This window comes from Ambystoma mexicanum, chromosome 3p (genome assembly GCF_040938575.1).
Source record: "Ambystoma mexicanum isolate Mex_15411 chromosome 3p, UKY_AmexF1_1, whole genome shotgun sequence".
Classification (NCBI taxonomy): Eukaryota; Metazoa; Chordata; class Amphibia; order Caudata; family Ambystomatidae; genus Ambystoma; species Ambystoma mexicanum.
The window spans coordinates 1,079,943,592-1,080,087,770 of NC_090925.1; positions in this window are offsets into that span (position 1 = coordinate 1,079,943,592).

A 144,179-nucleotide genomic window follows, 5' to 3' on the forward strand; every position below is an offset into this window, starting at 1 on the left:
TTTATGCTGGCGGTATCCTGGCACAATTAGAGCTGGGATACCGCCAACCACATGATGAGGCCCCATGTCAGGCATCCGTTCCTCCGCCTTCCTTCACTGCCCGCTCATCGAACCGCTCTTGCACCATTCCATCTTCTCATTCTATTCTCACTTAGAATTCCACCCACGCTAATATACCAAAGCTTGTTTGTTATGCTTCTGAGTTTAATCCTGTTGCCTTTGAGGAAGGCTTGGCATATCAGCACTGAGTAGTCCTCTGTGAGCCAGCTCTCTCTGGTGAATTGAAGATCTGTATTGCACTCGCAGAGAAGGTGAGACATCTGACGCGCATTTACCTATAGACCGGGTGTTGATAAAGAGCATCTGGTTATGAGACTTTCTTTGTAACTCCACTGTGATGTATGGTTTGTGTGGGATGGGGAGGTGGGCTGCTGAAATCTGTTGCATTAGTCTTGGAAGAGAAAGTTCTTCTTAGGGTCAGATTGGTCATCTTGATTCCAGTCACAGTCGTGGTAGGTAAGGATTAGTTCTATAAGGTGTAATCTGTGTTGATTTCAGAAGTGAAATGTCGTGTTTTCGTGAGTTTCATCTCTGGAACTAAAGTAGTAGAAGAATGTTGTGTTGATGACGTGGAAGGGGAGCAGTTGGAGTGAGGCGACAGATGATGGGGCCTTACTTACAATAAAACAGTACCTGCAGACTTAACAAGTTTCCTGTTGACATTACAATTTGGCAACGAAGCGGGGGGACCCATCCGCCTCAGCTTCCAGGGTCCTATGCACGGGCATCTTGAACAGCACCGTTTCAGCGGTGTGAAGCGCCACAACTTGATGTACATGCGTGCCTTCAGGCATTTTGCGTGGGTGACAGCTCCACAAATCCTGTTCACCAAGGGTTGAGGGGGTAGTCCAACAAATAACACGAGAGCTGAGGGGAACAGAGCGCAATCGCTGAGGGAAGACGAGTGTGAGCACTAAGAGAAAGTGTGCATCGTTAGAGGACGGCACTGTGCACCTCCACCCTCACTACATACGTTGCCAAGACAACGGAGAGATGCTGCACCCAAATCTTTCCTCTTCTTACTCAATCTCTCTTCTGCCTTTGACACAGTCAACCATGCCATCCTGCTCAATCGTCTCTGTGATAACCTGGGTATCACTGATCAGGCCCTGGCATGGATGACCTTGTTCCTCTCTGATCGACCCTGATCGACCCTGCCAGGTCCAACATGGGTCCTTCCTTTCCTCTATCTCTAGCTCTACCTGTGGTATTGCCCAGGGGTCTAACCTCTCTCCCTGGTTGTTCAACCAATACCTGGCACCTCTCGCCCACTGTATTGCCGCTCTCTGCTCCAACTTTCAGTGCTGTGCGGATGACACTCAGCTCGTTTTCAGGCTCCCCTCTGCCAGCTCTTCTTCTCTCATCTCTGACTGTCTGGCACCAATGAGCTCTGCCTTAATGCCAGTAAGAGATTCTCCTCATCAGCACACCTGCCACCTCCTTTCCTGTCACTCTCTGGCCGGCCTCCCTTGGCCCTCTTCCTGCTCCCACCTCTGAGGCTAAGAACATCGGGGTCATCTTCGACTCCACACTCTTCTTGTCTCCTCACATCTCTGACGTCTCTAAGAAGTCACACTACCAGCGGCACCTCCTCAGAAGTATTCTTCCTTTCCTCTCCTTCCCCGGGAGCTCACTGTCTTTAGAGCTCTGGTTCTCTCTAGGCTGGACTACTGCAACAGCCTCTTTCTAAATCTGCCTGCTTCTACTCTCCGCCCTCTGCAACTCATCCAAAACAGGGCTGCAAGACGTGTCCTTGGCCTCATGCCAGAGGATCGTATCCATCCAGCACTGACATTTCTGCATTGTCTCCCAGTGACTGCAAGGATTAAGTTCAAGTCCCTCTGCATTGTCCACAAGGCCTTCTGGGGCCTGGGCCCTCAATAACTCCAACTCTCTCTTCATGAATACCTTCCTGAGCGTTTACTTTCAAAGGAAAACGTTTGTTTGTGTGCCCGACTTCGAGCCAGCTACACGCTTCCTGGAGGAGGCGTGTCACTCAGCACGTGACTGTATCACGTGACCTGGCGCCACCTTAAAACCCGGAGGCTGCCACCCGCTCAGTGTGAGCGTTTACTTTCAAAGGAAAACGTTTGTTTGTGTGCCCGACTTCGAGCCAGCTACACGCTTCCTGGAGGAGGCGTGTCACTCAGCACGTGACTGTATCACGTGACCTGGCGCCACCTTAAAACCCGGAGGCTACCACCCTTGTGGCTGTAAGCCCGGTGGAAAGAAGCCCATTGGCTGTTATACGGCTGTTGTACGCAGTGGACGCAAATAAGCCGTATGATGGGCCCCCAAACACGCCAAAAACAGAAAACTCGAATACAGTCCGAACGAGCGGATCATCCCTTACAGGCATTGGTAAATACCGCTGAGGAAAATACCTCGAGGGTCAATGATGTAAATGAGGTAAGAACTTTTACATTAAATGTGCCTACGTTGTCTCAAATCACACAATTTGAAAATGGCGGACCTACAACGCCATCATATACAGTAAGCTCCTTGCTTACTTTGACAGAAAACATCATCATTAATGTCAATCTACTAACTCACTGTCGACTGAAATTGACTCCGAATGCAGCACGTGAACAAATACTTTTACTGCCCTGCGCTCTATGTTTAACGAGGCAAGCAAGAAAGAGCTCTCTAAGTGCTGCATACACAAAACTTGCCCAAGTACACGAAAGTGTAGATGTTCTGGATAAAACATCATTAGCGGAGAATTGCAATAAATGTGAAATCTCTACAATCCGGTCCGTGACTTTTTCTACTGGTTTTACGACCCGAGTTGCGGAACTGAGAACGCAAGATAATGTGTTCGAGATAAATACCTCCTCGATCCAGTCTCCTTTCGATGTAACGGATTCAGAATTATTGTCAATCCAAGTGTCTGCAAACACCTTATCCATGTCCCCCCTAAACCAACCAAATGGCCAGGTAGACAAAAATGCTGTACAAAATATATCTCAAACTAAAGAAGGAGCTATGACGCCCGTGATGGTAGTAACTGCAAAACTGCATGAAGCTGAACCTAATGTGTTAATGTCATCATATGCCTCTCGAGGTTCCACAAAAACTGGATTTGTAAACCGCAAACAGAGCTTAACTAAGTCTAATCTGTTACACTCTCGTCTACCTATAACAGCAAATAGCAGCGGAGAAGTACATGAAGTGGAAACTTGGAACCCACATGAAATCTCTACAACACCTCAATCAAATCTGCTTAATATAGAAATAAATCCAATACCAACATTAGAGACCTCATTAAAAGCTCTAGATCCAGTAGGACGAGAGGCACGTCTGACAGAGAGGCTAACTGCTGATTACAATGCCATCAAAGAAAAACTGATACAGAGTTTTGGAGAAAAGTCCAACTCTAAGCATGTAAATCGTATAATAAGCAGACATAGCCCCAATAACATCTGCCATCACTCTAAATTTGGATTTTTTGATCAGAATCTTCCAAACCACAGTTCAATAATTGATTACACAACCTTTGGTGATAAAAATGTTGTAAAGACTGTTGAGATGGAGAATCTAATCCAAATGAATGAAGATGAGGTAGAAAATGAGTCTCTACAGCAACGTAGGAAGAGACGAGAATCTATGGCCAAACAAACACATGAAACGGCGCCAAAACTTACATCTGCTACTTCTGCACAGGATCAAATGAATAAATCCAACCTGTCAGTAGCAGCTGGCATTCAAATCCACAATAATGTATTGGCCGCCACTTCTTTGGCGCTAATTCCGTTCGTAAAACTGTACGAGAGTCTAAATGAGGCCATAAAAGAGCAGAGTACGCAAATTACTCAGCTTATCTCAAAAGTTGACAAGATGGAACATATGAATAATGCCTTGCTGCAAAGAATGGACAGAGAGGCGGAGACGTCCTCACAATGGCAATATCGCCTTGGAGATCTTTTAGCAAGTACCCACGTGGATAATTCCACCTTAATGGCCGCAACACTTGAATGTATGAAATGGGCAAGGCACAATATTCCAATAAATACGGAACAATTACCAGAGCACTTAAGTGGAGCTGTCACTCTGAATAAAACTACTCCTGCTCCTAAAATTACAAACTCCGTATCAGCTGCGGCCCATCTCTCAAAGAATAATCCTCAAGCGGAGTCACCTAGTTCTAACAGGAATAATAGACAACTCCAGGAAATTCCTGCTCAAGCAGTCAAAACTAAACCAAATACTGAAGCCCCGCTGACCTGCCCACCTACAAATACTAGTAGGGCACTTGCAGACAGAAGAACAACCTCAACGGCACAAATACAAGAAACCCAGACCTCCTCTGATGCTGCAGAAATAACAGATCTGACCCATTTGGCTATAGAGATCGGAGAACCATTACAATCACTGGAAATTCACAGTGCGACTGAAAATCAAACACTACCGTCTACATCGAGGCTCATAAATTCGTTTGACATCTTTAAGGGTGGAGCAAAAAATTTTCAAGTGGACAGCTTAAAGATACCAACACTGTCTGAAAAAAAGGTACGATTGGCTCCAAAAAAGCAAGCAAATAATCCAGCAAAAAAACGTAATATCAATGTAAAACAGTTTGTAAGAAATATAGTAACTCCACAAAAGCTTGCGCTGTTCGAACGACCTACAAAAGAGGCTGCTGTAGATAACGTCATCACTGTGCAATCAAAGGAGATACGGAAAAAATTGAATGATGCAAAACCATCGTCAATACAGAAACAAAATCCAAATAAGCGTGCTCGTCTAGATTCGAATTCTGCACAAGATGAGGACTCAGTAGACCTATGTGACCTCTCAACTTACTCACTTAACTCTGACAGTTCCTCCTTAACCTTATCTACAGAGACATTGAGTAAAAGACGGCCAATTGGACCAAGCGAAGTACTCTCTAGGAAACTTATACGTGATGAGGATAAAGGGTATAGAAAGGTCACCATGTTTCCTTCTACCTTTGATACGAACTCCTCGGAACCTAATCAACCTAGAACACACCAGGTTACAAACAGAAAAATAGTATCTGAATCATCACAAAATTTCAATCCGAAAATGACTGCTGCTCAGCGAAATAAACAAATCTCATTAAGAATAAGTGAAAGCGATGGACGTCAATCTAGCTCCAAATATCATTCTTGGAGAATTAGAGTGGAAAATGTGTTGTCTGATGATAAAGATGTTAACTTAAACAGAAGAAACATTATGAAACTATTGCATATCATCCCTTCACTCCGTACAATCACATCAGAAGACATTCAAATTGTTGAATACATTTCAGAGGAATCCGCTGACAAAGTTTTCTTACATATTAATTCATCAGCAGTGGAAAAAACTCTTTTTGCTGCACAAGATGAATTGCTGGCCTATGGATTTGAAATACACTCAGAGAGAAATATGTTAAATTATGGGAAAAGTGATGAAATAAAATCAAGAAACGATTGTCGTCGCGAAAAATTAAGGAACCAATTCTCATTGCGAGAATGTGGAGTAGAAACTAAATCTACATGGAAAAATTATGATGAAACCATAAAACGAGCTACATCACAGAAAGATCAACAAACATAACCATCACCAAAAACGGATACAGAAAAATGTGGGATCCTCTCTTGGAACACCAGAGGATTCCTTCATTTATTCAATGATTTTCCTAAGGCCTTAATAAATAATTTTGCCATTTGTCTCCAAGAAACATGGCTTCGAGAAGTTCCATCTAAAGATGGTTATTCCATCATTCTAAATAAAGCAGGAAAACATCAACGTGGGAGACCTTTCTCTGGCTTAATCACAATGGTTAATAATGCCTATGGATGGGAGGTCATTCAAACATTCATGCCAAACCTCTTTCTACTTGGAACTCTACTACAGCTGAGCCGGAAGGAAAATATACCCTCCCCACAACTACTAATTATTAATCTTTATTGGAACCCAGCCATGATCTCTACTGCAAGTTTTATTAAATCAGTAATGGCAATTATTGATCCCCATTTAACATCAGATTTGGAGACCATCATAATATTATGTGGAGACTTTAACTTCTCATGGCTCGAAAAATCTTCCAAAAATAAGACTGAACAAACTGTAATACCAACTAGAGGAGATAAATGGTTAGAAGCGATGCAATCGAGAAACTGCGAGATGGTCAATGGTTCAATTAAAGGTGACATTCCCCCAAACTTTACCTGGAACAAAGACAAAAGCCAAAAAATATTAGATTACTTTTGGATCTCTGCTCCTTTTTGGTCAAAAGTTACAAAAATGTCAATAAGTAAAACAGCAGTAAGTGATCATAGTATATTGGAACTAATCTGTATTCTAGAACAGCGCATAACATCAGCGCAGTATGATTTACCTCTGGAAGTGAATGAGGGGCTGAGTAGGCTACGAATTAAAAACCATCACATCTGTCAGCTGAGAGATGGCCTTAAGGATGATATAACAACAACTCCCGACAAAATAAACTATGCACCTTTGTTAATCCAATTTGGCACTACAAAAAAACAAACTCATAAAACCTCGCAAACTCAGAAAAAATATATATATAGTGCACAGGTAAATTTGCAAAAGAAACAAATGACCAAAAACATCAGACAAATTAACAAGAAAGATATTAATTCTTTTGAGAAAAAAAGGGAAATCCAAAACTGTAAAACGAAATACCGAAACTGGTTAAAATCTTTCAAGATAATCAGAGATCAAGAACGAGCTGAAACAATGGTAGGCCTAATTATTCAGCGGAACTCACGAGACATCTGGAAAATTTTAAATAACAACAACACTCAAGATTCTGGTTTCATCAATGGAATATCAAAGCTTACCTGGGAACAACATTTTAGGAAAGTATTTGTAAGCACCTCAACTTTGAGCATCCCAATACAACCGATAAATCCGGTCACATGGGATGTATGTGAATCTAGAGAAAAAATTATTACTCAAATAACACAACTGAAGAATTCCCGTGCAGCGGGCCCTGCTGGGCTAACAAATGTTCTCTTAAAAGAAAAAAAGGAGCTTTGGGCCGACTTTATTGTAGACCTGTTTGAGCTAATTTCAGAAGCTAGGATGATACCGTGCTCATGGAGGACTGCAATTATAGTGCCAATATTCAAGAAAGGCAATAGGGAGAACCCGGCCAACTACCGCCCAATTGCCCTCTTGGATATAATAGGGAAAATCTTTGCTACTTGCTTACAACAAAAACTCTCCAAATGGGCATCTCTTAACAACTTATTGGATAAGCGACAAACAGGTTTCACAAAGGAGGTCGGAACTGAAATTAATCTCTTCATTCTAAACATACTTAAACTTGAATCATTGAAGAACAAAGGGAGCATCTTCATAGCATTCATAGATATGCGGCAGGCATTTGACCAAATCAATCGCACAAATCTATGGGAAAAATTAACATCATGGTCGTGCCCTCCAAATATTCTCCATCCACTTATGGCCCTACACACAGGTACCTCAATAAAAGTCCGCATCGATAACAAAGGCACCGTGACAAATGAAATTCTAACCACCAAAGGAGTGAAACAGGGCTGCCCCTTGGCAGCCCTACTGTTTAAGTTATACATTGCTGATTTACCAAAGGCATTCGCGAACATTCGCTGTTTTCCACCGAAAGTAAATAACTAACCTATTAGTTATGCGACATATGCCGATGACATTGTATTATTTGATCAAACTAAAATAGGACTCCAACGTCTAATACAAGCATTGGTTATATATCTGCAGACAAACGGTTTAGAAATAAATGCTGGGAAATCAAAGATCATGTCCTTTGGACCAGCAGAGAAAAGATTGGCTGGGAATTTCAGTTGGTATGCAGCTGGAAAAAAGATCGAGACTGTACACACTATACGATATCTAGGGATACAAATAAACAAATCCATCAGAGAACAAGAGTGGATTTTAGATTTGAAGCATCGTATGACTTCTTTCACCCTACAAGGAAAACGCCTACATAATGAATTTGGCAAATTTACCCTGATTCCAGTCTTAACCTTCTATCGACAAAAAGTCATCCCTACTCTGACCTATGGGGCGGAGGCCGGACTAAACATCGATAATCGTATTTGGGCAGCTTTGGAAGGGCAATTTTGGAGAGGAGTTTTAGCTTTGCCAAGCTGTGTGTCTATTGTCGCAATAAGACATGAACTAGGCCTTGATCCCTTAGACGGCCTGATTCTTTGGAAGTCCATTGTTTTGCTACGAAAAATGAACTTAAAAATAGTCGCTCCAGCCTATGAGATCTTAAAACAAAGGGAAGATACACAATATTCAGGGATGATACATATTTGGGCTACGAAAATTAGGAAATCTCTAGCGGTCATGGACATCTCTTGGGAGACTGTATGTAACACACCACAGATTGCAAAAAGAAAACTGAGATCCTGGTACTGGATAAAAAACGAAGAACGTCGAATGGCAATGTCATCTTCGCTTAATTTAGGCTTGACATGTAATACTCTTGACAAGCTGCCCAAATACTTAACAAGATTTCCATCAAGATACCATCGTAACAAATTTTTAAGATTTCGGCTAAATTTATATAAAACTAAAGAGATAATGTACCTGAGACACTACAAAGAGATAGATAATAATAAATGTAGGTTCTGTAAAAACGAAGTAGAATCACTTAAACATCTAGTCTCTGATTGTGACCAGGTGGCGACTCAGCGTGCATTTTTCTTTAAACATCTAACAACTCTCCAACTAACTGACCATCTGTGGTGTATGCTGGTAGCTGGAAATAATGTTAAATCAATTTGTGCCGTGGTAGACTTTCTCGACAACATCTTGGAGAAAGCCTTATGCTGAAAACAAACTTCTCATCTGAAAGAGCCGTAGGGAAACAATGAACCTATAAGAGAGCTAATTGATGATAAGGAAAGATGATGAATTTTTGTATGAATTTTTGTAATTGAAGTTGTGTAAATAACTAATTGTTACAAGTAAAATAAAAAAAAATAAAAAAAAAAAAAGAATACCTTCCTACTCAAGCTCTTCACTTCTCCACCTCCAACTCCCTCAGGGTCAGTCACTTCTCCAAGCAATGAGTTGGTGGTAGATCTCTCTCTTCAGCAGGGGCTTCCCGCTGGAACAGCCTCCCTGCCTCTCTGAAACTTGAGGAAAACCATCTCCGGTTCCGGAAGCACCTTAAGACCTTCCTCTTTGCTTCTGCCTTCTCTCTTCCTCTCCCCTGCTAATTTTCTGTCTCATACTGCACTAGTCACCTGGCTAACCTCTAATTTGGGCCCAGGTCACTGCCCGCCCAGTTGCACACCCACACTGTCACCCGGCAACCCTTGCACTTGGGTCTGTATCTGTAACCCCACAGTCCCCCTATCTGCACTTTTGCACACCTGCTGTCTGAACTTACCCTTGTACCTGCCACCTGCTGGCTGCACTTCTTGTTATTGTTTTGATCCCATGTACAGCACTGCCCCAATGTACAGCACTGACTCAATGTCACTTGGCCTAGTAAGTTTGTTGTCTCTTTCTTCCCTCTGTTCCCCCTTCCTTGCCTCGCCGCACCTTGAAACACTTGTGTATAGGTGCGTTACAAATGCCATATCATATCTTATATCAAAGATACAGCGGACGATGTAGTAAGGAAAAGCTGCAGGAACCCTTACTCATTGTCGTTCATGCTATCAACAATGATTGGATAAAGTGTACAAAAAAGGGCAGTCTAAGAAACTTAAACAGAGTAGAAGAAAGGGGCACCCTAAACCAACTCAAGAAGGAAACAAATACAAATAATACATATTGATCTCCTATCAGACAGAGGAGACAACAGTGTAGAAAATAATATGCTACAAAACATTTCACCCCCCATATCATTCCTAGCTTCGCAAGGTGAACCCCAGTACCATGGAAAAGGTGGAAAAATGATTTGAGCATTATGGAAATACAGGTTATGTAATCAATTACAGAATAGAAAGGAAAACGTCCCTTCTAATGCACTGTCTAGGGACAGCTGGTCAAGACACATTTAGTGATTTACCCAAACATAATGCAGTTCTAAATGAATATGAGAAATGATATCATGTTGCGCCAATGGAGCCTATGGAGGCATTGGCGACTACCTTCCTGGTTTGTTCCCCCACATTCACGCTGAACGTGAATTGGCGGTCTAGTGTTTCTCAAGATGGCTGCCCCACTATTCCTACACTGTCACAACGCTGTTCGGAGCATTGCAACCCTCACATTAGCTTGCTGGGCTAGACGCCAGGGACGTCATTTGGGGGTTGTCAGAGGTCACAAGAGCGACCTCTGCCGATTGGCTGGCGACCTCTGCCAATCTCTTGCGACCTCTGAGGGGGCGTGACCATGAGGGGGCATGGCCGCAACAGCAAGCACAGTGCCGCATGTGTATCACCTCGCACAGCAGCAACAGCACGTGTCCTGGGCTTCACTGCTGGTTCTCCCTCCCTCCTGCTGATGAGCGGATTGAGCGCTGGTGCGAGCTAGCTAACTCCAAAGAAGGTAAGCCATAATCTGTGTGTTACCCCGCTCGCGCGCAGGGCCTACACACAGCTTTTTTATTTTATTTAAGGGGAATCTCCATTCTGTGGAAATATCAAGCCGTCTGTTCCAATATTTTGCTATTCGGTGCAAGGGATCGGCAGCCAAATCAGATAAGACTTGAGCAATGCCAGAGACATGCTGCTCTGCTCTCTGGCGGCCTGCCGCCAAAGCATTTATTTATCTTCCGAGCCATTGTACGATGTTCTGGCGCACTAGAGGCTGCGGTGAACTCGGCCTCAGGCGTGGGAAAGTTTCACAGAAGACAGGGCTTGCCCTCGCTCCTGCTTTATTTTCCAAGGCCTGGTGTGAGCACCAAGATAAGGGGGTCGCTTCAGAGCACACAGAGCCCTCCTGAGACTGGGCCTTTTAAAAACACTGCACCGGGAGACCACCAGGGGGCGCAGACGCGATGGTCGCTTGAGCCACCGTCTCCCTCTTCAAGCCCGCTAAAGTCATCTTTTCGAGCAGTGCAGGGGCAACCAAAGTTAGGAAAAACCAGCCGACGGAGTAGATAAAGCGACTCAGCACCCACCCAGCCATAACCCAGGAGACGAAACTGCGTGGAGAGGCAGAAATCAGCTCTCGATCGGGAACCCCCGGGCAGCACAGAAGGCCCGTACCCAGAAAAGCGAGGAGAGGGGAAAAAATGGCCGCCGCCATCTGAAATACGCGCCGCGCGCGTAAGAGGAAACTTAACAAGGAATGGTACGAACCCGCCAATAACGTCCTGCGCCCAGCGGACAGGGGGAATTCCTGCCCTTCAACGAGGTACGGCGGCGACGAGGACAGTCACGGCGGACCGCGGCGCCCGGCTTGCCGGAGGACGTTGGGCGACCGGCCAGGCAGGCGGCGACCGAAGTGGGTGGCTCGGTGAGGGTAAGCAGTGCCCCGCGCGGGCTTTTCCGCTTTGGTGCCCACCCCCCCCTCCATCGGAGCCCGCTCCTCGGATCCTGCAGTCGTGCTGCGCGGTGCGAATCGCATGCGAGGGCCTTCTCCCTCCACCCACGCCTCACCTTAACGCTTACGAGCTCATTCTGGCCACGCCGTACCTCCGCCCAGCAAACCCTCGCGGGCCCCGGCACACGGCCGCCAGACGTCATCTCCACCCTTCTCCTGGCGAGCCGTTCGCGGCAGTCAGCCACGAACACTCGGCCACCCATGAAATGAGGCCCGTGCTTCTTTCGCCCAACCGCGGCTCCCCCCTCCTCACCAAGCAACGAGGGCGCAGCGCGGCCATTCCCGTGAACCTAAACGCACAGTGACCACGGTGTCCACCCCAACAGCTTCGACCCGCCGCTCCCACACCACGGATCCCTACGAGCACCTAACCCTGTGGAGGCTCGCCACCACTAGCGGAGCCTCGCAGCCAACCTAAGGACCATCAAGGGTCCTCCACGCACCTCACAGGGCGCAGAGACAGCCGTGCAGCGGGGCACCTGATTTACCCGAGTGGTGCTTCAGGGGGTGGGGGCGAAACAGAGACCGCACCAAAGTTACTTAGGGCAAATACGCTGGCAACGTGCCACGAAGTCCGGGGCAGCCCACCACGGAGCTGAGAGAGACTCCAGCCGAAAAACCAACCACAGAAACACGATCGAGGGAACGAGCACACCTTTGCACAGCAGTCCTTGCTCACTGCAACAATAGCCTGGGGCCTCCGTAGGTAACAAAGCTGGATCCACAAACCTTAGCAACCCTGAGAAAGTTTAGACGTATTAACGCAACCATGGAAGCGGAAGAAGCCCAAAGCACTTCAGATATCCTGGCAACGACGGCGACAGCGCAACAAAGTCAGATATCCGCCTGCTGCTTGGGGAGATCAGATCAATGAGAAACAATCTAACTGAAATAGTATCAGACCTACAAACGAAAGTGGCCAAAGTTGAGGACCGCCTGGAAGCGGTTGAAAACAACCAACAATCAGGAGACATCGCTACCATGCAATACGAGGCTAGGCTCCTAGACCTCGAGCAGAAGGAAAGGGACATGGAATCAAAAGTAGACGATCTTGAAAATCGGGAGCGACGCTCCAACATCCGCATAATCGGTCTGGAAGAAGAGCGAGGAGAGACACAGTCAGGCCTGGAGAGCATGGTGAAATCCCTAATCTTGTCTCTCTACGAAGAAACCGACCCCCCGAACCTCGAGTTCGACAGAGTGCACAGGGCAGGGGGCTCAGCGAGAGGCCCTCGATCGGTCCTAATCAAATGCCATTACTACACGCAAAGGCAGGACATTCTACAAAAAGCAAGAATAAAGGACACGATCGAATTCCGCAGCTCTACAGTCAAGATATACCAGGATCTCTCAGCGATGACCCTCGCAAAAAGGAGAGGGTGTCGTCCCCTCACGATCTGGCTCCAAGAGAAAGGCGTGAAGTACCGATGGGGCCACCCATTCTCCCTCACATTCGAGTACAACAGCGAAGAATATAGGCTCACCTCGGTGGAAGAGGCGGAACGAGCTCGCCGCCACCTACAAGGCCCAGCAAGGGACTCAGACGTAGAGGGCCGAAGAGAACCAAAGGGCCCGCGCCGAGATCCACCTGAAAAGCCCTCGAGAAGAGGCCGTGCGCAACAGAAATGGAAATTTAAACGTTTGAACACTCCTTGAACTGCCTACACTGCACCTCGTGTCTGTACACTGTTTTGGTGCTCTAACTCTGGCCGAAACGGTCGCCATGGAGCTCCATTGAAGTTTTTTCTCTTTAATGTTTGTTTGCCTAGGTTGGGTTAGGGGCTTGGAGACACACTAGGTCCTTGTCCACTATTACGGACTCCTGTGTACTCTGTCCCTGCACAAAGATCAAAGTCATAACCAGGGCTTGAAGAGGGGCTCTCCTAAAGTGGCCCTCATTGGACGAGGGCGTCTCTTTTTTTTTTCTTCTTTACTCTTTTCCCTTTCTTTGTGGTGAGGATGCCCCTTATAGCGTTCCACACGAGGGAAGGGGCGGAGGGGACGGGGGGGATTCATTTAACCACTCAACACAGCAAGCTCGTAGCGCACAAAAAACCAACCCAAACATACTACAATACAAGGCAGTTTTTTACTAGCTCTAATATGGAACAAAGGGGTCAAGCAAGCCACAATACAAAAAACGCTATCCAAACCCTAGAATATGGCTAACTCACAGGGCATAGTCTTCGGCTCCCTCAATGTCAAGGGCTTAAATTCCCCGCAAAAGAGATCAATGCTAGCGAGACAGTTTGCACAATCCAAACTAGATGTCCTCTTCATACAGGAAACGAAATACATTAAGGGTGGAGAAAGAAAGATCCTTGGGAGAGACATAGGGGAAGCAATCTGGGCATCTGGCCCGGAGAAGAAGGGGGGTGTGGGTATTCTGCTGCGTAGGTCCCTGGGAATGCAGGTTCTACATATACACAGGGACACGCACGGGAGATACGTCGCGCTTAAGGGGACACTGAGAACACGTACCGTCACACTGTGCGCAGTCTATGCCCCCAACCAGGGGCAATCGAGCTGAGCTTCACTGACCACCTGTTCGACTTTATTGAAGAATGGAGGGAGGGTTCACTAATCTGTGGGGGAGACTTCAACGTAGTTATAGATCGAGAATGCGATTGGCACCCAGCTCGACCAAATTCCTTACCCCCAAGCACACTTCAGGGCGACAGATTCTCAAGTCAGCTCAGGGAACATCATTTAATAGATACCTGGCGTGCAACTCATCCAGGGGAAAAAGCCTTTACTTTTTATTCTCCACCACACCACTCTTTCTCCAGGATCGATTACCTACTACTGGGGGCGGAAAACGAGGGTGACATCCTAAGTACATCCATCCAAATAGTAGCCTGGTCAGACCATGACCTGTGCGCCCTAGAATTAGACCTGGGCCCACTCCCCGCCCTGGACCGCCGGTGGCGATGTAACGACCTGTTATGCAGAGACCCAATTTTCAAGGAGTTCCTTTCTGAAGCCATCACAGAATACTTTGACATCAACGAAACTGACGGTATGTCACTGAACACAGTGTGGGAAGCAGGTAAAGCTACATTAAGGGGCATCCTTATATCTGAGGGAGCTGCCAAAAAAAGACTCCGGCTACTCAAGGAGAAAGAACTTAAGGAAGAAATCACTCGACTGGAACGCTCCCTTAAGGAGCTCCCCACTAGCGATAATGATACTGAAATGAGAATTAGGAAAATGAGAGAAGAACTAAAAGATATATGGAAAGGCAAAGCCCTCACCCAGATTAAGTACCTCAAACAGAAGTTCTTTGAAAAGGGAGATAAAGCGCACACCATGCTAGCGAACAGACTCCGTAAACAGAGGGCAGATAGAGCAGTCCACAAAGTAAAAAATGAACAAGGTATCCCACTCACAAATCCCCAAGACATAGTGTCTCGCTTCTCCAATTTTTATGCAGACCTATACGCTGCTGAGACTGATGGTACCTCCCCTGACATCAAAGAATACCTAACCAGTATGTCACGCCCGCCCATCACTGAAGAACACCTAGAAATGCTAAACGCCCCAATCTCGGCAACAGAGGTGCAGGGAGCAATTTCAGCCCTTAAGGCAGGCTCAGCCCCGGGACAGGATGGTTTCACGCCAGCCTTTTACAAAAGGAACTCTGGCACACTCACGCCATTCCTCGCCAAACTATTTACTTCCATCTTAGAATCGGGACGAGCTCCCGTCTCCTTCACTGAATCTATCATCATCGTAATCCCCAAAGAAGGTAAAGACCCCACAGAGTGTGCATCATACCGGCCAATCTCCCTCATAAATGTAGATGCAAAAATTTACTCCAGCATATTGGCCGCCCGCCTCGCCCAGATTCTCCCGCAACAAATCCACACTGACCTGGTAGGGTACGTAAGAGGCCGGCAGGGGGCAGATAATGTTAGAAAAACCCTAGACCTCATGGCAACACTCCGAGAGGCCGGTGAGGATCCCCTCTTATTATCAGTAGACGCCGAAAAGGCTTTTGATCGAGTAGAATGGTCCTTCTTGAGAGCTGTTCTAGAGTGGGTGGGGTTGGGAGCAGCGTGGACACAAGGAGCGAAAGCACTATACCGCTCTGCCCGGGCCAAAGTATCAATCAATGGAATTTCATCGCGAACCTTCAACCTTACTCGAGGTACGAGACAAGGCTGTCCACTCTCCCCTCTTATTTATGCACTGGCCATTGAACCCTTCGCCCAAGCCATCAGGTCCAACCCGAGCATCAGAGGAATCCCGCGAGGTGGCAGGGAGTACAAGCTGGCAATGTTTGCCGACGACATCCTTTTATACCTGACCGAACCCTCTACTTCTATCCCCGCTCTCTTCCAAGAGTTGTCGCGATACGGACCCCTTTCAGGCTTCCGGGTCAACCTACAAAAAACTAAAGCTGTCCCCTTAAAAGACAACACCGACCTAGCGCTGCGTTTAGAGGCAGATTGGAATTTCAAGGTGCAAACCGACTTAGTCCGCTACCTAGGGGTTAATATAACAGTCTCCCTGTCCGACCTTTTCAAAGCCAACTACACACCACTGTGGGTAGCCATTCAAAATGACATCTCCAGATGGCGCAAACTCTCCATGTCATGGGCGGCGCGCTTTACTGCTATCAAAATGAATGTTCCCCCACGATTTCTATTTTTATTCCAGTCCCTCCCGGTCATTGTTCCCGAATCCTTCTTAGAAGAAGTAAAGGGCACATTATTAAGATTTCTATGGGCTGATAAACGAGCAAGGATCCCATACTCCACACTGATCCAACCTAAGGAGGTGGGTGGCATGAGCTTTCCAGACCTGGGAGAATATTATAGAGCGTCACAACTCTGCATACTCCCGGACCATCTGTGGGAAAACCCAGAGAAACAGTGGGTGGCAATAGAGAACGACATCTTCACTCCGGTCACCCTGGGAGAGTGGTTATGGGTCCCGAGATCAGCCATGACACAAAGGATTAAGCAACACCCCATTCTGAAGGTATTATGGTCTCTCTGGCGTCCATCCCGAGCCATGCAGGGTATCACAACGTGGCCCTCACCTTTGAGTTGCATCTGGTCCGCACCTATTCAAAACTCACTGAGAGCAATCCAGCAATCCCAGTCATGGTACGAGGCGGGTCTAAGTCGGGCGGGACAGCTGTGGAAAAATGAAGTGTTTACAACCAGGGAAGAATTGCAGGCTGACTTGCAGGGCACGAATGTCTCCCCTTTGTCCTTCCTCCAGTTGCGAAGTGCCATGCACGACCCTAGGTGGGGTGACTCGTTAAAGCGCCCTTTGACACCATTCGAGCAAATCTTAAGCTCCCCCCAAGCATCAAGAGGTCTCATATCAAAGTTGTATAGATCACTAATCACGAGGGGTCATTGTCCACGTCCACCTTCAGAGGTGAAATGGGAAACCGACCTATCCATAGGAACCCAAGGGGAGGTATGGAAAGGAATATATAGAGCGGTATGGTCATCATCGGTCTCCATGCAATACAAAATGCACAACGTGCGGTTACTGATGAGATGGCACTACACACCCCTTCGCCTATCTAAAATGTTCCCCGGGACATCTCCCTACTGCTGGAGGGGTTGCGGTGAGCAATGTGACTACTGGCACCAATGGTGGGGATGTGACAGAGTCCAGGTGTACTGGCGGGAAGTGCTGGGCTGGATTCGAGGAATAGATGGGGTCCTCAGAAACCCAACGCCCACACTAGTTTTGTTTGGAGTAGAGTCGGAGGATGACGAAACATATGAATCACTAATGTACCTACCACGCAATCTTCTATTAGCAGCCCGAGTGTGCCTAACCATAAAATGGAAATCGATGGTCTTACCCTCAAAGAGAGAATGGTTAATAAAGGCCCACGCAATATACGAGATGGAAAGCCTAACGGCAGCGGTAAACGAATCACGCAGAAATATCGAAATGATTTGGTTGCCCTTTCTAGAATATTATACGGCATACTGGGAGCCCACAGACTAAGGACACTTGTTCACCATCTTAGCCAACCAAAGGAATTAGGGCAGTGCCCCATGCCACCGGACGATTGCTTACCCCAAGCTCTGAATGGGCTTTTTCCTTTCTTGCAGTGGCAACTTGCAGAGCACACGCAATACTGAAATGCCTATAGTTGTTTTGAATTTTTGTTCTGAGTTGTGTACCAAGCGAACGTGTTGAGTGGAGGGGGGGTGGGGGGAGGCTGGGGAGGGGGAGGGAGGGGAATTAGATACACAAGACTAGAGTTCATCATTGCTTTGCACTTCTCCCTTCTCTATGTTTCTTATATAAATGTTACACGAAAATAATACAAGGGAACATTGTTGATGCAACCATTATTGCAATTGTCTTGTAGTTGAAAAGGCAAATAAAAACATATTTTAAAAAAAAAACACTGCACCACACTTATTTTGATATAGGCATACTTTGAATGAGTGCCTTTTCATAGTCGTGTTTGAAATAATATTTTATCTGCAGTGGAATCTGGGAAAGGGATATTAAATGAAAATGCGAGGAAATATACAGTTCAACAGGCACACTCGTGCACAGAGGAGGAGATGACACCTTAATGGACCCGGTAAAGACAACCTCTCTGAATATGTGCACCACGTGATAAATTGTGCATGAACTCTCGGAGAAAAAAAACCTCGAGAAGGGGCACGGACGCACCGTGCATTGCCGAGGTTTTTGGTACCAAGAGAGCAGCTACCTGTTTAACTAAACGTTCCTGGCCAAGAAAAAAATTAAACTCGAGCACGAGAAAGACCAGGGAAGGTGCACATTTAACGTGTCTAATTATCATTGGCGCGGTGTCACATTAAATACCATAGTAGCATTATGCTCGTCAGAAGAAACGGCACATTTTTATAAATGTCCTTTTGTCAGAGGCTTACAGCAGCGCGCTGCCGCTCCCAGAGGTTTGCAAAGGTTTCAGTCAGGTTTCAATTCTTAACTGGTGCATTCAAAGCAGATGGCACATAACGAAGAGTTGCATGTTTTCGGTGTGAGGGGGGTGGGGCTAGCGGATGGAGCCAGGGTGGAGGAGCATTGTTTTTGGTATGTGTGCGTTAATATACTACTGTTTGATTTCATAACATTGCATGTTCTTTGTGTGTGCTCGTGATGTTATGCCTGATTAACGTGCCTGTCTTTTTATGCATGTACGTGATTTTGTTTGCATTTTGCTGTTTAGGTGTTTACATGTATGAATATATATCTACCCAAACCTCTCTCCCACCTTTCCTCCCTTTCTCACTCCTTCTTGCCTGCAATCTCCCAGTTTCCAGCTCTTCCTCCCTCACCTCTTCCCTCAATCGAACAACTTTCCTTGCGGGCTTGCGCCTTCACCGCGCCACCAGCCGGAGAGCTGGAGCCTATGCCCTCTGCCAAAGAAAACAATCTGTTGCCCGCAGCACAGAGGCGCCTTTCTCCTCCCAGGAGCAGGGTTGGGGGCAGGGTTTCGAGACGGAGGAACGGTTTGAGGATCTCTTTCTAGGGCGGGGATGGGTGAGCCGGGGTGCATGGGGCGTTCTACTGAATCCCACCTCAGAGGCTGCAGCTCTGTCCAGCAGCCATACTTGGCCTGTCCTTTTACGCGGGGGATAGTTTTTTGGGAAGGGGGATTGGGGGAGGGTTGCCGCATGTTGTGCACCTTAAAGATTGGCAAGTATTAAGAGAGGGAGGTGTGCAAAAGATGACTAACCGCGTGGAATCTAGCCACAATGTCTTTCTAATGGGGTGGAAATACCTACAAAACAAGGATGTAAATATTGCAGAAGGCACGTGCAGTTTAAATTGTACGACGACTCATTTAATAAAAAAGTAAACACCCTGGACGGGTGATCAGGTAGCAGTATTTGCCAGTGCACTAATCAAACCCATTTTAAACTTAACTCTAAGTTCTGAAGGAGATGAAAATCGGAGACGTCTGGCTGTTTTGGGAAGGAGTAATGAGGTTCATGAAACAACTGCAAACAGTACAACACAACACTGAAGGTAACTTGTTGAATCAGAAGAAAATGGGGTAAGTGACAAAATCATTGAAGAGGGTGGATGCCAACTAGAAGAATACACGTTCTCTGGTAAAATATTCTCCCTCTCCCCTTTTATCCTGGCTTTCTCCTAAGCCTACACCCGCCTATCCGCCCCTGCCCCCCCAGAATGTGATTTTGCTCTATTGTCCTGTTGAAATAATAGGGCAGATCCACATAAAGAGGTGATTTGGGTTCATACACTTCCCATGGCAACATGGGCCTTGACAACCTGCTACGTATGATGATCCATTCTTGTATGGAATGTCACAATACAGTGGTATCGTAAACATATTTTTCTTAGTGTACTGAGTGATAATGCTGTATGAGGCCACTTCCTGTGATGCCATGTGGGGGCAAAGTCAAATTACATCACTTCCGGTGATGTCACACTGGGCGCAGTCAAATGACATCACTTCCTGTGATGACGCTCATAGGGGCGTGGCATTGTGATGTCATGTCCGCTACCCCTGGCATTTTGGTGAAGTGACGTCCCTGCTAGACGCTGCATGTGAAGCTACATCAGGTACACTTCCTCTCTCTCCGCTCCCTCCCTGTGCTCCCTCGTCATCCTTGCCTTGCATGCTCTGTGTGTCTTGCCCCACAGTCTGCTACTGGCCCTGTTTTTGTGTCTACCTTTTTGATTTTGTTTTCGTTCTCAATATTACTTCCTTTTCTATTTCTGACCCTCAGGATCAGTTTCTCTTTTCACTGGAATTCTCTGCAACCTGCACGAAACTACAAACAAGAAAATCAGGTTTTATTGGGTGCCTTTTAAGGTTTTTTCCCATCTGGATTGCCTCCCAGGGATCCACACCGCTGTAGTTGTTCACCAACCTTGCTCCGTTGCCTCCAAGGGAGACAGACCCTTTCTCTTCACAAAAAAGAAATCAAACAAGGAAGTGAAGAAGAAGAAAGGACAAGAACGATCTCGGAAGGACACTTCATGTTGCTCAGGTGAGGAGTTGGTTCCCAATCTTAAGGGTGAAGGGAGTAAGGCCAGATCAGCCTTGGTTGAATCGTGTGATCTACCCGGATTTGAGAGGTGAAGACTAGTGTGATATGAGAATGGTGCAAATTTGGAAAGCGGAAGCAACGTGAAGGGGAAACAATTGAGCAATTCATAACAGCGCTGAGAAGATTGACAAGAACATGCAACTTTGGACCTTAAAATGACGAAAGATTGAGGGACAAATTTATGTTGGAGTGAAGTGATGGAAAAATACAGGAGCGCAACTATGGTCCAAAGGGGACCCAGCATTGGGGCAAGTATTGTGTGTGGCAAAGGATGTGAAAACTATTGGAAACCAAATAGGAGAGTGTAGCAGCTGTCGAGAACACCCCAGAAACGAATGAAATAGCTACTGTTAATGTGAACCCAAGTAACAATTTGAACATGCCTGAACCAGTAGATACAAAATAACCGCACTCATTTATAGGGATGGTGGAATACTATTCCAAATGTATAGCAAGGTTTGCAGACAAAACAATGAACATGACGTCATTACTAAAAGACAAAGCAACATTTAAATGCAGTGAAGTGTGTGAAAAAGAGTTTGAGATGCTCAAAGATTTCAATTGCATGCCTTCATTCAAGAACTTTAAAATGGGGAAAGACAGGTGGTGGATGGAGCAGAATATATAGTTGTGTTTGGTTCGTGTGTCGCTGTGCTTATAAGAGCAGTAATAGACTATTCAACAATTGAGAAAGAACTATTGGCATAAAATTGGCTATTGGAAAACACAGAACATTTCTATGGGGAATGAAATGTACTGTACAGACAGAACCATAAACCACTGAAGGAGACCCTAGGGGAGAAGCATCTAGAGACGGTATCGGGCAGAATTAGAAGATGGCTTATCCCAATACAAGAATACGCATTCTCTGCGGAATACCTTGCAGGAAAAAAATATATATACTGGCTGACTGCCATTATTGACAGTGAACAATCCACAAGAATTGGAGCGAGAGAATGAGAATGTATATTGGATGTTACATGTGAAATTGCGGCTGAGGAGGAATGGCAGAAGAGAGAAGATAAGAATTTGTAGAGAGTGAGAGAAGAGATTGTCAAAACAAGAAAGGTAAAGAGGGAGGCATTGGAGAGGAGACATTTAGAAGGACTGTGGCCTGTTGGCGATGAATTGCAAGTGAGTTGTGATAAGTCACTCAGAGGTGATAGGTTGATTCCTCCAATTGGTGCCAGTATGAAAATAAATCATTAATGTAGTCCACGAGGGTCATCAGAGAATAACAGAAATCAAACAAAGGGTAAGAATGGATTATTGGTGGCCTGGATGCGATTTGCAGATTGAGAAGTTTGTATGGAATTGTATTCCATGTGAAACCAGTGAAAAGTGTTTGATAGTCAGGTGAAGTCCCATGACTGAGATGTCTGTGCCACAATTGCCTTGGGAAAAAGTAGTAATGAATTTGGTTGGTCATATTTATGGCAAAGGGTTGGCTCACTATTAAATTGCACTCATAAGTGTGTTGGTGAAATGGGTAGCGGTTAAGATTATCACTACTCGGGACATGATAGAATTCCTGGACGAAAACTTTAGAAGGGAAGGGTATCCCATGGTCATCATGACCTACAGTTTAGGTCCGAAGAGATAACATACTTGTTGGACAATAAGATGTAGCATACATTTACATCCATTTATCACCCTCAGAACAATAGTTGTGAAACAGTTTAACAACGTCATAAAGGACAGCATTAGGTGGGCATGGTGCAGATGGGCAGGATCGAAGAGTGTGATTAAGGAAAGAATCACTGTGCACCTATTCGCACCTCATCGTTCTACTGGTTTATCTCCTTTCGTGATGAGCTGGTGCAGGAGGCCTAACACAAAACTATTAACGCCATTGCTGGAGAGAGCAAAATGGTCTGATGTCAACTGGGAAGGATGCAGGTCGAAGATTAGAGAGACGCGAAGAAAGAACAAAGTGATGTATGACATAAGAAAAAGAACAAGGGATTCGGTTGTGAAAGTGGGAGATTGGGTGAGGATAAAGCTACCAGCGGCTTTGTGTCAGGTCATTGAAGTGATCTGAGCCTTGTGAGGTGACACAGGTCATGCACAGGGCCGTATCCATACAAGAGATTGGAGAGTATGGAACTTGGATACAGTGTGTGTGCGTGCGAGAGAGAGAGAGAGAGAGAAAAGCGATAGGAGATGAATGAAAGTGCCAGAGGAAAGTGGTGGTCATACAATGTCAACTATGGTCAGAAAGTTTCCGAACAAATTTCATGATTTTGGAGCTCAGTGATGATCTGTGGAACTCAAGTAGTAGAAAAATGTTGTGTCGATGACACAGAAAGGGGACCAGTTGAAGAGAGATGACAGACAGCAGATGGTGGGGCCCTGTATTGTTGTACTTATCTGCAGACTTATCAAGTGTCCTGTTGACATTACAAGAAACGTTTTTGATTAATTGTCCATTCAATGGTATGGCACCGGTGGTTGTAGATGAAGGTCTGCACTGGTTGGTGTTAATCCTCTTTTTTATAGTAGCCTTCCATATATTGCGTTGATGACATGAGGGGAAAGAGGGTTATCTGTTCCCGGTGTCTGACAAGATTTCTTGAAATGAAGGACGTTCAAGGTCTTTTGTGTTAGGACTACCTCTGATATGATATGATATGGCATTTATAACGCGCCTATACACAAGTGTTTCAAGGCACGACGAGGCAAGGTAAGGGGAACAAGGAAAGCCAGATAACGATCCTACTAGGCCAGGTGTCATTCAGATCGCCCAAGTGCATGGGAAGGGGGAAAAGGAAACGTGTGAGGGGGAAGGGAGAGGGGGATGAGTAGAATCTCAGTCTTACTGGCATTAAGGCAGAGGTCATTGGCAGCACACCACTCCTGGATAGCAGACAGAGAGTCAGAGATGAGGTAAGGAGAGAAGGAGGCCGAGGGTAGCCTGAAAATGAGCTGGGTATCATCCGCATAGCACTGAAAATTGGGGCAGAGAGCGGCGATGCGGCGGGCAAGGAGAGCCAGGTATTGGTTGAACAGCCAGGGAGAGAGGTTAGATGCTTGGGGGACACCACAGGTAGAGAACAAGATATCGGAGAGGAGGGACCCAAGTTGGACCTGGGAGGGTCGGTCGGAGAGGAAGGAAGTCAGCCGCACCAGAGCCTGACCATTGATACCCAGGTTATCACGGAGACGGTTGAGCAGGATGGCATGGTTGACAGTGTCAAAAGCAGAAGAGAAATCAAACAAGATGAGGACGCACAGGGTGTTAGAGTCGAGGTGGGAGAGCAGGTCTTCACGGATGTTCAGGAGAGCAGTTTCCATGCTTCTAGCAACTCTGAAGCCAGACTGATGGTCATGGAGACAACCAACAGATTCAGTGTGGAGATTAAGCTGTGAGATAGCCAGTTTCTCCAGGAGCTTGCCAAGGAAGGGAGTGAAGGAGATTGGGCGATAGTTAGCTGGGCAGGAGGGGTCGGCAGAGGGCTTCTTAAGAAGAGGGTGCACAACGGAGTGCTTCAGGGGGGATGGAAAGACTCCAGTGGCTAAGGAGTGATTGCAGAAATCAGCCAGGGCAGGAGCCAGGGAGTCAATGTGGTCCTTGATGGTTTTGGAGGAACAGGGGTGAACCTGTTTCGACGAGACTTTCATAGATCAGACTTGTCTAGAAACCTTGTCTGCAGAGAAAAGGGGAAAGGCAGAGAAGGAGGGTGGGGGGAGGGTGGCTGCAGAAGGGCCACAGGTCTACGGTTTCTCATGGACTGATTTATTAGTGTTTTGAAAAAGACTCATCTTTTCTGTCCATCCCTCTATGCTCATATACTTCTACCTTGGTGCCTTTTGGCCATGGTGTGGCCTTACTGTGTAAAGATGCTTTGGAAAGTTCTGGAATGTACCCTGTTAATATTGTTGTGGAGTTATGGGGTCTGTTCCCTTACCTTTGAAGCAGGGTTTGGTCTTGAGGATAGAAGGGTCTCTGTGCTTGTGGTAAGATAATGGAGCATAAACACAGCATGTTAATAGCAAGTGTGGGACGGCAAGTTGAAGAATCATAGTGAAATAATGTGGACACCAGAGACTTAAGTCCCAAGGGAACACAAGGGAGCTGTAAGGAAACCAGAGCCTTGCGGTGGTCGGCGTATGGGGAACCCTTTCTCCACACATCTTACTCACGACTGCCCTGGATATTGGGGGCTTGGTGATCCACGTGTTTCTAGCCATGCGACACCCCAGCTGCTATTCCACCATTGTTGATTCCAATATGGGAGATTTCCTGGTCCCAGGTGGTGCGCAGCAACGTCAAGAGGTTCCTTTCGCTAAACGAATGATGCACGCCACGTCGGACCAGGTGAAAGAAACACTATAAAGGATCACAACCAGCAAATCACTTTGTTCTTGCAATAGTCTTATTTACTTCTATAGTAACTAGGCCAAGAATCGTGATTCAAGACGAATTACACTCAGACAGGTATTGGGATTAGGGCCTGCTACCAGGCTCTTTTAGGTAATTAGTTTACTTTATATTTAGGGTTATTTGTTAGTTGTTACACTTTGAGTACAGAGGGACTCCTGATCTCCACCAAGAATTCCCATTTACCAGGTATTTGGTTCCAGGCTGGGCACACCAAGTCTTCAGGTAAGCCCCTATTAAGGGCTTTTTTTATATGCTTTCTTCACATCTCCCATTGTTTTAGGCTTGTCTTTGTGTACCCACCCTGCAGATCCCGTGCCTTTATCTGTTGCAATTAACAAAGGGTGTGTGTCAAGTAGCACTCCTGTCTTTGGGTAACAGTCATGCCGTTTGGTTATAATACATGCAGAGAGCGGGCTTTTTCTTGAGGGTTGGAGGGCACGTAGGTCTCTGGCTCCTGAGGATTCTTCATTTGTCCCAGGATAGTCCTCGAGACTGACAGGAGCCAAGATACAGAGGAAAAGTAATTAGTGTGTTGCACTGGCGAGGAAAATTACATAAGGATTACTGTTACCCGGCCCTGTCCCTTTAAGACAGGGCTCCAAGAGCAGGTCACGTGGTTGATGTGACGTGTAAGGAAGGAGGAGGAAGAGGGGGAAAGGCAGTTTGAAAGTGTATGTTGAATAAAGAATACATCTATGCTGATGTGGGTCCTTATTTAGCTATGGCTTTCGAGGACAAAAATTGGTGACAAGGCAAATTCCCCACGCACCAGCGTTCCTCCTTCAACCAGCGCCGGCAATCCTGCTGTACGGCCACCAGCAGAAGCCAGCGATCCCCCTTTGTGCGCACCAGCGGACCTCCTTCAACAAGCGCCCGCAATCCTGCTGTGCGTCCGCCAGCAGAAGCCAGCAATCCCGCTGTGCGGCACTGACGGCCCTCCTCCAACAGGCTTCGGTAATCCTGCCATGCGCCTCCCAGCAAAGACAACGCCCGCTTTGCAGGGGAGCACGCCCAATCCCGGCCTCGTTTCCTTTTCAACTCCTGCTTCTAGCAGGAGCTGCGTGAAGCCCCACCAGCTCAGTGCGAGATATGCTCCCGGACCCTGCCTCCATTACTTTCTGCCCTGGCAGAAGCCATGCACAAACGGGCCGGGACAGTAATAGACACTGCATGCCGTTCTGGCCAACACGGCCCAATTCGCCTGCAGCTGGAGCTGCGCAACAAGGAAAAGGCAGCAGGAGGTGGGTGCCGCCCCTCCCCCAAAAGGGCCCACTTCTTGTAAACACTGTTGCAACGCGCACGTGGGAAGAGCAGCCTTTCAGTGATGCTCCACAGCCTTGAATAAGGTGCAAGCTACACAAGGCAAAAGCCAAGAGCATGAAAGACACTTGAGAAGCCAGGCATGGCCACAGACACCCCACGCTAGCGCTACAAAAGATGGAGGCACAGAGCTGAACCACGCCACACGCTCTGTTCAACAGACAAACCACCAGATAAGTCCAACGACACAGCGTCAACAACCCACGGCCCACTGTTACCATGAGTTCACCTCCCGACCAAGGAGGGCAGGCCCCACTGCCCCCAGCGCCTGCAACAATATAGACCGCCATAGCATGGCGAATGTCCCCGCCATTCTCAATGACCCCACAAGCTGATAAAGGCCCCCGGTGGGTGGAATGGCTCGAGGACTTTAATAATTTCAACACAGCAGCAGGTAAGGAGACATCCCCAAGACTACGCAGTATGTTTCTCAACACAGCCGGTACCGAAGTAAAGACACTAATCAAAACCATCCCAGCAGTGGAGCACCCTGGTCTTGCTTCAGTAATTACAGCCCTCAACAAAAGACTGGTCATAGAGCCCAACAGAGACTATGAGAGGTATATGTTTAATCAATGCACCCAACGAACAGAGGGAACCATGGATTAATTCATCACAAGGCTACAAATCAAAGGTGCACATTGCCTGTTCCATGCATTTTCCCTAGAAGAAGCTATCAGCCTACGAGTCATAGAAGAGTGTCTCTCGCCAACACTTAAGAAACAACTCCTCAAGAAACCCCTCACCATCGAAGAATTCAGCGAGATGGCTAGGATCCTTGAAAGAGTAGATAAACAAGCAATGCAAATGACCAGCAATACGATACCCAAGCAGGACAGAGGAGACGTGATGGCGGAAATTCACACAAATACCGCACAAGTAGGAGATAGAGGCAATGGACCTAGCTACACGTCGACCCCAAGGATGCAGCGACAATGCTATTGATGTGGCATGGCGTTCCCTCACGCAGGCATGTGCCCTGCACTCACCCAGAAATGTGGAAATTGTGGAAGAGAAGGACACTTCCAGTCAGTTTGCAGAGAAGGCGGACCATTCCCCACGCGACGAGCGCCCTCGACGCTGCAATACAGGCCATACCAAAAGACACTGCAGAACCAAACATATCAAATGCGCCCGTACCAACAAAGGCCAAGAAGGTATGTAAGAGTCATTGAGGAACTATAGCCAGAGGACGAACCTCAAGAACCTGAGATGCAAGACTTGAACCCACGAATTTGTGATGAATATGATGGCCCGCCACCGCTATGTCAAAGTCACTACACCATGCCACCTTACGGACAAGATTACGAAAGTGAAATATTTGACCTGTACTCGCAGGATGAATTTGTAAACCTTATCATGGACGACAGAGAAGCAAGGGAAGCACCCTGGATACCAGTGGACATTTGTGGTAAAAAATTTCACTTCCTCATTGATTCGGGGTCCACCGTGAACATTATGGGGGAGGAAAAATGTCAGCATCTGAAGTACAGACAAACATTGACACAAACGCCCTCCAAAAATTTTCAATGGGGAGCTGATATCCCACTACACAGCATAGGGTCTTTCAAGCAACAGCTCGTCCACCAGAACTAAGTAAAGATGACATTGATCCATATAATCCAGAGCCCAACAAAGGGGAGATGCCTGTTGTGCTACAAGACTGCCTCATGCCTAGGTTTGATTGACATCCATGTGCAGGAAGGTGACACCATACACTCCACAGCCCCCATACCTGAATTACAGGAACGCATCTGCAGCATGGGATATAACCAATCACCAACTCCTACCATCACGAAAGACACCATCATGAAGGAGTTCCCACTTCTATGTCAGAGCCTCGGCAAGATGAAGGGTTCCCCTGTCAAGTTACACATTGACATGTTAGTCCGCCCGGTCCCTCAACATCCATGCAGGGTCAGGTTTTATCTCCAGACTGCCGTGTCCAATGAACTCAATCAACTCCTGAAGGATTACATTATCAAACCGGCCACAGGCCCAACCCCGTGGGTCTCACCACTTGTCATTGTACCAAAAGAAGGGGGCCGCCTAAGACTATGTGTGGACATGAGGATGGCCAATACCGCCTTCCAAAGAGAATGACATCCTGGCCCAAGACTAGAGAACATGATAGTTTCGCTCAATAAGGCTGTCCTCTTATCGAAACTCAATCTCAACCAAGGCTACCATCAGATGGTACTCCACCCCGACTACGTTCGCCACCCATGACAGACTTTTCCATTACAAACAGCTACATTTTGGTATCTCGTCGGTGGCTGAAATCTTCCATGAAGCCATTAGGCAGGTCATCAGGCCAGTGAAAGGAACACTCATCTACAGTGATGACATCCTTGTATTCAGAAGGTCACGTGAAGAACATGATCTAGCTCTACTTATCGAGACACCCAGCTGGTAAGCCGGTCCACAGACCAGGAGACACTGAGTACATCAGTTATGTCACTTCCAACACACTCCCTCCAGCTGTCTCATTTGAGGCCATCGCGGCGGCCTCAGCAGCGGACCTTACATGGCCTTAGCAATAAGTCTCACTGAAAACAACAGGTCGAAGGACTATCACCATGCAGTGCTCAGACATCCAGGCGCCTGCAAAGATAAACTGGAGTGGCTAGCCAAAGTACACACTGAGCTGGCCGTTCAAGACAAGAAAATACTCCTGAGAAGGTGCCGACTGGTCATCACGGCGACCCTCCGATCGGAGGTCATCAAGACCGCCGATGAGGGCCATCGAGGAGCTGAAAACACCAAAAGACAGCTCAGATGTCATGTCTGATTCCCGTTCTTAGATGCCATGGTCGACCGGTGGGTGAAAAACTGTGTAGCCTGTCAATGTACCACTAGAGCGGAACCCCCAATCCCGCTCAAGACGACTCAGATCCCAGAGCACCCCTGGGAGTGAGTTGCAGCAGATTTCTATGGGCCCCTTGAAACAGGCGAGTACCTGCTATTCTTCATTGACGAGCACTCCAGATTCCCAATCGTAAAGAAGCCGAAATCCACGGCGTTCGCCAATGTAGCTGCCATCTTTGATGAAGTCATAAGTGAATGGGGGATCCCGGACATCATCAAATCAGATAATGGCCCACCTTCCAGTGGGCATGAGTTTGGAGTATTAGCAAGACACATGGGGTTCAGCCATCAAAAGATCACGCCACGCTGGCCCCAGGCCAACGGGATGGCAGAAAGGTTCATGACTTCCATAAATAAGGCACGGCAAAGGGCCGGCATCGAAGGGTCAGATTCACACCAGGCACTCTGCCGATTGTTAAGGGACTACTGCAACACACCCCATGAGGTCAGCAACAGGACACCTGCAGAACTAATGATGAAGTACCAGGTCCAAACAAGAGCAAGAAAACAGACTCTCAATTTGCCTCGATGCTTCCCCAAGTGACTGCTGTCAAAGGAACCATGATAACGGCAGCAAATGATGAAAAGGAGATAACCAGGAACAGCTCACGTTTCAAACATGTCAACAGAGGAGAGGAGGAGATACCTCTGCCTCCGGAGCCAGACCCAGAGTATCATGTTGCCCGAGATGAGCTGTGGATTCCCCCAGAGCCCCTGTCTCTACGTCGGCTGGTTCCGCAGGACAAAACCGATGGTGGCACGACTCAAGAGCCACAAGGGCGTCCACAAAGAACCATCAAGAAGCCTCCAAGAATAGTTGAAAAATGTTAAGTATAAACTGTTGAGTTCATAATGTTGAGCACACGCAAGGACATTTGTCCGGCGGTGTTGTTACCCGGCCCTGTCCCTTTAAGACAGGGCTCCAAGAGCGGGTCACATGGTTGATGTGACGTGTAAGGAAGGAGGAGGAAGAAGAGGAAAGGCAGTTTGAAAATGTATGTTGAATAAAGAAGACTTATGGTACTATGCTGGTGTGTGTCCTCATTTTGCTACGGCCATCGAGGCCAACAATTACAGGGTGCAGAATCAAAGTGGGGTAATAATGAACGTGGAATACCAGGAATTCAAATAACAGTAATTTACCAGGGAGTAACATGACAGTGCTGTAATAATTAACTTAGGGCACTCGGGAGAAAAGTCATAGGGTCTCATCACAAGTTGGGCGGTATCCTGGCAGTATTACGGCCGGGATACCGCCTGGGCTAATAGCGTTATCGCCACCCGGTCCGGCGCTATTAGCGCTGGATCAAGGGATTGGCAGTAATGGGTATTCCCCATTCCCCATTGGGTCCATTTGATCCGAAAATGGGCGTTAAGTTGGCGCATTTACCCCCAGCCGAGAGCTGGGGGTAAATGCTGCCAGACTCATCATTGGGCGGACCCTTACATGCAGCGGTAATGGCGTTACCACCGCATTAAAGGGCTACTGCCCAACTCGTGATGAGGCCCATAGTGGGGAAGTAATTAAGGTAGACCAAGCTAACAGTTGAGCAAAATAACGGTTGGCATTATTTAATATTGCACCCCAAGGAATAAGGTCACCGAAGGCCACCATGGTGTAATATCGCAGGTGTACAGGAGTAATTCAAGTGAGACACTACAGGGCAGAGTCACAACAGATCGCAATCACTGTGATTAAATAATGTACGACAATGTACGACATTGGGGAGCAGAATCACAGTGTAGCAACAATCAATGTGGTACACCAGGAAACAAAATCTAGATGGGTCAACAATTAATGTTGAACATTAGGGAACAGATTCAGAGTGGGGAACAATTAATGTGGGTCACCAGTGAGCACAATACCAGTGGGGCAACACATGTTGGAGACCAGGAGCAAAAGAAAATCATATCAGGACCCCTGGGAGAAACATCACAGTAGGGCAACAATTAGTGCAATACTCTAGCAAACTCTTTTGAGTGCTCTCTGTGAGTCTGCCCATTGATCTTACAAGGTGAGTAGCTACTTGGAAAATCCCATTATGAATGGTCCACCTCTAAAGCTCTTCAGCCAATGTGCATAGTCTGTGTGATCTGGTGCACATAAAACATGGCTGTGGTATTGTCTGTCAAGATTGCTGCGGACATTCTAATTGTAGAAGTTGCTGTAGCTTCTGGAAGAAATGTGATTAAAATTGTTGGGGGGGTGGCCGTGGATAAGGGAGTTTGTAGTCACCTTCCAATGGCCAATGGAAGACAGAAACAGTGGCCCATAAAGAGACGATCCAGGGCCCCTAAAGAATGACCTTCCAAGTTTTTATAAAGGAAGTAAAGCAGCCACCCGCTGAAGTGCTGTGTTCCCTGGGTGAAAACACTTCAGTTTCTGGATTCTCAAAAGCTGTCAAAGAGGATGAGAAGCATCCATTGGTGGTTCTTTGCTTTTTGTAGGGTTGGAAGGGTAGCGTCTGCACTCACGTTACCTGCACTCCTGCTTGAGAGATCCCAGAAGGGACTCAGATGTTTGGCAGATAGTACTAGTTCCAAAGTTACGCTACATTTGTCAAGGAGTCAAAAAGTTGGATTCCATGGGAATGAAGCTATCCTTTGTGGTGCCTCTAAGGAGCTTTGCACTTCTGAGCCAAGGGGCTCACATGATATCTAGACCTAGATGCATTTCTCTAGAGGCAGCGTCAACATGCCCAGTGACGTCGTCAAACGTGTCAAGCGAGGCAGTCGCAGCCTCCCTAATGCCCACTGGAAATGATTCTCTGATCCCGCAGGGGAACATCGGCAAATTCTATTAAATCCTTACCGAAACTGCCGTTGCAGCCATCAAGAATGGAATCCTCATTTGCTTGCCTCAAAAGCAGAGTGCTGTGAAGTTATACCCTGCTACCTAAGAAGTCCAACGCCTTCTCATCCTTGACCATCAGGGTAGAGATCGAAGAGGAGAAGGCTGAGGAACTTCTCACAGGTGATAAAGGCGCAGCCATCAATGCTGGTTGAAGGGGAGGTTTGCTGCTGAACACACATTTCACCAGGGACTTCTCGGAATGAGAATCCAGATGCTTATTTGTCAGTCAAACAGTAGGAGGAGAGGGCTACAGTTTTCCGAGTTCCTTTAGGTCACCCTGTTGAGTAGGGTTATACTTTGATATGGTTTGGAGGAAGGTGCTGCAGTTGGGACAACAGTCTCTGTAGGGATAGGCGCTGGAAATTCTGCAATACCTAAAAGGTGTTCACTGAAGACTCGGAGCAGAAGGGGTAAATTCCTCATTCAAACCTCATTCAAATCACAGTTCTCTGTGTTTATGGATAAAGGGTCAATAGATGTGGCGTCTGGTCATGGGTCCCCATTGACAGGCTTCACCATTAGGGTAGAGGAAGAGTTAGTTGTGGGTGTGGCCACTTGCAAAGGTAGTCGAGTGTGCGCAGGGCCTGGCCTTGGTGAAGTTGGCTGAACAGAGGTGGATTGGAGCTGCCACTCAATGTGTACCTGGATCAGTTATGCTATGTTATGTTACATACATTTCTAAAGCGCACGGCCACCCTAGGGCATCATGGCGCTGGAGGGTTAGGCTGCAAGTAAACAGGAGATCAAAAACCAAAAACAACAGCTGCATTTAAAACAGGAATGTTTTTACGGCTTTCCTGAAGGCCAAATGATTGAATATTTTCTTTTACTATTGTGTCACTACGTCAATGGTGCTTCCCCATTATTTCACTAACCCTAATGGGATGGGGAGATGTATGGCTACAACCAGTGGTGGCTGGTGACTTTTTAAATTGGCAGGCCATAAATATTTGCCACAAATTTGCAAGCACAACCGGGTGAAATTAGGGAGCCCAAACCAATCAGGGCGGACCGGGGACTTCTACCCCAAGAACATTTTTTAAATGAGTTAAAATGGTGCATTATACAGCAGACTTTCGATGAAAAATTGGCTAAAAAGCCATACAGTTTGTAATCTGTTTTGTAGGTTAATTCATGAAGAAATCTAGTAGATGCAAGTCACCAATAGTGCACTGGAGCGTTTCCCAACTCATTTTTATTATGCCTTTTCCCATAATAAATGCAAAACATTTTAACACTGGCTGTGCCCATACACTTCCATGCTGGCTACACCTATACATGCCAGTACACATATCAGAACATACTCATGTTTAATTTGCATGTAATGATACCATAAAAAAAAATCATCTCTAAACTGGCTCTGCCAATATATGCCAGTACCCGCACATAAGAACATACTCCTGTTGGCTTTCCAATTAGAAATGTCAGCCACAATAAGAAAGCATGGTTATGCTGGCTGCTCCAATGCAGGCGAGTCCAGACACATAACACTTTTTATTTTGGCTTCATCATAGATGGCCAGTAAAAAATGCCATGCGACAGTAAGCTATTATAGCTAGACTGGCAGCACCAAAATGCCAGTCAAGCCATTTAATAATGCAAGCAAGCTTGCTTTATCATAGATGCCTTGTAAAAAAAATGTCATGCCATAGTAAGAAAGGGTAAGACTGATTGCATCAAAATGGCAGTCTAGCAAGCAAGGTAAGTGTTATTACATGGCTAGAATGCATTTTCATGCAATCAGTCTAGCCATTCCTTACTGTGGCCCATTCCTTACTGTGGCATGGTATGTTTACTGTGCATCTATGATACAATATCATACATGCCCAGTAAAATATTCTCTCCACCCGTGCCCCCATGCTCAAACCAGCCTCCACACCGGCACAAACACAACACAATCACACACACGTTTACTCATTGATTCAAACAAACATCCACACCACATGCATGCATGCAGCGTTCATTTTAAAAAGCATTCACAAAGAATTTTGGGATCTGTGGCTAGGCCTATGCCTGGCTCTGGGTGCACCAAATGGATGAGCCAGTGAATGATGGGGAGGATACTCTAATCACGCTCCCTTGTTTCTTGGCACATGGCAGAGGACAATCACAGACAGTCCTGGTATAGATCACCTCCCCAAATGAGACACCCTTAAGGTCTCTTTAGACAGACTCAAATCACTGGGTAAGAAAAAGAAAAATGTCACTTTGTTCAGAGTGATGTTCATGTACCCAGTGGTAATAACATTTGTTATATACTATCTTGCTTCACCTAATAGTAATATAAGAGTCATTTCAGAGCTCTGACAAGACACTCCGACAGCTCCCAAGGCCTGCACTTGATACAGCATTGCAAGATTGTGGCACATGCCATGAACTCCGGAGTCCCACAGCTGATTCAAACTTGCAACTTTGCAGTTCGCAGACCACAGGTTTACTTGTGTGTAAACAATTCCGATACATCTATGAAGGTTTAACTCATCCAGAGAGTTTGTAGCTTGCAAATCGCACGCTGTGGGGATACGAGACCTGAGTTATGCAAAGGCAGCCAAAGAGAGGGGCTGAGAGGAAAGACTATGATTCAAGAAGGCAGAAAGGCCCATTAAAGGCCAGGTCTGGTCCCCTGAGCCCAAAGTGAAGCAAAGACTCCAAGGAAATGCAGCCAATCCCAACACTGCCTCAATTACCAAACCTGGATGCATCCCCTTCACTAAGAGCCCTGTACAGAGAGAGCACTATAAAGGCCAGAAAACTCAGCCTTCTAGTGTGGGTGGTTGGAAAAGGTTGTGGCACGTGGTTGTAGAGTGATACAAAAAGCATTTATGAGGTGCTGGAGATGAGAGTGAGAGAAAACATAAGAGAAGGAAGCAACAGAATCATAGGAGGTGATAAAATAGAGGAGGTGGTGGTGGTAACAGCAGAGGTAGATGGTTTAATAGTTAAGGAGGAGTTGGTGATAACAAAGGTAAGGGTGGTAACAACAGAGGGGGAGGTGGTAACAGCTTTCTTCATAGTTACTGCGCAGGACACTAGCCACTGAATGACCCATGGGAACATCGTGAGATCATCTTTACCTTTTTCACCTTGCTTGGTTTTGTTATGCCTATTGCTCCATAAGCACAATCCGTGCTTGCTTGCTGTGGCAGGTCAGGAGAAGGACAGAGACTGATATTTTCCATTTCCAAGTATTTCATTGATTAAATCAGATAATGCAAACTCCTCACTATACATAAACTATGGATTTTCCCTGCCTACCACAAAACTAACTAGGGTGCTCAGTGAGTCCAATAGGAAGATGTGTCCTCTGTCCAAAACTAAGCTGTTCTGTCCCTACCACTATCAAAAGGAACTAAGGTGCAGGAGAAGGCATCTTTTCTTGTGTGGTCTGCTTTTCAGCAGTCACTTTAGTAACTTATTTGTGGGTAGTTCTTAGGAACTACTTTTGCCAGTTCATACAGTTCAGAACTAGGGCTCTTCAACTTCCCTTTTGTGTCCTTGATACCTTGCTTTCCCCTTCTGAGGTTCTTCTTCTCTCTCACCTGCTTTATTAGATTTCTCACTTTCTCTTAACACAACATCCAGTCTTTTCCCTGGTTGGGCCAATTAGAAGCCTATTGGGAGCCTCTAAGAGAGAGCTAAACAACTGCCAAGTGATGCAAAATGATGCGGTTTGCATCATCAAAAAGAAAAATCAGAGGGACTATATATCAGAAGGAAGAAAAGAACTGCACTGGCTTAGAATAGAGGATAGAGTAAAATTTAAGGCAATGTCCATAGATGTCTCTTCGAGGAAGCACCGGCCTATTTTAAAAAACAATTTGTCAGGTATGTGCCCCTTAGATGTCTAAGATCAGTAGACAAGGGTCTTCTGACCATACCTGATGTCAAAGGAGCTGCTGGAAGGGGAAGAGCCTTCCCTGTTAGGGCGGCCAAATATTGGAATGGATTACCAGTGACCCTCAGACAAGAGGGAAACTACCTCAGTTTCAGGAAAGCCTTAAAAACCTTTTTATTCCAATAAGTCAGTAGTTTCCTGATGCATCCTTAGAATGGAGGAGACACCATACACCCGGAAAGTACTTTATTGTGAATTGAATTTCTCTGCGCTCCCCGCGCCCTGATGCCCGCAGGCTTTCGGCGCGTTATAAGCACAAAGACATAGACATAGAAACACTCCCAAATGGATTCTCACTTTTATCTGTTTCTTCGATTTTACTGGAACGGCTAAGAAAGTTGCAGTACTACTCTTTACTTGTTTCCAGCACCTTCACTTTACTGGGTCAAGTAAGAATGATCCAGTAATTATTTTCGTTTGTTTGTTTATTTGTATTGAGCACCAGACCCGAGGGTAACAGGGCGCATAGGTTACAAGGAAGTTCCCAGCTTAGTTACACTGTAGGAAAAAATACATTTCAGATACATATATAAGATGAGGGCACGGAGAGCATTAAGAAATATATACATTACAGATAAATACAAATGGTAGCCACACAAGGAATGATGCTAAATCGGAGGTGCAAATGATGGCACTGGGGCCCCCATGAGGTGTACTGAGTTAGATCACGGAGACCCATTATAGAGGACAACAAGCGAGGAGGGGCTAAGGTTAGCGATCAGTACATCTCAGCCAGTTAGAGCAGTTATTTCTGAAGTTCTGGTATGACTGAGCGTCCCGGATTGAGGGTGGCAGAGAGTTCCAAAGCTGGGCCATTTTAATAGAAAAGCTGCTGCCTCCCACCTTAGATAGTTTGAATCTGGCGACGTGGAGGCAGTTAGTGTAGGCTAGTCTGGAAGGTCTACTGGAGGTCCTTCTATGGAATCTCTCTGATAGATAGCTGGGTGCAGCGTTATTCAGAGGTTTATGAGTAAGAGACGCAGTTTTCAGCTTCATTTTGTCATTAGTGGAGAGCCAGTTGTCTTGTTGCCTGATCTCAGAGATGTGGTCTCTCCTGGACACTCCAGGGGCCGCTCTAAGGGCATTGTTTTGGAGTGTTTGAATTTTCCTGATGATTGCTTTGTTAGAGCCAATGTAAAGGGTGTTACAGTAATCGAGCCTGGACAGAATGAGGGCTATGGCCAGGATGATACAACTGTTGTTGAATAGGAAGGGTTTGCCGGTTCTGGTAAGTTTACAAGTGTAAGCAGTGGTGGAGGCCAAGGTGTTGACTTGCTTAGTAAAGGAGAGGGTTGAGTCGAGGTAGAATCCCAGGGTTTTCACCTCGTTGGCCACTTTAATGAGGTTGCCATCAATTATGAAAGCAGTGTATTCAGGGCCCAGTTTGTTGAGGTTGGTGGGGGTACCCAGGACGATGATCTCTGTTTTATCATCATTCAGGCATAGACCATGAATAGCCATCCACGCCTGGATGATGAGATAAACTCTATTCACCAAGGCAAAATCCTTAAAATAATCCCCTGAAAGTGGGAGGAGAGTCTTTGTATCATCTGCATAGTTAGTGTAGGTGATACCAAGATTGTCTAGGGCGTCGAAAAGGGGCTTAATGAATATGTTATATAGCATAGGAGGGACGCAGGATCCCTGGGGTACACTGCAGGTGATGGGGATAGGGTCTGCAGCAGCTGGAGGAGAGAATACCCGCATAGTCCTCTCACTTAGAAATGACTCAATCCAGACTATGGCCTCCCTGGAGAAGTGGGCAGCTGAGTCTAGATGACTGCATAAAACCTTATGTTCCACAAGGTCGAATGCAGCTGAGAGGTCGAGGAGGAGAAGGAGGGCTGATTTCCCTTTGTCCCTTAGTTCATCGACTTGGGTCTTCAAGTCAATGAGGGCAGTCTCTGTTCCGTATTGTGGACGGAAACCGGATTGGCGTGCTCCTAGGAGCTGGTGTAGTTCCAGGTACTTCTGGATTTGTATGTAGGCAACATTATCTGGGATTTTGAAGAGAAAGGGTACGGTTGTGGGGGGGCGCTGTTGCGCTCAGAGAAAATGGCCGGCCTAAGTGTGAGCTCCGTGCTGGGAGGCGTAAAACTTGGTGAAATTCTGTGTTGGACATCGGACCGCTGCACCTAAACACCCGATCCAGCTATCATCCAAAGCTGGAGACGTGAGCTGGCCCCAATCCGGAGATCCGGGCAGCCACAGGCGAACTGTGGGTCAGCAGCAGCCTGATCCGGCAGTCGCTTCCAGGGGAGAAGCAGCTGAGGCCTGGGATCCACAGCCTGAGGTGGGGGGAGGGGCCCTCTGCCCGCTCTTTCCACCTAAACCCTTGCAGCCGAAGGGAGAGGATCACCTCCCTTCCTTCGAATCCTGCTCACGGTGTCTTGCGGCTCCCTGGGACACGACGCAGAGGGAGGCAGCCCCGCCGCTTCGTGGAACCGAGTGGTGCTTGCGCGGGGCACCCGGTCCAGCTCTCCTGTCTTCTACACACCTGGCGGGGTGTCTCCACACCGGCCCGGAGGAGTGAAGCTCAGAACCAGCAGTGAGTCCCAGGGGCCGGGGGGGCCCTGATCTAGTCACCTGGCCCCGCCGCGATCTGCCTTGTTGGTGCGGGGGCTTGGGCCCTAAGACCTGTGCACGCTACTGACCCGGATAAAAAGGGGCATTATAACGCAGCCTCCAACATCCAGCAACGTCGAATGGTGGGCATCCTGACACCCATGCCATGTAGGAGAACATAACCCACTCAGATGTTAATGGAGTCCTCATAAACCTTTTATTAACCCATACCTCGGTACCAGTAAAGGAGCCTATCCTCAAGTATTGGCCCTGGTGTGGGCGGACCAGATAGGGACTATAATAGAGAGCTCCGGATCCCTGGGGGCTGTTTCACCGTCGCTCTATTGCAGAATTCCCACCTTGTGAATCTCGACGGAGTAGCCATCCGGGTGGGGGTGGAGGGTGACCTCGATAAGATCATCATAACTTAAACTACCTACAGTACGTGTTCACCTTGCGCCTCAGGAGACACTCGCTGGTGCGTCCTTTCTGTTCACACCGTGTACACCAGCTGACCAGCAACACAGGATGCGCTAACTGAACTGTAGCTAGCCCTTGCCGCCTGTACCATCCAGCGACCCTTTCTAACTTCAACTACCAGATATCCCGCAGCTGCTCGGGGGGCGCCCTCTCCAGCACATCCGCGGCTACAAAAGCCTTCAGACCACAGCGCTCCCCTTACTCGCTGTGGCCCTTCTAGCCCTGTACACTCATTCTGAACATTGCTAGACTTGTCCCTCTGGGTCATCTCTGTATTCGGACCCCCGTGCACCTATAAACCTGCGATACGACTTATTGACTCAGGCTGACTTTGGGGCCCGTCGTCGCATACCCTAGGACTGCACGCACTGCGTGAGGGCCGGGATCCTGCAGGCTAACCAGGACTGATCTGGCTCCCTACAGTTACCCTCACTCACCATCTCCCCCATTACCTGTGGTCCTCCCTATCTCTTGCACACTCTCCTCACACCCTGATCTCCTGGGTCTACAAGATTGCCCCCAACCTCCACCATGACTAAAGGCGCTGGAGGGAAGAAACAAAGCTCCATCAGCACGTTTACTAAGGCACCGTCTAGACATGCAGAGGAGGAGCAGGAACCTGAGCACACCACCTCGACTCTTTCGGACACTACAGACTCACAGAAAATGATGGAGTATATCCGTGAGGGGTTCACCACTCTCCACTCCAAGCTGGATGATATGAATGGCTCCATATCCTCGATTAAAGCACACATCGAGTAGCTGAAATCGAGACGAGGGTTGGCACCACATATGACAACTTGGGCGCTCTCCGAGCTAAGGTCTCCTCATTGTGCTGGAGGTGGCCAAAAAAAATGAGGACCTCGAATCGTGCTCCAGACGCAATAACCTATGCATAATTGCGGATCCCGAGGACAGTATCAAGGAACCCATGGAAGACTATCTAGAGCGCACTCTACTTACAGTTCTAGACTCACTTAGGCTCTCGCCACAGTTTGCAATTGAAAGAGCCCACCAAGCTTTAGCTGCAAAATCCAGACCCGGCGCACCTATGCGCCCCCATCATAGCCAGGGTCGTGAACTTCCGATATCGAGATGCCCTCATCAGGGCTGCGAGGGCCAAAGGTGAACTCTTGTTGGGGTCTCTTAGGATCCACTTATACCCCGATTTCTCAGTCGCCATTCAACAAGAACGCAAAACCTTCCTGGGAGTTAAGAAAAGGCTGCGGAATCTGCAGGTTAAATATTCCATGCTAAATCCTGCCAAGCTGCGAATTGAACACTCTAACCAGGTCTTCTTTTTCACGATCCCAGAAGAAGCTTCCAAATTCATAGACAAGCATTTCCCTGGTTGACTTCATATGGCCCTATCATTCTTTTGTCGTTTGTTACAGGTTCAGACACCACTCGGGAGGGACGTATCCTGATCCATGTGCGTAGGAGATCCTTCCTTCAGTTCTGTGCTTCCAGCTTACTCTGACCTTACAACGTCCTTTTTCTCCCTGCCATAGGTTCGTATGCATTCCACATGTTAATGGTTTCAATGCATCTTGCCTATCCTTAAAGTGCCCCCAGGCCGGAGCATCGCCGCCAGGCCAGCACACAGGCCCCCAGGCGTTGATGCCATTGGTTTGGATTTGGTTATTTGGTTATGGGATTATCATCATTCCTCTGTTTGGGGGAGGGATATGGGTGGTGGTGGGTTGGGACGGGTATTTTATTTAAAAAAAGGCTTGATGTTCAAAAAGAGGGCGGAGTGCGAGACCATGCCAGGTTGGTCACATGCTAAGAGGGGACTTGTCTCCCTATTCCAGGCTCTAGGGCCTCGCTTGCTATCCTGCCAAAGCTCAAAGGCTATGTGTTCCTACTCCAATGGGCAGCGATAATGCTACACTCATGAGCTGGAACGTGCGTGGACTTGGTAATTATAAGAAGATGTGGCAGCTACAATTACACGCTGAGCGTCATGGGGTGAACATCCTATTTCTACAAGAAATGCATGCATGTGCTGAGCACTGTGAAAAATTTGCCAAAGGGTGGGGCCCTCAGAGATATTATACCAACTACTCCACCCAGAGTCGGGGGGTTATGACTCTAATCCATAGGAGCCTCAAATTTACTTGTAAATCCTCACAGACAGACCCATTAGGTAGATACATACTGCTCCATGGTAAAGAGCTGGTGTTATTAAACATCTACGGTCCAAATGTGGATGACCCCGAATTTTATCTCCCCTTAGCCTCTCGCTTGGACAGTTTCCCGATGGTGCTGATACTGTGGGGGGTGACTTCAACACAATACTAGACGTGGACCTTGACAGATCGGGTTCCAGACCCCGCCAACTTTCTAGAGCAGTCAGCACCATTCTGTCATCCCTTCCCTGACTGGCCATCGTGGACGCATGGAGATTACTATACCCTGAATCCTGGACGTACTCCTTCTATTCTTCAGTCCACGACTCACATTCTAGAATTGACAGATGGCTAGTATCAGGCATACTGATAAGAAGTATCTCACAACAGTCGATCCTACCAAGAACACTCTCTGATCATTCCCCTGTAACCATCTCTCTTAGCTGGGGCCCAGACTACGAAAGAACTCGGGGATGGAAAATGAAACCACACTCTTTGCTTGACATAGCCTTTGCCTCAGAACTAGAAACTGCCATTGAATACTTTTTTGATATCAACACTAATTCGGTCTCTACACTGTCAACCCTTTGGGAGAGATTTAAAGTATATATCAGAGGTATCGCCATCTCTCAAGAAAACGGCATTTTGAGAACAATCCGTGGAGACATCCGGAAAAGTGAGTCGACTCTTGCTTCCCTTGAGTCTCAATAAGCACTCCTTCAATCTCCCGAGATCTTAGCATCCTTGGGTGCGGAACTGGATAAGTTTCGAGCTCATGCGGAACGCAAGGTAAAATTTCTCGTCAATCCCCAACTTGCCAGAAAATAGGGGGAGGGCGAGAAGCCAGCCCGAATCCTAGCAAGAATCATCCGCCGAGAGTTTGGAGCCCCCAATATTCCTGCCATTGAGAGAGCCGACGACACCGTAGCTACACTCCCACAGGATATTAACACCAAGTTCTTGGCCTTCTATGAAGCCCTCTATTCAGAAGGCGAGAGTACCCCTATAGCTGAGATCGACGCCTACCTTGACGGCCTTCCCCTCTCTGTCCTCTCCTATGAGACTAAAAGTTCACTTGAGAGACCGTTCACTCCCGAAGAACTCTCGGAGGCTATTGACTTGCTGTCATCTGTCCCCAGGCTCGAACGGCCTCCCGGTAGAATTCTACAAATGCTTTAAACCACTCCTAATTCCTCACCTGATGGCTCTGTGGGACGAAGCTTGCGAAGTGGGCAGGCTCCCTCCTTCTGTTCGGGAAGCTATAATAACGGTCCTTCTTAAACCTGGCAAGCCCCCTCCCCAATGCAGCTCATACCGCCCTCTTTCGCTAATCAATTGCGATGTTAAACTCTTCGCCAAATTGTTAGCCTCACGCCTAGCCCCCTACATGCCACACATCATTCATTCCGACCAAGCCGGATTCATACCAGGACGCTTCACCTCCCTGAACTTGAGGCGACTATTTAATATCATCAGTAGAATTAGCCCAAACTTGCAAGCGGTGGCTGCTACACTGGACATGCAGAAAGCTTTTGACTCCGTGTCATGGAAGTACCTCTGGTGTGTCCTCGAAAAATGTAAATTCAGACCCAGGTTCCGTTCTTGGGTTAGGCTACTTTATTCCAACCCAGTAGAGTCCGCACTGAAGATAGATGCTCATCCCTATTCCGAGTCGCCAGAGGCACAAGGCAGGGATGCCCATTTTCCCCCCTTAATCTTTGCCATAGCCATGGAGCCATTTGTGGATGGGATGCGCCAATACCACGCACGCAGAGGGCTACGAACAGCAGGCCAGGCGGATATCATCTCTCTATATGCCAATGATGCTCTGCTTTATTTCTGGTCCACCGCAGTTAACCTCACTACGATACAGGAAGATGTTGTTCACTTCGGGCTCATATCCGGGCTCAGGGTAAACTGTTGCAAATCTACCCTATTCCCACACACCAAATGCACACGTCCCCCTCCCAATCTCATGGGGTTCACTTGGTCCCAGCTGAACTTTTCTTACCCCGGTATAGAGGTGGCTCCGAATCCAGAGATATTGTTAGAGGAGAACTGTCAGAGGTACCTTACGAAACTTACTGAAAAGGCCTCCAGCTGGGCGAGACGTCCAATTTCCTTGGCAGGCAGGATTGGGATACTAAAGATGGTCGTACTCCCCCAACTGTTATATAAGTTTATCAACCTACCCATATGGCCAGGTGACAGCTTCTTTCAAGCATTAACCCGTACTGTTGGTGCCTTCCTGTGGCATTCTGGGGCAGTCCGTCTAAAAATTGCGACATTAACCACACCAATGGAGGGGGTGGATTCAGCGCACCAGAACTTCTTAAATACTGGTTGGTAGCACAGGCTCAGTTTGCCTCACACTGGTTCAACACACAGGACCCTCCCCCGCATGTCAGGCTAGAGAAAATTGCAGTCAGCGATCGGGATATCCACTCCTTGATTCTCTTTCCCCTGCCGATCACGTTGGAGTCGCAGGACCCTGTCGTTAGTACATCTCTTGCCCTTTCCAAAATCAGGAAACTGTCGGACATAACCCATCCATTCCACAGCGATTTACCACTATGGAAATTCCTCCCAGGGGTCCCACATGTACCACCATCCATCATACACAGGTTGGCCAAAATAGGCTACGTAACAATCCGAGACGCCTTCGAGAATGGTAATTACATAGAGTGGCCAGATCTTCCATCCACCCTCAGACAGAAACCATCCACATGGCTCCAATACTCATCCCTCTGGAAAATTCTTAAAACCAGATACCCTGATTTTCCTACGATACCTCCTGACGACCCAATTGTAGAAGAGTTATGTAACTTCTATTCCTTTAGGGGGAAGGTATCCAGACTATGGGCCTCATCACGAGTTTGGCGGTAACCCTTAAATCCGGTGGTCACGCTATTACCGCCGGATTTAAGGGTCCGCCAAATCAGGGCTTCGGCGGATTTCTCCCCAGCTCAGAGCTGGGGGGAAATCTGCCGAAAATTTGCACTATTACCGCCGGCGGGAAATCCACCAGCGGTAAGAGCGTGAAAATTCCCCATTGAGCCTAATGGGGAATGGGGCATTCCCGAATGGGCTCAGTGGGGAATTCCATTACCGCCAAACCCGTGATCCAGCGCTAATAGCGCCAGGGGGTTTGGCGGTAGGGCTAATACCGCCGGCGGTAATACCGGCTGCATTACCGCCCAACTCGTGATCAGGCCCAATATGCCTTACTGCAAACCAGAATGACCCCCCATTTCGATAAATTGAAACACAATGGGCAGAGGACCTAGAGGTGGAGATGTCCGACGAACGTTGGAAACACATGTGTGCACGCACTCATAAGGTGTCCTTTAACTCTCGATTCAAATTGATCCAGTTCGAAGTCCTGCATAGGTACCATCTCACACCACTCGGCTGCACCTCATGTCAAAGGACCACTCTCCCAGATGCCCCAGGTGTGCAACTGACAGCGCTGCATACATACACATGATTTGGTCTTGTCCTAAACTGGTGCTGTACTGGGAGGAGATATGTGCTACCATGGCTGATATTCTGTACTGTACATTTGCCCCATCCCCATTATCATGTCTCTTCCATGACTTCCCTGAACTAGGTTGCGACTCCAAAAAGCTGGCTGGCCTCTGTATGCTACTTGCTGTCTGTTGCATCTTACAGTGCTGACTCCGTTCTGCTCCACCCTCACCCATGCAGTGGCTCAGGGCAGTAACCTGGGCATCAGACACAGAAGAGTCCTGGTCCAATCAACAACCGATGCACTCTAGGCCCAGGAACATCTGGCTGAAGTTCCGCTCATATATGGCATCCACAGCTACAGACTCTGACACTGCATCCCCGGCCTCCTCTTCTCCCAATTCCACCATGGCTTGAACTCAGGGTTACCCAGTAATTCACTGTTTTTGTTGTACCCCACAAGTTTAGAACTGTAAAACTAAGTGCAATGTTGTGCCCTAACTGTATGAACTGCAATTGTTAATTATTGCCCCATTTGGGCAACCGCCTGTACTCTTCTGTGTTATCAAGCTGAATAAATAAAGGTTTTTAAAAAAAAGAAAGGGTACGGTCATGATAGGCCGGTAATTGGTAGGTATCGAAGAGTCAAGTGTTTGTTTTTTTAGTAGAGGGAGCACCCATGATTCTTTGAGGTTAGATGGGATGGTGCCGCATGCAAATGAAGCGTTGATGAGCTTGGAGACAAAGGGTGCTAGATCCCTTGCTGCATCTTTGATAAGTTGGGGTGGGCAGAGGTCGCCCTGAAAACCGGACGGTTTGAGTGAGAGTATAACCTTTTCAACCTCAAGGATTGTTGTTTTAGAGAAGTTGAAGCGAGTGAGTGAGGTGTTAGGTGTAGTGGGAATCGTGGGGTGAGAGTGTGGGAGTTTGGTAGAGGGTCCCAGGAATGCCCCTCCTCACCCCACGGAACATGGCAGGACGTAGAGCTATGACGTAGAGCCAGGAACGCTCGAAGTCACCCATCTTATTTCGAACTAATCCAAAGTGCACCATTTGCTGACACATACATGGAAAGGTATCCCCTCAATCAGCCTCACAGACCCAATCTAGTGCATATCCTTACATGTATATTGGAGACAATGGAGATTGTGGATGGGAGTACACCGATGGACAGTCTCGATTAAGCACCAAGAAGCCACAATGATCACATCATTAGTGACACTACGACATAGCAGCATTAGTCATGAAGCACACTCGCAGCCCTGCACCGCATTACACAAACACACATTCGCATGCACGAAGAACGTGCTTACACAGGACGGACACATATACATACTGTCAAAGATTTTATTATTTGTATCACTAGCCAAATGCAGCAAAGCAGAAACGCAAGGCAACAAGAGATCCAGAGCAAGCTTGCAGATGCTTATGGCAAAATAACCCTGGGGAACTGCAGGAGCATTTATGGAGCCTGGTAGGACCATGTGGGACTAATGTATAGGTTACGTAGTATAACACGAGCAGGTAGAAATCATATTGTAATTCTAAGGAAAATTATAGAAGGCATCAAGCCACAGAGAGTGAGGCGAGTAGAGCTGATTCAGGCTGCACCGAGCACAAAGCAGGCTCACTGCCAAGGTCAGAGATACACAGTCACTTTCCAAATTCCAGACAAGGGACCAGCTGCAGAAAATTTGAATAAATCCTCACAAATGCAGGTTCAAGAGCACGATTTTGTGGTCTACAAGCATGTGATGCAGCCGAGCCAGACAATGGGCATTCACCCATGGTGGGAAAGTAGAACCGATCCCAGCACACCAGACAAGGAATGAAACAAGTGTTGTGAACGTGGGTACGCACACTCATAGGCAAAGGTGGTACACTACCCGATACAAAACAGGCACATAATCGTTTCACATCACATTCAAGAGTTGCACAGAGAGATGAGAACCAAATCAAGTCCCAGGCCTCGGGAGATCAGCTGTAGCCAATCACAGAATAGAAAATCAGGGGTGGATGGCAGTGGGCAAGAACCAATGGTAAGCCCACTAATCTGCAACAATGTAATGGATAGTTTCTTGGGGACGGAGTAGGCCAGCCACCTGACATGCAAGGACCAGTAGAATAACCTCTATAGGGTAATTCTATACAGAATATCATTCTCAATACCAAATCATTTGTCGTGATAGGTTTTTTGGTGAAGGGCCCAGGGATTGCGTAATTTGTCCACAAAACTGGGATGCACACCATGGAATACTGCGAGGTACTGGAGAATCTTGATTGTCTTGTAATAAACCACAGTTCTAACTTGCCGTTGGCTGAGTCCTCTGTTTATTCTGGGGAAGGGTGTTGGGTCTTGAGATTCGGGCAGACCCCCAGATGACCTCTGGGAGAATTACCCCAACAAGTTGGTAGCAGAGTCAACTCTCCCGCCGCGGCGCCCAAAAAGCTGCAGGACCCCTCGCATGTTTCGAGAGAACAGGGACCGCGTGCCCCATCGAAGGGTGAAGAGTTAGCTTTGGGAGACTCGGCAGCCGAGCACCGTCAGCAGACCACGATATGCAAGTATTGACCCAGCCACCAGGAACTAACAGGTGTGTAAGGGGGGGGGGGATATTGAGTATTGTTTAGTATTGATGAGTATTGTCTAGTATTGTCAAGTTTAGTAGGGACAAGGGCGGAGGTAGATGTCATTTTCTGTGGTTAGGGCACATTCAGTTTCAAGGTAAAAGTTTCTGGTGAACAACCTAGACTATTGAGGGCACGGATGACAGAAGTTATGTAAAAAGTGGATCTCCTGTGGGTTGGGCATTTTAGCTGAGGTCATAGATGATGGTATTCCCGTAAGGTTTAGCAAGGGAGCTGACCTAGATTGCAGAAGGTGATTCGCCTGGTTAAGTATCAAGGAGGAGTTTTACTTGTAAAGCGACGCTACAGGTACAGATCGAACACAAAAAGAATGTTGGTATAGTCTGCTAGGAGGCAGGAAGACAGCTGTGGGGTTTGTGTTGGGGTTGTGTGTACTTTTTGGGTAATGGGGTTATAACATTGTGTGTGCTGTAATTGATGTATTCGTACTAGCTTGTTTAGGTTTGTGCATAGGACTTGGAATATACGAAGCAGTGAGGAATCAGCCTTGGAAAGCTTGGATTGGCAGACAAGGTTGTCCAGTAGCGGTGCGCAGAAGGTGCATGCGTAAGATTTGTGGGTGTGCCTGAGGAGGCAGAGATTGTGAAGGGGGGTTGTGCGGAGCGTGCCTAATAGGTGGTTGTGGAGCCAGAGAGGATCGGAATAAATGGATAGAATTGTGATTACACTGTGTTTTTTCCCTGACAGCGGAATATCAAAATCCTCGATTTGAGGTCAGGTAAGAGCAAGAGCAATGTATAAAGGGAAGCGCTGGGGTGACACGCCCCTACGCCACCTTTGTAAGACCTTCTCACCTTACAACGATAAGATTTGTAAATATAGCATAGATTGGACTAAAAGCACAGAGGGGAAAATAACCAAACCATGGCACCATGCAGAAGTTTCTCCAATGATGTGCAGCAATCACTACTGACACACTTACAGGGTACCTTTACGGGGAAGAAGGTAGCAAACCGCTTGAGAAACAATTCTCAACAATTGAGAAAGAACTATTGGCAATAAAATTGGCTATTGGAAAACATAGAACATTTCTATGGGGAATGAAATGTACTGTACAGACAGAACCATAAAGCACTGAAGGAGACCCTAGGGAAGAAGCATCTAGAGACGGTATCGGGCAGAATTAGAAGATGGATTATCCCAATACAAGAATACGCATTCTCTGCGGAATACCTTGCAGGAAAAAAATATATATACTGGCTGACTGCCATTATTGACAGTGAACAATCCACAAGAATTGGAGCAAGAGAATGAGAATGTATATTGGATGTTACATGTGAAATTGCGGCTGAGGAGGAATGGCAGAAGAGAGAAGATAAGAATTTGTAGAGGGTGAGAGAAGAGATTGTCAAAACAAGAAAGGTAAAGAGGGAGGCATTGGAGAGGAGACATTTAGAAGGACTGTGGCCTGTTGGCGATGAATTGCAAGTGAGTTGTGATAAGTCACTCAGAGGTGATAGGTTGATTCCTCCAATTGGTGCCAGTATGAAAATTATTAATGTAGTCCACGAGGGTCATCAGAGAATAACAGAAATCAAACAAAGGGTAAGAATTGATTATTGGTGGCCTGGATGCGATTTGCAGATTGAGAAGTTTGTATGGAATTGTATTCCATGTGAAACCAGTGAAAAGTGTTTGATAGTCAGGTGAAGTCCCATGACACAGATGTCTGTGCCACAATTGCCTTGGGAAAAAGTAGTAATGAATTTGGTTGGTCATATTTATGGCAAAGGGTTGGCTCACTATTAAATTGCACTCATAGGTATGTTGGTGAAATGGGTAGCGGTTAAGATTACAAAGAGTATCACTACTCGGGACATGATAGAATTCCTGGAAGAAAACTTTAGAAGGGAAGGGTATCCCATTGTCATCATGACCTACAGTTTAGGTCAGAAGAGATAACATACTTGTTGGACAATAAGATGTAGCATACATTTACATCCATTTATCACCCTCAGAACAATAGTTGTGAAACAGTTTAACAACGTCATAAAGGACAGCATTAGGTGGGCATGGTGCAGATGGGCAGGATCGAAGAGTGTGATTAAGGAAAGAATCACTGTGCACCTATTTGCACCTCATCGTTCTACTGGTTTATCTCCTTTCGAGATGAGCTGGTGCAGGAGGCCTAACACAAAACTATTAACGCCATTGCTGGAGAGAGCAAAATGGTCTGATGTCAACTGGGAAGGATGCAGGTCGAAGATTAGGGAGATGCGAAGAAAGAACAAAGTGATGTATGACATAAGAAAAAGAACAAGGGATTTGGTCGTGAAAGTGGGAGATTGGGTGAGGATAAAGCTACCAGCGGCTTTGTGTCAGGTCATTGAAGTGATCTGAGCCTTGTGAGGTGACACAGGTCATGCACAGGGCTGTATCCATACAAGAGATTGGAGAGTATGGAACTTGGATACAGTGTGTGTGCGTGCGAGAGAGAGAGAGAGAGAGAGAGAGAGAGAGAGAGAGAGAGAGAGAGAGAGAGAGAGAGAAAAGCGATGGGAGATGAATGAAAGTGCCAGAGGAAAGTGGTGGTCATACAATGTCAACTATGGTCAGAAAGTTTCCGAACAAATTTCATGATTTTGGAGCTCAGTGATGATCTGTGGAACTCAAGTAGTAGAAAAATGTTGTGTCGATGACACAGAAAGGGGACCAGTTGGAGAAAGATGACAGACAGCAGATGGTGGGGCCATGTATTGTTGTACTTATCTGCAGACTTACCAAGTGTCCTGTTGACATTACAAGAAACGTTTTTGATTATTTGTCCATTCAATGGTAAGGCACTGGTGGTTGTAGATGAAGGTCTGCACTGGTTGGTGTTAATCCTCTTTTTTATAGTAGCCTTCCATATATTGTGTTGATGACATGAGGGGAAAGAGGGTTATCTGTTCCCGGTGTCTGACAAGATTTCTTGAAATGAAGGAAGTTCAAGGTCTTTTTTGTTAGGACTACCTCTGATATGATATGGCATTTATAACACGCCTATACACAAGTGTTTCAAGGCACAATGAGGCAAGGGAAGGGGAACAAGGGAAGACAGATAACGATCCTACTAGGCTAGGTGTCATTCAGATCGCCCAAGTGCATGGGAAGGGGGAAAAGGAAACGTGTGAGGGGAAGGGAGAGGGTGATGAGTAGAATCTCAGTCTTACTGGCATTAAGGCAGAGGTCATTGGCAGCACACCACTCCTGGATAGCAGATAGAGAGTCAGAGATGAGGTAAGGAGAGAAGGAGGCCGAGGGTAGCCTGAAAATGAGCTGGGTATCATCCGCATAGCACTGAAAATTGGGGCAGAGAGCGGCGATGCGGTGGGCAAGGAGTGACAGGTATTGGTTGAACAGCCAGGGAGAGAGGTTAGATGGCTGGGGGACACCACAGGTAGAGAACAAGATATCGGAGAGGAAGGACCCAAGTTGGACCTGGGAGGGTCGGTCCGAGAGGAAGGAAGTCAGCCACACCAGAGCCTGACCAGTGATACCCAGGTTATCACGGAGACCGTTGAGCAGGATGGGATGGTTGACAGTGCCAAAAGCAGAAGAGAGATCAAACAAGATGAGGACGCACAGGGTGTTAGAGTCGAGGTGGGAGAGCAGGTCTTCACGGATGTTCAGGAGAGCAGTTACCATGCTTCTAGCAACTCTGAAGCCAGACTGATGGTCATGGAGACAACCAACAGATTCAGTGTGAAGATTAAGCTGTGAGATAGCCAGTTTCTCCAGGAGCTTGCCAAGGAAGGGAGTGATGGAGATTGGGTGATAGTTAGCTGGGCAGGGGGGGTCGGCAGAGGGCTTCTTAAGAAGAGGGTGCACAAGGGGGTGCTTCAGGGGGGATGGGAAGACTCCAGTGGCTAAGGAGTGATTGCAGAAATCAGCCAGGGCAGGAGCCAGGGAGTCAATGTGGTCCTTGGTGGTTTTGGAGGAACATGGGTGAACCTGTTTCGACGAGACTTTCATAGATCAGACTTGTCTAGAAACCTTGTCTGCAGAGAAAAGGGGAAAGGCAGAGAAGGGGGGTGGGGGGTTGGCTGCAGAAGGGCCACAGGTCTACGGTTTCTCATGGACTGATTTATTAGTGGTTTGAAAAAGACTCATCATCTTTTCTGTCCATCCCTCTATGCTCATTTACTTCTACCTTGGTGCCTCTTGGCCATGGTGTGGCTTTACTGTGTAAAGATGCTTTCGAAAGTTCTGGAATGTACCCTGTTAATATTGTTGTGGAGTTATGGGGTCTGTTCCCTTACCTTTGAAGCAGGGTTTGGTCTTGAGGATAGAAGGGTCTCTGTGCTTGTGTTAAGATAATGGAGTATAAACACAGCATGTTAATAGCAAGTATGGGACGGCAAGTTGAAAAATCATAGTAAAATAATGTGGACACCAGAGACTCGAGTGCCAAGGGAACACAAGGGAGCTGTAAGGAAACCAAAGCCTTGCGGTGGTCGGCGTATGGGGAACCCTTTCTCCACACATCTTACTCACGACTGCCCTGGATATGGGGGGCTTGGTGATCCACGTGTTTCTAGTCATGCGACACCCCAGCTGCTATTCCACCATTGTTGATTCCAATATGGGAGATTTCCTGGTCCCACGAGGTGTGCAGCAACGTCAAGAGGTTCCTTTCGCTAAACGAATGATGCACGCCACGTCGGACCAGGTGAAAGAAACACTATAAAGGATCACAACCAGCAAATCACTTTGTTCTTGCAATAGTCTTATTTACTTCTATAGTAACTAGGCCAAGAATCGTGATTCAAGACGAATTACACTCAGACAGGTATTGGGATTAGGGCCTGCTACCAGGCTCTTTTAGGTAATTAGTTTACTTTATCTTTAGGGTTATTTGTTAGTTGTTACACTTTGAGTACAGAGGGACTCCTGATCTCCACCAAGAATTCCCATTTGCCAGGTATTTGGTTCCAGGCTGGGCACACCAAGTCTTCAGGTAAGCCCCTATTAAGGGCTTTTTTTATTTGCTTTCTTCACATCTCCCTTTGTTTTAGGCTTGTCCTTGTGTACCCACCCTGCAGCTCCCGTGCCTTTTATCTGTTGCAATTAACAAAGGGTGTTTGTCAAGTAGCATTGCTGTCTTTGGGTAACAGTCACGCCGTTTGGTTATAATACATGCAGAGAGCGGGCTTTTCCTTGAGGGTTGGAGGGCACTTATGTCTCTGGCTCCTGAGGATTCTTCATTTGTCCCAGGATAGTCCTCGAGACTGACAGGAGCCAAGATACAGAGGAAAAGTAATTAGTGTGGGGCACCGGGGGGAAAATTACATAAGGATTACTGTTAACCGGCCCTGTCCCTTTAAGACAGGGCTCCAAGAGCAGGTCACGTGGTTGATGTGACGTGTAAGGAAGGAGGAGGAAGAGGGGCAAAGGCAGTTTGAAAGTGTATGTTGAATAAAGAATACGTATGCTTCTGTGCTGGTGTGCGTCTTTATTTCGCTATGGCTTTCGAGGCCAAAAATTGGTGACAAGGCTAATTCCCCACGCACCAGCGGTCCTCCTTCAAGCAGCGCCGGCAATCCTGCCGTACGGCCACCAGCAGAAGCCAGCGATCCCGCTGTGCGTGCACCGACGGCCCTGCTCCAACAGGCTTCAGTAATCCTGCCATGCGCCTCCCAGCAAAGACAATGCCCGCTTGGCAGGGGAGCACGGCCAATCCCGGCCCCGTTTCCATTTCAACTCCTGCTGCTAGCAGGAGCTGCGTGAAGCCCCACCAGCTCAGTGCGAGATATGCTCCCAGACCCTGCCTCCATTACTTTCTGCCTTGGCAGAAGCCATGCACAAACGGGCCGGGACAGTAATAGACACTGCATGCCGTTCTGGCCGACACGGCCCAATTCGCCTGCAGCTGGAGCTGCGCAACAAGGAAAAGGCAGCAGGAGGTGGGTGCTGCCCCTCCCCCATAAAACACCGTAAACACTGTCGCAACGCGCATGTGGGAAGAGCAGCCTTTCAGTGATGCTCCACAGCCTTGAATAAGGTGCGAGCTACACAATGCAACACTCGAAGAGAATGAAAGACACTTGAGAAGCCAGGCACGGCCACAGACACCCCACGCTAGCGCTACAAAAGATGGAGGCAGAGCTGAACCATGCCACGCGCTCTGTTCAACGGACAAACCACCAGATAAGTCCAACGACACAGCGTCAACAACCCACGGCCCACTGTTACCATGAGTTCACCTCCTGACCAAGGAGGGCAGGCCCCACTGCCCCTAGCGCACGCCACAATATAGACTGCCATAGCATGGCGAATGCCCCCGCCATTCTCAATGACCCCACAAGCTGATAAAGGCCCCCGGTGGGTGGAATGGCTCGAGGACTTTAATAATTTCAACACAGCAGCAGGTAAGGAGACATCCCCAAGACTACGCAGTATGTTTCTCAACACAGCCGGTACCGAAGAAAAGACACTAATCAAAACCATCCCGGCAGTGGAGCACCCTGGTTTTGCTTCAGTAATTACAGCCCTCAACAAAAGATTGGTCATAGAGCCCAACAGAGACTATGAGAGGTATATGTTTAATCAATGCACCCAACCAACAGAGGGAACCATGGATTAATTCATCACAAGGCTACAAATAAAAAGGTGCACATTGCCTGTTCCATGCATTTTCCCTAGAAGAAGCTATCGGCCTACGAGTCATAGAAGAGTGTCTCTCGCCAACACTTAAGAAACAACTCCTCAAGAAACCCCCTCACCATCGAAGAAGTCAGCGAGATGGCTAGGATCCTTGAAAGAGTAGATTCTCTTTTGAGTGCTCTCTGTGAGTCTGTCCATTGATCTTACAAGGTGAGTAGCTACTTGGAAAATCCAATTATGAATGGTCCACCTCCAAAGCTCTTCAGCCAATGTGCATAGTCTGTGTGATCTGGTGCACATAAAACATGGCTGTGGTGTTATCTGTCAAGATTGCTGCGGACATTCTAATTGTAGAAGTTGCTGTGCCTTCTGGAAGAAATGTGATTAAAATTGTTGGGGGGGGGGGGGGTGGCCGTGTATAAGGGAGTTTGTTGTCACCTTCCAATGGCCAATGGAAGGCAGAAACCATGGCCCATAAAAGGGACGATCCAGGGCCCCTAAGGAATGACCTTTCAAGTTTTTATAAAGGAAGTAAAGCAGCCACCCGCTGAAGTACTGTGTTCCCTGGGTGAATACACTTCAGTTTCTGGATTCTCAAAAGCTGTCAAAGAGGATGGGAAGCATCCATTGGTGGTTCTTTGCTTTTTGTAGGGTTGGAAGGGTAGCGTCTGCACTCCTGCTTGAGAGATCCCAGAAGGGACTTGGATGTTTGGCAGATAGGAACTAGTTCCAAAGTTACGCTACATTTATCAAGGAGTCAAAAAGTTGGATTCCAACGAAATTAAGTTATTCTTTGTGGTACCTCTAAGGAGCTTTGCACTTCTGAGCCAAGAGGCTCACATGATATCTAGACCTAGATGCATGTCTCTAGAGGCAGCGTCAACATGCCCAGTGACATCGTCAAACGTGTCAAGCGAGACAGTCACAGCCTCCCTAATGCCCACTGGATATGATTCTCTGATCCCGCAGGGGAACATCAGCAAATTCAATTAGATCCTGCCCGAAACTGCCGTTGCAGCCAGCAAGAATGGAATCCTCATTTTCTTGCCTCAAAAGCAGAGTGCTGTGAAGTTATACCCTGCTACCTAAGAAGTCCAACGCCTTCTCATCCTTGACCATCAGGGTGGAGATCGAAGAGGAGAAGGCTGAGGAACTTCTCACAGGTGATAAAGGCGCAGCCATCAATGCTGATTGAAGGGGAGGTTTGCTGCTGAACACACATTTCACCAGGGACTTCTCAGAATGAGAATCCAGATGCTTATTTGTCGGTCAAACAGTAGGAGGAGAGGGCTACCGTTTTCCGAGTTCCTTTAGGTCACCCTGTTGAGTAGGGTTATACTTTTATATGGTTTGGAGGAAGGTGCTGCAGTTGAGACAACAGTCTCTGTAGGGATAGGCGCTGGAAATTCTGCAATACCTAAAACGTGTTCACTGAAGACTCGGAGCAGAAGGGATAAATTCCTCATTCAAACCTCATTCAAATCACAGTTCTCTGTGTTTATGCATAAAGGGTCAATATATGTGGCGTCAGGTCATGGGTCCCCGTTGACAGGCTTCACCATTAGGGTAGAGGAAGGGTTAGTTGTGGGTGTGGCCACTTGCAAAGGTAGTCGAGTGTGCGCAGGGCCTGGCCGAGTTGAAGTTGGCTGAACAGAGGTGTATTGGAGCTGCCACTCAATGTGTACCTGGATCAGTTATGCTATGTTATGTTACATACATTTCTAAAGCACACGGCCACCCTAGGGTATCATGGCGCTGGAGGGTTAGGCTGCAAGTAAACAGGAGATCAAAAACCAAAAACAACAGCTGCATTTAAAACAGGAATGTTTTTACGGCTTTCCTGAAGGCCAAATGATTGAATATTTTCTTTTACTATTTTGTCACTACGTCAGTGGTGCTTGCCCATTATTTCACTAACCCTAATGGGATGGGGAGATGTATGGCTACAACCAGTGGTGGCTGGTGACTTTTTAAATTGGCAGGCCATAAATATTTGCCACAAATTTGCAAGCACAACCGGGTGAAATGAGGGAGCCCAAACCAACCGGGGCCGCCCGGGGACCTCTACCCCAAGAACGTTTTTTAAATGGGTTAAAATGGTGCATCATACAGCAGACTTTCGATGAAAAATTGGCTAAAAAGCCATACAGTTTGTAATCTGTTTTGTAGGTTAATTCATGAAGAAATCTAGTAGATGCAAGTCACCAATAGTGCACTGGAGCGTTTCCCAACTAATTTTTATAATGCCTTTTCCCATAATAAATGCAAAACATTTTAACACTGGCTGTGCCCATACATTTACATGCTGGCTACACCTATACATGCCAGTACACATATCAGAACATACTCATGTTTAATTTGCATGTAATGATACCATAAAAACAAAAATCATGCCTAAACTGGCTCTGCCAATATATGCCAGTACCCGCACATAAGAACATACTCCTGTTGGCTTTCCAATTAGAAATGTCAGCCACAATAAGAAAACATGGTTAGGCTGGCTGCTCCAATGAAGGCGAGTCAAGACACATAATACTTTTTATTTTGGCTTCATCATAGATGGCCAGTAAAAAATGCCATGCAACAGTAAGCTATTATAGCTAGACTGGCAGCACCAAAATGCCAGTCAAGCCATTTAATAATGCAAGCAAGCTTGTTTTATCATAGATGCCTTGTAAAAAAAAATGTCATGCCATAGTAAGAAAGGGTAAGACTGATTGCATCAAAATGGCAGTCTAGCAAGCAAGGTAAGTGTTATTACTGTCACGCTTACCGGGAGACCGGGGTTCGCTGCTCGCGCTCTTCCCTCCTGGCGCCTCTATTCGCGCTTTCGCGCTTGGGGAGGCGCCGGGGGGAGAGTTCCGGGGACATGGGCTGCAGCTCCTCGGCGCGTGAGCGGGAGACCGCGGTCACGGTTCCGCGCATGCGCCGTGGAGCGGTTGCCCAGGATTGGAGCAGCTTGCTGCTCAAGCCTCGCTCTGGGTCCGCCGGCGCCTGGCGACAATCAGGCTTGCGTTCCAGGCCTCGCGGGCGCCGGCGGCCCATAAAGGGAGAGAGAGGATCGGGAGCAGATCGCGTCTCAACGCGTTCTGTTCCGGATCGTGTCCTCGCTCTCCCTTGTTTTGCTCAGCGTTGCCTTGGCCCTTTACTTCTGCCTCTGGCTTCCCTTCACCTCCTGCCTGCTACCTTTTATGGTTTCCCCCCGGGCTCGTTGTGGTGCCCTCCCAGCCTCTCTCCTACCCCTGGTCCCAGTCAGTTTTCCATTCTCTTCCTGGTTTCTCTTCCTTGCCAGCCCAGTGCTCCTGCCTGCTTGCTCCCTCCTCTCCTCCCTGGCCAAGCCTGTACCTAGTGGTTCCCACCAGTGCCTTTCTTGGGACTGTCCTCTCTCCTTTGGACTCTCATCATCACAGCATCCAGTGCCAGCTACGGGAGTACGGCTCCCACTCCTTTGGACTCTCATCACCACAGCTTCCAGTGCCAGCTACGGGAGTACGGCTCCCACTCCTTTGGACTCTCATCACCACAGCTTCCAGTGCCAGCTACGGGAGTACGGCTCCCACACCATTGGACTCTCATCACCACAGCATCCAGCGCCAGCTACGGGAGTACGGCTCCCACTCTTTGGAACTGTCAACTTCTACAACACCCAGTGCCAGCTTCTGGAGTACTGCTCTCTCTTCTTTGGACTCTCAACCACCATAGCATCTTGCGCCATTCTTTTGGGGTTATCCCCTGAATTCTTTGAACTCTGGAGCCTCGCCACCTCAAGGATTCGCTCCTTCAAATTCTGTCTGTGCTCGCACAGTCCCGACGTCACTAAAACCAGGAGAGAGCAGCTTGTGGCGTTGGGGATCAGTCCATCTTCTACCCAGTACCCATTCTGGGTGGAGGAGAGGCTGGTTGCTAGCGTCACCAATTCTTCTCGTCAGTCTGGCTGCCCCGTCGAGATCAACCAGGAATCCAGGTACGCAACTCTCCCGTGATACTCACCTTAACAGATTGAGACGCCTACCTTCCGATCTGGAGATGGAAGACACACAGGACCTGAGGAGTGAGTTGCAAGCCCTCAGAGCGGAGATGACTGCCTTACATCAAGAAAACCAAGTCTTACGCCAGATGGTTACTCAGGGGACAGGAAGTGCTCTGCAGGCTGAAAGTTCTTTGGCCCATACTGCTCCAATCAGGTTCGATGGAGACCCACGTCGAGTGGCGGAATTCTGCAACCACTGTCGAATCCATTTTGTCATCAGGTCGACCTATTTCAATAATGATAAGGCCAACATCGGATATATTTTGGGAAATTTAACTGGGAATGCCCTAGCCTGGGCGACACCTTTTGTGGCTACTAATAGCCCCATTTTGAATGATTTTGCTGCTTTTGAGAAGGCATTCCTAGAGGTCTTTCAGACACCCAACCTGGCTGCCGCTGCGCAGAATCAGTTAATGGACATCAAGCAGGGCAGTTCCGACATGATAACGTACATCAGTCGCTTCCGCCTGCTGGCTACAGATTCACAATGGCCTGAAATCACGCAAAAGACCCTGTTTCGCCGGGGGCTGAGGGAGGAATACAAAGATGAACTACTTCACATCCCCGAACCTGAGAGTCTCCAACTCTTAATCAATCAGGTGCTTCGTATTGACCAGAGATTAGCTGAACGAAAGGCTGAGAGACGTCGGCTGGAGAAAGTCGGTCCCAGAACAGCCAGTCTTCCCGCCGGGGCTTTTGGTTCGACAGAATCTGGACCCGAACCTATGCAGTTGGGAGCTGTGAGAGGGCCATTATCTGACGAGGAAAGGAGGCGAAGAAGAACTTTACGCCTATGTCTTTACTGTGGTGCTGCCGGGCACTACTTGGGAACGTGTCCTTTACGACCACAGAAGAAGAAGTTGGGAAACTAAAGGACCTGTCGTGTGGAAGAGAGGCAACGACAGGTCTCACCCCTTTTTCAGACCTTTCCACCTTTTGCTCGATTCTTCTTCTCATGCAACCTGCTATTTTACTAACCTTGAAGGTCCAGATTCAACTGCCCGGTCGGACGCTTGAGGTTTTTGGGCTGTTGGATAGTGGAGCGTCTGGCAATTACATCGACGAAGATTTTGCTAACAGCCACAAGATTCCCCTTCTGCCCAGACACTCTGCCCTTCCTGTGGAGGTTATCGACGGTACTCCTTTATCTTCTGGACCGGTTCGTTTGCACACTGTAGGATTAAGTCTTCGGATCGCCGATCACGTGGAGAAGCTTGCTCTGGACGTTATCAGGTCACCTACCTACAAGTTGGTCTTGGGGTTACCTTGGCTCCAGCATCACAACCCGGTTATTGATTGGAGGACGCACACCTTGACCTTCCCCTCCACATCTTGTACCCCGAAATGTAGCTTGCCAGTCCAGACTCTGGTTTCTTCGACTAACTTGGAACTTCGTGACAAAGGGACCAGCCTTTGTTCCGCATTACTGATTCCCTCTGAATATGCCGACTTTGAACAGGTTTTTGCCGAACCAGGTAACATACCCCTGCCACCTCATCGGTCATTCGATTGTGCCATAGAACTGTCTCCTGGTGTTGAGATTCCCCATGGCAGACGGTACGCTTTGTCCCGGGAGGAGAGACGAGTGCTGCAGGATTACTTATCGGACTGTTTGAGTAAGGGATACATCGTACCATCCAAGTCACCCGCTGGATTTCCTTTTTGTAAAAAAGAAAGAAGGCACTTTGAGACCCTGTGTGGATTACCTGCAATTAAACGATATTACCATCAAAGACCGGTACCCACTACCTTTGATTCGTAGTATCCTTGAGGCCCTACATCAGGCTCGGATTTTTACTAAGCTAGATCTTCGAGGGGCCTATCATTTGGTTCGCATCAAGAGCGGAGATGAATGGAAGACAGCATTTAAGACACCATTTGGGCACGTTGAATACAGGGTGATGCCTTTTGGCCTGTGCAATGCCCCTGCGGTTTTCCAACGACTCATGGATCACATCTTTGGAGACGTAATTGGAATCTCTGTCTGGATTTATCTGGATGACATATTAATCTTTTCCAGATCGAGGGAGGAACACATAAGTCATGTACGAGAGGTCCTCAATCGGCTTTTCCGTAATCATCTGTTTGTCAAGGCGGAGAAGTGTTGCTTTCATCAATCAAGGATAGAGTTCCTAGGATTCGTGATAGGTCAGGCTGGTATTGAGATGGAATCTAAGAAGGTCCAGGCTATTCAAGAGTGGAAGCAGCCTCATGATGTAAGGTCCTTACAACGTTTTTTGGGATTCGCTAACTTTTACAGGCAATTTATTCCTCGTTTCTCTGAGATCTCTGCACCTCTCACTAGACTGACGAGCAGCACAATTGCTTTCCTGTGGGACTCTTCTGCCACCTAAGCTTTTGACACCTTGAAGTCAGCCTTTATGGCCGCTCCGATCCTACGCCACCCTCAGGACGACTTGCCCTTCATCGTTGAAGCGGACGCTTCGGACTTTGCTGTTGGGGCTGTACTTTTGCAGAAGGATCCCGCTACGTCAGTTGAACATCCCGTGGCCTACTTCTCTCGCAAGCTGAATCCAAGTGAAAGGAACTATGCAGTTATTGAGAAGGAACTGTTGGCTATCAAGACCGTGTTTGAGGAATGGAGACATCACCTGTCGGGAGCCCGCTTCTCTATTGAGGTCCGTACTGATTACGGAAACCTGCAGTACTTGCGCTCCTTGCAATGTCGGACACCACGGCAGGCTCGGTGGGCCTTCTTCTTTTCTCCGTTTGTGTTTCATATTACTTACATCCCCGGATCTTCGAATTTAAGAGCTGATGCCTTGTCTCGGTCCTTGGAGATAGAGAAGAAAGGGGACAACTCCAGTCAGATTCAACCACTGATCTCTTCTCATCATTTTTTATCGACTTTATCACCACTCTTAGAGTCAATATCAGACGCTACCCGGACTGATTCTTGGAGGTCAGTTTTGCTACAAAGGCCCTCAATATCTGAAAATGATGGTCTTTTATTCTTTCGGAGAAGACTGTACATCCCCGAAGGGGAGATTCGTGATGGCATTTTGCACGGTGTCCATGATTCCCCCATTGGAGGCCATCGAGGGATTCGAGCAACACAAGAGTTACTGTCACGACAATTTTGGTGGCCTGGCTGGGCTGGGGAGGTTCGGAAATATGTACAGGCCTGTCCGATCTGTGCTCAATCCAAGGTTCCCAGACAACATCCTTTGGGGTTACTTTCTCCTACTGAATTGCCGCCATACCCTTGGCACACAATTGCCACCGACTTTATTGTCGACCTTCCTCCCTCTGAAGGGCACACTTGTATTATGGTCATTGTGGACTGTTTTACGAAGTATGCCCATTTCATTCCTTTCAAGAAGATACCTACTGCTGTCCAGATGGCCACAGCTTTTCTACACGAAGTCTATCGTTTACATGGTCTTCCTGAGAAGATCATCTCTGACCGAGGGGCTCAGTTTCTCTCTTCTGGAGTAAAGTTTGTGGCCAACTTGGTATTCATAGAGCCCTAAGCTCAGGTTATCATCCGCAATCCAATGGTCTCACTGAGAGAACGAATCAGACACTGGAAACATACCTCTGTAGTTTTGCAAACGCCACACAGACCAATTGGAGTACCTATCTAGATCTAGCTGAGGTGTCCTACAATAATTCCTTCCATTCTTCCATCGGGACCAGTCCTTTTCATTGCTTTATGGGACAACATCCAAAATTAATACCTTTCCACCCTGTACCAACCAGTACGGTTCCTTCCGCTGATGCCTTGATTTCAGCTATCCAACGGCAGCATGAACTGGCACATAACTCTTTGAAGGCTGCTCGAGACCATATGAAGGCTCAGGCTGACCGTGGAGGCGGGTGGAACCTGATTTCCAGGTTGGGGATAGGGTTTGGCTGTCCTCTAAGAATCTGCCTCTTCGCAACTTGCCTGTTAAATTGGCTCCCCGGTACTTTGGCCCATTTAGAATTATCAAACGCCTGTCCTCTGTGGCTTTTCGTCTCCAGCTGCCCCATTCATGGCATATTCATCCTGTTTTTCATGTTTCCCTTTTGAAGCCCTATATGGTGGATCCCTATGGTCGTGCCGGTGCTTGTCCAGCCCCTGTTCTGGTACAGGGGGTTCCAGAATTCGAGGTTCAGGAGATCTTTGATGCCCGCTATCGCAGGGGGGTGCTCCATTTCTTAGTGGATTGGAAGGGGTACCCGGCCTGTGATCGCACTTGGGAACCTTCTCGGCATGTGCAAGCTCCGCGCCTTGTGCGCGAGTTCTATCGCCGGTTTCCTTGGAAACCTGGGGCTCCGGGCCTTCCTGGGAGGGGGTATAGTGTCACGCTTACCGGGAGACCGGGGTTCGCTGCTCGCGCTCTTCTCTCCTGGCGCCTCTATTCGCGCTTTCGCGCTTGGGGAGGCGCCGGGGGAGAGTTCCGGGGACATGGGCTGCAGCTCCTCGGCGCGTGTGCGGGAGACTGCGGTCACGGTTCCGCGCATGCGCCGTGGAGCGGTTGCCCAGGATTGGAGCAGCTTGCTGCTCAAGCCTCGCTCTGGGTCCGCCGGCGCCTGGCGACAATCAGGCTTGCGTTCCAGGCCTCGCGGGCACCGGCGGCCCATAAAGGGAGAGAGAGGATCGGGAGCAGATCGCGTCTCAACGCGTTCTGTTCCGGATAGTGTACTCGCTCTCCCTTGTTTTGCTCAGCGTTGCCTTGGCCCTTTACTTCTGCCTCTGGCTTCCCTTCACCTCCTGCCTGCTACCTTTTAGGGTTTCCCCCCGGGCTCGTTGTGGTGCCCTCCCAGCCTCTCTCCTACCCCTGGTCCCAGTCAGTTTTCCATTCTCTTCCTGGTTTCTCTTCCTTGCCAGCCCAGTGCTCCTGCCTGCTTGCTCCCTCCTCTCCTCCCTGGCCAAGCCTGTACCTAGTGGTTCCCACCAGTGCCTTTCTTGGGACTGTCCTCTCTCCTTTGGACTCTCATCATCACAGCATCCAGTGCCAGCTACGGGAGTACGGCTCCCACTCCTTTGGACTCTCATCACCACAGCTTCCAGTGCCAGCTACGGGAGTACGGCTCCCACTCCTTTGGACTCTCATCACTACAGCTTCCAGTGCCAGCTACGGGAGTACGGCTCCCACACCATTGGACTCTCATCACCACAGCATCCAGCGCAAGCTACGGGAGTACGGCTCCCACTCTTTGGAACTCTAAACTTCTACAACACCCAGTGCCAGCTTCTGGAGTACTGCTCTCTCTTCTTTGGACTCTCAACCACCATAGCATCTTGCGCCATTCTTTTGGGGTTATCCCCTGACTTCTTTGAACTCTGCAGCCTCGAATTTGAAGGATTCGCTCCTTCAAATTCTCCTGTCTGTGCTCGCACAGTCCCGACGACACTAAAACCAGGAGAGAGCAGCTTGTGGCGTTGGGGATCAGTCCATCTTCTACCCAGTACCCATTCTGGGTGGAGGAGAGGCTGGTTGCTAGCGTCACCAATTCTTCTCGTCAGTCTGGCTGCCCCGTCGAGATCAACCAGGAATCCAGGTACGCAACTCTCCCGTGATACTCACCTTAACAATTACATGGCTAGAATGCATTTTCATGCAATCAGTCTAGCCATTCCTTACTGTGGCATGGTATGTTTACTGTGCATCTATGATACAATAGCATACATGCCCAGTAAAGTATTCTCTCCACCCGTGCCCCCATGCTCAAATCAGCCTCCACACCGGCACAAACACAACACAATCACACACACGTTTACTCACTGATTCAAACAAACATCCACACCAAATGCATGCATGCAGCGTTCATTTTAAAAATCATTCACAAAGAATTTTGGGATCTGTGGCTAGGCCTATGCCTGGCTCTGGGTGCACCAAATGGATGAGCCAGTGGATGATGGGGAGGATACTCTAATCGCGCTCCCTTGTTTCTTGGCACATGGCAGAGGACAATCACAGACAGTCCTGGTATAGATCACCTCCCCAAATGAGACACTCTCAAGGTCTCTTTAGACAGACTCAAATCACTAGGTAAGAAAAAGAAACATTTCACTTTGTTCAGAGTGACGTTCATGTACCCAGTGGTAATAACATTTGTTATAATACTATCTTGCTTCACCTAATAGTAATATAAGAGTCATTTCAGAGCTCTGACAAGACTCTCCGACAGCTCCCAAGGCCTGCACTTGATACAGCATTGCAAGATTGTGGCACATGCCATGAACTCTGGAGTCCCACAGCTGATTCAAACTTGCAACTTTGCAGTTCGCAGACCACAGGTTTACTTGTGTGTAAACAATTCCGATACATCTATGAAGGTTTAACTTATCCAGAGAGTTTGTAGCTTGCAAATCGCACGCTGTGGGGATACGAGACCTGAGTTATGCAAAGGCAGCCAAAGAGAGGGGCTGAGAGGAAAGACTATGATTCAAGAAGGCAGAAAGGCCCATTAAAGGCCAGGTCTGGTCCCCTGAGCCCAAAGTGAAGCAAAGACTCCAAGGAAATGCAGCCAATCCCAACACTGCCTCAATTACCAAACCTGGATGCATCCCCTTCACTAAGAGCCCTGTACAGAGAGAGCACTATAAAGGCCAGAAAACTCAGCCTTCTAGTGTGGGTGGTTGGAAAAGGTTGTGGCACGTGGTTGTAGAGTGATACAAAAAGCATTTATGAGGTGCTGGAGATGAAAGTGAGAGAAAACATAAGAGAAGGAAGCAACAGAATCATAGGAGGTGATAAAATAGAGGAGGTGGTGGTGGTAACAGCAGAGGTAGATGGTTTAATAGTAAAGGAGGAGTTGGTGATAACAAAGGTAAGGGTGGTAACAACAGAGGGGGAGGTGGTAACAGCTTTCTTCATAGTTACTGCGCAGGACACTAGCCACTGAATGACCCATGGGAACATCGTGAGATCATCTTTACCTTTTTCACCTTGCTTGGTTTTGTTATGCCTATTGCTCCATAAGCACAATCCGTGCTTGCTTGCTGTGGCAGGTCAGGAGAAGGACAGAGACTGATATTTTCCATTTCCAAGTATTTTATTGATTAAATCAGATAATGCAAACTCCTCACTATGCATAAACTATGGATTTTCCCTGCCTACCACAAAACTAACTAGGGTGCTCAGTGAGTCCAATAGGAAGATGTGTCCTCTGTCCAAAACTAAGCTGTTTTGTCCCCACCACTATCAAAAGGAACTAAGGTGCAGGAGAAGGCATCTTTTCTTGTGTGGTCTGCTTTTCAGCAGTCACTTTAGTAACTTATTTGTGGGTAGTTCTTAGGAACTACTTTTGCCAGTTCATACAGTTCAGAACTAGGGCTCTTCAACTTTATTAGATTTCTCACTTTCTCTTAACACAACATCCAGTCTTTTCCCTGGTTGGGCCAATTAGAAGCCTATTGGGAGCCTCTAAGAGAGAGCTAAACAACTGCCAAGAGATGCAAAATGATGCGGTTTGCATCATCAAAAAGAAAAATCAGAGGGACCATATATCAGAAGGAAGAAAAGAACTGCACTGGCTTAGAATAGAGGATAGAGTAAAATTTAAGGCAATGACGATAGTCCATAGATGTCTCTTCGAGGAAGCACCGGCCTATTTTAAAAAACAATTTGTCAGGTATGTGCCCCTTAGATGTCTAAAATCAGTAGACACGGGTCTTCTGACCATACCTTATGTCAAACGAGCTGCTGGAAGGGGAAGATCCTTCCCTGTTAGGGCGTCCAAATATTGGAATGGATTACCAGTGACCCTCAGACAAGAGGGAAACTACCTCAGTTTCAGGAAAGCCTTAAAAAACCTTTTTATTCCAATAAGTCAGTAGTTTCCTGGTGCATCCTTAGAATGGAGGAGACACCATACACCCGGAAAGTACTTTATTGTGAATTGAATTTCTCTGCGCTCCCCGCGCCCTGATGCCCGCAGGCTTTAAGCGCGTTATAAGCACAAAGACAGACATAGAAACACTCCCAAATGGATTCTCACTTTTATCTATTTCTTCGGTTTTACTGGAACGGCTAAGAAAGTTGCAGTACTACTCTTTACTTGTTTCCAGCACCTTCACGTTACTGGGTCAAGTAAGAATGATCCAGTAATTATTTTCGTTTGTTTGTTTATTTGTATTGCGCACCAGACCCGAGGGTAACAGGGCGCATAGGTTACAAGGAAGTTCCCAGCTTAGTTACACTGTAGGAAAAAATACATTTCAGATACATATATAAGATGAGGGCACGGAGAGCATTAAGAAATATATACATTACATATAAATACAAATGGTAGCCACACAAGGAATGATGCTAAGTCGGAGGTGCAAATGATGGCTTTGGGGCCCCCATGAGGTGTACTGAGTTAGATCATGGAGACCCATTATAGAGGACAACAAGCGAGGAGGGGCTAAGGTTAGCGATCAGTACATCTCAGCCAGTTAGAGCAGTTATTTCTGAAGTTCTGGTATGACTAAGCGTCCCGGATTGAGGGTGGCAGAGAGTTCCAAAGCTGGGCCATTTTAATAGAAAAGCTGCTGCCTCCCACCTTAGAGAGTTTGAATCTGGCGACGTGGAGGCAGTTAGTGTAGGCTAGTCTGGAAGGTCTACTGGAAGGTCTACTGGAGGTCCTTCTATGGAATCTCTCTGATAGATAGCTGGGGGCAGCGTTATTCAGAGGTTTATGAGTAAGAGACGCAGTTTTCAGCTTCATTTTGTCGTTAGTGGAGAGCCAGTTGTTTTGTTGCCTGATCTCAGAGATGTGGTCTCTCCTGGACACTCCAAGAGCTGCTCTAAGAACATTGTTTTGGAGTGTTTGAATTGTCCTGATGATTGCTTTGTTAGAGCCAATGTAAAGGGTGTTACAGTAATCAAGCCTGGACAGAATGAGGGCTCTGGCCAGGATGATACAACTGTTGTTGAATGGGAAGGGTTTGTCGGTTCTGATAAGTTTACAAGTGTAAGCAGTGGTGGAGGCCAAGGTGTTGACTTGCTTAGTAAAGGAGAGGGTTGAGTCGAGGTAGAATCCCAGGGTTTTCCCCTCGTTGGCCACTTTAATGAGGTTGCCATCAATTATGAAAGCAGTATATTCAGGACCTAGTTTGTTGAGGATGGTGGGGGTACCTAGGATGATGATCTCTGTTTTATCATCATTCAGGCATAGACCATGAGTAGCCATCCATGCCTGGCTTAACCCTTAAAATAATACCCTGAAATTGGGAGGAGAATCTTTGTATCATCTGCATAGTTAGTGTAGGTGATACCAAGATTGTCTACATCATCGAAAGGGGGCTTAGTGAATATGTTATATATCGTAGGAGGGACGCAGGATCCCTGGGGTACACTGCAGGTGATGGGGATAGGGTCTGCAGCAGCTGGGGGAGAGAATACCCGCATAGTCCTCTCACTTAGAAATGACTCTATCCAGACTATGGCCTCCCTGGAGAAGTGGGCTGCTGAGTCTAGATGACAGCATAAGACCTTATGGTCCACAAGGTCGAATGCAGCCGAGAGGTCGAGGAGGAGAAGGAGGGCTGTTTTCCCTTTGTCCCTTATTTGGTCTACTTGGGTCTTCAAGTCAATGAGGGTAGTCTCTGTTCCATGTTGTGGACGGAAACCGGATTTGCGTGCTCCTAGGAGCTGGTGTAGTTCCAGGTACTTCTGGATTTGTATGTAGGCGACATTATCTGGGATTTTGAAGAGAAAGGGTACGGTCGTGGGGGGGTGCTGTTGCGCTCAGAGAAAATGGCGGCCTAAGTGTGAGCTCCGTGCTGGGAGTTGTAAAATTTGGTGAAATTCTGCGTTGGACCATGCCAAACATCGGACTGCTGCACCTAAACACCCGATCCAGCTATCATCCAAAGCTGGAGACGTGAGCTGGCCCCAATCCGGAGATCCGGGCAGCCACAGGTGAACCATGCGTCAGCAGCAGCCTGATCCGGCAGTCGCTTCCATCGGAGCAGCAGCCGAGGCCCGGGATCCACGGCCTGAGGTGGGGGAGGGGCCCTCTGCCCGCTCTTTCCGACTAAACCCTTGCGGCCGAAGGGAGAGGATCACCTCCCTTCCTACGAATCCTGCTCACAGTGTCTCGCGGCTCCCTGGGACACGACACAGAGGGAGGCAGCTCCCCCGCTTCGTGGGACCGAGTGGTGCTGGTGCGGGCACCCGGTCCGGCTCTCCTGTCTTCTACACACTTGGCGGGGTGTCTCCACAGCGGCCCGGAGGAGTGAAGCCCGGAACCAGCAGTGAGTCCTAGGGGCCGGGAGGGCCCTGATCTAGTCACCTGGTGCCCCCCGCGATCTGCCTTGTTGGTGCGGGGGCTTGGGCCCTAAGACCTGTGTACACTGCTGACCCGGATGAAAAGGGGCATTATAACGCAGCCTCCAACATACAGCAACATCTTATGGTGGGCATCCTGACACCCGTGCCATGTAGGAGAACATAACCCACTCGGATGTTAATGGAGTCCTCATAAACCTTTTATTAACCCTTACCTCGGTACCAGTAAAGGAGCCTATCCTCAAGTATTGGCCCTGGTGTGGGCGGACTAGATAGGGACTATAATAGAGAGCTCCGGATCCCTGGGGGCTGTTTCACCCTCGCTGTATTGCAGAATTCCCCCCTTGTGAATCTCGACGGAGTAGCCATCCGGGTGGGGGTGCGGGGTGACCTCGATAAGATCCTCATAACTTAAACTATCTACAGTACCTGTTCACCCTGCGCTTCAGGAGACACTCGCTGGTGCGTCCCTTCTGTGCACACGTGTACACCAGCTGACCAGCAACCCGGGATGTGCTAACTGAACTGTAGCCAGCCCTTGCCGCCTATACCATCCAGCGACCCCTTCTTACTTCAACTACCAGATATCCCACAGCTGCTCGGGGGGTGCCCTCTCCGGCACATCTGTGGCTACAAAAGCCTTCAGACCACGGCGCTCCCCTTGCTCGCTGTGGCCCTTCTAGCCCTGTGAACTAATTCTGAATATTGCTAGACTTGTCCCTCCGGGTCATCTCTGTCTTCGGACCCCGTGCACCTATATACCTGCTATACGACTACTTGACTCAGGCTGACTTCGGGACCCGTCGCCGCATACCCTAGGCCCCCATGCACTGCGTGAGGTACGGGATCCTGCAGGCTAACCAGGACTGATCTGGCTCCCTACAGTTACCCTCACTCACCCTCTCCCACATTACCTGTGGTCCTCCCCATCTCTTGCACACTCTCCTCACACCCTGATCTCCTGGGTCTACAAGATTTCCCCAACCTCCACCATGACTAAAGGCGCTGGAAGGAAGAAACAAAGCTCCATCAGCAGGTTTACTAAGGCACCGTCCAGACATGCAGAGTAGGTGCAGGAACCTGAGCCCACCACCTCGACTCCTTCGGACACTACAGACTCACAGGAAATGATGGAGTATATCCGTGAGGGGTTCACCACTCTCCACTCCAAGCTGGATGATATGAATGGCTCCATATCCTCGATTAAAGCACACATTGAGTAGCTGAAATCGAGACGAGGGTTGGCACCACGGAGGACAACTTGGGCGCTCTCCGAGCTGAGGTCTCCTCATTGTCTAAGCGTGTGCTGGAGGTGGCCAAAAAAATTGAGGACCTCAAATCGCGCTCCAGACGCAATAACCTCTGCATAATTGGGGTCCCCGAGGACAGTATCAAGGAACCCATGGAAGACTATCTAGAATGCACTCTACTTACACTTCTAGACTCGCCTAGGCTCTCGCCACAGTTCGCAATTGAAAGAGCCCACCAAGCTTTATCTGCAAAACCCAGACCCGGCATGCCTATGCACCCCATCATAGCCAGGGTCCTGAACTTCCGATATCGAGATGCCCTCCTCAGGGCTGCGAGGGCCAAAGGCGAGCTCTTGTTGGGGTTTGCTAGGATCCACTTATACCCCGATTTCTCAGTCGCCGTGCAATAAGAATGCAAAACCTTCCTGGCAGTTAAGAAAAGGCTGCAGAACCTGCATGTTAAATAAATTCTGCTATATCCTGCCAAGCCGCAATTTGAACACTCTAACCAGGTCTTCTTTTTCACGATCCCAGAAGAAGCTTCCAAATTCATAGACAAGCATTTCTCTGGTTGACTTCATATGGCCCTATCATTCTTTTGTCGTTTGTTACAGGTTCAGACACCATTTGGGAGGGACGTATCCTGATCCATGTGCGTAGGAGATCCTTCCTTCAGTTCTGTGCTTCCAGCTTACTCTGACCTTACAACGTCCTTTTTCTCCCGGCCATAAATTCGTATGCATTCCACATGTTAATGGTTTCAATGCATCTTGCCTATCCTTAAAGTGCCCCCAGTCCGGAGCATCGCCACCAGGCCAGCACACAGGCCCCCAGGCGTTGATGCCATTGGTTTGGATTTGGTTATTTGGTTATGGGGTTATCATTCCTCTGTTTGCGTTAGGGATATGGGTGGTGGTGGGTTGGGACGGGTATTTTATTTAAAAAAAGGCTTGATGTTCAAAAAGAGGGCAGAGTGCGAGACCATGCCAGGTTGGTCACATGCTAAGAGGGGACTTGTCTCCCTATTCCAGGCTCTAGGGCCTCGCTTGCTATCCTGCCAAAGCTCAAAGGCTATTCAGTGTTCCTACTCGAATGGGCAACGCTAATGTTACACTCATGAGCTGGAACGTGCGTGGACTTGGTAATTATAAGAAGATGTGGCAGCTACAATTACACGCTGCGCGTCATGGGGTGAACATCCTATTTCTACAAGAAATGCAAGCATGTGCTGAGCACTGTGAAAAATTTGCCAAAGGGTGGGGCCCTCATAGATATTATACCAACTACTCCACCCAGAGTCGGGGGGTTATGACTCTAATCCATAGGAGCCCCAAATTTACTAGTAAATCCCCACAGACAACCCATTAGGTAGATACATACTGCTCCATGGTGTCCTACAAAATGAAGAGCTGGTGTTATTAAACATCTACGGTCCAAATGTGGATGACCCCGAATTCTATCTCCACTTAACCTCTTGCTTGGACAGTTTTCCGATGGTGCTGATACTGTGGGGCAGGGATGACTTCAACACAATACTAGATGTGGACCTTGACAGATTGTGTTCCAGACCCCGCCAACTTTCTAGAGCAGCCTGCACCATTCTGTCATCCCTTCCCCGAACGGCCATCGTGGATGCATGGAGATTACAATACCATGAATCCCGGATGTACTCCTATTCTTCAGTCCACGACTCACATTCTAGAATTGACAGATTGGCATACTGATAAGAAACATCTCACAGCAGTTGATCCTACCTAGAACACTCTCTGATCATTGTCCTGTAACCATCTCTCTTAGCTGGGGCCCAGACTACGAAAGAACTCATGGATGGAAAATGAAACCACACACTTTGCTTGACATAGCCTTTGCCTCAGAACTATAAACTTCCATTGAAAACTTTTTTGATATCAACACTAATTCGGTCTCTACACTGTCAACCCTTTAGGAGACATTTAAAGTTTATATCAGAGGTATTGCCATCTCTAAAGAAAATGGCATTTTGAGAACAATCCGGAAAAGTGAGTCGACTCTTGCTTCCCTTGAGTCTCAATATGCACTCCTTCAAGCTCCCGGGATCCTAGCATCCTTGGGTGCGGAACTGGATCCGTTTCGAGCTTATGCGGAACGCGAGGTGAAATTTCTCGCCAATCCCCAGCTTGCGAGAAAATAGGGGGAGGGCGAGAAGTCAGCCCGAATCCTAGCAAGAATCATCGCCGAGAGTTTGGAGCCCCCAATATCCCTGCCATTGAGAGAGCCGACGGCACCCTAGCTACACTCCCACAGGATATTAACACCAAGTTCTTGGCCTTCTATGAAGACTCTACTGAGAAGGTGAGAGTACCCCTACAGCCGAGATCGACGCCTACCTTGACGGCCTTCCCCTCTCGGTCCTCTCCTAAGAGACTAACAGTTCACTCAAGAGACCGTTCACTCCCGAAGAACTCTCGGAGGCTATTGACTTGCTGTCATCCGTCCCCAGGCTCGGACGGCCTCCCGGTAGAGTTCTACAAATGCTTTAAACCACTCCTAATTCCTCACCTGATGGCTCTGTGGGAAGAAGCTTGCGAAGTGGGCAGGCTCCCTCCTTCTCTTCAGGAAGCTCTAATAAAGGTCCTTCTTAAACCTGGCAAGCCCCCTACCCAGTGCAGCTCATACCGCCCTCTTTCGCTAATCAATTGCGACATTAAACTCTTCGCCAAATTGTTAGCCACACGCCTAAACCCCTACATGCCACACATCATTCATCCCGACCAAGCCGGATTCATACCAGGACGCTTCACCTCCTTGAACTTGAGGCGACTATTTAATATCATCAGTAGAATTAGCCTGAACGTGCAAGCGGTGGCTGCTACACTGGACATGCAGAAATCTTTTGACTCTATGGGCCTCATTACACGGAAGGCGGTGAGCCATGGCGCTATTAGCGCCATGGCTCATGCCGGTAAAATACCGGCACCGCCTTGGCGGAAAGGGGATTTACCGCCCCATTCCAAGGTTGGTGGGGCGGTAAATCCCCCTTCCGCCATTGCCCTTCCCCATTCCCATTTCTGCCCCATAGGGCTCTATGGGAATGGGGAAGGCGCTAATTACAGCACCGCAATTTTGCGGTGCCGTAATTAGCTCCGAGGTCCCTTAGCGGGTTGGTTTTTAACGCCTGCAAAAAGCAGGCGTTAAAACACCAACCCGCTAAGGGACCTCGTAGTAAGGCGGTAATGAGGCCCTGTGTCATGGAAGTACCTCTGGTGTGTCCTCGAAAAATGTAAATTCGGACCCAGGTTCCGTTCTTGGGTTAGGCTACTTTATTCCAACTCAGTGGCCAGAGTCCGCACCAAAGATAGATGCTCATCCCTATTCCGAGTCGCCAGAGGCACGAGGCAGGGATGCCCATTTTCCCCCCTTAATCTTTGCCATAGCCATGGAGCCGTTTTCGGATAGGATGCGCCAATGCCAGGCACACAGAGGGCTACAAACAGCAGGCCAGGTGGATATCATCTGTCTATATGCCGATGATGCTCTGCTTTATATCTGGTCCCCCGCAGTTAACCGCGCTCCGATACTGGAAGACGTTGTTCACTTCAGGCGCATATCCGGGCTCAGGGTGAACTGTTGCAAATCTACCCTATTTCCACACACCAAATGCATGCGTCCCCCTCCCGATCTCGTGGGGTTCACTTGGTCCCAGCTGAACTTTTCTTATCCCGGTATAGAGGTGGCTAGCTGTCCAGAGATATTATTAGAGGAGAACTATCAGAGGTACCTTACGAAACTCACTGAAAAGGCCTCTAGCAGGGCGAGACGTCCAATTTCCTTGGCGGGCAGGATTGGGATACTAAAGATGGTTGTACTCCCCCAACTATTATATAAGCTTATCAACCTACCCATATGGCCAGGCGACAGCTTCTTTCAAGCATTAACCCCTACTGTTAGTGCCTTCCTGTGGCATTCTGGGGCATCCGTCTAAAACCTGCGACATTGACCACACCAATGGAGGGGGGCGGATTCAGCGCCCCAGATCTTCTTAAATACTGGTTGGTAGCCCAGGTTCAGTTTGCCTCACACTGGTTCAACACACAGGACCCTCCCCCGCATGTCAGGTTAGAAAAAATGGCAGTCAGCGATCGAGATATCCACTCCTTGATTCACTTTCCCCTGATGATCACGTTAGAATCTCAGGACCCTGTTGTTAGTACATCTCTTGCCCTTTCCAAAATCAGGAACCTGTCAGACATACCCCATCCATTCCACGGCGATTTACCACTATGGAACTTCCTCCCAGGGGTCCCACATGTACCACCATCCATCATACACAGGTGGGCCAAAATAGGCTACGTAAAAATCCGAGACGCCTTTGAGAATGGTAATTACATAGAGTGGCCAGATCTTCCATCAACCCTCAGACAGAAACCATCCGCATGGCTCCAATACTCATCCCTCTGAAAAATTCTTAAAACCAGATACCCCGATTTTCCTACGATACCTCCTGACGACCCAATTGTAGCAGAGTTATGTAACTTCTATTCCTTTAGGGGGAAGGTATCCAGACTATACGCCTTACTGCAAACCAGAACGACCCCTCATTTTGAAACACAAATGGGCAGAGGACCTAGAGGTGGAGATGTCCGACGAACGTTGGAAACTCATGTGTGCACGCACTCATAAGGTGTCCTTTGACTCCCGATTCAAATTGATCCAGTTCGAAGTCCTGCATAGGTACCATCTCACACCCACTCGGCTGCACCTCATGTCAAAGGACCACTCTCCCAGATGCCCAAGTTGTGGAACTGACAGAGCTGCATACATACACATGATTTGGTCTTGTCCTAAACTGGCGCTGTACTGGGCGGATGTATGTATGCTACCATGGCTGATATTCTGTACTGTACATTTGCCCCATCCCCATTATCATGTCTCTTCCATGACTTCCCTGAACTAGGTCACGACTCCAAAAATCTGGCTGGCCTCTGTATGCCACTTGCTGTCTGTTGCATCTTACAGTGCTGGCTCCGTTCTGCTCCACCCTCACCCATGCAGTGGCTCAGGGCAGTAACCTGGGCATCAGACACGGAAGAGTCCTGGTCCAATCAGCAACCGACACACTCTAGGCCCAGGAACATCTGGCTGAAGTTCCACTCATATATGGCATCCACAGCTACAGACTCTGACGCTGCATCCCCGGCCTCCTCTTCTCCCAATTCCACCACGGCTTGAACTCTGGGTTACCCAGTACTTCACTGTTTTAGTTGTACCCCACAAGTTTAGAACTGTAAAGCTAAGTACAATGTTGTGACCTAACTGTATGAACTGCAATTGTTAATTATTGCCCCGGTCGGGCAACCGCCTGTACTCTTCTGTGTTATCAAGCTGAATAAATAAACGTTTTAAAAAAAAAAGAAAGGGTATGGTCGTGATAGGCCGATAATTGGTAGGTATCAAAGAGTCTCAAGTGTTTGTTTTTTTAGTAGAGGGAGCACCCATGATTCTTTGAGGTTAGATGGGATGGTGCCAGATGCAAATGAAGCGTTGATGAGCTTGGAGACAAAAGGGAGCTAGATCCCTTACTGCATCTTTGATAAGTTGGGGTGGGCAGAGGTCGCCCTGAAAATTGGACGGTTTGAGTGAGAGTATAACCTTTTCAACCTCAAGGATTGTTGTTTTAGAGAAGTTGAAGCGAGTGAGTGAGGTGTTAGGTGTAGTGGGAATCGTGGGGAGAGAGTGTTGGACTTTGGTAGAGGGTCCCAGGAATGCCCCTCCTTACCCCACGGAACCTGGCAGGATGTAGAGCTAGGACGTAGAGCCAGGAACGCTCGAAGTCACCCACCTTATTTCGAACAAATCCGAAGTGCACCATTTGCTGACACATACATGCAAAGGTATCCCCTCAATCAACCTCACAGACCCAATCCAGCGCATATCCTTACAAGTATATTGGAGACAATGGAGATTGTGGATGGGAATACACCTATGGACAGTCTCGATTAAGCACCAAGAAGCCACGATGATCACATCATTAGTGACACTACGACATCGCAGCATTAGTCATGAAGCACACTCGCAGCCCTGCACCGCATTACACGAACACACATTCGCATGCACGAAGAACCTGCTTACACAGGACAGACACATATACATACTGCCAAAGATTTTATTATTTGTATCACTAGCCAAATGCAGCAAAGCAGAAACGCAAGGCAACAAGAGATCCAGAGCAAGCTTGCAGATGCTTATGGCAAAATAACCCTGGGGAACTACAGGAGTATTTATGGAGCCTGGTAGGACCATGTGGGACTAATGTATAGGTTACATAGTATAATACGAGCAGATAGAAATCATATTATAATTCTAAGGAAAATTATAGAAGGCATCAAGCCACAGAGAGTGAGGCGAGAAGAGCTGATTCAGGCTGCACCGAGCACAAAGCCGGCTCACAGCCAAGGTCAGAGATACACAGTCGCATTCCAAATTCCAGACAAGGGACCAGCTGCAGAAAATTTGAATAAATCCTCACAAATGCAGGTTCAAGAGCACGATTTTGTGGTCTACAAGAACGTGATGCAGCCAACCCAGACAATGGGTATTCACCCATGGTGGGAAAGTAGAGCCGATCCCAGCACACCAGACAAGGAATGAAACAAGTATTGTAAGCATGGGTACGCACACTCATAGGCAAAGGTGGTATACTACCCGATACAATACAGGCACATAATTGTTTCACATCACCTTCAAGAGTTGCACAGAGAGCTGAGAACCAAATCAAGTCCCAGGCCTCGGGGGATCAGCTGTAGCCAATCACAGAATAGAAAATCAGGGGTGGATGGCAGTGGGCAAGAACCAATGGTAAGCCCACTAATCTGCAACAATGTAAGGGATAGTTTCTTGGGGACGGAGTAGGCCAGCCACCTGACATGCAAGGACCATTAGAATAACCTCTATAGGATAATTCTATACAGAATATCATTCTCAATACCAAATCATTTGTGGTGAAAGGTTTTTTGGTGAAGGGCCCAGGGGTCGCATAATTTGTCCACAAAACCGGGATGCACACCATAGAATACTGCGAGGTACTGGAGAATCTTGATTGTCTTGTAATAAACCACAGTTCTAACTTGCCATTGGCTGAGTCCTCTGTTTATTCTGGGGAAGGGTGTTGGGCCCTTGAGATTCGGGCAGGCCCCCAGATGACCTCTGGGAGAATTACCCCAACAAGTTGGTAGCAGAGTCAACTCTCCCGCCGCGGCGCCCAAAAAGCTGCAGGCCCCCTTGCGTGTTTCGAGAGTACAGGGACTGCGTGCCCCGTGGAAGGGTGAAGAGTTAGCGTTGGGGGACTCGGCAGCCGAGCACCGTCAGCAGACCACGGTATGTAAGTATTGACCCAGCCACCCGGGAACTAACAGCGGTGTAAGGGGGCGTATTGAGTATTGTTGAGTATTGTTAAGTATTGTCTAGTATTGTCAAGTTTAGTAGGGACAAGAGCGGAGGTAGATGTCATTTTCTGTGGTTAGGGCACATTCAGTTTCAAGGTAAATGTTTCTGGTGAACAACCTAGACTATTCAGGGCATGGATGACAGAAGTTATGTAAAAAGTGGATCTTCTGTGGGTTGGGCATTTTAGCTGAGGTCATAGATGATGGTATTCCCGTAAGGTTTAGTAAGGGAGCTGACCTAGATTGCAGAATGTGATTCGGCTGGTTAAGTATCAAGGAGTAGTTTTACTTGTAAGGCGACGCTACAGGTACATATCAATTTCAATTCAATAGGAGGCAGGAAGACAGCTGTGGGGTTTGTGTTGGGGTTGTGTGTACTTTTTGGGTAATGGGGTTATAACATTGTGTGTGCTGTAATTGATGTATTCGTACTAGCTTGTTCAGGTTTGTGCATAGGACTTGGAATATACGAAGCAGTGAGGAATCAGCCTTGGAAAGCTTGGCTTGGCAGACGAGGTTGTCCAGTAGCCGTACGCAGAAGGTGCATGCGCAAGATTTGTGGGTGTGCCTGGGGAGGCAGAGATTGTGAAGGGGCGGTGTGCGGACCCTGCCTAATAGGTGGTTGTGGAGCCAGGGAGGATCGGAATAAATGGATAGAATTGTGATTACACTGTGTTTTTTTCCTAACAACAGAATATCGAAATCCTCGATTTGAGGTCAGGTAAGAGCAAGAGCAATGTATAAAGGGAAGCGCTGGGGTGACACGCCCCTACGGCACCTTTGTAAGACCTTCTCACCTTACAACGATAAGAATTGTAAATATAGCATAGATTGGACTAAAAAGCACAGAGTGGAAAATAACCAAACCATGGCACCATGCAGAAGTTTCTCCAATTATGTGCAGCAATCACTACTGACACACTTACAGGGTACCTTTACGGGGAAGAAGGTAGCAAACCGCATGGCAATATTCAAGTTGTAGAGGAAGATTCATGCAGCAAGGCGTCAGTGGATGCTGAGCCAGCAGGAGGTGCAGGGACTCGTGCCCCCATCCTCCGTTCTCCCACCCTCTCCTGCAAGCGAGAACTCTGAGGACACAGACGATGAGCAGGGAATGTACCCATTACGGGAGCTAAAATCAGCAGAGGGGTATTCAAACCCAATATATAAACCACCACCATACACCAAGGAAGAGGGACAAAAGGGAATAGGGCAGCTGATTGGCGAGAAAGGAGCAAGCTATGAGGCACAGAAGGGCACGAAGGAGGGGCTACAGGGCAGAGCAACAAACAAGTGGGTAGGGGGGCAGATTCTGCTAAAACTGGAAGGGTAGACGAATGGAGAAGCAGACGGAGCAACCAAAGGAATAGAAGGCCGTAAAGGGAGCAGCAAAGCAAAGGACTGGGCGGAAATAATGGAAGAAGCAGACAGAAAGGATAGGGAAAGAGAAGAGAGACTAGAGAGGGAGTGCAGAGAACAGAAAAGGGAGGAAGAGAAAGAGCAAAAGCAGCAAGAGAGAAGAAAGGAGCAAGAGGAGTTTGAGAAGCAGAGGGAAGCAGATGAGAAGGAAAAACTAATGTTGATAGATAGGGAACGGAGGAAGTGGCAGGTAGAGCGGATTATGAGGGAGCTCAAACGCAAGGAGGAGGAGGAACACACGATTAAAGACATTATAGCATGATGGGCAGTGGGTACGGGAGACAGTATGAGCCTAGAGGGGCAGGTATGCACGCATAGCCGGAAAGCACAACCCTGCCAAGCAGGACCACGACAGCAGTAGAAGGCATTGGATCCCCGGGAGATAAAGATGGCATAGAATTGATTGATCCAAGGGGAAAGGCTGGGGAAGACATGACCTCTAGGAGACTGAGCTTCGTGGACTATTTTTCCAGCGATATGGAGACAGAGTCAGAAGAAGACGCAGGGGGAAGTGGGGATGAGAAAAGAGGGCAACCAAGGTATAGGTCCCTGGGGGACAGCGCGGAAAGGAGGATGACATGGGAAGGGGTCAGCAATACCGGGACAACGAAGGACAACTGGGACGTCAGATGCCACGGACCATGGCAGCATCACATGACCTAGACAGTGTACTCCCATACGTTTAGAGACTCAGGGATCTCCCAGAATGAAGGAAGGGGGAGATGGCTATAGCATGTTCTAGCACTACGATCATGAGGGGGGTCGACAACTGTGTGTGACTGCCCAGAGGAGAGCAAATAGACGTATACACTGACATTAGAGACGCAGACAAACACCTTAGACTGATTATATGAGCGAGTGGGGAGTTAGTGTTCACACAACTGCCTCTACTGGTGAAAGTAGGGTGCAGACCTCTATATATCCCATGGAAACAGATTGACAAGGAAAACATGAGATGTAGGTGACCTTTGTTAACCGCAGATGTGGGGAAATGGATATATACGAAATAGAAAGGATGACAGCAGGACATAGATTAGCAGTAGGGGACGTAAAGGAACTACTAGTGGTGCTCCTTGGAGAGACCACTGATGATGTATGGAAAAGGGCAGGTTCCCAGGAGTGACTATCCATGACATGGCACATGATGGTTCGCCGTTTGCAAATTGCAGAGCAGCCGTATGGCAAGCTTTAAGGAAACAATACCCAGACAAGTCAGATATTAGTGCAATTATGGCCCGCATGATGGGGCCAGATGAAGATCCCTTACACTATATTCAGGCGATACAAGAGCTTTGGCGCCTTGAAACTTGAGAACAGTGGGACAAAACAGTAGCCTTACTTTACCACATATTGTGTCAGGGACTGCCAGAGCCAGTAGAGAAGCAGCTCAAGAAATTTGTGGATATGGAGGAAAAACCTTGGCCAGAAATACAACTCACAATTGTACACCATTGAAGGCTATTAAAATAAAAATAAGTAAGACAGATGAGGGGAGGAAGCAAGAAGAAGTGAGGCTAGTGCAAAAGAAATGATCCAAGTACGCCTTTGAAGGGGCAGTACTGACAAGCATAGGACCACAAAGGACACCACAGCAATAGCATGCACCGCCCCCGCGGGTGGAGGATTCATGGGGTGGGGGAACATGCAACACGGGTTTCTAGAAAGAGGGGGCCGTTAATGGGACACAGGTATGAGCCACAGATACATCACAACCAAGGGGGTTTCCCAGGTGGGTTAGGGATATGGGCAACAGGTGCAGCAAGGCCCAGGGATTATGCAGGGGGTTTTGAAGGGCAAGGGAGGGAGCCACCACAGTGCTGGTTGTGTGGGCAGATAAGGCACATTTCGAGAGTGGGAAGAAGCAGGGTGCGGCAACAGAATGGGCAAGTGCAGTACCGGCAAGCATATCAAGGGACCAGGATGAGTATTACACACAGAACCAAGCACAAAAACAGCAAGGATCGACACTGAGTGCACATCTGCAGACACACCAGCCTACAACACAGATACCACAGATGCGAGCACCATACAACAGTCTTTGCACCCCAGACTCGAGGTAACGCGCAGCAGGTACCCCAGATACAGACCAGCATACCGCCAAGCGATGGGACAATTGCACGCATAAACTCCATAGCAACGACCCCCATTAGGAGCCTGGGAGGTGTCACCATGGTGGGGAACAACCCATTTTTGGGAAATGGGATGTCCTTATACCCTCAATAGGACAGCTCACAGACAAACTTGATGTGCTCTATCCTGTCGATCACAGGAGGAACTACGCATAGGGGTGTTAATAGGTGACAAGACTTTTTCCTTTCTTGTAGATAAAGGGGTGACTAAAGGGGTTACTAAATCCTGCATCCGAGAGGGAAAATATAGGTTCTCAAGTGATGCCCTGAATACTCAAGGATTCTCTTGGGCTACGGAAGTGGTTCCTTTCACAGACAATATCTCTCTTTCTATAGGGGAACCTGATTTATCTTTGCCTTTACTTTACTCGCGACAGTGTCACGAATGGCACTCTGTCAAGAGTGGCACAGTGTACCCAGGTAGGGTTTGGGTGGCTGTGCTGAGGTAAGGTAGCAGATAAGCACACACAGCAGGAAGTTCAACAAGAAAGAAGAGTAGGAAACACTAGCTGTGAGCCAAAAGGGGCAAAAGATACAAAGGTACAAACAAACTGGATTCCCTCTTGGGGTGTATGCTGAAATGGGAAAGAGTGTTCCACGAACCTTAGGAAACTCCAGCCTTCTGCACAGATTGCTATAACAGAGGCCCACGCTGTATGCTCATGGCTGGGAACAACAGCAGTGGGTGTCTAACACTGAAAACGCGACAAAGGAAGGGGCAGAGGTTGCCTGCCGGAAACCAACAGGCAAGCTCTGTACAAAGGGATTACATAAGACACATGAGAAGACAAGAAATATCCAGCGAAAAGGAAGTCAATGAGCAATCTAGCAGAAGGAAATGAAGGAAAGGCAGTTAGACTGAAATAGATAACCTAAGGTGGAGTACAGAGGACTCAAGGAAGAGAACAAGGAGCAGCAGTCAGGAAAACAGAAGGGCTGCAAGTAGAAAGCAGGTCTGCAGTCAAGAGTGGCACTAGGTGCAGGCAAACTGTATTGGACTGCGGAGGACTGTAGTAGGCTGCAAGGCAGGGAGTCCAGAAGAACAGGACAGAGAGAGATTAGTAGTAGGCGACAGAGAGCCCAAAAGAATAGGGCCGCGAGGTAAGGATCCCAGAGGAGCAGTGCTGTAGGCAGCGGAGGGAGACAGGCTGCAAGGAAGGAGCCCAGAGGACACGGGCTGAAGGCAGCAGAGTGAGCAGGCTGCAAGGAAGGAGCCCAGAGGACAAGGGCTGTAGGCAGCCGGAGTGAGGCAGGCTGCAGGGCATAGAGCCCAGCGGACAAGGACGGTAGGTAGCCGGAGTGAGGCAGGCTGCAGGGCAGGGAGCCCAGAGGACAAGGATTGTAGACAGCCGGAGTGAGGCAGGCTGCAGGGAAGGGAGCCCAGAGGACAAGGATTGTAGGCAGGCGGAGTGAGGCAGGCTGCAGGGCAGGGAGCCCAGAGGACAAGGACTGTAGGCATCCGGAGTGAGGCAGGCTGCAAGGTGGGCTGCAGAGGACTAGGACTGTAGGCAGCCGGAGTGGGGCAGGCTGCAGGGCAGAGAGCCCAGCGGACAAGGACGGTAGGCAGCCGGAGTGAGGCAGGCTGCAGGGCAGGGAGCCCAGAGGACAAGGATTGTAGACAGCCGGAGTGAGGCAGGCTGCAGGGAAGGGAGCCCAGAAGACAAGGATTGTAGGCAGCCGGAGTGAGGCAGGCTGCAGGGCAGGGAGCCCAGAGGAAAAGGACTTTAGGCAGCCGGTGTGAGGCAGGCTGCAAGGCGGGCTGCTGAGGACTAGGACTGTAGGCAGCCGGAGTGAGGCAGGCTGCAGGGCATGGAGCCCAGAGGACAAGGACTGTAGGCAGCCGGAGTGAGGCAGGCTGCAGGGCAAGGAGCCCAGGGGAGCAGGGCAGCAAGGAGTGAGCCCAGAGGAGCAGGGCCGCTGACTGTAGAGGGCTGCAGAGGACTAATAGGCTGCAAGGCAGGAAGCCCAGAGGACAAGGGCTGTAGGTAGAAGGCAGCGGAGCGTGATCGGCTGCAAGGCAGGGAGCCCAGAAAGGGCAATGGAACAAAACAGGATAATGCAGCAACAGGAACAGCATACAAAGTAAAGGGTCAAGGCAAACAGGAGCGGGGAGAACTCAAGATGCAAGACACTGTGCTCCTGCAGGCAGCTGCTTATATACAGCCCTGCCCTGTTCTGAGGCAGGCTAATTGACAGCACCTGTAGCAGCACACCTGAAGACAATCTGCCTCCTCCCTCTCTGGTCCTGACCAGGTGGAAGCAGCATTGGCTGCTAGGGCTTCTGGGGATTGTGGTCCCAATAACGATGAATGAGAATAGCCAGGAATTGAGGACTGCAGCCAGGCGCATTATGGTAAATGTAGTTAATTGAATAAAATAAGAAAGAACCAAAGTTGAGCAAATGGAAATAAAAGACCAACGCGTGAAAAGGAGTTGTTCAAGGTGTATTAGGAGGATAAATGAGTACCAAGTAGTCCATGATGGTTGCCAATGCGTGCGCCAGCGGCGCGGGCATGACAGACACACACCTGTAAACATACTAGAGAGAGACACCATGAGCAATCTTAACATTACGATTTCATTCACAGACAAGGGGATAGTGTGCTCTACACCAGGGATACACTTTCTCAATGTAAGGTAAATTATTCAAGCATATTGTGCACATAAGGTACAGAGGGGGGTGCCAGTGGACGAGGAATTGTTCCAATACAGGACTGAGATTGCAATTGCATGGCTCCCAGGGATTCAAAGGAAGATGTGGCGCATTCCAAATGAGTCTTTATTCAGACCAGAGATACTATTGGATGAGGCAGAAGGGACAGTAATACCACTGGAGATTGAGGTAGTGATTGTGGGAGGCAAGTGGATAGCAATACATGGGATGGACAACACAGGAAGGTCATGGGGAGCAGTGATCACCGTAGCTGAAGGGTACCGATTGACCACAGTGACAGACTACGAACTATTCTGAGACAACAGATCAGACCATGAGATGGTGTTCGAAATGAGTGTGACATATTGGATAAAGATACACTAGAGAGAGGTACCACAGAGGATGGTGATGGACCCGAAAGCTCCACCATCCTTTTGTGAGTAGGATTTGGCCAAGGTGCCTAGCATCCTATGGACCACTAGTCACTATGATGTGCGGCTTTTGAAAGGAGTGGGAGGAGTAAAGATCAAGCTGAAACCAGGAGCAAAACAATACCCACTTTCAAGGGAGGCAGATGAGGGTGTTTATGAAACAATTGCAGCACTAGTGGAGTGCGGCATTCTAGTACCCTCAGAATCACCATATAACACTACTGTGTTCCTAGTCAAGAAAGCAAACGGGGGGTCATGGCATTTAATACAGGATTTACGTCCACTTAATCATATTGTAGAGGCAGAGTACCCTTTGGTTCTGAATCTAGCGACAATGTGGTGCAGCATTCCAGCGGAAGCTGAGTGTTTTATGGTCATAGACTTGAAGAATGCCTTCTTCTCTTTACAACTACACCCAGACTCACAAGATGTGACTTCCTTTATGTAAAAAAACAAGAAGTGGAAACATACAAGACTTCTTCAAGGGTACCGTGAGACACCCTCCATATTCAATAGGGTCCTCCAGATGGACCTAGGCAACGTACAGATGGAGAGAATGGTCATACAGTACGAAGATGACATTTTGATTTTCAGCACGACAGAAGAACAGTGTAGAAACGACTCAGTACACATGCTGACCGTGTTAGCTGCCAAAGGTTAAAAGGTAGGCAAAGCCAAACTACAGTACTGTCAGAAAGAAGTGCTATACCTTGGACAGATGATCTCCCAAAATGGCTGACAAGTGACTCTAGAAAGGGCAGAGGCAATACGCAGGACAGCAAAACCCATGACAGTTAGAGAGATGCAGTGATTTTTAGGACTATGCATTTACTGCAGGGCATGGGTCTTTGACTACAGCACTTACACCAGGCCTCAAGTGAGTGCTCTAAAGGAAGCACAGAATGGAATAAAGATAATACGATGGGCAACAGAAATGACTGAGGTATTCTGTGAGCTGAAGGAAGTGATATGCACAGCTCCAGTGTTAGGGTCCCAGACTACAAAAGGAATTATTTTTGTTCTCACACTCCGATGGGGTAGTGATGCCAGCAGTTCTGACTCAGAAGACAAGCTTGGGGCTCAAGTTACTAGCATACTACAGTGGGAAGCTTTACCAAGTTATGAGAGGACACTATCCTTGCGAACAAGCTTTTGCTGCTGCCACATTCGCAGTGGACAAATCGGCAAGTATTACCATGGGGTGCAGCACAACTTATTACATGGTGCATGCCCTCTTTGCAATCCTGGAGAAACCAAAGAGCCCACTGACAACACAGAGAGCATCTGGGTACGAGGTGTTACTATCAAACCCATCACTTAAGGTAGTGAGGTGCAGACTTGTTAACCCAGCGACATTTCTCGCCGACATCTTACAGGACAGTGACTGTGCACAAGACTGCACAGAGAATATACAGAAATTCAGTGACACTCGCAAGGTGCAGGAGGACGTATTTCAGGGCAGAGACGTGCTTTACATTGATGGTTCATCAACGATTGACCAGACAGATGGGATCAGACATACAGGAACGGCAGTGGTGAGGCTAAGAGAGGATGGAACAAGTGAGGAAGTGGTCAGTGCGTGATGTCCACAGTACACTCAGGACTGTCACGATGGATGAGGAGGGGCTTCAGGAGGGCTTACGGGTCCCCAGTACAGCATGCACTTCTGTCAGGCTGGCTGGTAGAAGTTACACAGTATCCTCAGCAAATAGCTATAGTAAAATGCAAAGCACGCATGCAGGTGTAGGACCCCGTCTCAAGGGGGAATGAAGCAGCAAACCTGGAAGCAAAGTGCACAGCATATTTTGGAGAGCTCCTGGAAATGGAGGCTTTGTCACATGCCGTGACTATGCAAAACAATGATACTAAAAGAGGGATACAATATATTGCCAGAAACACAAATAATTGAGCTCACCACCGATGACCTATGGCAGCAGAATAACACAGGGAAAGTGGTCATGCCACTCACATTGTTGCACACAACACTGACTCAGTTACATTATCCAACACACACAGGGAAGGAGGTGCTTGCCACCCATATTGGAGGAACATGGTTCTGTCCTAATTTGGTGGGACATATGGCTGAATTTATGACCAACTGCCTAGTGTGCAAACAGTTTACTGCAGGACATACATTGAGAGTTGGGAGAGGAACCATACCTCACCCCGTTGGTCCATTTCAAGACCTCCATGGCGACTATGTCGACATGATCCAAGTGTGCCAAGGGTACCACTACATTATAGTGGTTGTATGCCCATTCTTTCAATGGATTGAGGCAGGCCCCTGTTCCCATTCTGAGGCTCTGTGGGCAGCCGAATTTCTGGTCTCGGAAGTGTTCCCACGATGAGGCGTGTGTGAGTTCCTGCGGTCTGACAATGGCCCTCACTTCGCCAATGAGATATTCAAGCATATCACAACGTTGCTGGGTATTCAGCACATTTTCCTGTGCTTATCATCCACAAGCTCAATCTCAATGGCGTTTTGAAGGAAAGTATTGCCAAAACGAAAAAAGAGTACAAACAAGAATTGCCTCCATTGCTTACCCCTTGCACTTCTTGCTTTGCTTATTAAGCCCAGGTCCGACCACCATTTAACCCCACATGAGGTGGTGACAGGACGGCGCATGCAACTTCCCCTGGCTCCTCCCACTACTGCACTAAAAGACACAGAGAGTAGTGCAGCTGTGCTAGGCCAGGAAATGTATGATTATGTTACTTCCTTGATTGCTTATTTTGTCATGTCTCTTATTTCCAAGTGGGGTCTTTGTATTCATATTTTGGAGAATATTGCTTGTGTCTAATGAAACCAATGCATCCTCTGCTAACATTACCCTGACCTGAAACCACCATGTCAAGTAGACAAGAGAGCACTGAAAACATGGTAAGAAGAGGTAAGCTCAGTGCTGACACAGCCTTGAGGGGAGTAGATCTATATCTCCCAGACACTACTCAAGTGTCTAATAACATGTGGTATAAGCACATGACCAAAGTAGGTAAGGAAACCACCGGGAAGAGCTGTTATCTGCAAATTAATCCCATATGCCATGAGTTCCTCCAGAACGTTCATAGCAACTTAAACACCAGCAGCAAGAGCCCAATGCCTGATGTACCTATCCCTGGTTACAACTCAAGGAAGATTTCAAGAGAAAACAGCAACATTGAGATGGATGTCCCAGGCGACATTCCCATACGAAGATAGTTACATAAAGTCTCTTGACATGATGAAACATTATTGGCAGTTAGACCAAGCTATACAGTACATAACTGGTGGGCTGCAGAAAGGTGACAAGACAATGATAATACTGAAGGAGCTGCCCTGCCTGAACAGGAGGGTGAAAGAAAGAGGAGGAGAACCAGGATGTTGGGAAAGACCACAGGTGCTCATTTATGGGCCAAGTATATACAGAAGTAGGATTGAAAGATGGAGTAATAGGAAGCAAAGCACACTCCATAATACAATCACCAGTGAATACTGTACACGTAGAGAATGACAAGTGCCTGAAGGAATGGGATGTGAGTGCCAAGCTGCTCACTTGCGTAGAAAATCAAGCTGGACCGATGCATATAATACATTTGAAGAAACCAGCATTGTGCTTCAAGAATGAGGGAGAAGTGAAAGTTGGAGATAACACAGAATGTCGGTACACAGGAAAGCATCCAGCTATGAAGATAGACACTGCAATACTGATGGATCATTACTGGGCATGTGGATCCTAGGCATACGAGAAGCTGCCACTCAACTGGGGAGGAGTTTGCTCATTGGTACACATCAATATGCCATCACAGGTAGTACCCCAGAAGGATATAAAACTTGATGACTTCACAAAGATGGATACTAACACGAGAAAGAAGAGGTCAGTGGGAGTAGGAGAAAAAGGATGAAAGAAGCAGTCAGTGCAAGTGAGTAGAGTGAAAAGAGACAACTATTTCTAATCAGAGTCAGAAACATCCCTAGATGAGGTTCTACCTGAACATAGGTTATTTAGCAGGATGGAAATGTTCTTCGCATCATTGGTTCCAGCAGTACAGACATATGAAACGCGAAATGGTTGCAGATTACGAGGTGAAAATTGATGCTGACAAACTCTACTACAGTGAATGGATTAAATGCAATAAAGTAAGAGCTCCGAGCAGTCAGGTTGATGGCGCCCCAGAATAGATATGTTCTGGACCTTCTCACAACAATGGAAGGAGGAGTTTGCGCAAAAATATGGAGTTCCTTTTGCACATTCATACTTGCCAATGACAAAGAGAATGGCACACTAACCGAAGCAGTGACACGATTGGTCAAGATTCATGCCAAAATGGAGGAAGACGCCAAGGGGACTGGAAAAGACCAAAGCTGGATAGCATATCTTTGGTCATGGATGCCTTCATGGCTGGCAGACAGACTGAAAGTACTACTAGGGACACTAATATTGGCACTAGTGTTTATGTTTTTAAAGTTATCCTCTTTAACAACTTTTTAGCAATAAGTGCCTGTTGTTGCTGGTTTGCCTTAGGGGCTCCCCTTTTAACTTTCTCTGACTAACCTTGAGTGAATTACAGTTCTCAAGGGTAGAAAGGATCTTTGGATCCCTTTACATTTTATTATGTGAAGCCAGCACACCCCACCTTATGTGGAGTGCTGGGGAGATACAATGTATCCCCTTTCACATTAAAACTGTAACAAATTCTGTTACAGGGACAAGCTTACCTTCAATGGCTGGCAGCAGTGATACCTTGTATTAATTTGGTGTACCTTTACTGCGGGCTGTGCTCACAGCTGCAGTAAAGGCACCTAAGCGTGCTCATTTTACCAACATGACCCCTGTCTTCTTTTTTTGCCATTTTAGTATTTCTTGTCCTTCCTTGTTCCTTCCCCTGACATCCAAGGTGGGAAATTCCTTTGTGTGATTTTTATCTTCAGCGGGAGTCCCCTGTCTCCCTGCCCAGGCTCCAGTCTGTCTGTGAGGGCAGGAAGCGAGGGAAGAGTGCAAAACTCCACAGTGCTTTGTCTTCCTCCTTGCCTGAATGGGGAAAAATCCCAGATTGGACAACCCGACTGCCCCTTGTAGTAAAATGCAGAGAGAGAATGCAGAACAAACTTATGCTGTAGTTCCTGTTAAATACTGTGAACCTGGAAACTGAAGACAAGTCGACCACTGGTACCTAAACTGAAGAGGATGATGAAGGAAAAGTGGCTGAAATGATTTCCAGCAACCAGAAAGCCTGTTGTGTAACTGGAGCCTGCTGTAGCCCTTCCGTCCAATTGACCTGGTGACCCCTAAAACAAAGGTCTTTACCCAGGGCCTATTGAGACCCATTAGACTCAGGAAGATCTGCATTTTGAGCCATCCCATGTGTTGCTGCGACCTTGCATTGCTACAATACCTCAATACCAGGGACCTCAAGCCACGGTGTGCTGCATGGTCTTCCAAATTCCGAATCTTTCTGAAACTTTGTGGGAATCCTGGTGGATCTGAAGAGACATGAATCAAGTCTGAATAGTACCCTCAACAAAGTTCAGGACCTTTGTAATGACGAGAATTCAACCACGATTTTCTGTCTTCTTCTGTGTTCCTTGAAAAGGCGCCAAATCCACATAACCGCATTCAGCCTCAAAGAAAACATTTCCTAGAGCCTTCTCTATTGATCCTTACTGCAAAGGTCCCTCTGAGGTCTTGTTTTCAGGAATCCACTGACTGGGTATTTGGCGGCAGATCCTGAAGTCCTCCTGCTGCAAAATCTTCTTCAATGCTGAGGTACTGTGTTGACTTGGGTATGTACTTACCTTAAGTATATTAGGATTGCTGTGTAGCTGTGGGCTGTTTTCTGTGATGGGGAGGCCTCTCATCCAGTGCTGCCAGTCCCACTGCTAGGATCCTGCTAGGGTGTCTTCCGTGAAGCCCCTGGACCCTCTTCTAACTCTAGAAGTAAAGTACTCACCTGTTTGCCCAGTCTACTAAGGTACTCTGGCTTTTGCTACTTAAGAACCTATCCTGACACTGCCTGTTGGACACTAGATTCTAGTGACCCCCCTTCTGTCACTGATAACACTCATGCTCCAAGAATAACGGAAAGACTTTTAAGGGATTGGGACTTTTTCCTAGAAAAGAGAATACGTGTTTAAAAGTTACTTACTTGTAAAGAGTTGGTTGGTAACTGTAACTCCAAGAGTGAACAGTTACAAAAGTTTTTACTTACCTTGGATGTGTGATGCACTATTCTAAAAAGTATGGTTAACATCTTTATTTCCTTAGAAACCGTTTTGCCATTCTAATAGAAAGTAGATGTGAAGGTATATTACTCACCTGTGATTAGGTTGTGCCTCTTCCCACAAGTAATGTGTTGGTTTTACCAGATTATTCCTGTTAGGATAACTGTATGCATGTTCCCCAACTGGGCCTTGCTTCCCCTGACTTGCTGCTAGCCTGTCCAGAATAAGTCTGTATTAGGGTGTTGCCTACCTAGACTACCTTTGAGTCATTCAGTAAAGTGTAACTTTGGGTTTTTGCTTTCCCTGTGCTGTTGTAGACAGACTCACAGGGAGTCTTTGGTTCTAACTTTCCCTCATAAGTCATACATAAGGTACTTGTATAGCTGGCAAAGATGTAAACTGGATTGCATTGTCAGGATAAAGAAGTATATGGATTTTACTTACCTTGAGTTAGCTGTGTGCCATCCCAAAAATACGTTACAAGAGTTACCGTTTATCTCAATCTGTGTTTCACTGATCTCAAAAGCACCTGTAATTGAATATTACATCCTTAGGTTTTACTCACCTAGTATATCTGTGTGTTATCACAGAAGTAGTTATAGATTTTTACTGTACCTGGAATAAGCGTTCCACTATTCACAAAACATATACTGTCCAGTTGACTGACTATGTGATTTGTTACTGAGAGTCATTGTAAAACTGGTAGAGTCTACTGGCCTGGCATTACTGAATATAATTGTGAAAGTAACCATTGGTTTTTACTGCCCATGAATAAGTGTGACTGATACTGTATGTGTATGAAAAGGTTTGACTTCCTAGAACTACTGTTAGGTGTTCCAAATGAGGTTTATGCTTTGGTCTGTGAACCTTCAAGAATAGTGTTGTGTTTTGATAATTGTGATTACCTCTAATGTGTGATAGTACTTATTTACCTTAAATTTATCTCGGCCTACCTGTATTTAAATAAATCCTTTCTTTTTACAATACATAGTGTTTCAGTGTTTCTTTGGACCATTTGCATTACAATTTCATCTGTACCGATTCTACAGCCCCCTCTCCCTCCTAAGATAAGCCTGGCTGTTCTGTCTACGCTACCATGGACTCAGCTAGTACAGCCTTATACTAAGAGTGGAGTCTTGTACTGCGTAAGTTGAATGGTTAGTTGGACTTCAGAAAAATTGTCCTAACACCACCACTTAAGGATCGGTATCCTCGCTGGGGTTCCCTTTCCACAGCTTCTCCTGTTTCTAGCTTTTCTCATGTCAGCTTCACACACCATCCTTTATCCAGGCTCAAACGCTGTGCCTCCTGGTCTCTCTCAGCTCTTGATGCACAGCTGACTTGAAACGTCCATGGTTCTCTCTCCAATAGGACTCCTGCTTTTATGACACATTGGGTCTTCCCCAACTGAGTCTCATAGTCCTTTCTCTTTGTTGCTTGAATGTTCTGTATTACTTGGGCACTGTTCTTCTTCTCAGTATTAATAGATGGGGTGGCCAGGAGCCTTGTAGCAAATAAGGGGAGAGACACACTGATTATAAATCAAGCTTCCTGTGTTAGATTGGAAATACACGGCATGCAGACGGAACAGCAGGGAACACAGCATGTAAGTGTTCAGGCAGTTTGGCACACAGAGCTCTCTCAAGGGCCCCCACCCTAGAGTGCCGGTTTATATAGCATATCATAGGCAAACACTAATATATTTCAGTACTTTCACAATGGGGGTGTTACTTGCCACGATATTGCAGACATTTGGCAAATGTCTACATCTCACTTGTGACCTTGTGATGCAGCCCTGCTGGGACATTGTGTTGTATTTTGGATATGCTGCATTTGCAAAACCCCTTCTGTTATCTCCAATATATGGAACTACTGCTATACTTGTAGAGAGTAAGGGGAAGAGAAGGTCCGACGTGTCATCTGCCACAAGAGTGGTGTGAGCTGTTGGAATCCGGGGTGCTGCATGCAGAGGGACACAGAGGGAGGCTAATGTAGCATACCATTGCATAGTATTGCATAGCATAGCAATCCTGTATAACATAACATAGCATAGTAATCCTTTATAACATAGCATAGTAATCCTGTATAACATAGCATAGTAATCCTGTATAACATAGCATAGCAATCCTGCCACATCAACCCACCTGTTTAGTCATCCCTGAACAGGGCGTAGACCACAGGAAGCTGGATTGGGGTATAATCTCAATCAAAGACACCTATGTATATGGGTGACATAAGGATAGGGTGGAGAGGCGCAGGGATTGCTGAAAAACAATGTTGTGCCTATAGACAGAGACTGTGGACCTAAAAGTTCATAAATAAAATAATTAATCCCAATCATTGTTGAACATTTGAAATGTCTGTAATTTGAAACTTTTCTATTTCAAGTGGCCGCAGTCTGGCCTCGGTGGGCCAGTGAGACACCTGTCTAGCACAGCATGACAGAAAGAATCGAATAAGAAAAACTATCATTGCAAAGGCGGCAACTATAACAACAATTATTATAATATCATGCAGAATGGAAGAGCCCCCTGAACCCAAAGTGTTTGAAAAGCGGGGAAAGAGATCAGAGTGTTTGGAACAATGGTGGTCGGTATCTGGGGTGGGAAAGTATTGGTGTAGCTCGGCTAGAATAATCCCTGGGGAAAGGGATGGGTCATATTGGGACAAGATGAGTCATTGATAAAGAGGTCATAACACCATTGAGCAAGATTGAACGGGACAGGGATGAAGGGAATCCCCTCCAATGGCGTACATAGGAGTGTGGGAGCATACATAGCAACCAGAGGCATTCATTAGGTCTGAATAGGCCCAAGAGAAAATTAGAAAGGTGTTGGTGTCTGGGTGTAGGATGGTGTATGTATGGTGAGGCAGGACTAACACTATCGTAATGAACAGCAACATGGTGAACATACTTCACATTTAATAAGGTAATAGCAGCACCCTTCCTAGCTTTAGCAGTCCAACCCTATGCAGATTGGGGCCTTCTGCCCAAAAGTTCCAAAGAGTGTCAGACGTTGCACGACCCAGTAGACGGGAGAGACAATGGTGCAAAAGTTCAGGATCCCTGCCAGGATGACGATGGCAGATGCGTAGAGCTGGAAGAAATCAGCTGCAGTGCTGGGTGCACCCAGCTGGCCCCAAAAAACCTGGCTGGAGGATTTATGCACCTATACTCCAGGTGCACATCGTTATTGTGGCTGTTTGGTGACAAAAACTTTTGATTTGCGATGGCCACCCACAGGACATAAGGGTAGCAAACTTTTGAGAGCGATAGTTCACCTGTTGATGTCAGGTGAAATGGTGGCCGCACTCTGCAAATTGTACCTTGGGACAGGTAGCAGAATTATGTCATTGAGGGGTTCTGGAGGCGGAGTCACTGGTGTGTTTTAGCTGCTGGGAGCCCAGTGGGCTACAGAAGAGGGGTCTCTCTCCTGTTCCCCTGCAGCTTTGCTCTGTCTTTGGTGATGGCAGACGATGGGTTGTCTTTGCCCTGGACTTCTTGATGTTTTTCGTCATTGAGTGGAGGTGCTTGTTTCACACACTGGCTGGTGTGGACTGTGGCGTGGGTTGTCATGAACTTTCCAGTGAGAATGCCGGGATTTTTTTCGCTGATGCAATTCAAGACCACCCAGTCCCTCGGCAGGAGGCGGATGCACAGCGTTTCAGGTGGTCGAGGCAGAGTCTCTTATATTTGCTGGAAGTGAGAACTGACAAGGAGCATTAGTCTTTTGCAATCTGACACAATAAGATCATTTAGTTGTAGGTCAGAGTACAGGGGAATGTGGTGCAGTAACTGGCCCTATCATGGGTTTCTCGTGGGTGGGCCAGGATGGAAAGAGATGCTATGGGGACCTCAAATCATAGGAGGAACAGCAGCACATCAACAGGAGCCTGAGGGCCATGGGGGGTGCTGTCAGAAAGTGAAGTGTGGGACCTGAACTTCACAATGGCCAAGTCGCTATGTAGCATGAATTGCAGAATTGCAATAAGCAGGGCTTCAGCCAAGGGTGCTTTGAGAATGGGAGTACCCAACCTCTCTTTTACACAGATGCTAGTTACTCCTGGCTCTACACATAACAGCTAAGCACAATGCCGGTAATTTCCCTCTTTCAGCCCTAACCAACCCACCCCACTTTCCCTCTCAGAACCACAGGAGCGCCAGGAGACCATAGAAATGGCAACGGAGCACAATATAAATCAACATACCATCAACAGTACATGCTTCTATTCATAAGGGTAATGGAAGAACACATATAAAGATAACTATGTATTGTAATATAAAGTGATCTTGAATAGTGCACCTCTTCCATTTTGAAGGCTTAACATTTTTTCATTTTGTGCTAAAGTATGGTGATATAAAACAGGACAACTTTTAGCCTGGAGTTGTTTGTCATTATGGGACTTGTAGTTTTCTATCTGGGATATGGGAATAAAGCAGTGTTCATAATCTGGCCTTAATTTGTGTCTGTAAGGAATTATACATTGTTAGGTTGCTTTATTATGTGAAGTGTGTGTGTTGCATAGAACATCTATGAGGCAGTGTTATTGTAGTTCTTGATAGTCACAACTTAAATATTTGTACCAAGTATACCTCGGAAGGCTTGTGGTCTATTGCTTAAACTGCATAGTGTGTTAAAATCCCAGCTTTACTGCTTGGCGACTTTAGATGAAAAAAGTGGGTACGGGTTTGCCAAAATTGCTAGCTTTTGTGGGCTTTTGAAATATTCATTGAACAATGGAAGCAACATGTTTGTAAACATTGGAAAACACACAGTTGTCCCCACATTTTATTAGTAAACAATGATAAACTCAGATTTCCTTAAACAATGGCAAAACATCACTGCAATTCAAAAAGCATAAACACAACAATAATTCTAACATTAAAGCACGTTTAAGCATGAACCATATATATTGATTCGGACAACCTAACGAATTGGATGTGCAGGTGGACTGGCCGGGGCTTCTGTTACTCTACTGCCTTGCTGTAGAGAGAACAGACTATGGAGCTTACTTTGATGTTCTACATTATTTTGCGGTTGACGACCTGGCATGATTCAACTCCGGCATAGCCTGGTGCCAGTAGCCAACTTGTTGTCGTTTGTACGGCAGAATGCAAAAGGGGAGTGCAAAAGGCGGCGTAAAAGCGCCTTTTGCAATGGGTCGTGCAAATGAAGAAAACACTGCCAGTCGTGTACACATGGACAGGGGGTGTTTACAATGGATCCCTATGGACTCCACCTGCTTTTTGCTGGTGCAAAAAGCCAGCAGACTCCATACGGATCCCCAGCATTTGTGCCTTCATGAAAATGCATGCCTTCGCAAACGGAGTATTTGTATGGTGGAGAGGAAAGGAGCATGGAAACACATGTTTTGTTCCTCCTCTCCACCATACAAATCAAACAAAATAAGCCATGACGTGAAAGGAAGGCGTAAATAGCTTATGCAAGGGTTTTACACCTTCCATTTACGTTATGGCTAATTGAACATGAGTTCCAATGCCTGACTTGGGGTTATGATATCCAAAACTACTCTGAGGCTGGTGATGAACTGGGGAAGATGGGGGTCCCTCCGGACACCTCCTCCAGGGCCAGCATCTCATGGCAGATGGAGGCACCTGCCCCCCAACATGCCTCCCATCCCTTAGACTCGTACATGGGACTTTATCCAGCATCCAAAGGTGAGACAGCATGAGTAAATTAGGGGAACCATGTAAAATATACTCTTAATTCAGTGGCATTCACACATACATACTTGCGAATGCTGGTACATGCGTAAGTGGCTCACACTGGAATATTGTACTAGCAATGAGCCCCAGGACTTTCTATGAAATATTTAACAGCTAGGAGAGCTGAAGTCTAAGTCCACGTTCAGCCCCTTAGCAGGGAGACTGGCTAGCCACAAAACCCATCCAAAACAGGCTAGCATTTAACCAAAAACTCGTATAAAAACTCCTTTTTAAAGCTCTACATTTGTGATTCGTATGAAATTTTGAATGGTTTCCTGAAGTAAAGGAAGTTTTGGAGGGGCCTATAACCCAGTGTGGAAGGTGTGGAACAGTGCCTGACTGAGTCCGTTACACAGCTATATTTTTCAATGAAAAATCGGGAGGGTTGGCATGTATGCGTTAGCCCCATGTCCGTGAGCCTGAACTGCCTCCAGACAGAGCTAAGTAACAGGGCAACCCCAAGACATTGAGCCTCTAGAACTCTCAGGTAATATGTGCTAACAAAAGGTTACACCTTAAGACCTTTCCTCACACCATGGCCAGTGGAAGGAGTTATCCCACTTAAGTGTTTCCTCAGCGCATGCATCACCATACAGTGTGAAGAGTCCCTCGGCCCTGGAGCAGATGTTAACCTTGTTTGGTGTGGTGTTTTTCCTTTAAGAAGCAGACGACTGGGTACGTCACTGCGCTCCCATAATAAAAAGGGTGTCACGCATCGGCACGGGCAGTGCACGAGCAAAGCCCATCTAACACACTGGTTTCTCCAAGTCGTTCTTACATAACAATGGAGCCGAGGGTCTGAAACCCCCACTGTGCTGCGCTGATGCCGTGTGCTCCATGCAGCCAGCGCTGGCACCGACTCCCCTGCACTGTGCGTGCGCGAGGAGGCCCGTGCAACAGGCAGCGCCCTGCCCGACGCCTTCCCTTGCCGCCGCATGTCATCGGTGTTATGATGTGCTTGTCTGAGTCTGCTGTAGCTGGTCATGTGCTTAGTGATGTCATGCAAGTGTCAAGTGGATGTTGATGTATCAGTGTGAGAATGCTGTGTTGAGTGTTCTGTAGGAGTTCAGTTGGTCCCTCCCTCCCTGGGTGATGGGTGCCGGTGATCTGTCTTATACCTGATGTCTTAGTCATGTAACTTGTAACTTAAGAACTGGAAGTAAACTTATTAAGAAGCTATATAAAACAAGCGTTGACATCCTTATATTACATTGGCGACGAGGATCTCTGGAAAGAAGAACCCTGGTGCAAGGAAAGCAGGAAAGGAAGGTGACTGTAGAGATCTGCTGCAGGGGGTGCAGGAATCATCAGGACGACGGAAAGAAATGGACATCACCGCCCCAAGTAAGAAAACCCATCACTCAGGGCAGACAAGGGAGGAGGAGGACCATAGCAGAATTGGATCAGCAGCCCATAGCCTTGGGAGTGCTGGGTCTTGGGGCATAAGAAGTGGAAGGGATCCATGTGAGAAGGGTGCCCCTGGACTGCTGGATCTTGGGGCATAAGAAGTGGAAGTGATCCATGTAAGGAAAGTGCTCCTGGACTTATTTGGACGGACCAGCAGGACCAGCAGCCCGTTTTCTGAGGGAGTGCGGTGTCTGGGGCTATAAGGCACTTCTAGTCGTTTGCAAGTACAATGGAAAAGGACTAGATTGAATATGCAGCCCGGGAGTGTTCATGGCATGAGTGCGAGAGAGTGAAATGAGCAGCCCGGGGGCGTTCAGTGGAAGGGTCCGTGAACTGACCGTTGGCCCTTCAGCCGGCTCTGGAGTTCCTCTGTCCATCGCTGCATGTTGACACTGATGACATCAGTTCGGGTGCTGAGGGAGTCGGCAAAGGAATGGAACGTTGTACCATTAGGGTTTCCGGGAAGGTGACTTAAGCGATGGAATTTTACATTTGTTGTTCCAGAAGCAGAAAGGGCAACTGCAGTGCTAGTCACAGAGTTTATGTGAATAGAACAATTGCGGTGTTCAAGTAAAGGACATCTCTTTCTGGACGCAACGTGATGATGTCACGTGATGGGGTCCGGAAGCGATCGCATGAGACCTGAGTGTTGGATTGTGAAGCCGCTCTGCCTCCGTTAATGAGGCGCACAAAAGCGGCCAGTGATTAAGGAGAAAAGCGGTTATAAGGAAAGGCAAGAGGTGCCTAGGTGTGAGTGGCATGAAGGAGGAGCGGAGCCGTCACAGAAGAGAGACTATATTTCCGTGACATGGTAATGTCTTGAAGGAATTTTGTTGTATGCGTCATGGAAGGAACACCCATCTGTCCGTATCCTTTCCCATTTTAAAAGAATTTTTAGAGGAAAATGTTGTTGCTGATGTTGCAGAGAACAATACTTTACTCTTTACTGGTGTGACAGGATGTGGATATGATTTAGCTGCAAACGTTTTAAAGTATGAAGTTACATTCGAAACTAACGTTAACCATTTTGAGGAATTCTCGGTAATGAGACTACATTGAACAGGATAATAATACGGTTAATGCTGTGGGTGTCAAATAAGTGCGTGAAATGATTTGGCAGGGGTACGTATGAGGTGCTCATTTGTGTGAGTGGGCTAGATCAACCTTTTGAGGATTTAAAGGTGTTAGGTTATTAAATGGCGACATGGACTTTTAGGAATTTATCAGCTTCATTACGTGATATTGGTTTGGTTATGGGATATGAGTGGGCTACATTAACCATTTGAGGATTTCTAGGATTTAGGTTGTTATTATAGAACAACATGGACTTTTAGGCATTTAGAGTGCAAATAGGCCACAGACAGGTCACAAACATGGACCCAGGCCAATAGGCGGTGAAAGGCATACTCCGAAGTCAGAATTTGGGAAAATGAACATACAGATATATACTTGCCATGCGTGGAGTTTCAGGGGGAAAAACCACAAAACGAAGCCATCTGTTGCTTCATTGAGGGAAAGCCACACTGCCTGCAGTATATAGTGTGTTGCCAGGTGGGCCTCATTCAAGGGGTGTGTTGAAGACTGTGCAGTCAGGGTTGCAGCTTCTCGCGGAGTTCTGTGAGCCCGGATGCCACTCAAAAGTGTTCGTGGTGCCATGGCCGTCACGTTCTTTCTCCTGGTAAGGGGCTGTAGAGGAGCAGCTGTGTACATCTGCAGGAGATCCCGCCTCCCTACCTCCCCTGTATTGGAGAAATGGTACTGTGCCCTGTCTAACACCAGCCATTGTACCAACACTGCAGCGAGTATGTTGAAAGAAGATATCCATTGAGACAACCCTATTGGAAGTACCCTCAAATTGAATACACCTGCAGGAGGAAATCCCTGAAGGCATATGAGAAGGAGCTAGACACATGTACTGATGATGTCATAGGAAAGTGTGCACAACGTCCTGAGATATTGACTAAAGACAAGGTATGGATCATAAAGGATGAACAACAAAGTACAGAATCGAGTGAAGTATCAAATATAGAAAGGAAGATTACATGTTAACAAAGTGCTGCAGAAAACAGAAGTTCAATAAATGTACATACGCTGAAATGCAAGGTAGATTAAGTCATCATAGAAACTACCTATAAGTAGTAAATGGAATGCAGGCGGAGTCGCAATTGTACAGAAACTGAACATTGGGATCATGGAATAAGTAAACCAGAAACCATGAAGGGAGAATGGAAAGCTGTGTCGCAGCAGAATAGCAGGCTCATGGAGCTGCATGGTAGTGCTGCATGGCCTGAAGTCAAGACCATAGAAATCAAGGTCAGCTATCTACTCTGAAGAAGAACGAGTGTGCAGAGGATGAACCTTCTCATGTTAATGTGCAAGAAAGAACACAAAGGGTGGCAAGTTTTAATTAATTTAGAGCATTTAAAACCTGAAAAATGGACCAGATCATGGTCTCCTGTCACGTGAACCAAGGATGGAAATAGAGCTTGAACTTGAAGTTCCGGACACTATGGCGAGTGCCCTCACTCCTGTGCATTTCCAAAGACGAGAATACTCTACACGGCCAAGTACAAAGCCAATTTCATGGCAGAAGGCATGGGTGGCAAGAAATGCTTGGCTAATTGGGTGGTGAGGTAGCTTCATGTCCTATCTCCCTGCACGTGGGTCTGGGCTTACGTGCTGCTAAATGAACCGAATGTTCCAGGCTTGGCACAAGCGTGCCAACCAGTTTTATTAGTCCATAAAACGAAGGACCTTATAGCTTGTAAAACTAATGAGAAACAGGGTATCTAATGTTTCTGAAATGACATGTTTTAAGAGGTAGACATAAGTTATCCACCTGATATCGAACAGCCAGTAGCAATCCAAGCTCCAATACAACTGTATATCTAAATGTTTCCCTTAATCAATCCCGACCTTGATAGGTTTTATTCTGGTGTAATCCCATCCATTCCATATGAACGTTCCTAAGGGCCATAAACTCAGAGACCAGTCATGCCGCCACTGGATACCACGCAGAGTGTGATGATCACAACTACCCAGCTGCTTGTTTTCCGGCAGGGGTTTGCTGGAAGCTCTGGTTCGCTTGCCAGTTGCAATCGCCACTAGCGCACCATAGAGGTGGATGGTGAGGGTGAAAACATGGAGGTAGGAAGAATGCCCTGTCAACAGGGAGCCCTGCCCCCCTAACATAATTGGATGTAGCGGATACCCCTTCGAGTCTAGGCTCACGGTGGACATTAAGGGGCCAAAACATAGACTGGTACTACTTCGACGCCACTGGAAATTTGAGGGACCATGAAAAAAATCAACTCTGTTATATTCCGCTGTCCCTGCGGTACACAGGATCTTCAAGCCCATTAGGCTGGTGGCTGCGCTGGGGGGGGGGGGTATTTTGCATCCATGGTGAACGTCGACTATGAGCATTTTGTGTTGATGTCGGTCAAACAGAAAGAAGGTGAATCTTTGGACTCTTTCCATGGCTGGTTGTGCTACTGTGCGCTCTCTATGAGCTAACAAACGAAGAAGAGGTGGTTCCTCAGCAGTTTATCCAAGAATGCTCCTGAGGCAAAATGAGAAGACAGATTTTGCGAGAGCCAGGGATCACACTGGCATGGATTCTAGAGATTGGCTGTGCACACGAACTTATTGACGTCAGGGCATCCATGATCAATGTTACCATGAAGACAATCAAGTTGGAGGAAGTACGTGTAGTAGGTAAACCAATGCCGAATGACACTGGTAAGAAAACGCCATAGGTGAAAAAGGAGAACTGTGGTTGAGCCATGCCTGCATGCCCCCAATGTGGGTACGACCTCCCTTGCCCATAACTAAATAAGAAAAGCTGCAGTCTTGGTCAAACTCTGCCAAGTCCTAAATTAGTTTACTTAATTTGAGTTGTGTTTTCAGCAAGATGGATGTCCAAACATTGTGACAGCCCTATATTAATTGTACGTTTTTTGTTCTAGGTTGGATTATCCAAGTCGCGCCAACATAGTAATTTGGAAAGAAAACAATTTCAAATTGTAGATTTCATCAAAAATTAAGGTTTATTCATTAGTTCTTCATTTTTGTAATGGGCTTGAAATGACAAACAACTTTGTTATTTTCCTATTTTTGGGTAAAACCTTCTTTTCCCTTTTTTGTGAAAACCTCAACACCTGTTTCCCCACTTGGTTCTCAGTGGTTCATCGGAAGGATTAATATTTGATATTCATTAATTCTATTTCTGAGTTAAGGTAAAAAGAAAAAGGACACATTAAATTAAATATCAAATTTATATAGTGAAAGAAAAAACACAGTGTTTACATTTTTGATTTACCAAGTATACTCAAAATTTTCTGAATGTGCCTCTTAATTGTTGCTTACTGCAGTTTAGACTGCTGATAAATTGTAAAACGGACTCACCTTGCTATCTTGTGCGGGCGTCATTTGATTGTCTGTGGGCTCTCTTGTTTTCAGTGATTAACCCTGTGGATAAGGGGATACCTATTTTATAGCAGTCAATCTTCAATAATTACAATGTTCATAATATCTAGGGATGCATAGTGGCATATCTTTGCAAACTTACTCACCTATTTGTCTTGTAAGAGATTGGATATTACCAGCTAGTACTCGACCCAGATTCGAGGTATATCACAACCTTCACGACTCACAAAGCTTTGGAAAGGTACAAATGTCTGAACTTTGGGATTTCGTCAGTGGCAGAGGTGTTTCAAAATGCTGTGAGAGGTGTATTGGCTGGTCTCCGTGGCGCCATCAACACCAGCAACATCTTGGTGTTTTCTGGATCTGATAGTGAGCATCTTAAATTAGTGAGAAAGGTGCTAGAGAGGATCAGCTCACATGATTTGACTTTGCACAAGGAAAAATGTGCTTTCCTGAAGAAAAACTTGAACTTTCTGATTCTTGCTCCAGGAAGGAGGTATTTCTGTAGAAGACAGAGGTCAGAGACATACAGGAGGCCCGGGCCCCTGAGAATCTGTCCAATGTTCTGAGCTTTCTTGGGATGGTCACTTACTGCGGGAGATTCATACATAATTTGGCTACCCTATCTGAGCCCCGTCAAAATCTCACTGAGAAAAGACTTTACCTGGCAGTGGACATCTCTGGAACAGGCCACGTTAGAAGACATTAAAAGTGCGCTCACAGCTAACAGCACTACAGCATTCTTTGACCCAAGAAAGAAGATGGCGATCATAGAGGATGTGAGCCTGTTTGGCCTGGGAACAGTTCTGACCCAATCAGACTCGAAGATGGAGGTGAGACCGGTGGTATATTCAAGTAGGGCGCTGTCGGCCATGGAGCAGAAGTATCCTCAGATTGAAAGGGAGGCATTGGCAGTGCTGTGGAGCTGTATGTATTTGTTTGTTTAGGCCAAGCCAGTAACTGATTAGGGATCACAAGCCCCCGATTCCCATCTTGCTCTGTTCCTCATCCAAACCTCCTGCCAGGATCGAGAATGAGTTGCTGGCCTTGCAAGAATACAATGTCGACCTGATATACTGTCCTGGTACTGATAATGCGACAGGCTACTTGTCTCGACAACCCCTACCAGGAACAAGATTGACGAGTCCTGGAGAGGAAAACACTGAAGAGTTTGTTTGGTTGGTCGCAGAAACTGCCACCACCCAAACCGATGTCGCTGGCTGACATGAGAACAGTTTCGGAAGAGGATGAGTTTTTTAAGATCATTCAAAAGGCCGTAACTAGTGGGGACTGGAAAGGTGTGCTAGCCAAACTGGATAAACGCATTCACAAAGCACAAGTGGCCCTGGTGCACCTGTGGAGAGTAAGGAGTGAGCTTTTTTTCCACCACCGACGGACTAGTGTTGAGAGGATGCAAGATAGTGGTACCCTCCAAGTTGGTGCAGAAAGTGGAACTCATTCCAGTTCTGGAAAAGGTATTTGCTACCCATGGATTGCTGAATTAAGTGTGCTCAGATAATGGGCCCCCGTTTCAGAGTGAAGGCTTTACCACAGGAAGGTTACGCCAGTGTGGCCGTGGGACAATGGGGAAGCGGAATCGCTGATGCTCAGCTTGAATAAAGTCTTCAAGATCGCTCATGGACGTAGTATGCGTGAGAAGAGAGCACTGTATCAGTTTCTGTTGTAATACAGCACAACACCCCTCGAGAGGAGTGGCGCTGGCGGAAGCACTGTTCCATCGATGCAGGAGTGGGTCCATTCCTGAACCGGTTGACCGTAGTCCAGGAATAATTGATGATCAAGAGGTTGCTGAGAAATGGACTATCAATTGGAAGTGGGCCAGGAAGTTCTGGTGCGCTCAAGATACTCAAGAAGAAAGATGACCATCCCTCACAAGCACCATACCTTCCAAGTTGTGGATGTACAAGGGGCCACGGTAACAGCGTCAGATGGCTGAGACACCGTCACGAGGAACTTTAGTTTCTTTAGGAAGACAGCAGGCTCGCCATAGGACAGTCAAGTGGTACGTGGAAGGAGAAGTGAGTGCCCGGTCCAGAGGATGGAGGATTGGTGTGAGGACATAGACTACATTGCCTCTCGCACGGAAGGGAATGAGAATGCCCAAATTAAGGAGGAAGGGAAAACAGAAGGGAGATTGTGATGGAGACTGGAAAGAACATACCCTTTGAGAGAGTCGAGACACCAGCCAACATACCTCCAAGAGTATGAGCTGACTGGATGACGACCAGAGAAAAACAGTTGATGAGCATTGTTGAAAAGGTTAAGTTATTTTTTGTGATGTGGTTTTCCAACTGTTATGGAAAAGGAGGAGTCTGGTGTGTTCACTTTAAGAAGCAGGTGACTGGGTATGCACCGCACTCCCATAAGAAAAAAGGGCATTGTGCATCGGCATGGGTGGTGCACGAGTGGAGCCCATCAAACACACTGGTGTGTCTCTGTCATTCTTTTGGCACCTCGAGTGAAGTTCCAATAGAGGACAGTGGAATCACCCCCTTACTGAGTGGAGGACACCCAGGGAACAGGTTGCTTATCAATGTAGGTTGTTGGGGAAAGAAAAGAGGCATTTTAGTTACCTTTCTGGCGATGAGTTCCTTGAATGCCTCCAGCAAGTGGTAATTTGGGGAGCTCTTTCCAGTGTGTGAACCTGCGTGAAAGTGGCTGTGGCAATGGGTACTTGAGACAGAGTGTGGGTCCATCGTGGCAAAAGCCCCTTATCCTTGACATACATCTTAAACCCTGCTGTAAGGGGCATAAAAAGTGAAGAAAAGGAAATATAATTTGGACACGAATGAAAAAGCCAGTCTCCTTCACATGGAGAAATACACTAGGGAGGCGCTGCGGATGTGTGGCCGCGCATGCGCAATGGCACCCTTTTGTTTCAATTCAATAATGTGCTCTGCTCTGCATCCTGCCCTGCTCTATCTGCAAAGGACGGCCTGTCCCATAAGGTGTGGAGGAAAGGGGGTGGTGTTGTAGTGCAGTGGGGGAATCCCTGGCCCCCACCGTGGCGCTCCGTGATCCCCAGGCCTCCCTCCGTCTCCCAGGGAGACGAGGTGCACTGCTCGGGCTCCCCGGTCGCAAATGACGCAGCTGGGAACGCCCCCTTTATTAATAGTGCATGCGGCGGCATGCAACGTCACGCCGCCGTGTGTCTTCCCGTAAGGGGACAGCACCACACTCCTCCTTTTTCATGAAGACAAATAAAACAATACCATAATACACTACACAACTCCAAATAACATAATTAACACACTAACACCCGTTACCCAAATAACTAACTCCCCAAAGAGCCCCTTTATTCACAGCCGCCCCCCTTCCCCACTCAGCCGGTACCTCCATGTCGGGATCCTTAATGAGTCCAATACAAAGTCACTGAAACTAGCAAGTTTGCCTCAACCTGTCCTCAGGGGGTACCTCCTTCTCGCCTTGGGGTTGGGGGTCACACTGTCGGCTGGCGTCCTCATCGGAGATCGAGGGAGGGGCTCGGCACCACCGCCCTGGTCGGGTATGTCCACACAGTCCTGGTCTGCGGGTGCCTCATTCCGGGTGACTGAGGCTCAACTATCTGACGCAGTCTCCATGGACCCCTTGACTGCTATCACGTCAAGCGGCTCAGGTTCATAAGTTAATGACAGTTTCACGTGGGGGTGCCTGTTCCTTATCAGGACCTCGTCCCCGGGCACGAGTTGTTGATGTTGTAACCCTCTCCTCTCATTCTCTTGTGCAGTTCTTAGTTGCCGCTCCAGCTCGACTCGTTGCATGTCGATGGCCGTCGGCTCCTTCTCCCCCACTTCGGGTAGCAGCCCCCTCGGGCACCACTTGAAAAGGGCTTCGGCAGGGGCCACCCCCGTTGAGGTGTGCGGGGTTGTTCTATACACCCTCAGGAATTGGTAGAGCGCCCTCTCCAGACTCTGTCCTTGTCCTTACGCGATCCGAAAAACCTTGTTCAATGTGCGCATCATCCTTTCTGCCTCTCCATTGGCACAGGGCCACAGGGGTGTGACCTTCCTATGGTGCACACCATATCCTTCCATGAGGGCCGCAAATCGTTCTCCTTGAAATAGAGCCCCATTGTCTGAACAGAGCACTGTGGGGAGACCGTGGGCTGCAAACACCTTTTCCACCGCCACCACCACATGCTTGAAGGCCACTGTCTGGATGAACTCCACCTCTGGGTATCTGGAGTACCCATCTACAACCACCAGGAAGTGGGTCCCCCTGCGACGTGGATCCAAAATCAGCATGGACCACCTCCCAGGGTCTTGTGCCGCGTGGCATGGCCTCTATGGCAGGCTCCCTCTTGGGCAGGCGACGCTGCCTGACACCAAACACATGATCTGACATAGTCGTATACTCATTTTTCTAGCTCGGGGAACCAGACCTTGAGGCGTAGTCGGGCTTTGGTCTTCGCAGCCCCTTGATGGCCTTGGTGTGCCAGGCCTATCACTTCCTGCACTTTCGTCTGTGAGACCACGAACCGGTCACCCCTGAGCAACAGTCCTTTTTCTGAGAATGAAAGCTCCTCTTGTACTCTCCACAGCTGCTCGAGGACCACTTTCGCTTCCTGTGTGCGCCCAGCCAGCGACTCCAGGACACTCTTCCATGACCCCTGCTGCAGGGACGCCTTTAGTATGCAGAAGCACTCATCGTTAGCCGCTGTGGCTTCCAGATCTTCCACCGGTAAGGCATTTGGAGTGGCCACTTTGACCACCAGCTGAATATGGTCACTGGCCTCTTCCGCACAGTTGTCCGCTTCGCCATCCTGGTGACTCCCTGGTTGGCGAGAGAGGTAGTCGGCCGCATTGTTGGCACCCGGCTGATACACTAACGACACGCCATATTCCAACAGGGCCAGCAATCACCTCTCAATCCTCGCTGGTGGTTTTGAGGATGAGCCTGCCAGGATCGGCAGTAGGGGCTTGTGGTCGGTCACCACAGTCACCGGCCTTCCCAGAATGTAAAACCGGAAGTGTCTGCATCCCCATAGGGCCGCTATCACTTCTCGCTCTATCTGCGAGTATCATTGTTCGGTGTCAGACAGGTCCTTGCTGGCATAGGCCACGGGGCGAATGCAGGAGTCTTGTCCCACTTGCGTCAAAACCGCTCCTAGCCTAAACGAGCTGGCGTCCATGACAATTTCCGATTGCAGGGCCGGGTCGAAAAAGGCCATTGTGTCTTCCTCGTTGAGGGCGCTTTTAACGTCCTCGAATGCCACCTGTTCCAATGGGCCCCACTCCCACGCCGTTTCCTTCTTGGTGAGAGCGCGCAGCGGCTCTGACCTGCATGGAAGGTTTCTGATAAACCAGCCACAGTAGGTGACCATGCCCAGGAAGCTTCTCCCTTCAGACACATTCTCAGGTGATTTTGTGTCCCTGATGTCTTTCACCTTCCTGGGGTCCGGAGACACTCCTCCCTCCTTGAACATGAACCCAAAGAACTCTATGCTTGTCCTTAGGAATTCACATTTTTCACAGTGGAGTGTCAAGCCCAGTAACTGGAGTCTCTCGAAGGTCTTTACCAGTCTCTGTAAATGGTCCACCTCGGACCTGGCGAACACCAGGATGTCGTCGCTGATGTTGATAACACCCTCTAGGTCTGCCAGAGCCCCCCTGATGATGTTTGGAACACCTCAGCTGCGGAGGAAATCCCGAAGCTGAGTCGCTTGTACCGGTACTGACCACGGTGGGTCATGAAGGTCGTTTTGTACCTCGACTCTGGATGCAGAAGGACTTGGTGGTAGCCCGCCCTCAGGTCGAGCTTCGAAAAGAAGCGAGCACCCTGCAATTTTCCGATAATGTCATCAATTGTGGCCGTGAGGTGGCGTTCCCTCCTGATGGCTTTGTTGGGAAGCCTCATGTCCACGCAGATTCTCACTGAATCCTGTTGCTTGGGTTTCCTGGCAACCACAATTGGGGACACCCAGGGTGTTGGACCTTCCACCTCCTCTATGATGTCAAGGTTCACCAGATTGTCCAGTTCTTTGTCCACCTGTTCCCTTAGATGGAACGGCACCCTGTGGTGTTTAAGGGCAATTGGCTGCACCGATTCATCGATGTGAAGTCGTACCGGGTCCCCAACCATGCGGTCAATCCCTTGGAAGTGGCCTGTGTACTTTTCCAGGAGCGTCTGTATGTCCTCCACATACACAGAGTATGCAAAGCTCACCAGTCCCAGGGCTTCTGCCGCTGCACAGCTCAGTAGGGTGTTGGTGCTGACTGGGGTGATGAAAAAAACGGTTTTTAATTTTAGAGCTTCCATGCTTCACCCGAGCAACAAATGCACCATCAGGGGAATAGGATGTGATCCCCCAAATGTGAAAATGCATGCTTTCGGGGTTGATAGTCTGGGGGGGCATGGCATGGCATCATAATGCTGACGGGCCATAATGTTGACCGAGGCCCCCGTGTCCACCAGCACCAACACTGGAGAGTCATTCACAACCACGATGCATCTTGGCTGTCTTCGCCCCTTGGACTGGAGGGCATCAATGCTAGATACAAAGAAGATGTTCTCCTCTTCCTCCTCCTCTTCTTCGGGTTGGGAAGTTTCCTCCCCCTAATCTACTTGGGCAACGTTTGGGGGGCGAGACTGTCTGAAAAACCCAGACCGGACTGGGCCCCTCTGCACACTCTTGGAAAGTGGACCATTATGCCACACCGTCCACATGGCCTACCTGCGGCTGGGCATTCACTGGGGTGGGGGCAGGTCGTATCCACACTTCTGACCTGCTTCGCCCGGCTTTCCGCCCCTGTCACGGAAATTGCCAGGCGGTCTTCGGGCACCTCTGACACCCCGACCCACAGCACACACCTCTTCTGATTCGGCTGCGTGGGACCCCGCCTCCATCCTTGACGCACATACCTCAGAAACCTCCTGGCAGCGCCCCAGCTCCAGGATGTGAGGAAGGGTGATTCCTGGTTCCCTCAGTACCTGCCTCCTCAGCTTGCCCGAGGAGCATCCTTGGATGAGCTGATTCCTTATCATGTCATCGGCGTCCCATGCGCAGGCCACAGAGAGTCTCCTGAGGCAACCATGAAATGTGTCGAGGGTCTCATCCTCCTTGTGCTTGGTGGAGAGCATCACAAACCTCTCGTAGTCTGCATTGGCCACTGGAAGAAAGTAGTTGTGCAGAGCTCTCTTCGCTGCCGCATACGAGGTGTCCATGGGTTGGAGAGAGTCAAAGATCTTGTGAAAAGCCGGGCCGGCAGCATACAATAGTGTGGCCAGCTTGCTGTCGTCGCTGGTTTCCATAGTGGCCCGAAAATACATGCCCAGGCGATCAACCCATCTCCTCCACCTGGCCCCCAGGCTGGATGGGGAGCCAGACACGTCAAACTCGGGTATCGGTGGTAGCGCCACCGGGCCCCTCAACTGGGCCCCATTGCTGGAGGTTGGGGTGGTGGGTTTGCTTGTCCTTGTAGAACAGCCTGGGCCCATCCTGATTTGCCTGGTCATTCATGGGTTAGAGCTCACAGACAGCCCTTCTTCATGTATAGAGGCCGCAACTCACCCAGCCAGCTTGATCTTCACCTTCCACACCAGGAACACGGGCCTCCAGGCCACCTTGATCTTCAACACCCCGCCACCAGTCTTCCACCAGTGCACACAAGCAAGGAAAAAGGCAGGAGATGGATTTGTAGTCGAAATTCAGTCACACAACCTTTGGCGGGAAATGTGTCGAATACTATAGTCGTGGGAAATTAGGAAAACAAAATCACTGCACAGGGCTCTTATTCTGTGCATAAGCAGCTAAGACCAAAAAAACTGTTTTGCAGGCCACGAATTTCTTGGCAATGGGTACAAACTGTTTGTGACAGCAAAATATTTAAAGCCCAATCTGGGCGTGGTTTCCTGACATGTGGATATATTTTCTTGAGTTCATAGGTATGGTATGGTATATATACTATGACCCTAAGGTATCCTGGTGCTTAAACAGAAAGAAATACATTGTGGACAGACAGGAGACAAATAGGGAAATCATCAAAGTAATCTAAGCACAAGATGGAAGCAGGTAGATTTTAATTAATTTCCTAAAGGACAAGGCCATTCCGTTGCTCAGAAAGACCTCGGCAGGCTATATCAGAGTTTTGGTGCGACCACCGATAAAGCGTTTCCCCCGATTGTACTCTTTTGAAATCAGGGCACAGTCAGGGAAAGTTTGTCAGCGGACCGAAGTGCACGAAGAGGAAAATATTTACTAAACGTTTCCTGGAGGTATCTAGCACCTTTACCATGAAAAGGCTGTTGAACAAGGCAAAGGGATTTAAATTTAATTATAATTCTACAATCAACTGGAAGCCAACGTAAAAGCTATTGAAGTGCCTTTTCTCATCAGATGGTTGGCTAATGAAAACGTGTCCACCTCCATAGTATAGTATGTGCTTAAAGTTGGTAAGTATGTTATCTGAACATATAACGTGCACGTTTACCCAAGGGTCTTGCTACGACGACATACACAACACAGCTGCAACTATCCAAGGCTTAACAGAAGAGCACTGTTTTGAGAAAACGACGGAAACGCAAGTGATTCTCGGTCTGTCTTAAATTAAGTGGAAGACTATTCCATAGTTTACTAGCCGCCACCAAGAAGGCCCAGCCACCAACTCTCTGAAGATGGAATTTGAGGACCTGAACCAAACGATCATTTCTGGAACGCAGAGACTGACAAGGAATATAGGGTGGGAACTTGTCCCGAAGGAAATCAGCACCTTCCTGATAATAGGTACGGTGAACCAGGCAGAGAGATTTGAAGGCTAGAAGGCTATTCTCTGTTTCACCGGAAGCCAGTGCAGACATCGGAGCACTTGACTAATGTGAGAACCGTATGGTGTAGCTGTGGCTGCCCGGTTCTGTAACAGTTGCAGACAGTGGATAAGGCCAGCGGGCTGAGCCAGATAAAGAGCATTACAGTAGTTAAGTCTGCTATAGATAAGAGCAGCCACAACTAAAGGACAAAGCGAGGAGGGGAGAAAGGGTAGAATCCTGCGAAGAACCCTCAGTAAGAAATGCCCAGTTTGACATACCGCACTAACCTGCAAAGCCATAGACAGAAGTGCAGACAGATAGACCCCTAGATTTTTCACCACCATCACCGGAGTAGCAAACACACCCAGTGAGGATGGCCAAAAGGAAGGGGACCAAGAACCAGATTCAGAAGAGGTGCCCACCACGAACACCTCTGTCTTGTCTCCATTTAGTTTGAGCCAGTTGGCGCTCATCCAATCTCCCACAGCCAACAGACAGTCCTGCAGATAGGGCGACACGCCACCCCGGTCAAGATCTTATCAGACCAGGATTTGCATGTCGTCCAATAGAGCCCTGGGAGCCCCACAAGAGAGAGAGTAAAAGGAAGAAAGAAAGTGAGGTAAAGATACCGAGTAGCCTCTGTTGGTCAAAAAGGAGGTGAACCAAGCCAGGACAGGAACAGAGATGCCAATGGAGGCCAGGCGGGACAGGCGGAGGGAGTGGTGTACAGTATCAAAGGTCCTGATAGTGTGTGTAAAATCTGGGCCCCCACTACCCCTCCATTAACCAGCCTGGCCATATCATCCATTACCGATACTAAAACACTATTGGTACCCTTACCAGGGCGGAACCCAGACTGAAAGGGGTCAAGCACAGAAGAGGATTCAATAAAAGCAGACAGAAGTGGAGAAATTAAAGGTTGTAGGTCAACTGGTCGAATCTAAATGGTCGACAGGACAAATGGTCGACACCAAAAGGTCGACAGGTCGAATTTCTTTTTGTTGTTTTTTCACATTTCTTTTTTTTTGAGGGGGTCCCCCCAACCCCCTTTTTTTGCTACAAACCCCTTTTTTTCCATAAACGAAAACCTAAAAAAAATATATAACTAAAAAAAAAATTTGATCATTTGTCCTGTCGACCGCATTGTGTCGACCATTTGTCTGTCGACCATTTGACTAGATACCGAGATTAAAGCCTCAAGAAGTTTCATGAAATAACAAAGTAATGAAACAGGATGAAAATTACAGAGAACGAAACATCCAGTGACCGTTTCTTTAAAAGAGGGATCACAATAGCCTGTTTAAGTTCACAAGGATTAGATCCTGAGGTGCAGGAGAGGTTTACAGCCTGAGACACCCAAGGGATGATCAAAGGCAGAAGATCCTTTAAAACAAAGAAGGGAACCGGATCAGACGGTGCTGCAGATTTTAGATGGGAGATGGCTGTAAACAACCTCATCTGTAAACACCAGGAAAGTAGCCCAGCCAGCAGTTGCTGGCTGATTGGCATTGTTGACCAACAAGCCATCGCCAGACTGGCAAAGCTATATATGCCCACGTATGCTTTCAATTTTGGAGTCAAAAAAACACAGCTAAAGCATCTCAGTGCAACTGAGACGTCGGGCGGTAGGCAGAAAGCCAGCAGCGGATGAAAAAGATTTCACAACAGAGAATAGCTCCTTCGATTGATTAAGAGCAGCTTCAACTGCAAAAGTGCTGTTTGTCTGATTCAATAGCCAAGTGATAGCTTTTAGACAGAGAAACAAATTTCCCCTTAACACAAAGGCTATAGGAAGAGCGCCATTTGCGCTCATCTTGACGTACCCCAGTTTAGCCATTTTGAGTCCGGCTGATTATGCTGTAAAACAGGACTTACTTCTGATACTAGTCGGGGCTAGTTTCAAAATGAAGATCAGAAACACATCAATATTTGGCAAAACCGAGTCAATTTACTAGTGTACTGATTTCTGGCCAAAAATATTCTAGCGCTTTAATACATTCTAGGGTGTCCCAGAACAGTGACCAAGATGCTAAGTTCATCGACTAAGGGAATGAGTGAAAAATCAGCCCTCCCTGTTGTCATAGTGAAGAATTCCACAGTGGCAGCAAAATCAGAGGTTCAAGAGAGAGTGCATCCACAGATCAGAGAACCACAACCTACAGGACCAGAACATCACCACCACAGCAAGCATGGCGACCTTATGAGTGCATGCCGGTTCCTGCCAAACATTCTGAATTAAAGTGGGGAGGCGAGGGGGCTTGCATACGGTCAGAAAGAGGAACCATCTCTTTGGGAAGCTACAGCCTCACTTTCAAGCTGTACGGAGGGAGCATTTCATGCGTGGAACTTGAAGGCGCATAAGTGAAGTGACTTATTACCCGACCATTTGTAAAACTACACTCGCAGGCACTTCCCATTAGTGTAGAGCTTACGACAGTTTAACGAGTCTTCCCCCGGCACCCCACCCACATTGAAAGTTAACGCCAAATGAATCGCAATTGGAAAAAAAATTGGGTTTCTATGCCCTAATCACACAGCTCTAGGGCAACTGTGAAATGTTGGGGAGGTCTCATCTCCCCCCCATCCACACCCCTCTTTGGTTCAGGTAGAACCCTGCTGTGGCATATTGTCAGTGTAAATCAGTACTCTCTCTCGAGCACTGATCAGAAGGCAGAAAGGCTTCAAGGGCCAAAATATGACTTAGTTCTTAAACAGAAATATCATACTTTTAAGCCTTGGGACCCCAGAGGTCGTGGGCATCTATGCTCGTCATGGTTGTGGCGAAGGAGGGTTTTCCACAGCCCTCTGGTGAGGGGTGAGAAGAGGCCTACCCTGAGTTGAAGTACAGGGTGTCCACCAAGTTGGCCCTAAATGCTGTCAGTGTGTATTACAGCATACCAGCCAGTCTCCACTCTTAGGAGGGATGGGCTGGTGCAAAAATACAATTAAAACCATGCATACAACCACACAGAGAATAAAATACACCACTCATAATTTACTGGGAATATACACGCATTTATTTAGTACTGCGTTATGATTAAAATATAGCCAAACAAGTACTTTAAAATATACCAAGAGAGCAAGTACATAGCAAAAAACAACACAGGGAAAGCCAATGATTCTATTTCACTCCAGGACATGCCAGATAGTGGAGTTACTCAACAGACAAGTACTAGACCTAAATAAGTTCTAAAATTGAGTGAAGAAAAAGGATTCAAACCTTTTAGGAAACGTGTCCTAAAGGACCAACAGATTGTATGTGCACTTAGAATTGCAGTTCTAGGCCTTCATCCTGTGAGGAACTCATAGTGACAACATTGAAGACAGACACAATGATCACAGTTCAAGGGTGTTTATTAAACTGCATGCAGGTTGGAAAAACACCTAATCTAAACTTAAATCTAAGATGGGAGCAAGCGTTGACCATCAAATGAAAATAAGGCAGTCCTAGTGGCATTGTGTCAAAATAAAAAGGGCCTATACTAAGAAACCTATTGCCAAACCTTACAACTAATACAAAAAGGGGTGTGGGATGGTTTTCAAGAAAAGAAAGAAGTGTCCACAAATGATATGTCAGGATGCAATAGCTTGTACCTCCCTTTTCCCACGTTTTGAACAGGGGGTTAATATGGGATCTTGGAACACAGCACAGTTCTCAAGCTTTGTTCAGCACAAGACAGTTCCTGTTTCCACTTCTCAAGTGCCTAGACGGCCAGGTCTCTTTTCAACAAAAGTCTCTTGCCTTTGAGGGTCTGAAAAATGACAAACAAATATAAAGTTCCTAAGGTTACTTTGGGGTGATGGATTCAATCAGGGTTCCCCCTCTTCAGGGCGCTGACCCTTCTTTCCCTTCAATCTTCCTTCTCTGGGTTCACTAGGCTTTTCCTTTGCTCACAAATCTGTCTTTTTAAACAGTTCCAGTGGACATCCCTCTGCCAGTTTCACTCTTGTCAACACACTGTTTTCTGGGACTTTAGACTTGCTCCCTTCTTGTCAGACTCCCTTGGTCGGGTTCACTCTTACCAATTTCACATTCACAAATAGTTACAGGATTCACTTCCCTTGCTTTTTCATTTGGCGGGATTCACTTCCCTTGCTTTCTTTATCGTTCGTAAATCAAAGACTTTTGACTGTACAGGGATTTTACTAGACCTCCCGTATGACCACTTTGACCTCTGTATGCAACTCTCCTACGGCTTTCTGGTACCCGTAGTTTTGCTCTGATGGGGATCGACCTGACTCTCTTGAGTTAGCACCCACGTGGTGACGGTTTTCCCACTGAAGCTGGTCTTCCCTTGACACTTTTTACAGTTCTTGACACAGTTCATCAAACTTGGTTCAAGCTTGCAACTTTGCGCTCTCATTCAACACAGCCCGGTTCTTATCAGTTCTCCCCTCGACTCACCGGCTGTGATGAACTGCTTGGCTTTTCTTCTTTCTTGGAGACAAGGCCGGCACCACGGTCACAAGAGCTTCCCTTGCTCCTGCTTATAGGCGTAGGCTTGCCCCGTGCACCGTTGACATCTGCTGCAAAACACTTGTGCTATTGTTCGCAGTCTTAGGCTCTCTTTAGCAGAGGTTCCCTGGGACTGGGACGAATAGGGCAAGGTCACTTCTCTCCTCGACACCCTCTTGATTCCTGCTGCCTTTCTCCTTTGTTTAAACTACTGTGCCTGCATAGCCGTCATGTTGTGCTGTCTGTCGTGATTACCTTACTCATACTGTGCTCTCTTGCTCCACCTTTGATCCCTGTGAGGAAGGGAAAGGGTCGTCAGGTGTCTGTGATTCTGATCAATTGTCTGACTTTGCCTGACCCTTGTGTTGGGACATGGCAGGTAAACAGCTCTGGCGTTAGTCCGTTCTCTGGTATATCGTGTGAAAGTGTTTGTGTCGGAAAAGGTGTTGAAGGAAGGGGGATACCGCAACTCACCCGTCTGTGTCCCAATCCCAGAGGACTCTGAGATCACTGTCAACAAGGTGATCCTCCCTCACTGTCGACCCCCAGGAACTGGATCCAATAGCGATGGTAGTGTCCTAGCCACCTGGATGACAGATCCCCGGGGACTAGCCAGGGACACACCTTCAGGTTTCTCACAATCCCTTGGAAATAGCAATATTGTAACTACCAGTGGTTACTGTAACTTCTGGTTTTCCCATGCACAGAGTGAACTGCAGTGATTTATTATACTAAGAACAATAATAAATCCTATTACCTTCTAAAATGACAGTCTTTGCTCTTAAAACACTGGTTCCTTTCTGGGACCATGGAATACATTAGCAAGTCACTTTGAAGGCACTTTAAAGAGTTTCGAAAAGTTCACCCATAAAAACAAATTGGGGAAAATCCCATAGATCTCTTGTGGCTATAGGGAAAAGTAGGGTAAGTTCTCCTTTTACCGCACAGGTTCAGCAGAAGAGGCAACCAGCCAGATGTGTCCCCAAGAAGAGTTCCATGCCAGGGTTCAAGAACCAGCAGGCCATGGGAGCTGGTTGGAGAGGAAGCACAAAACCTACTCGAGACAATATGATGGGTGGTAGCGGTGTGCAATATAAGTCAGCATAACAAAGGGTGGGGGGTTCAAACCCCACTACTCCCAAACTCAGGGGACCCATTCTGATGAAATCACATACAATAACATGCACAGAGGAAAAGGAGGTCAAGAATTGATCCCACAACCGGCAGGTGAATAGTAGAGTTTGGGTGTAGGTCTGGTAGCCAAGGTTGGGGAACCAGAGTAGAGGGGACTCAAACCCACGACCCAGCAAGGACATCATGGAGGATGACGAGGCAGAAGTCTCAGTAGCCACAAAGACAGCAAGCAATAGGAGCAAGGAACCTGACCAAGTTTCCAGGACATCTCGGGGAGAAGGGACAGCCAACTAGAAAAGAATGGTCCACAGCAGAAGCAACAACAGAAGGCAGTTAAAATCTCTCAAAATTGAGCTGATGTTGAGCAGCAGCAAGCCACTCCACTCACGTTGTAGGCCATGAAGACTCCTCAGCATGAGGCAGATTAGCTGGAAGGATTTGCCTAGGAGGCAGCACTGCCGACTAGGAAGATGTCCCATGAGGGAACAGCCAATCTAGCAAGCTACGATAATGCAGGAAGTGAAGAGGAGCCCGGGATGGGGTTCCACCAGCAGGGAAGAAGCAAGGTGCAAGGACACATTTAGGGTCCAGCTAGTATGACCACGGCAGGATCCTCGGCAGCAGACCCTCTTCAGCAGCACTTTTCAGGCATTGGGGTACAGAACTGATGAACGCACAGTCTCCCAATGATAATACATTCATCAATCACATCAGCCAATAAGGGTGGCTTGAAAAACTGACACACAGTCACTCAGACACTGGCTGTACATTGAAGAGACTTAAGGACTTTAAACCAGGCTACACAAGCTTAAACTACAACCGAGGTTGTATTTGTGGGGTCGGGATGAGCCACCTCAGCAAAACAAATCCTTTTGGCCATGCCTCCTGCTCCACATGGAGAAAAAAGGGATGGCCTAACCAAAGAAGCCAGGAGCAGGGCTTAAAACATGCATTAGTACCTCAATGGCTACCATGCAGGTGCATTGGGCTATTAATGTGGTAAAGTGGCTGCAACCCTGGTTAAGCCAAAACTAAAACACTAAGAAAACAGAATGCTTGGGTTGCTACATGCGCCAGTGAAACTAGTTACTGCCTGTCCCTGTAGAAACGAACTCTACTGTCCCTCACGGGTGCCAACTCTTCCGAGACGATGGTCCATCTCAGGAAAAACAGAGAAAGAGACCGTCTCCAATCCCTCCAGCACTCAAAGAAAAAAGCAGGATACTGTTAACGAGTCCATGAACAATAATTTAAACCAACTATTCAAAATATTTGAAAACTGGTACAGGTATGTGTTTTTTAAACTTAAATTGTAACCCATCCATGTACCCAGTTATGAAGGGTTAGCCACCTTTGAATTCTTATTATATCCACCTGGTATCTATATTGTAATTTGTGCCGGTTGGCAAGCACAAAAGGATAACGTAAAAATACAGTGGACTTAATAAATGGAGGAAGGGTTTGACGATTTAAAAAAAGCAATTTGTACAGCACCTGTTTTGGGAATTCCCAACTATGCCGAGGAATTTTATTTACCTTCGCACACAAATGGGACAGTCATGACAGTAGTGCTTACATAAAGGACCACATTAGGGTACAAGCATTTAGCATGTTACAGTGGGATTTTAGGCCCAGTCATGAAAGGACACTTTCCTTGCAAACAGTCATTGGCAGCCGCTGCTTTCACAATCGAGTAGTCTACAAGTATTGTCATAGGGTGCTCTATGACTCTCTTTGTGGAGTATGCCCTGTTTGCCATTTTAGAGAAACACAAGGGTACATTGACATCTCAAAGAGCTTTAGCATATGAGGTAATGCTTTTGAATCTCCAAGGATTAAAATTGTCAGATGTAAAATAGTTAATCCTGCCATGTTTGTAGCCGAGCCAATAGCAAATGGCGATCATGTGCATTACTGTGCAAATTATGTAGAATTTTATGATGATATACCCTGTGGGAAAGAAAATGCCTTGTCAGGAGGGGAAATTCTCTTTATTGATGGTTCTTTGAAAATTGATCAAACTAGTGGGGAAAGGCATTCAGGCGCAGTGGTAGTGAGACACAAATTAAAGGGAGAATTTGAAGTTGTAGCAAGTGCAAGGCTACCGTCTCACTTTTCAGCGCAAGTGGCAGAATTGGTAGCACTTATTGTCGCACTTCAGAAACATGAAGGGCAGGAAGTGACGTACAGTGACTCCGCCTATGTGACATCAATGGTATGCGCAGTGCTAAAACGTTGGAAAAGGAGGTGCTACCTCCATGCGGGCGGCACTCCACTGCAGCATGCATCCTTATTGGACAGGCTTATTAAGGCACTACAACTCCCAGTGGCCATAGCGGTCATTAAGTGTGCAGCTCACACTAAGCGAACAGATTGCATTTCTTGTGGGAATGAAGCTGCAGATGTGGAAGCCAAAAGCGTTGCATATTCTTGACATATTTCGAGGTTTGATACTCCGAATGCTAAGGAAAAGGTAGTTACGACTATGATAATACAAGAAGAGTTTAATAAATTATCAATGACCCAATTAATGGAGATTTAAGGTAGCGCACTGCAGGAAGAATAGGAAATGTGGAAACAAAAGGGGAGTTCTTTATCCCCCACAGAAGCATTATGGTGACAGAATCGTACTGGAAAGCCGGTGATGCCAGTAGCATTGTTGAAAGTCACGCTTGAACAGCTGCATTACCCCACACATGTAACTAGGGAGAGTGTTGCAGCAACGATTACGGCAGACTAGTTAATTCCCAATTTGCTGGCACACATTGCATTCTTTATGGTGAATTGCATCGTGTGTGAAAAGTTTACTGCTGGGCATACACTGAGATCAACTGGAGGGCTAATACCTTGACCGACCGGTCCATTTCAGTACTTAAATATTGACTATGTCGATATGCTGCAGGTGTCTAATGGATATAGGTATTTATTAGTGGTGGTGTGTCCCTTCTCCATGTGGATTAAGGCAGGTCCATGTACACACCCTGATGCCACTTGTGCAGCAAAGTTTTTAGTGCGAGAAGTCTTTCCAAGATGGGGTGTGTGTGAAGTGCTGAGCTCTGACAATGGGCCACATTTTGTTAATGAGGTGTTTGAACAGACAGGGCTCTTATTAAATATTAAACAAGTTTTCTTCTGCTTATCACCCGCAAGCAAACGGATATGTGAGAGACTCGACATCCTCCTTAAAGAAAGGATTGCCAGATTAAATTAACTTTGAAGAAGGGATGGCCTACCCTTAGCTTTATATGCCCTTTGGAATCAGCCTGGTTCAGACCATCCCCTCACTGCACATGAATTAGTGCCAGGAAGGCGAATGAGAATGCCTCTTACACCACCGTCTAGGAATAAAAGTGATGCCCAGAGCATAGCCAAGACTTTAGGTAATGAACTGCATGATTATTTGACATGTATGACTTCTAGCATCTCTCTCATTTCAGATCAGCTCAAGCGTCAGGGGGGGAGAGGGTCAGTCTCAGAACACAGATGAAGACAATTCAACAACTGGATCAAGTGAACTTTTATCGGCACCCAAGCTATATGTTGTAGATTTGATTTTAATAAAAAATGTCACCCAGAAGTGGCATGAGCCACGTTTTCATGGCCCCTTTTGCATTGAAAATATAACCCCCTCACCTGTAAAGGTCCAAGAAAGACAAGCTTGGCTTCACTTAGGCGATGTAAAGGCCTACAAAGGTGAGACCCTCCCTCCCACAGTTGCTGATCCACAATCAAGACGAAGAAGAATGTCAGCATGTGCACACTCGATCAATGACAAAGAAGGAGGACGATAAGGCAACTAGTTGATAAATGCAGATTTTGCATTTGGACTAAGATGTGAATGGACACTCCTTATATATATTTTAGGAGTGCAAACCCTTGCTGAGAATCATAGGAATTTTGGAAAATTGACTTTAGAGATGCATTTAAGCATCAGAATTATTCCTAAACGTCAGTTCTTGCTCAGAAATTGGAAACTAGCTCAATATCCAGATTAATTTTGTGGTGCATACTTGTTCTAAGAAGTTGACCCCTATCAATCTCACTAACAGTGATGTGCATAGGCTTGTGCTTGCTGTTTTTGTATTTATACTTCAAGATTATCCTGCTCTTGTCAGACGAGACGTTGAAATCTGCAGGATTGCTTAGAATGGCCCTGTGATTAGAAGGCTCCACATTGCTATTATTGAAGTGATTGTGCAACGAGCATAAAGAATTTTGACAAATGGTATTAAAAATTAGAAATTTGGAAACTGGCACAGTTTTAGAGGATGAGCAACAAAGACCGAAATGTCACAAAAGGTGGTTGCTTATGTTTTGGTGTATAATGTATGCCTGCACGATCACACTCTTTGTCTTTCTATTCCTCCTCTTTCACAGTTTCGATCACATTAGTACTCTTACTAAGACAGAAGCCCTCATGGTTCCCCCTACTACAACAACTGCTCTTGGTTTAGTTATTTCTACTGGCACAGGGGCCCCTAATGTTTTCCCCATGGGGAGAACTGCTTTTGACATGCTTTGTGAGTATTACACAACTTTTACATATGGAAGGCATAAGTGCAGAGGAAGATAACGAGGGGATACATGCCTATCTAGACAATGAAGCACATGTGGGTAATCACATGTGGTATCAACACATTAAAAATGTGGGGGAAAGAACATCTAAGGAGAGTTGCTATGTCTGCATTCTCACACCCTATGCCATGAATGCAGCACAAACTTTAATTTCCAGAAAGATTCCAGAACACAATGCCAGATGCCTCGTTCCTCTTGCAGCATATCTGACCCGGGGAAAATGTCAAGGAAGCTGGGCAACTCCGCGATGGAGATCGAAATGGTAATTTCTGTTCCAGAATGATTATATCAGGACTTCACAGATGGAAAAGCAACCTGGATGGGAGAGCAAGATGCTTGTGTATCCTGCAGATGGACAGGAAGAAGTAGTCATGAAAGACATGAAGAGAATGGAATGCCCTCATATAACAGAGATGGCTGGATCACCTGGATGTTGGGAACAAACAAGATTTAGTCTACGGACAAGTAAAATCCAAGAAGGGTTGGGAAGCAGGACTGATATCCTGTGCAACTCATCTACTGAAGTCAGAATATGTGCACGAGTTACAAAGAGTAAACGATGCATGTTTGAAGTCATGGGCGAAACATGCCAAACTGCTGAAATGGGAATGAAATGAATGGGGCCCAATGATGGTGATTCCTTTGGCAAATGCAATATTGTGCTTTCGAAGAGAGGGAAGAAATCGTGTGGGAGATAACAATGGCTGCAAATCTATAGTTGATGTCTCCAGAATGGGAGCAGGGACAGCTGTTCTAATGGATCGATATTGGGTTTCTGGGCCTGGGGCCTACATGAAACTGCCCAAGGATTGAGGAGGAACATGTTCCTTGGTGCTCATTCATGTTCCAGCCTTGGTGATTCCTCAGAGTGACCTGAATATTGGAGAATTTCCAAAGGTAGATGCCCATTTGAGAAGGAGAAGATCGCTTGGATTTCAGAAGAGAGAACTACTTCTCAGCTAAGTCAATAGAAGCCTTTGAGGTCATTCCTTGCAACCATAGGTTATTTAGTCAGAATGCTTCGATATTCACAACTATCTTCATGCCTGGGATCCAGATGATGCCAAATGGCTGAAAATTACCAGATGGGAGCTCCTGCAGACAATCAACACTACCATAAGGGATTCAATGCTATCAAGGAAGAATTGAGGGCCATACGATTGATGACCTTATAGAACAGATATGTCCTTGACATGATCGCAGCGATGGAAGGAGGAGTTTGCGCCAAAATCGGGCCATCATGTTGCACGTTCATACCTTCTCACAATGATGAGAATGTTGACAAATTGACGCCGATATGACACACATGTTCTGGTCTTGCCCAGTGATTGAAGGTTTTTGGGGGGGAAGTGGCACAAAAACTAGCGGATAAAGGGGTCACGCTCAACATAGATAAGGCATGGGCCTGCCTGTTGGGAGGGTTTCCCAGACCACGGAATAATAAACATGTTGGGAAACTGAGGGACCTGGCATATGTGCTTGTAAAAAGGAGGATTGCCATGGGCTGGAAGCAGTGTCACAAGCCACGCGTTGAGGTATGGTGGCGGGATTTGCAAAAATGGGCGGAGGCTGAAACGGTAGTATGGCAGGAGGCATGTAGCAAGTACGGGGAAGAAGAGGTGGGTAGCCGGATGGCATGGAGTGTGTTATTAACAGGACTGTTTGACACAATAATAGATTCTGCAGCTTCGGAGGGAAGCGATACCCGGCCACATGCAGCAGATACGGAACAAGAAACGCAAACAAGCTCTTGAGGGGGGGAGGGAGTGGGGGAGCAGAAGTGTACATTAATTGATGTTCACATGACTGTTGCAAATAATGCTGCTAGTTTGGTTCGTATTGTTTATTTGCTTTTTTAAAATAATAAAAACTTTAAAAAAATAAAATAAAAAAAACGTTGACGACAAATCTGCACACCAAGATGAAAGATAAGACAGAGGACATTATAGATGACAGTTGTTTTGCGTCTATATTTTCATGGATACCACAGTGGATGGCAAACATATTCAAGTTTCTTGGGGCACTATAACTCATGGTGATGTTCGAATCTGTATAATCAAGATAATAATCAGCCAGTGCAAGAAAACAGCGAAAAAGGCAGTATGAATGAAGATCATGATCGATGTCGAATCAGGGTTTAGACCCAAGGAATTGACTGTTGAAGATGTAAGAAAATACATAGAGGCCAGCATCAAGTCACCTGAAGGAACGAAGTTCATGTATCCGAAGAATCATAAGAAGTACGTGGAACAATGGGTCTTTTGTAATCCAAGTGAACAGTGCAGCTGCATGACTTGGAGTGTGGATGAACATGTCAAATCATCCACCACCCTGAAGGGGGTGACAAAGATCTGGACTCCAAAGAAGCATTTCCTCAAGAGAAAATATCAAGATGTGGAAACTGGTGAAGAGGTGGTCGATGGATCGACCAGGGAGGGGAGTGTAGAGGAGCAGCTGAATGCTTCTGCAGGAAGTCCCGCCACCCTACTTCCAGTATGTTGGGAGCCTGAGAACGTGCCATGCCTGACACCAGCAGTTGTGACCATACCACAAAGAATATTTGAAAGAAGATACCCTCTGAGAAAGCCATATCAAATGTATTCCCAAAGAGATGATAATTTGAGGGAGGAACTCCCCAAAGGAAAATGAGAAAGAGTGAAAGAGGAGCTAGTGACGTCGCAAGAGAGGAGCGTGAAGCACTAAAAAGATTGGCTGACGAGAATGCACGGGCCATATAGAAACTGATGACGAAGTTAAGAATCAAATAAACTTCCATATGCAAAGAAGAGGATTGCACGTGTGTGACGCACTGCAGAAAAAGCAAGCCATTACATAACTGTACAGATGCAGCAACAAGAGTAGACTAAGTGATCTTAGAAGGTGGCTATATATAGTGAATAGACTGCAGGCAGAGCTGCCATTGTATAGAAGCTGGACATCGGTTTCATGAATTTAGTAAGCTCAGACCCATGGAAAAGAAGGACAGAGAACTGTGTTGCAGCAAGAATTAGCTGAAATCGCAGACTTGAATGGTGAAGCTGTCTGGCCTGGTATCAAAGTTGAAGCAATCCAAGGGCGGTTATCTATTCTTAAGGCAGTGAACGTGAAAAGCTGAATCATCCCTTCTTAAGGTGTGAAGAAAGAACAGGAAGCGTGGCAAGTTTTATTCATTTAAGAAATGTAATTACTGCAAAATGGACCAAATTGTGTCTCCTGTCACGTGAGCCAAGGATGGGAATAGAGTTGGGAATAGAGTTAGGCTTGGAGTTCTAGGACAAGCGATAGTGCATGCCTGCAATCCCTTTTATTCTCACAAACAAGAATACATTACAAGGCCAAGTTCAAAGACAATCTTCATGGCAGAAGGCATGGGTAATGAGAGACGTTGGGCTAATTGGGTGGAGAGGCAAAGTCGAGTCCACCTGCTGGCACCTGGGTATGAGCTTACGTGCTGCTATGTGAACCGAATGTTCCAGACATGGCACAATCATGCCAACCAATTGTAGAGGGCCATATAACTAAGGGCCTTATAGTTTGAGAACCAATAATATACTGTGTACCTAATAGAGTTGAAGATGACTTGCAGTAGAGGTAGGCATAAGTTGTCCACCTGACAGTAGAGATCCAATCATAACCCAATCCAGTATAGAAGGTATACTTAGATGTTCCCCTTCAGTATATCACAAGCGCTCGTAGGTTTCTCTTATTTGACACGTAATATGTCACATGTGATGCATTTTTACTATATAACTGATTTTTTATGAAATATACGATAGACTTGAGCGATCCTTCATTGATGTCCGCTGTAACTCCCTGTTTCAGACAGTTGGTATTAAAACAGAAAATATTTGCCTTATCTCTGAGTTGGTTCAATTATTTGGTGTCAGAGTTATTCTGCATCCCATCCACTGCATCCGTGTTACCCAAAGGGCTCTATGCTCACCTGCTCTAAGAGGTGTTTCTCTACCTAAAACCAAAACTAAGGATCTGTCAATGTCAGAATGTCCAAAGCAAAACCGTCCAAAGTACTATTCTGGCCCTCATATTCTAACAAAATTAACTCTGAGGTGTCTTTGGCTTCAGTGATTTCTAAATGTTCAAAAAAGGAAAAATGTGTAGTTTTAACACAAAAGTTCCAGAAGGTTAGTGTTCCTTGTTCCAGTGGGTGGTTTCCTTCCTCTGGATTTCTCTTAGTTGTATATTCAAAATTATCAGTTCCTTGAGTTTCTCTTGATCCACAGCACAACTGATTCACAAAACAACTTGGCTCTTGGTCTTTATCTTATTAGGATTCTTGGTGTACTCTCCAGTCAGGTTTTCACTCCTTTTCTCTTGATCAGCACAGCCTTTGTGCTAATACTGATGCACCTTTCCCAGGACCTCTCTAGGGGATGTATTTCCTATAAACTGTTCAGCTTGTTTTTGCCTGGCATGCTTCCCGACCAGGGCTTTCTTATATGAACACACTTGCAACTGCCTGGTATACTATGCTGCCAGAACTTTCCCATATACACACACTTGCAACTACGTGGTATACCCTCCTGCCACAGCTTTCTTATATGTGTATTTTCCTTGCAGCTAGAATTTTCCTGGTATACTTGCCTGCCAGGGCTTTCCTCATGTGGGCTCTGCATACACTTCCAAACTTAATATGTTCTTATGTTTGCTTCATCTGATATTGTCTCTGCCTGGTATACTATCCTGCCAGGGCTTTTCTTATATGTGTATTGCATACACTCACAAACTTGAAAGTCTCTTTTGTTTCATTCTCCCCTTTAAAGAAATACTCACTTACTCTTTCTCTTTCATGTGCTTCATTAACAATCATTCGGGTTTGGCATGGCAGCCAAAATGCCCAGTGTTCCCACTTTCTTGGGTGGACACACTGGCTTTTGCTGGCATACTCTGTTGCACCCATGGCAAGCTAGTGGCGGTTGTTTGGCGTTTCCATCCATCTCGCAACTCCAGTCCTCGGCTTCTCTGCCTCTCATGTTTCCTGCTGGGCTCTTCTGCTTTGTTTCGGCAAACACTGCCTGTCACCACCTGCAAACATCCGGGAGCACTCCGTCAGCTTCCGGCGTTCCAGCAGTGTGTTCTCTCTCATGGTCAGCTTTCCTTTTCCTCTTCCTCAAGCTGATTGGCTCCAAAGCATACTCTCCAGCATCATGGTCTCTCGGTCCATAGCGAGAGGAGAAGCTTTCTCCCACTAGCAATGCACTTCAATCAGCTGCTTCTGCTGTTTGAATTTCCCAGCCACAGGTGTGCGCTCGCAATAACTAGAATGCAGCTTGTGCTCTTGGACTTCTTTGCTCTGCATTACTCTGCTCATCTTCCTTGTCCCAGGATTCTTGTAGTTATGGGAATGGAAGTCCATTCTTAACGACTTGCATGTAAAGTCTTGGTTAGTGTTCTTAGTTATTTTTAAGGGCAAGTCACTTCTGGATGACTTGTAGGTAGAGTCTGAGAAGGTGTTTTCAGGAGTTTTAAAAAGCAAGCCAGATTTTGATGGCTTGCATACAGATCTTGTTAGGTCTTCAGTACCCTTCCTAGGTGGATGAGGGGAGGTATAATAATATGCCATTAAGGCATTGGGCATGGATGGGGTATCCTCAAAAGGAGAGGGCATACCATGTCTCATCCTATGGTGACCTGCCACTCCCCCCATGTGATCCTCCCTCATATAGCCACCCCCAGGGTCAGGATCAGGAAGCGACTGCTGTTCCCTGGCCACATGGGGAGAGGTCACCGCCGGGAAAGGAGTGATGAGACCATCATATTCATCACATACCCCTCCTGGGTCTCCTGCTTTCTGCTTTACCTGATTTGTTGAGGGATACCATCACTGCAATTCATGGAAGCTTGAGTCTCTCTTGTCCAATTGTCAGGTTGGCTTACTGGTTCCTCAGGAATCTCCTCGCTCTTCCTCTAATCGATTCGCTATGCAGAACCCTGCTGTGGGTGGCATCAGCGTAGTTAATGAACCCACAGATCCACCAAAATAGCCTTCTAGTCACGTCCCCACTTGCCTCTGTTTCAGGAAGCTCTGCATTCACTTCAGCTTATCGCCTCTCCTCCCTCCAGCGCGATGCGCAAGAGTCTGCTACCGTGCTCACTGGTAAAGTTGGATGCAGTGCATCCGGCAGTTCCTCCTCGTGTCATGACAAGCTGTGTTGAAACATGCGGGTTCTCTTGCTTTGAAGGTCTCTGCCTTCCATTCTTATTACGCAGCTGTGGGGCTTCCCTGATGGTGCGTCAAAGTCCTTTCTCTTTGTTTGATTACGGCTCTGTATTCTTCCAATAGGTTTCCTCATCTCAGTGTTCCATGGTTTATTTCTCCATAGGTATAATTAAAGTATTTGTATGGCAATGGCAGACTCTAAGTGGTTTTTCACACAGTTCCTGGTTGGCTTTGGTTGCAGGTGGGTTGGTGAGACTTTGGTTAGGGAGTTCCCAATAAGAATGGGAGTCCTTGTCCCTAGGTGGGAAGACTCTCCGGCGAGGTCTCGCTTGCCTCTACCCCTAGGAAGGGTATTGCATAGCAGGCTCACCTCCCTATCCTCAAAGGGAAAGGTCCCCCCCCCAGGGGAGAAGTGGCCAAATGCCACGATTCATCGCATACCTCCCAGAGGGTGATCAGAGGGCGAAAGTCCCCCCATGAGGTGGACTACGTGGTCAAGATACAGAAGGCAAGAGGCAGGTCTTCAGTGCCTTCCGGAAGGCAAGGTGAACCTCTATGTGGTAGATGTTGAAAGGGATAGAGTGCCATATGGTGGGAGCTTGGACGGAGAAGGACGATCCCCCTATTCTGGTTGATCTGGCAAAAGGGATGAAAAGGAGGGGATCTGTGCCTGATCTCAGATTTCTGTTGGGCTTACACAGGATGAGCTTGTGTTGTAGGTATTCTGTGTTGTGTAGAGCACAGTGGGTGGTCCACATAGCCTTAAAGGAGGACCATTGCCATATGGTTAGCCAGTGAAGGACACAGAGGGCGGATGTGATGTGTTCTCTGGGGCCTACGGCAAGAAGGGTCCTTGCTACAGTGTTTTGGATTTATTGTAGTTTTCCAAGTTGAGATGCAGGGGCACCCAGGTATCAGGAATTAGCATAGTATAGGTGAGTGCAGACGATGGTCATGATTGCCGTGACTCTGTGTGGGACGGTCAGGTCGTGAAAGATGCATCTGAGAATGCATAGGTGTAGATAGCAGGATACTGGACACTGAACTGAAGTGATGTGAGATTGTCAGATTCAAGTCCATCCCAGGTTCTTTACTATATCGGAGCTAGAGTGCGTGCATATTTTGCAGGGTTGAAAAAGAGGTGTAAAATGGTGTGGATTCAAACAAGGTATGCTTTGCGCTCTTGACCACTCCTTAAATATATGAGCAAATAGTAGATAAATTCTGTCAAACAGGCAGCATGATCCCCAAAACCCTCCAGCTCATCCACCAAGAGCTGGAAAAACCGAAACAAGCAGAATTACAAATGGTGGGTAGTCTCTACCCACCATTTGTAATTCTGCTTGAAAAAGAGGTGATTCACAGTCATCCAGTGGTCGATTTCTGTGAGGCATGAAGCAAGATCATTAGAAGTGTGGGAGGGTTCCTTTGGATTCTTGAAGAGGATTTGTTTGTCTCCTTCATTGTAGCAAGACAGGCTGTGAGAGCGGGTGATAGTGGGGTGGGAACTCAGGTAGAGGTTAAAGAGCAGGGGTGAGAGAGAGGCTCCCTGTGATACTCAATTGGTGACAGGGCGCATAGTCAGGGAGAAGGGAGGCAAGTGTATTATTTTGGATCTGTTGTAGAGGAAGGAGCAGATCCACTTCAAAGCTGCATCCCTGATGCAGAGGGAGTGGAGTCTGTCCTTGAGGGTGCGATGGTCAATGGTGTTGAAGGCCGCTGAGAGATTGAGAAGGATTAGTTTGGCACAACCTTCTTGTGTAGTTTCCTAGAGGTGTTAGGGCAATGGTGATTCTATTCCAGAAAAAAAAGTTTTTTTGGGCATGGAAATTTCTGCCCTTTAGGCTTTGATTTGCTGGCCGTAAGATGTTCTATTCTGTGGCTAGGGGTCCGCCCACCATCTGCATTCCAGGATGTGGCTTCGGGTTTTGAGAGATTTGAGGGCTAGGGTGAAAAATCTGGGGGAAGGGCCTTGTCTGTTGGAGAAAGGTCTGATAGGGGTGAGAGGGATACGAGCTTCAGGAGTCATTGGTCACAATGGCTGATGGAGAGCTGACTCGACTGGAGTGGGAGGGAGGGAGCGAGGGTAGGGAAGTATATAGGGAGTCAACCAAGTCTGAGGTTACTTTGACCTTTTTCTATAGAGGGGAACAGGATATGTGTCCTGGGGCTATTGGGGAGGATGGAGGGACTACAGTCAAGAGGGTAAAGAAAATTGTTGCATGGTCCATCCAAATTAGTGGCCTGGGTGGGAGTGTGTGATCAGATCAGAGGAGCTGAAGATGGCATCTAGGGTGTGGCCTTCAGTGTGTGTGGGGCCTGATACTAGTTATACTATTTGCAACAGATGAAGAGAATCCAGGTTGTCGTGGATAAGTTGTATCATGGGGTGATGTGGGATGTTGAACCATATATTCAAATCCCCTAGCATGGTGAGGGAGGGATGAGTAAACAGGTTGACAGCAAGGAAGTCATTGAGGTTTTCAATAACATTTCTGTGGTAGTCTGGCGGTCTGTATATAAGTAAGAAGCAATATAGATGCGTAGGGGTGATGAGAAATTTCACCAGTAGGGGTTCACAGACTAAGTTGCAGGCTTGCTGCTCAGATTGTGAAATAGAGAGGCAGGAATTGTAAAACATAGCAATCCCACCTACCATGCTGGTTCGGTTATGCATGATAAGGGTGAAGCCTGGAGGGAACGCCTTGTGTGCAATGGGCCGGAAGTCCTGGGAGAACTAGGTTTCTGTGATGAAGAGAATGTCAGGGCCTTCAGAGGAGATTAAGTCGTAAATGCTGTGGTGTTTTTTTGCAACAGATCTGGCGTGGATTAGGATGCAATGGGTGTTACAATGGGTGATACAATGGGTGTTTGATACAGGAGAGGATGATTATGGGGGAGACTAGAACTGGGGGCTGCTCACATGTAGTGAGTGCCAAGGCGGAGTGAGCGAGAGGGTATTGGACGGCTGGAGCTGTGGTTTAGTGGTGGGGGCCCCGTGAGAGACATGGGAGTGTTTTGAAGGTGGGTTTGAGGGGGCAGGATGGAGTAATGGCTGGTAGGTATTGGGAGGCAAGAGGTTTCTAGGGGTATCTCTGTCACATGGCCTGGTGGGGGAGGGCTGAGTGTATTGATGGTGCATGTGTGAAGAGAGCTTGCGAGGTAAGGGTTCTCTGGGTATTGGCCGGGGTGGTGGTTAATGGTGGTGGGAAAGTGTTTGAGGGTTGGAGTTGAGGCATGGAGACCTAGTTCTGAGGAGTGAAAAGGAAAACTGATACTGTGTGGGGTGGGTGTGCAGGGCAGTGATTGAGGAAGTCATACTGGATTCCTGATGCAAGGGAGATCGGTGAATGTCTTCTGACATCGATAATGGGGTGAGGGGTCTGGTATCTCAAGGAGCCGGGGGAGTGTTGTCTGGTGTTCGTGCGAGGTGAGTAGTATGTGTTACGCTCATCTGATCTCTGCAGTGCCAAGATGAAGATGTCAGCATTCCGGAAGATTTGAAGAAGAATTCCAGGATCAAAAAAGACACGCAGAGGTGAGAGCAGATTCCCCAGGTGGTAAGTATGATGGCAGGATGCAGGATTTCCAAAGGTACGTCTAATCCCAGGCGGCGGTGAGCATTACACTGCATGGAAGTGCAGAATAACGCAAAGTGTGTGCCTCGGGGCTCGGAGCAGCTTATATAGCTGCGATCGTGGGCATGCCCACTAGGCCAGTCTTGCCTGCCACTCCTAGAGAGCCAGCACATGCAAGGCAACCCAATAGCAGCAGCCACATCCAAGAGTACACGTGGGGCTGCTTTAGTGAATGGAAGTTCCCATGTTAAATGCACTTTGCACCTAAAATGAGGTGCATTGTCCATAATAAAAGCATTCTTGTCCCAAATAAATGTTCTTGCTTACTGTTATTCATGAGCCTGGCGCCAAAGGCGACAGGACTGTGTCCATCCGGGCCCCCTTTGTACGTAGCCCTTTAATGTTTACATTCTTGGCCCGATGACCATGACAGCACTCCCCCTCAAGGCCCCTCTCTCAAGGGTGTTCCTCCTCCCGGTCCTGGTTTGGTGGGATTATTGCGATGGAACTGCCTGGTTAAACATGGAGCATGGACGTGCTCAATGGGTTCTGATGTTCGGTCTTGAGGTCCGTAACCTTTCCAGTCTATAAGGTAATACAATTTGGACCGAACCACCTTGGAGTCCAGGATGGATTTGACCTCATACTCCGGTTCCCCATCTAGAAATTCGGGCTCGGGTGGAGGGCTAATCCGTGTATTAGGTTTCATTGGTTTGAGGAGAGAGACATGAAATACTGGGTGAATCCTCATGTGAGATGGTAACTCCAATTTCATGGCACCAGGATTGATTATTGCTTTGATAGTATAGGGGCCCAAGTATCTGGGGCGGAAGGCCCTTGGTCCTTTCAACAGTATGTATCTGGACGCTAACCAGACTTTATCTCCAATCTCGTAATTGGGAGCTTCTTTTCAGTGCCGATCAGCAAACAGTTTTTGTCTTTCTTTGGTTTTAGTCAGATGTTCTGTCGCTTTCTCAAGAACCTGAGTGATGGTTTTATGCAAGGTTTTTATTGCTGGCATTTACAGCATTGAGTGGATCAAACACTGATGTCCGCGGGTGTCTTCCGTGCACAGTATAGAATGGAGTTTGCTCAGTACTCGTGTGAACAGAGTTGTTGTATGCATACTCGGCTACCCAGAGTATGTTTTTCCAGGAGTCCTTGGAGTGTTGCAACATACACCTTAAATACTGCTCTAATGTCTGATTAGTTTGCCCATCAGTTTGAGGGTGATGGCTTGTGGACAACCGGAGGTCGATTTTGGCAATTGTACAACACCTTCTCCAAAAGGCAGAAACAAATTGAGTTCCACGATCAGATATTAATATTCATGGAAATCCATGCAACCGGACAATTTGTTCTAAAAACACAGTAGCGAGAGTTGATGCAGTTGGGAGTCCCTTCAGAGGGATGAAATGGGCAATATTGGAGGATAAATCCACAATGACGAAGATGGTGGTGTAACCATTGCAGGGAGGAAGATCCATGATAAAGTCCATTGACAGAGTATGCCAAGGTGCTGGTGGTACCACCAAGGGACGTAGTAAGTCAGCAGGGTTTTGCTTCTGAGACGTGTGTTGTTCACAGACATCACAGGTTGTAATAAACTGGACAATATCTTTTCTCCAAGTTGCCCACCAGTAGTTTTGCTTTATCTTAGCCTGAGTTTTGCCTATTCGTGGATGTCCTTCCACCAATAAATCATGATAGTTCATGATGATTTGATGTTGCAGTTTCTTGTCCTGGATATATAAGCGTCCTTGAAAATATGGTAGATTGTTTTCGATGGTGTACCGGTCTCTCTTTAAAAGCCATTCCTGTTGTGTTGACTGATTAATCTGGGATTGCAAACTTGGTTTTAAGTAATCTACACACCTGGTGGCGGGAATCTTGGTTTGTATTCGTTCTTCGGGAATGATGGCCACGGGATCAGATGTTGTAAAAGCCTCTTTTTCTTCACTAATGCGTGATAGTGCGTCTGCCTTTCTATTCCGTACTCCACACCTATAGGTGATAATAAAGTCGTATTCTGCGAAAAAGAGAGCCCAACGAAGTTGATGCGAGGATTGTGCTTTGGCAGTCTTCAAGTATTGTAAGTTACGGTGGTCCATGATGACGGTGACTGTGTCTTGCCCCAAGAAGATAATGTCTCCATGCCTTGAATGCTGCTTTAATCGCCAGTAATTCCTTATCCGTGATCGCGTAGTTCAATTTGGGGGCAGAAAGTTTGCGGGACCAGAATCCAACGGGATGTAACTGTCCTGTTTCCGGGTACCTTTGGGACAATACCGCTCCCATTGCTATGTTTGAAGCATCTGTTTCAACCATGTATGGCAGGTTTGGTCGAGGGTGTCGAAGAACTGGTGCTGTGGTAAATGAAATGCTAGTTTCATTTTCCGAAAGGCTTCTTCAGCTTCTGTGGACAAATGGAATTTCTTGTTCTTTCTCAGCAGGGAGGTAATCGGGTGTACGATTTGTGAGAACCCAGGTATAAATCGACGATAGAAATTAGCGAATCAAAGCACACTTTGTACTCCTTTCATTGATGTTGGTGAGGGCCATTGGAGGATTGCGTCCACCTTTCGTGTGTCCATATGTACGCCCTGTGGTGTGAGCATGAAACCGAGAAATTCAACCTCGCTGACATGGAAGAAACATTTTTCCAGCTTGGCATACAACTGGTGTTGTCGAAGATTCTCTAAGACTGCCTCGACATGACCAACATGTTCTCCTTGGAATTCGAGTAGATGAGAATGTCATCTATGTAGACAAGTGCGCAAATGTCCAATAGTCACGGAGCACGTCATTCATAAAGAATTGGAACCCGCGGGGGCGTTACATAACCCGAAGGGCATGACCTGGTATTTGAAGAGGCCATACTTCGTGCGGAAGGCCGTCTTCCACTCGTATCCTCTTTTGACTCTCACAAGATGATAGGCCCCTCGTAAATCCAGCTTTGTGTAAATCTGAGCGTGTTTCACCTGATCTAGGAGCTCTGGTATAAGTGGTAACGGTATCAGTTTTTTATTTTTACTGTGACCGGATTGATTACTCTGTAATCAATATAGATTATTAAATCCCCCTCCTTTTTAGGCACGAAGAAGAGGGGCGAAGAAGCAGGGGACCTGGATGGACGGATGAAACCGTTTGCCAGATACTGATCCAGGTAAGTTCTAAGATGTTGGTTTTCCTGCTTGGTTAGAGCGTAAATCCAGCTGCAGGGAATTTGGGCTCCGGGCACGAGATCTATTTGGCAAATCGTAGGGTCTGTGTGGGGGCAAAACATTGGCTTGCTCTTTTTGTAAGACATCCTGGTAATCCAGGTATTCAAGTGGTAAAGAGCCAGTGAGACCCAGCATGATTCCTTTCTTTGGTTTCAGGTTGACGACGTCTTTGTTGTAACAGGTGTCGGCACAGTCTTGAGGAAAGATCAGAACTCATTTTCACCAGTCGATCCTAGGATTATGGGTCTCCAGCCAAGGCATTCCCAATATTATCTGGAACTGCGATTGAAGGTAATGTCCTCTTGATGCCCGTCCTGCAACAGAAGCTTGACTTTCTCAGTGTATTGTGTCACCAGGCTGGATGATAGCTGAGAACCATCCACTGCAGTGACGTTTTCCGGTTTCTGCTTTTGTTGGAGAGGAAGGCCTATTTGGATAGCCAGATCTTGGTCAATGTAGTTTCCCACACCTCCACTGTCAATGTACACCTCCAAGGCATGTATCTTTGACGGTTGCTTGTGATTCACCAAAAGTACCGGAAGGACTAGATGTGAGGTCTGCACGGATTCCTTTTTCTCGCTCAACAAGTGGACCCCTACGCTTGCCGGGCATTGGAGTTTCCCGGAGTCCTGTACTTCTTCTTCTTCGTTGTTTTTGTCAATTGCTCCAACTATTTTCTTGGGTGGTTTTACCGGGCATTCACAGAGGAAGTGACCTACTTTACTACATTATAAGCAGAGCTGTTCCTGTCTTCTTTTCTCTCTTTCCGCCTTGGTAAGAGGACTCTGTAATCCACCAATTTGCATTGGTTCCGACTGTTCATGTGTTTGGTCTGGTTCTCACGGGGTCACACAAACTGACCGTCCCTCTGTTCTGGCTCGATCAATTTTCCTATTCTGCAACCTATGATCGAGTTGCACTGCCAGGTCTATGTAGTCTGCACACCCCTCAGGTGGGTTCACAACTTGAGCCAACACATCCTTAAGTTCTCCACGTTACCCTCAATAAAAGAGTGTAGTTCTCTTTTATTCTGGCTAGTTGGTCTGTGCTATGAGACGATTGAAGGTTGCAATGTAGGTTAATAGATCTTGATTCCCCTGTCTGAGTGACAACAATTCGTTGTCCAGAGCTTGTCCTCGAGTATGTCGGGCAAACAATTTCTCCATCTCATGCTGAAAATCCCCAAAGTTCTGAAGAAAAGGATCATCTTGAGTTACCAATGGTATTGACCAGTCTGCCGTTTTGCCTCGTAGATATGAGAGTACGAATGCACCTTTGCCTTGATCGTTAGGAAAGGCTCCTGGTTTGCATAAGAAATGAAGGCGACTTTGGTTTATGAATATGGCAAACTTATTTGGATCGCCAATGAAGCGTTCAAGCGGGGCTAAAGGCACTGCCCCTGGAAGAACCACCTGAACCAGTGTTGATTGTTGTGGTGTGGAAGAATGGGCTATCCCAGGCAAGGAAACCTGTTCTGCTTGTGCCTGTAGCATCTGTCTTGCCAAGTTGTCAGTTCTTTCTCGAGTTACAATAAGATCCCTCCTGAATGCATTGGTTTCCTGCCTTGAAGCATGTACTTCGGCCCGTAATTGCCCCAGTAATTGGGCCAATTGGTCTGTCTCTGAAGTTTCCATAACGCCCAGGCAGAGAGTCGTAGAGGCGGAGGCGTTGGGGCACGGTTGCAGCCCTCCCAGGAGTTAGATCACCCCCATCAGGTCTCTCCCTCTGCGGATAAGCTGTGAGTGGCGGCAATTGGTGACACTGCTCTTGCGTGGATATGAGAGAACGTGAGTGCGCTGATCTGTGACTATTGTACCTCTCAAACCCTTCTACCCAAGGTGTGATTTCTGTGGGCATGTACTGGCCCATAAGGCTCACTTGTTAATTATGGATGATAAGCTCAACGTCCTGCTATTTCTGGCAGGGGCGCTTGTCGATGGGACCTAGTTCCTTCACTGATCTCCGGTAAGTAATAGTTCACTCCAGCTGCGACTATGCTTCTCATGGTTGGTAATAAGTGTCTCTTAATGTCTCTTGTCTCTTCCCCTTTCTGTTTTCTCTTTGCCTCTTCTCGTTTTATGTCTTTGTATTATTGCTCTCAATATTGTTGTTAATTCCTGAATAATGTTTCTCTTTTGTTTCCTTCCCAATAGGTGGGAATGCGGCCCAAAAGCAGCTGTGTGGGCACGGAATGCGGCCGGGTGGAAGATGGAGGAAACCGCAATGTCCGACAGCAGGTAAGTGATGGTTTATGGAAAAGCACGAGGTTCGGTGGTAGCACGACCTTAAACTGAATGTCTTTTAAGTGTCTAACTTTGCCTTTCGTTTTTACTTGCAGGTGCTGCTGTCGCGGATGGAGCGCGTTGTGCTGCAGTGCCAAGATGAAGATTTCAGCGTTCCGAAAGATTTGAAGAAGAATGCCAGGATCAACAAAGACGCACACAGGTGAGAAGCAGATTCACCAGGTGGTAAGTATGATGGCAGGAGGCAGGATTCCCAAAGGTAAATCTAATCCCAGGCGGCGGTGAGCATTACGCTGCATGGAAGTGCAGAATAACGCGAAGCGTCGGCCTCGGGAATCGGAGCAGCTTATTTAGCTGCGATCGTAGGCACGCCCACTAGGCCTGGCTTTCCTGCCACACCCTGCCACTCCTAGAGAGTCAGCATGTGCAAGGCAACCCAATAGCAGCAGCCACACCCAAGAGTACACGTGGGGCTGCTTTAGTGAATGGAAGATCCCATGTTAAATGCACTTTGCACCCAAAATGAGGTGTTTTGTCCATAATAAAAGCATTCTTGTCCCAAATAAATGTTCTTGCTTACTGTTATTCATGCGCCTGACGCCAAAGGTGCCAGGACTGTGTCCATGCCCGCCCCCTGTGTATGTGGCCCTTTAATGGTTGCGTTCTTGGCCCGATGACCATGACAGAAGAAGGATTTCAATGGGTTGGGTGACTTGGGGAGGCCGTAAGGGTGAATGTGAGGGGGGGGGGGTGTCCATAGATGTATTTACAAGGCCGACTAGGCCTAGGACGGCAGATTGCCAGTGAAGAGGCATTTTATTGCAGGATATTTTCAATGTACTGGTTCTCATTTTTTTAAAATATAAAGCCAATTTTGTTTCTACTAGTTTTGCTGATCCACAACCCTGTGAGTAATTTTGAGCTGTTAGCATTCATTCTGCTGTGACAGCTTAAGTCTGTGATGGGCAAACATGTACATATGCTTGATATTTACAAAAGCTTTATTGTTAGGGTGACTTTTGCATACAAAACTAAAATAAAAAAGGAAATTCGTACAACACCTGGCGTGCTTTAGGTATTTTAACATTTTTTATTAAGGTGCTGTGTTTATTACAAACCTTTCACCTAGTTCATATGAACAGTTATTACAAAAAATTACACAAAAATATACAATCATTCCAAAATTAAGAAAATTCTCTTTATGTTACCATTTTTAGTTAAGACTCAACTTGCTTCTTAAAAGTATTTACTGTTCTTTTTTCCCCTCATAAACTAATATCATAAAACCAAACCAAAGTATTCCTAATGAAAACATTTGCAGTTTCATTCCGTCCCATTTAATTCGGTGTAGAGACTAGTTCTACCCCCTGTATTAGAGAATATTAAATAAGCTTGTCTAACAATTTAAAAGCTTCTTCTAAAAAAAACGTATTTGTGCAACTATCATAGTAAAGTTCTCCCCTAACAGCAACGTAAACCAGCACTCTTCAACTGTCAGGGAATGCCTCTCTTCAAAAATATTTCCAAAAATGCAATTCTTAGGGCTGTGAGGCCAGTACATAGCACAAGATATATATTAAAGACTCAGTTTGAAAATGCCTACAGATTATATCGTTTATACCTTCCTGTTCATGGGCATATAATATTTCTTTAGTTGCATAAAGGTTCATGCAAAAGCAAAGAAATTGCGCCTGGTGATAAGGGCTGGGGAACATTCTTAGGTATAAAGTGATTCAGTCATACAACTCTCACAGACATATAGGACAGATATAAAGTTCTTTGGTTATTCTTATATTCCCAAAAAGGTCTTTAATATGAAAAAAAGCCCAAAACTAATTGATTTATTGGTGCCACTTCATCATCTTTGGAGTTAATCAATACACATATACACTGTGTTAAGCAAACACTTTTATATTCAAATACATGACGGTTGTGAAAAAGAGGGATTTCCCCTCAGAAAAAGTAAAGGTTAAAAATGATGCATCATTTTACAATATTAAACGCGTGCCTGTGCTTATGTCAAGCACAGGATTCCCACAGGTGGCAGCAAAAGGTTCAGAAGCAAACACTAACTTCCCTGGCCAGCCCCACATTTCAGAAGTATGTGGCCGTCCAAAAGGTACAAGCATGAAATAGATCATAGGGAAGACTAAATCTGAATGCACAAGTGCATCAACAAACCTGTGATACCCAAAGTCATAGAAGAGTGAGAACAAAAACTGTGTGCCAAAGCTACACACTGTTTTACAGTTGTAAAGGTGTCCTGTAAAGATATCCTTTCAGCCATCTTTACAGAAGCTACTCAGTACTAAGCAGGAAAATGGCACCTCTGCTGGGTTTATCATGTTTCTTTGATTACATTCTGGTGAATTCTCAGCAGCACCAAGAAAACCAACTGTAAAGTATGTCACACAATGCATAACTGTGATGCTAATAAGTCATCTTTACATTAATTATATTTTAAATACAAGGTAGGATTTTTACAGTGAAACAACCTACAGCAGGACATCTATATCTATACCCACACATTTCAAAATGTTCCTATATATTGTACAGTCCAACCAACTCTACGGAGTGAACACACATTTTAAATTACCTTAAATGCAAGCTGGCAAAACCCATAGCATAGCCTTAGCATAGCTACACCCACAAAGATAATATTGTGCTGAAAAGGGGATCTAGGTCATCTGCCCTAAAACCTTCTCCAACTATCTTTATGCCCAGGCAGAGTTTACAAACTTCACTTGAGATTTTGCCATATTTTATTGGCGTTCCACCTCAAGGGATTGAGGTACAACAACTGCAGCAGGTAATTTGCCTTATTTCCTTTTTGCACCCTGCTAACTCCAGAGCTGCAACCATGAGAACGGGGTAGAGTTATTTTTATTCCAAATTTTTATAAGATGTGCCTGTACCACTTGCATATATTTCAAATGTAAACTTTACCATTTGACAAGACAGGATGTAGACATTTATAGGGTAATTCATGGAATAAATGTGCGCCGCAAAGGGGAGCGCAAGCATGAAAATCGCAGCGCACGCGTGCTAAAGCCGCGCACACAGCCGTTCGTCGATTCATGGAATGCGCTGCGCGTGTAAATCCTGGTATGTGCGCCAAATCCGTGGGTGGCGCACACGGGAGCACACGTCACTAAACGCCGTGAGCAATGCGCACAGCGAAAGCGCACAACGTGTACCACACACAAGAAAAGTGGGCATAAAACGGGGCGTAACATGCGGAATGGTGAACTATGCGTGAAAATGTGGGCGTTACGGGGGGGTAACAGAGGTAAATGCTCTCAACGCCCACACGCACGCTAACAACACGTATTCATGGAATCAAACAGGATTCATGGAATCCATAAACATGTACGCCAGCAGGAAGCAGCCGTAAGCGGCCCCGCGCAGCATAAAAGTGTGCGCAAACAACAAACACGTATATACAGCTACAATGAATGTCCCATTCTGTGGCCCTCTAGGAGAAATGAGGTGTCATGCAATGCTCAGACACCCCAAAAAATCAAGAAAAAGTTACGCGACCCCTGTAACTCACGTGCATGTGAAAATCCCTGCGCACCCCTGAAATACACCTACCTAGGCCAATTGCGTGTGAAAATCCACGCACACCCCCGAAATATGCGTAGGCAGCCCATCCACCCTCCCCATGCCCCGCAGGCAGCACACACCACAGGGGGGACTTTTTCCACGCTATTTACCTGACGCAAGCTGGGTACATGTATTTGGAGGGGTGCGCCTGGTTTTTCACACGCGATTGGCCTGGGTACGTGTTTTCCACGCGTTTTGGCAGCCACGAGCAGGGTACGCGTATGGAAGGGGGTGCGCAGGGAGATTTCCATGCGTTTTGGCTCCCGCGAGCGGGTTACCCGTATTCAAGGGGGTGCGCAAGTACATTTTCATGCGTTTTGGCTGCCGTGAGCGGGGTACGCGTAATTTGTCACGCGATTACAGTGTAGCGGCTCTGTAAGCTGGTCCAGGGTTAGCGCGGCCCTTTGCGCCGTATTGGGGATTTTGCTGGCTTTTCCTTGCGCAAGGGGTGTTCTTGGGGGCGTAACTGGCGCTGCGGGATGTTCGCTGCGCCACGGCTCCAAATAGCTTGGGAAATCCATGAATATGCGGTGCGCCAGACTGCTGTTTAGCGCACACAGCTTGCGCACGCTCCCTCTCTGTGCTGCTTGCGCGCGCTGGATTCTATGAATTACCCTGTTAGTTATGTTGCAATTATGTTACATATCAGTCTAGGTGCTTCCCATAGAGTGACAGTAAGCAATTTGTGAGAGAAACCAGATATTAGCCTTGAAACCAAAATTCCTCGTTCCAAACTTCTCCCACTTGTGTCCAGTTTGCAGACAGCTTATGTTCTTATTGGTTGCCCTAAAAGATTGTTATCGGACCTAACTGAAAGTAGACAATTAACTGTAATAATACCCTCTAGTGCACACACCTGTAGAACACACAGCCTTGTCAAAATATTGGGCAGCAGAGATCTGAAAAAACTCTTTCAACTAACAAAACATCGAAGACTACAGGCTTGAATTAATAGAGGGGAAGCAATAACTGTTTAATCCCTGCAACCTTACAAATGTCTTTATAATGTTTAGGAAGCCAACATGGGGGCTAAAATGGAGGTGAAGGGGTGTAGATTTGACTGGGCAGACAGTTTGTTGAAGGGGCAGAATCTAGGAAAGGTGCAGCGTCTGTCAGTGGTAGAGTAAAGTTGGGTGGCGCATGCACTTATTTGGGCCTAGGGCACCAGAAAGCCTAAATATACCACTGGTGATGTCAAGGGTCTGGAAGAGAGATAGGCTAAAGGTGATCAGAAAAGAAAGTGCCTGGGTAGTGCAATGCCTGTTTTTTAGGAGGTTCTTGGAGAGTGAGTGAGTGAGTGAGTGAGTGAGTGAGTGAGTGAGTGAAAGAGAGAGAAAGAGAGAGAAAGAGAGAAAGAGAGAGAGAGAGAGAGAGAGAGAGAGAGAGAGAGAGAGAGAGAGAGAGAGAGAGAGAGAGGCAGCGGAGTGAGTGGGTGTTGCTAGGCATGTCCAGGCCGAGTTTAGGGATGTAAAGAGTGGGTCATAGTGGTGTGGCTGAGGGGAGGGAATGTGGGGGTGGGGAGGAGGGGCAAGGAAGGGAGCCAGGTGAGATGCAGCTAGTCTAGGAGAGTCAGGTGGGAGAAGTGCGGGGATGGTCTGCAAAGGCTGGGGGGTTGTGTTCTTCTTGGGGTGCCAGGTTGAGGAGGGAGAGATGGTAAGTAGGTGTGGGGTCTGAATAATGATGTGGAGAGGTTTCTAGTGCACCAGAGAGCCCCTCTAAACTGGAGCTGCTGGCATGGAGGAGGTCATGCAGCCTTAACCCTAAGGGAGGGAGGTGTACGAGTGTGGCAAGAGAGCCGCTAAAAGCCGCAATTGAGTGAGACGTCCTCGATAGAGGATGAGGGTGCAGGCAGATCTCTTATAGGGAGTACTGTGTAGGCGGGTGCAGTGAGGCAGAGGAGAAGGGCAGGAATGTGAGTTGAGAGGAATAGCACCTAGCTCGTGCGAAAGTAAAAAGCAAACCTGCCACACTATCCCTGTCAAGAAAGATGCAGGGCAGTGGTGCAAAACAGTAACTAGATTGAACAACAGCTAGATTCAGAGTGCAGGTCTTTGACACTATCCCTGTGGGAAAAGATGCAGGGCAGTGGCGCAAAACAGTAACTAGATTTAAAAGCTAGATTCAGAATGCAGGCCGAAGACAGTACTGGAAGTACAAAACTCATTTATTGCCTACATGATTGTTACAGCAGATATGGGTCTAGAGCTGGGGCGAACAGGCAAATAGGTGATGGGGTGCCAGTCCCCTAGACCGGCTGCCCGGGCGACGAAACCCAGGGTGAAGGCTCAAATCGGTGTTCTGGGTGAGAGGCGGCGAGGGCAGGCTGAGGGAGGGGGGGGGGGGGAGTGGCTGGTTCTCAGACCAGAGGGCTGCTGAAGGGAGCAATGTGGCAGCAATAATAAATAAATTAATCTGGGCCCAGACCGGCTAGTGTACCTGGGGAGGCTGGGGCCCGGTGCAGGTATGCGAGGCTGCGAGAGGGGGAATGGGTGTCTCTCAGACCGCTTCCACGGTCTCTTTTTGGTTTTCTGGGTTTCATGACCAGGACCACCAATCAGAAGCAGTGGGGGTGGGGTGAGGGAGGGGGGAGAAGGAGTGGCTGGTTCTTACACCTGAGGGGGTGCTGCAGTACCAAAAATAAACCTGGACCCGGATTGGGCAGTGTACCTGGGGAGGATGGGGCTATGTCCAGGTATGCATGGTCGCGAAAGGCTCAGTTGGCCCAGAGTCCCAGTGCTTAATGGATTGGGTTTGCATTTCTAAATCTTGCTATACTTCTGTTCCACCACATTGCATTTTGATCCCAAAGTGCTTCCTAGGTTGGGTTTGCATTTTTAATCCCACCATCATTGTGTTCCACCACATTGCATTTCCTCTCAATCAGTGCTTCCTAGGAGGAGTTTGTTTGCAACTTTGATTCTCCCAACTGTTTGTACCTTACCACACTTGCATTACCTGGCAGGGTTCCCTAGCTAGATTGCTCCTCTAAATCTCCCCACCACTATGTGTGGTTCTCACAATTTAATTCTGTTGTTGCTCTGCACAGCCATACTCACATCCCCCCCCCTTTAGGGTCCACGGTGTGTGTCACACAATTGATTCTTCTTGTTGGCACTGCCATACTTGCATTTTCTTCCATCAGTGTCCAGAGTTAGGGTCTCACAATTGAATGTTGCTGCTGTATGCTTTTCCACATTTGCACTTGGCCTCCCACAAGTTTCTAAAATTGGGCTTCACGTTTAGCGCTTTGCTGCTGCTCTGCATTCGCTCCTGCATGTCGTCCTTCTAGAGTGCTCCAGGTGCGATTTTGCAGTTTAAGCTTCGTCTCGGCTGTGTTTCTGCCACACCTGCATCTCCCCTACTGGGAGCACGCTCGCAGCAGGTTTCCTGCTGTGATTGTCACTACCATTGTGGTTGGGCATGCTTGCCTTTTTTTCACTCTGGAGTGATAGAGGCCTTGGTTTTGCAGCCTTGAATCTCCCTGCTGTTTTATTAGCTGCGCCTGGGCTTCTTACTCATCTGGTTCCTCCATTCAGGGCGGCTAACTGAGTCACACCGCTGCCAGATTGTGCCCGCTCCTACCATGCCTAGCAGCTCCAAAATCAGAGGCGCCCTATGGCACACCAGAAATGCCTCCACTCCCCCGTTCAGACCCCACCCTTACGTGCCACCTCCACAAACCCAATACCGACAAGAGCACACAACCCCCCCATCCAGCCTAGACCCTATCTCCCGCATCAACCATTCGATCATCCCCCTCTCTCATCCAGGTTGCCTTGCGAACAAGACCTTCGGAGACCTTTCTGAGTGACCCAAGAACATGTTTGCAGGATCTCATATTGCATTGTTTGGGTCATGCAGTCCTCTCTTTAGGCCATGCCCAATATTTCAGCCAGGCTCTCTTACTGGCGCCCCGCGTTGCCCCCTTCTCTATTTTGTACTCAAAGCACTGGTGATATGTGATGCACGATGGTGTCTGCATAGCAGCCATCCCTTGTTCTTGTGTCAGACTCTTTGTAGCCTCTGACGAACCCTCCCGAAAGGTCCTGGTTATGTGCAGTGATTTGATATTAAGTCTGTCAGACACCTCAGCTACAGGACATTAAGCCAAGGAAGGAGGGCCTTCTGATCACACCCGTTAGGTCGGAGTGGCCCCCTCAGCCATTACGCCAGTGCAGGGATCAATCATGTGACAGGGCCAACATCGCAGAATCCGCGGCCATCTTATGTCCCTGTAATGCAAGCACTGGTAAGTTAAATATGCGCATGCGCATTACTAGTGGGCTACGTCTGCATTTGTAGGACTCTGACGTGCATGTAGTGCCCGGCTACCTCTGCTCGAACCACACAACAACTAAGGTATCTAATTGTTGCCCACATCACTGTGGTATTGCGGTGCATGTCGATGTGGCATTTGGTAATTATTTACTGGTTAACATTATGCAGACTAGGCAACTAATGCCAGAGGTGGGACCTCATGATTTATCATGTGGGTTGTGTGGGCCATGCTCCTGTCCTGCCTATATGGGGCGTATGCATCACAGATAGCGTGCTATGTTCTCATATTAAACTATTCCGGGGCCGCTGCCAGTCGTGACGTTGGCAGAAAGCTGCCTCAATCTATGTAGGATTGGCTGAAAATGTATAGATTGGGCCAAATGTTTCTGTCTTAAACTGTTTTGGAAACACATGTAAAGTACATGAAAACCTACAAGATTGAGGAAAGATCCTCATAGCAGGGAAAGTTGCAAGCTACAAGCCAGGCATAAGAGACTCTACTCCCGGCATGAATGTCAGTTCTCCACATGCATTCTGCACACCATTTCTCACTTGCCAATGGTTAGTGGTGGGTGCTAGCTCCAACTGTGTCTGTCCTCGAGGATCAGGCTTGCCAGGTGCATGGATCCCAGCTCTCCAGAGATGTGTGTGCCATGTGCCGTGCAAGCACAGATCCCTCTACTGACAGACTTACTGTGTGCCCCTGCCTCCCATCAAACAAAGGGCTTCCTCCTAGCAGCACTCTTTGGTGACACGGACATTTTATGGTTTAGCTATTAGTTGGCACTACATAAGACTGCGGAAACTATTGGCATGGGACGTGCAGAATGGCGCAGAGATTATTCCGCGGTAAAAAAAATGCAGATTCATTTTTTTAATGCACTTTTTACACATATGTATGTGGGAGGTGGGTAATTTATGGGGAGTGTTGGGGGGGGGGGGTCTCCCCCCACACATATATGTAAACAAAACAAAAAAATAAATGGAAAAAAAAAATCAGCATTTTTTAGCTAGCGGGGATGTGAATATGCC